The 144,179-nt window shown below is 46.2% G+C and overlaps 1 protein-coding gene across 1 annotated transcript; it reads right to left on the minus strand.

Annotated features, from left to right (window-relative positions):
- Positions 1-23,587: 23,587 nt before the first annotated feature.
- LOC141258557 (uncharacterized) lies at positions 23,588-116,287 on the minus strand. Its single transcript, XM_073673535.1, has 6 exons — positions 116,090-116,287; positions 114,469-115,688; positions 29,004-29,433; positions 27,361-27,461; positions 27,172-27,273; positions 23,588-23,674 (listed from the first exon to the last, which is right to left on the minus strand). Exons 1-6 carry the CDS (start codon positions 116,283-116,285, stop codon positions 23,588-23,590), a joined length of 2,136 nt encoding a protein of 711 aa, XP_073529636.1. The 5' UTR covers positions 116,286-116,287.
- Between the last annotated feature and the right edge of the window lie 27,892 nt (positions 116,288-144,179).

Consider the following 144,179-nt stretch of genomic DNA (forward strand, 5'->3'; position numbering starts at 1 on the left):
CATTTAAAAACTGCTTTTTGTGTTTACTTGTGTTATCTTTGTGTAATATTTAAATTTGCTTTTGTGATCTGAAGCATTTAATTGTGACAAATATGCAAAAAATAAGAAATCAGGAAGCGGGCAAACACTTTTTCACACCACTGTATATCTGGTAGAAACCCACCTACTATATAAGAAAATAATCAGCATAAACAGCCAGGACAGAAACCTTATATGCCAATCAGGATTTTGTCATGAATAAAATAGGAACGGTCTCACCCCTTCAACATGACTTTTTCATATATCCATATTCTTAGCCAAACTTATGGGTTATTCATGATTCCTTTTGTCCCATCTCCTGATGCGTTTCTTCTCCTAGATTGATAAGGGGAGTTAAGGAAGTATTGTGTCTTATCATCATACCACCTTTCTGGAATGTCATCCAACCTGGGAAATATGTGTGAGGCAGGTTTCATGTTTTGCTGCGTTTTTGGTGCCAAAACCTGAAGAAGTTGAATCATGTTTTTTTTGTGCACTAAACTTTATCTCAGTGGTTAGCACTGCAGCCTGGGGTCCTGGGTTCAAATCCCACCAAGGACAACATCTGCAAGGAGTTTGCATGTTCTCCCCATGTTTGTATGGGTTTCCTCCTGGTCCTCCAGTTTCCTAACACACTCCAAAGACATACTGATAGGGAATTTAGATTGTGAGCCCCAATGGGGACAGCCATTATAATGTATGTAAAGCGCTGCAGAATATGTTGGCGCTATATAAAAATTAAGATTATTATTACTATCAGCATGCGTGTTTCGCCGGAATACCGTCTTTTTCTAAGAACTTTGGTACCACGTCCTGGTGTTTACTTCCCATGTGCGCACCAGCTGTTTCTAACAAAGAAGGCTCCAAAGGCAGCAGACCGAGTTACGGTAAAGAACTCCTTATACTCCGCTCCTTTATATGATTTACTACAAAATGGTTAATAACTAGAGATGAGCGTTGTTCAACTCGAACTGTTCACCAATCTCAAATTCGAGATGTTTTGGGCGGTGTTCGAGCCGTTCGGCGAACACGAACGATTTGAAGAAAATTCGGCTGTTCGAGGTTATGTTCGATAACTGTTCGTGCACCAAAATCATAACTGGATTTTTTCTCAGTAATGATGAAAATTAATGTTAATACGCAGTTTGAGTGTAAAGCGGGGCGGGGGGAGGGGCAGGGGATGGATCTCTGCAGGAATAATGAAGATCTCCATTTTTTTTTCTCTTTCCCGCATTTACAGTGGGGAGGTGCAATCTGTCAGCCTATCAGCAGCGCACACACGGAGCGAAGTGCTTTTTTTCACACAAGCAAGGACATGTGTCATTGGCAGTTTATATCACATGTCCTTGCCCTATAAGACCCAGCCATTTTCCCCGTCGCAACCATTTTCTCACTGCTGCAGCTGCGTGTTAGACGGCACCGCTGTTGCTGTGTGCGCTATACCTTGTTAATTTCAAGACAATTTTCACACAAATCTACAGATAGCTTGGGAGTAGGGAATGGTTGTGATTGCAGTCCTTTTAAGGACTAGGTTACAGCATTTCCTTAGACTTTTATCAGGCAGGTCTGTGCTCTTAAATAGATAGGTTGGGTGTAAAGACTAATTGTAATTGCAGTCCTTTTCAGGACTAAGTTACATCAGTTCCTATCAGTTTTTGCCAGGCAGGTCTGTGCCAGTGCTGTGAAAGTTTTTTTCACAGCATTTGGCTAAATCTAGCAAAGCTAATCCTTTTTGGCCTATTGCAGAGTGTGTTAGTCAGTGGAGTAGCCTATCTGTGTTGCAAGCTACACCACCTGTGTATAGAATACCAATTTTTTTACTGCACCTAGTGAAGTAAAACCTTTTGGGCATAGCATCATTCTATTAGTCCATCTATACTGACCTCCATCAGGTTGCAAATTGAATATATTTTTTTTCTGCATCTAGCTCTGAAAAAATATTTGGGCTTCTAGCAGTGTGTGGGACTTGTTCTATTAGTCCATCTATACTGACCTCCACCAGGTTGCAAATTGAATATAATTTTTTTCTGCATCTAGCTCTGAAAAAATATTTGGTGCTTCTAGCAGTGTGTGGGACTTGTTCTATTAGTCCATCTATACTGACCTCCATCAGGTTGCAAATTAAAAATAATTTTTATCTGCATCTAGCTCTGAAAAAATATTTGAGCTTCTAGCAGTGTGTGTGACTTGGTCTATTAGTCCACCTATATTGACCTCTATCAGGTTGCAAATTGAATATAATTTTTTTCTGCATCTAGCTCTGAAAAAATATTTGGGCTTCTAGCAGTGTGTGGGACTTGTTCTATTAGTCCATCTATACTGACCTCCATCAGGTTGCAAATTGAATATAATTTTTTTCTGCATCTAGCTCTGAAAAAATATTTGGGCTTCTAGCTGTGTGTGGGACTTGTTCTATTAGTCCATCTATACTGACCTCCATCAGGTTGCAAATAGAATATAATTTTTTTCTGCATCTAGCTCTGAAAAAATATTTGGGCTTCTAGCAGTGTGTGGGACTTGTTCTAATAGTCCATCTATACTGACCTCCATCAGGTTGCAAATTGAATATAATTTTTTTCTGCATTTAGCTTTGAAAAAATATTTGGGCTTCTAGCAGTGTGTGGGACTTGTTCTATTAGTCCATCTATACTGACCTCCATCAGGTTGCAAATTGAATATAATTTTTTTCTGCATCTAGCTCTGAAAAAATATTTGGCCTTCTAGCAGTGTGTGGGACTTGTTCTATTAGTCCATCTATACTGACCTCCATCAGGTTGCAAATTGAATATAATTTTTTTCTGCATCTAGCTCTGAAAAAATATTTGGGCTTCTAGCAGTGTGTGGGACTTGTTCTAATAGCCCATCTATACTGACCTCCATAAGGTTGCAAATTGAATATAATTTTTTTCTGCATCTAGCTTTGAAAAAATATTTGGGCTTCTAGCAGTGTGTGGGACTTGTTCTATTAGTCCATCTATACTGACCTCCATCAGGTTGCAAATTGAATATAATTTTTTTCTGCATCTAGCTCTGAAAAAATATTTGGGCTTCTAGCAGTGTGTGGGACTTGTTCTAATAGTCCATCTATACTGACCTCCATCAGGTTGCAAATTGAATATAATTTTTTTCTGCATCTAGCTTTGAAAAAATATTTGGGCTTCTAGCAGTGTGTGGGACTTGTTCTATTAGTCCATCTATACTGACCTCCATCAGGTTGCAAATTGAATATAATTTTTTTCTGCATCTAGCTCTTAAAAAATATTTGGGCTTCTAGCAGTGTGTGGGACTTGTTCTATTAGCCCATCTATACTGACCTCCATCAGGTTGCAAATTGAATATAATTTTTTTCTGCATCTAGCTCTGAAAAAATATTTGGGCTTCTAGCAGTGTGTGGGACTTGGTCTATTAGTCCATCTATACGGACCTCCATCAGGTTGCAAATTAAAAATATTTTTTTTCTGCATCTAGCTCTGAAAAAATATTTGGCCTTCTAGCACTTCTTTTAGCGGACAATGTGATAAGATCCCTTTCTTACGGCCACGCCAATCACTACAAATTCCAGATGAGGCACAAAAACAGCAGGTGCTTCAACGGATATCAAGTGCTCCTTTAAGTGGGCTCTCCTCCACATCAACTTCAACATCACAAATACTCCAGTCCTCAGAGGTGTCACCGCAATCGCACTTGCTTCCTCACAGCTCCCAAATCTCCAGCTGCCCGTCTGAGTATGAGGTAGAACAGATGGTTGAGTCTGCAGAGCTGTTTACTCATACTATAGCCTGGGAATCAGAGGTCGGCTCCAGCGCTTCTGTGAATCCAGACGAGGAAATGATCACACACGTGCAATGTCACACACGTGCTTTGTATGGCTCACGTGTTGAACCTGGTTGTCCAGCAATTTTTAGCCCACTATCCCGGACTAGATGGCCTTCTGCAGAGGGCACGGTCGCTGTGTGCTCACTTCCGCTATTCGCATCCCGCAGCTCAGCGACTTACATCTCTACAGAGGTCGTTGGGCCTGCCACTTCACCGGCTAAAATGCGATGTGCCTACCCGGTGGAATTCAACTCTGCACATGTTGCAGCGACTGTGGCAGCACCGACAAGCCCTGGTGCAATACGTTCTGACGTATAGCCTGGGCCAACGAGATCCAGAGGTGGGGCAAATCACGCTGGAGGAGTGGTCTCAGATCAGGGACTTATGCACCCTTCTGCACAGTTTTGAAATGGCGACGAAGATGTTTAGTGCTGACGATGCCATTATCAGCATGACTATTCCGGTGATTTACATGCTGGAGCACATGTTAAACAGAATTCGGAGTCAGGTGGTGGCACAAGAGGAGGTGGAGGAAGTAGAGGAGGAGGAGTTGTATGCGGAAGGGCTAACATCTGCAAGGTCCAGACGGTCGGCAGCACCAAGGCGGCAGGCATGTGAGGGTGGGGGAGATGGTTTTACCAGGGCGCATGGTAGCAGCCAAACTAGTGAGGAAGGTGCTCGAGCCCAGGAAGAAGTGGAGGACGAACTGATGGAAGACTCATCAGATGAGGCAGACCTTGATCACATTTCTGTTGTGCGAGGTTGGGGGGAGAGGACAGAGGAAGGAAGCATGATTGTTACCTCGCCACCAACACAACAGGGACTTGGTGCTCCTGGATGCGCAACACACATGAGTGCCTTCTTGCTGCACTACCTGCAACATGACCCTCGAATTGTGAGAATTAGAAATAATCCTGACTACTGGGTTGCCACACTGTTAGATCCCTGGTACAAAACTAAATTTGCAGAAATTATTCCTGCCATAGAAAGGGATGCACGCATGCAGTAGTATCAGCAGTGACTGTTGCAGAATCTTACATGTGCTTTTCCACAAAACACCAGTGGTGCACGTAGTGAATCTCACAGTTTCAACTTGCTAACCGTGGGACCGTCGAGTGTTCAGCACTCAAACCGTAACAGAAACACAGTATCTGCTGGTAACATCAATTTTGCGGAATCATTTCACCACTTTTTTAGCCCATCCTTTGCAAGGCCACAGGAGACAAGAAATCTGACACATAGTCAACGCCTATTGACGATGGTACAGGAGTATCTCCAAGTAAACATTGAAGCCATGACTGTGTCACTGGACCCTTGCTCTTTTTGGGCTTCCAATCTGGATAAATGGCCGGAGCTAGCCACTTACGCCTTGGAGATCTTGTCATGCCCCGCAGCCAGCGTTCTGTCTGAACGTGTGTTCAGCGCTGCTGGTGGTGTGCTGACAGATAAGCACACGCGGCTCTCCACTGATAATGTAGACAGACTCACGTTCATAAAGATGAACAAATCATGGATCCGAAACGACTTTTCTACCCCTGTGTCATCCTGGGGAGAGTAAAAGCTTGATGATTGGTAAAAATCACCTCACCAACCGTTTTAAGCTTTCAAATTACTAATCATGTTTATCTGTATCTTGGCTGGAAAATAATTTGGGCTTTGTAGCAGTGTGCAGTACTGATTCTATTAGGCCATCTATACTAAGCTCCACCAGATTTAAAATTACTAATCATGTTTATCTGTATCTTGGCTGGAAAATAATTTGGGCTTTGTAGCAGTGTGCAGCACTGATTCTATTAGGCCATCTATACTAAGCTCCACCAGATTTAAAATTACTAATCATGTTTATCTGTATCTTGGCTGGAAAATAATTTGGGCTTTGTAGCAGTGTGCAGTACTGATTCTATTAGGCCATCTATACTAAGCTCCACCAGATTTAAAATTAATAATAATTTTTAGCTGCATCTAGCCTGGAAAATAATTTTGGGGCTCCGAGATGCGCAAGACACATAAGTGCCTTCTTGCTGCACTACCTGCAACATGACCCTCAGATTGTCAGAATTCGAAGTAATCCTGACTACTGGGTTGCCACACTCTTAGATCCCCCACACTCTTCGATCAACCTTTTCATTTTAATAAAGACCAAAAAATGGTCATTTTTTAAATTATAAACATTAGCAGGTTATTAGAAACTGAAATCAAACAGTTTTCAACTCAAAACTTTATTCTAGGTGATGTTACATTTGCACATAGGACCCCTTGTTCGAAAGGAGCTTCTGAACTCTCTCGTCCATTGAATTTGTCAGGTTTTGGATGGTTTCTGCTTCAATTGTTTTGTATGAGGACAGAATACCCTCCCAGAGCTGTTGCTTAGATGTGAACTGCCTCCCGCCATCATAGACACTCCTTTTGATGATGCTCCAGAGGTTCTGAATGGGGTAGAGGTCAGGGGAGCATGGGGGTCACACCATAAGTTTGTCCCCTTTTATGCCCATATCAGCCAAAGATGCAGATGTGTTATGTGCAGCATGAGATGGTGCATTATCATGCATGAAAATGATCTTGCTGTGGAATACACGGTTCTTCTTCTTGAACCATGGCAGGAAGTGCTGTTTGAGAAACTCCACATACATTATGGAGTTCATCTTTACCCCTTCAGGGATCCTAAAGGGGCCGACAATCTCTCTCCCCATGATTCCAGCCCAAAACATTACTCCTCCTCCTCCTTGTTGGCGCTCTAGCCGTGTTTGCGTGGGGTGTCCATCAACCAGCCATCCTCCACTCCATCCATCTGGACTATCGAGCGTTGCACGGCACTCATCCGTGAACAAAAAAAAGTTTTGAAATCAGTCTTCATGTAATGTTTGGCCCACTGGAGCCGTTTCTGCTTGTGTGCAGTGGATAGAGGAGGTCGACAGGATGGCGTACGCACAGCTGCAAACCTCTGAAGGACCCTGCATCTTGTTGTTTGGGGGATGTTGGAGGCACCAGCAGCTTCAAAAACTTGTCTGCTGCTATGACAAGGCTTTTTTGCCGCTGCTCTTTTAACCTGACGTAATTGCCTGTAGGAAAGAGTCCTCAATTTTCCCTTATCAGCACGCACACGTGTGTACTGTGAATCAGCTACATACTTCTTGATTGCCAAGACACTTCATCCTGATCATCGCACAATGTTGATTGTAGTCATGCCTTGACCTAAACACTCCACAATTTGTTGCTTCTCAGCAGACGACACATCCTTTTTCTTTCCCATTTTGGCAGAAAATGTAGGCTGCTTAATAATGTGGGACAGCCTTCTTAAGTAGTATTGCCTTTCATTGGACACACCTGCCAAACTAATTAGCACAGGTGTCTGCAATTGCTTACAGTGATATAAAGAGCCCTGACACACATCACCATCAATGAGTTTAACTGACAAACAAACAAATTCTTCCCTTATCACTCCTAAACACTTTTTGCATAATAATTTGGAACACAGTGTACATGTGCTTTTCCACAAAACACCAGTGGTTCACGTAGTGAATCTTACAGTTCTAACTTACCAACCGTGGTCTGTATGGGGTTGTTCAATAAAGGGCCCAAAATTAAGATAACATAGACGGGAGAGGTCTCTATGAGTAGGAATTCCTAAGTATTTGATACCCTGTGAGGGCCAGGCAAAGGGAAAGTTGGACTGGATGGAATCCTGTATGGATTTGGGGAGGGAGACATCGAGGGCCTCAGACTTCGCTGCATTGATTTTAAAATTTAACCATGTAACAAAGTGATCTATTTCAGCCATAACAGCAGGGATGGATATATGTGATTGAGTGATATATACTAGGACATCATCAGCAAATGCAGAGCACTTGTACTCGGTGCCTCCCACCTCAATCCACCTAATATTGGGGTTATGGCAAATTGATGAGAGCCGGTGCTCCGTCACTAGGATGTATAAGAGAGGGGACAGAGGACATCCCTGCCTTGTCCCATTGGTGATTATGAAAGGTGATGAAAATGTTCTGACGCGCCCCCTGGGCCTTGGGACACCCGGAGCCGGACCCTTTTTGGTGGATGCTGGTGGTTGTAGTCTCCGTGGCTGCGACCCGATTCCGTGGCTCAGGGCTGTAAAACCAGTGGCGGAACTATATATGTGGTTTTGATGTTTAAATGTCCGACTACGCCACCCTTGGATTGCGGTCTGAGTGAACCGCCGCTGCAGGGCAGACCGCTGAGGCTGGTGTTGTGGGTGCAGCAGAGCGTAGCATAACTCCCCACGGGAGGAGTATAGCCTCAGGGCAGTGTATGCGGAGGATGGGGGTGATGGTGCAGGGCAGCAGCAGTAACGACACGGAGTCAGTGATGCAGTCCAGGGCCTTTACTCACAGTTCTTATTATCCAGACCACTTCTGCAGGTAACGGCTGCCCACATCATACTGTGCTCACCAGGTGAGGGGCTCAGACAACTCCCAGATAACTTTGGAGCGCTTCACACGACCCCCTTTTTGTGTCCTTTGTCTGGCCTTTCTTACCAACCCTTCTGTTCGGCTGCCTCGGGCCTCCTCTTGGTAAACTTGGCGCCAGTTTCCCTGACCCTATGTGGTGCCTTCCTAGCGGGTGTAGCGAGGGGCTGCGCCACATAAAATGTCACAGCCTCCGGTTTCTAGCTGAGGGTTGTTTCCCGCCTCCACTAGTTTCGGGGTCCGGTCTCCCCCTTTGGCCTGACCCCTCCACGCAGGTGGATTCGGGCGTGCGGTGGCGACTCGCCCGTCCGCACCCCTGGGAACCCTTCATTCCTCGTTCCTGCAGCTTTCTCCGCTCCTCTTCCTTCCTTCTCCCTCTTCCAGGCCTGGGCCTCTGTTACTCGGCCCGCCTCCGGAGCAGAGCTCATGCAGAGCCCCTGCTCCCTGTCACTTCTGCTCAGACTTCTCTGCACTGAATTAAGATGGTGCCCACCTTTTATACTCCCTTCTCAATGCACCCAGGAACTGCTTCCTCCCTGCTCCTGCACTACAGGGTTGCCCTTCCTCAGTGTTCCCTCCCCCCACTCCAGCCAGGGACAGGGACTGTCGTGCCCATTTCAGGCGCATATTGGTCGCCCTGCCCCACGGCAATGTGGTGTAATGCATGCAGGTGTCGGGTCCTGATCCACACTCCATCCTTACCTGAGAGTGAGATATCACACCTCTGGGTGAGGTGCAATACCTCTGTAGCAACCGAGCCCTCAGGGTGCTACAGTTACATTTATCTTCAGCCTAGGTGACGTATTGCGATACAGGGCCATGATTTTGGCTATAAAAGGGTCCCCTAGACCCCTACCCCAAGTTTTTTAAGAGAATAATATATGGCGTGCCAGGAGACTCTATGGAATGCTTTCTCAGCATCCAACGAGACTATCTAATTACAAATTTTTAACTGCATCTAGTCCAGCAAATACTTTGTGCCTAGTAGCAGTGTCTGCTAGTCAGCGGATTATCCCGGCTGTTAAGCAAGCTACACCACCTGTAGTTTGGACGCTTAATTTTTTCAAAGGAAATGCTTTGGGACCACGGGATACTCAGTGAAGAGCATCAGGAGGCACCCCAAGGCATAGGGGCTGGGACTGGCGGTAGGATGCCTTGCGGTGGACAGCCGAGCTCGATCCTTATAAAAGCTTTTTAACTGCAGCAGCTTTAGTGGATGCTACTGGAGCTGGAATTACGCGGCTGCTGGCATGAGACTTGCCCTCCAATAGATTCTTGTAAAAGGATTTAAAGTGTATTCATTCAAATTAGAGAGACAATTTAAATTAAAAAGCTTAGAGCTGCCTCCACCACAGAGGGGCTCGCTCGACCCACCAGCGGACAGGTACCAGTATTGGGAGAGGGGGGCTGGCCGTCAGGGTCCATCGCGGCTCTGGCACAAACCTGGCGACATGGAGGTGACACGGGCAGGAACGGACTGGCCGTGTCTGCTTCTCACTTTTTGGATTTTAGAAGGGCATGACATGCCTATATCTGTGTCTCCCCCTCCTTTTACTCCTCCACCTCTTTTCTTTTCGCATGACTATATGTACTTGTCACTTTTCCATGTGTTAGTTATGTCTTCTGAGCAGTTTGTCAGCTTTTGGACACCTTTGAAGGTGTTTTCTATGTGTTTCTATGTGTTTTTGTTTGCCTGCCATTGGTTCGACGAACAGTTCGGCGAACACACGGGTGTTTGACGAACCGAACTCGAACACTATGGGGGTGGCTCAACACTGTTAATAACCCTGTGGGTCCATATCAACAGCACCAATGAGCTTAGTTATTTGAGGCTAGCACAAATTTATGTTTGTTAAGTACTAAAAATGTATTTTAGCATTTGTAACTATTATAAAATGTTTGTAATTAAGTGGATGCTCTGAAAATAGATAGATTAGTAATACAGAATAGTGCTATTACTAACCATGTAAACAGAAAAGGATCAGGCTTACAGTCCAAAAGTCCTTAAAAATATGTTCTTTAATGAAGAATAGGTAAAATACATGGCAGACTGGAACACACTACGCATGTGGGAGGGAATGGGATTATGGTCACATATTCAAGGGTGAGCTGATTATAACTTTTTTCTCTCTTGCTATTACTAATTATGCAGTTTACCCCAATAACCATGCACTAAATTACATGGCCACTAGAGGTGAATGGATCACTCTGCAAATAATTGAGTTTGAGTCAAATTGCTTTAAATTTGCTGTTTCACGTGAAGTTGAACACTTTGAGGTTTGATTTCCAGTTTGCAAAAGAAAAAAAACTTACCCAGGAACAATTTCCCACACTGTTACAGCATCAGAGAAGCTAATGTCCTTTTGCGTTGGTGCACGGGTATCCCCATAATACCCCACAGCTGACATGTTATGGATTATCATACTTTGTACAGTGGTGGTGAGTACCTGGGCCATCATAGATCAGTGGTTCCTTGTGGAGCACTTTGTACGGCAAAGTCATTTTCCATCTTCAGAATCACTGGGTAAGTTCTTATGATCAGCAGGGTCCTCCCTCTCTTGTTCTCTCTCTCTCCTGAAGAGTGTATGCTCTTATGGTCAGCAGTTTCTTCTCTCTCTCTTATCGATTGTAAGCTTTTATGATCAGAGGAGTCCTCTCTCTCATATAGAGTGTAAGTTCTTATGGTAAGTGGGGTCTTCTCTCTCATATAGAGTGTAAGCTCTTATGGTCAGTGTGGCTCTCTCTTTCTCCTCTCCCTCACATGTATTTCCTGAGTAATTACAAGCTTTTCAGTATTGAGATCTATGTGAATTTATTTACCGTGAATACATTTCTCTAGGAAAATTCAGGGAAGCCAGCAAATCCGAATTTCAAAAGATCTGCTCATCTCCAATCGACACATGTAAATTTCTGCTGTTGGCATATTGATTATACTGAGATCATGTAAGTTTAGGGTGACAAAATCTTCAACAAGCATTAGTAACGCACTTTGAGGACATTTCCCATTCTTCTACATACCAACATATTTTGCTGGTGAAGACATTAAAACAAAAAGTTCAATCATCATAGGTTCAAACTTGACTAAGTCCAATATCTGCATGTGTTTGTAGATTTTTCTTGCGTTTCTACCACAGTCTGAAAACAAAGTGACGTGTATTTGTATAACAAGAAAATTAGTTTTGGAGCCCTACTGAGGAAAAAGAATGACTGATTTGATGATCTCAATATAACGAGGCAGGACATGTTTTTGGTCTATAACCAACCTTAGATAAATAATCAACAGGATGATTATTGATTCATGTCATTACTTTGCATTGTGTTGTTTCCTTAGTGTTCCTTTCACATGTTCTGTTATTTTATATCAAATCTCTGTTCCTTAATTGCCCTAATCTCTGCCAATAACCTGCGGTATTTGTTTTTCCAGATCTTAATTTTGCATTTCAAATTCTTTAAACTTTTCCCATGCTGCACTTCAATTATTAACTGCTATAGCTTGGTCAGTTGTTTAGTGGATGGTGCAGGACCTACAGGCCTTCATCTATCAGAAAGTAACCTGGAATCATACCTCATCTCTTAAGTAAGTTCATCCCTCTGCTCTTTATCTTGTCCAAAATCATTGTTCCCTAGAGCACTTTCTATGAATCAGCGCTTATACAGATGCAATCTGTGCGACTGCTTTATACTGCATTATTCAAAAATCACTATTGTAATCACATACTCCCGGTTCACTGAACAAGACATTAACATTAATTTTCTTGGCTTTTTTAAAACTCCATTTGCTTCATTTTTCAATTTCTGTTTATAATGCATGGCATTTTTAATGGTATGTATACTGCTGTCCCCTAATCGTGTGGATAAGTTGGTGCTAAATAAATCAAACATGATAGTAATGATAATGAAATCATGTGATATAATAGAGAATTGTCAGCAATGGATGTGCCATGAGTTTATCAGAATTTAATACAATGGTACTACATTTTTTAATAATCCATACAAGTGCAAAACAACATGAAATGTACATATATACAATGTCATAGATAAACGACTGTTAGCAAAAGGCAATGAACAGCATGTCACAATATATTGGTTTGCTGTTCACGTACATACCAAATAGATATCTCTATCCTATGAATCTTGAATTTAACATTTTTCTTCACTGCAAGGAGCATTAAAATTGTATTGTGTGCTATCTTGTTTTCCTGTAATACAGCAAAATACAGAAACTATTTGGCGGCATTATTAGTCACAAAAGCCTATGAAAAGACTGCAGCGGGGATCTCACATGTTCCAGGCAATCTTTTAAGTCATGAATAATTTAAAATGATTATTCTCTCACCAGACAAATTCATTCTAAATATTTCTTTATTTTTCTCTGTGTTCTTTGCTCTAACTTTGATAAAAAGATAGTAAAACTATTAATCATAAATTTTCATTATGGTCAACAAAGAATTATAAAGAGATTGCGCCTTCTACAGCTCTATTACATCTAGTTATAAGTTAGATTTTAATTAATTTGAAAGAGCACGGCTGTCATAAACAATTAGATTTCCTGAAAATATTAATCTGGTGAATACATAGGAGAATAAATTAGTCATTATTCGTAAATCATTAGCGATGGCTGACGTACATACGTATATATGGTGGCTGTGCACCAGCATTACATAGCACAGGTGCAGAAGATGAGTCTGCCCCATACAGCATTGGTGCTGGATCTGTTACATATCTGGCACCCCAAATATTTCATATGATGGGAGCTAGATCGCCCCCATGATCGTGGGATGCTGATTGATTGCCCTAGTAGCTGGTGGCCTACTGAATGCTTTATAGAAGATCATCAATTTCACATTACACAAGATTGAATAGTTGATCAATTAAAATATTAAATGCAATAAAAAACATATGTGGTATTGATGCAAACATAATTGCCAGAACTAATATTAATATATTTATCTGATAAGGTGAACTCTTAGATGAAAAAGTTCCATTTGCCAGAATTGCCATTTTTTGGCAAAAAAAAGTTTTAAAAGTTATAAAAATGTGTATATAACCCAAAATGGTAACAATAAAAGCTACAGATTGACATGCAAAAATGTAGCCTCATACAGCTCCATTGACGAAAGAATAAAAAAGCTACAGGTCTTATTAAATGGTGACACAAGCTGTGTGTCGGGTTTCTGTAGGAGCATTCATACTGTGTGGGGTACTGTGGGGCCATCAAATTGTGTTGATGTATTATGGGGACTATAATATTGTGTGTGGTGAGTGTGGGGGCCATTATACTTTGTGGAGGGACTGTAGAGGCATCTTACTATGGATGGGGTCACTGAGTGGGAATTATACTTTTGGGTGTCACTGTGGGGGTCATTATACTGTGTATGTGGGGGTACTGTAAAAACAAATTATGTGGAGGAATTTACTATGGGGTATCATATTGTGTGTGGTGGGCATGTATCATACCATATGGGGGGTATGAAAGGCATCAAGTAGTGGGTTAGAACACTAAGTTACTTCAATAGAGGCACTGTTTCTTTATATGTGCCACAAAACATGTCTATCTCCCTGTGTTTAACCCTTTCACAGCCTGTTTTCACCTTCTTGACCAGGCCTATTTTTTTTAATTCTGATCAGTGTCACTTTATGAGGTAATAACTCTGGAATGCTTCAACAGATGCAGGTAATTCTGAGATTATTTTTTGTGACATTTGGACTTCCTGATAGTGGTAAAATTTCTTTGATATGACTTACATTTATTTGTGAAAAATCGGAAATTTTGCGAAAATTGTGAAAATTTTGCAACTTTCAAATTTTTTATTTTTATGCCTTTAAATCATGTCACACAAAATAGTTAATACATAACACTTCCCAGATGTCTACTTTACATCAGCACACTTTTGGAAACATATTTTTTTTTCTTAGGAAGTTATAAGGGTTAAGAGTTGACCAGTGATTTCTCATTTTTACAACAAAATTTACAAAAACATTTTTTTAGGGACCACTTCACATTTGAAGTGACTTTGAGGGGTCTATGTGACAGAAAAGTGACACCATTATAAAAATTCACCCATCAAGGTGCTCAAAACCACATTCAAGAAGTTTATTAACCCTTCAGGTGCTTCACAGGAAATAATGGAATGTAGAAGGAAGAAATAAACATTTTACTTTTTTTCATAAAAATATTACTTTAGACCCATTTTTTTTTTACTTTCACAAGGGAAACAGGAGAAATTGCACCATACAGTTTATTGTACAATTTTTCCTGAGTATGCAGATACCCAATATGTGGAGGAAAACTACTGTTTGGGCTCATGACAGGGCTCAGAAGTGAAGGAGCGCCATTTGACTTTTTGGATGCAAAATTTGCTGGAAAAATTAGTGAACGCAATGTCACGCTTGGAGAGCCCATAATCTGCCTAAACAGTGGAAACCATTTTGGAAACTAGACCCCTTAGGGAACTTGTATAGATGTGTAGTGAGCAACTTGTACCCCCAGGTGCTTCACATAAATTTATAATGTTGAACCCTGAAAATAAACAAATCACATTTTTCCACAAAAATGTTTTTTTTTAGTCCCAAATTTTGCATTTTTACAAGGGAAACAGGAGACATTGCACCATATAATTTGTTGTGAAATTTCTCTTAAGTATGCAGATACCCAATATGTAGAGGAAAACTACTGATTGGGTGCATGGCAGGGCTTGGAGAAGAAGGCGCTCCATTTTACTTTTTGAATGCAAAATTAGCTGTAATAATTAGTGGACGCCATATTGTGTTTGGAGAGCCCCTGATATGCCTAAACAGTTAAAAAAAACACAAGTGACATCATTTTGGAAACTAGACCCCTCAGGGAAGTTATCTAGATATGTGATGAGCACCTTGAACCCCCAGGTGCTTCACAGAAGTTTATAACGTTGAGCTGTGAAAATAACAAAAAAATCAAATTTTTCCACAAAAATGTTTTTTATCCTCAAATTTTGTATTTTCACAAAGGTAATAGGAGAAAATGGACTCCAAAATTTGTTGTGCAATTTCTCCTGACTCGCAGATACCCCATAGAAGGGTGAAAATTACTTTTGAGGCACAGTGCAAAGCTCAGAAGAGAAGAATAGCCATATTGGAGTTCAGATTTTGCTGGACTGGTTTGAAGCTGCCATGTCACATTGGTAGCGCCCCTGATTTGCCATATAAGCCAAACTCCCCCATAAGTGACTCCATTTTACAAACTACACCTCTCAATTAATTCATATAGGAGTGCAGTGATCTTATTGACACCACAGGTATGTCACAGCTTTTAATACCATTGGGCAGTGAAGAAAACATAATTACTTTTTTACCACCAAAATTTTGTTTTAGCCCCAGATTTTACATTTTCACACTGGGAAATGGATAAAAATGGCACCAAAATTTGTCCCATAAATTCTGCTGAATGTAGAAATTCCCAATATGTGGCTGTGCACTACTGCTTAGCCACACGGCAAGACTCAGGAGGGACGAAGCCCTTTTTGCCTCCTGGAGCGCAGATTTTCCTAGAATAGTTTGCAGACTTCATATACAGAACCCATAAGCGCTAGAAGAGCAGAATATCCCCCTGAAGTGACCCTATTTTTGAAATTATAACCCTTTGTGAATTTATCTACAGGTATAGTGACTATTTTGACACCATGGTGTTTAACAGAAACAAGCAATAGTGTATGTTGCTGAGTGAAAATTGCAAACCGTTGTAGCGCCCAGTATGTTGTAGTGCCCAGCTCATGCTTCTGGAGACATGCACCCATAAATTAGGCAGGCTCTCATTGCTACAGAAATGCCAAACATGTGGATGCTAACTGCAGTTTAGACACACTGTGGAGCTCAGAAGTGAGGGGTGCATTTGGATTTTGGAGTGCAGAATTCGCTGGATTTCTTTTGTAGGGAGAGAAGCCATTTTGATTTTCCAGAGCCTTTGTGCTACCAGTAATGCGGAAGCCTCATTATAGGGAATGTTCCGCTGGTGGTTCCGTATGAATCTTGTATTTCATAGATTTACCTGGAAACCCTGGGAGACAGAATGAACAAATCAACAGCAGGTGAAGAACTGGTTTTATTTATTTTTTACGGCATTTTTCATGCGGTAAAAGTGATTAGACGACTTTATTCTTCAGGTTGGTGCGATTACAGATTTATATTGGGTTTTTATGTTTGGCAGCTGTCACAAACTAAAAGACTCTTTTTGCATTGCCATATTTTGAAAGCTATAATTTTTCCATATTTCGGCAGACAAAGTCATGTGAGGGATTGTTTTTTGCTAAACGAGTTGACGTTTTTATTGGTACCATTTTCGGGCAAATTACATCTTTTGATCACTTTCTAGTCCAATATTTGTGAGGCAGAATGAATAAAAACCAGCAATTCAGGAATTGTTTTTTGGAGATTTTTTTTTTATGCCGTTCTGCGTGATGTAAAATTGATATGATTACAGCGATGTCACATTTGTATATTTTTTTATGTTTTGGCCCTTTTGCACAATAAGAACTATTTTATAGAAAAAATATTTTTTTTGCATTGCTTCATTCTGAGAGCTGTAACTCTCATTTTTCCACGGAAGGAGCTGTATGGCAGCTTGTTTTTTTGTGGGACAAGATGACGTTTTCAGCAATACCATTCTTATTTACATTTTCATTTTGCATTTTGATTGCATTTTATTTCACTTTTTAATCGGTGGCATGATGATAAAGTATAGTTTTTTGCCTTGTTTTGAATTTATTTTTTTACAGTGTTCACTAAACGGGTTAACTAGTGGGACAGTTTTGTAGGTCTGGTTGTTTTGGATGCGACCCACTCCCTCTGTGATGCCCCGCGATATCGCTGTCACTATTGACAGCAACATCACAGGGGTTAAACTCCCGTGATTGATGCCAGCACTGATCATGGGCATTGCTGCAGGGTGTCAGCTCTCACATAGAGCTGACAGCCACACTTAATCACGGCGGCGCTCAGGGTGAGCTTGCATGATCACGGCACCGTATACGGCGATTTGAGGGAACGCTGGGAGTTATACCCTCTACACCACCATTTTTATGGGGTAGGGTGCAATACAGACTCTAGTTATGGGGCCCTATGATATTTATGTATATCACTGGACACAAGCAATCAAATTAGTGTTTTTCAGTTAACCTGGGTGAGATGACGTTAGCTGTGTACAGCTATACACTTTGTTACACTGCTGAGGGAGAAGACTGTTATGTGCCTTAATTTCAGAGATGGTTGAAGTGGGCTCCAAAGCATAATAAATGTAACATGTAAAAATAAAGGGTAAAACCTAATACTCACCTCACTGTTCACCTGTCGTTGCACAGCCACCTCCTCCAGTGACTGAAGCCCACCTGTCCTGTATTCAGGGTCTCTTCTTTCTGCAGTTGCTTGCTGGTGTCTTCAGCTTAGAACAGGACGAAGCTTAGTTCTTGAAGGTCACAGTGCATTGTGGCTCTCAAATATGAAGTAGATAAAATAAATGAAATAAAATAAAATAAAATAAATTAACGTCTGTTGTGGGTAAATTGTTTGAAGGATTTCTTAGAGATGCTATTGTAGAATATCTTAATGATAATAACTGTCTAACTCCATATCAACATGGATTCATGAGGGATCGCTCCTGCCAAACAAACCTGATGGCCTTCTACGAGGAGGTGAGCTCACAGCTGGACCGGGGAGAGTCAGTGGATGTTGTATACCTTGACTTCTCCAAAGCGTTTGATACCGTGCCACACAAAAGGTTGGTATATAAAATGAGAATGCTTGGTCTGGGGGATAATGTGTGCAAGTGGGTAAATAGCTGGCTGAGTGATAGAAAGCAGAGGGTGGTTATCAATGGAGTAAGCTCAGGGTGTGTCAGGGTTACTAGCGGGGTGCCTCAAGGGTCTGTTTTGGGCCCTATATTATTTAATATATTTATTAATGATCTAGTGGAAGGGTTGCATAGTAAAATAGCAATATTTGCAGATGATACTAAACTTTGTAAAGTAGTTAATACAGATGAGGACAGGGCACAGCTACAGGAGGATTTAGATAAATTGGGGAGTTGGGCCAAAAAATGGCAAATGGGGTTCAATGCCGATAAATGTAAGGTCATGCACATGGGAAAGAAAAACAGCAGTCACCCATACATATTAAATGGGAAACCGTTGGGGAAATCTGACATGGAGAAGGACCTGGGCGTCTTGGTTAATAGCAAATTAAATTGGTGTGCCCAGTGTCAGGCAGCAGCTGCGAAGGCAAATAGAGTCATGGCATGCATCAGAAGAGGAATAGGGGCATATGATGAGAACATTGTTCTTCCTCTGTATAAAGCGCTGGTAAGGCCGCACTTAGAATATTGTGCACAGTTCTGGGCTCCGGTGCTCAGGAAAGACATATTGGAGCTAGAGAGGGTACAAAGGAGGGCGACTAAGGTAATAAAGGGAATGGAGGGACTAGAATACCCAGAGAGGTTGTCAAAATTAGGCCTATTTACGTTGGAAAAGAGAAGGCTTAGGGGAGACCTCATAAACATGTATAAATACATCAGGGGGCAGTACAGAGATCTCTCCCATGACCTGTTTATACCAAGGATGGTGACAAAGACGAGGGGGCACACTATGCGTCTGGAGGAAAGGAGGTTCCTGCACCAGCATAGAAGGGGATTCTTTACGGTCAGAGCCGTGAGACTCTGGAACTCTCTGGGAGAGGAAGTGGTGATGTCCAACTCACTTAAAGAGTTCAAGAGAGGCCTGGACGCCTTTCTTGAGAACAATAAAATTACATCTTATGCTTAGTTAATTAATCCAGGGATTTAATCTTACTGCCAGATTGGTGTCGGGAAGTGAATTTTTCCTCAATGATGTAAATTGGCCTATACCGCATGTTTTTTTGTTGCCTTCCCATGGATCAACGCTGCGGAATAGCTGCAGTGCACAAGAAATAGGCTGAACTGGATTTACGCTTGTCTTTTTTCGGCCTCATAAACTATGTAACTATGTAACTATGGATCATTCTTCAGGCGGTTTTTGTCTGGAAGTCACTCTGTAGTTTATATATACAGGTTTTTTTTTTTAAAGATGCCGACAGCAAAACTATTGCAAAAACCAACAGATGGATGCCAAACAAGAAGCTTTAGGAAAAAATCTTCTGCTTCAAAAACTCAACAAGTATACCGGCATCTAAAAGATGCTTTCTGCATATCCTTAAGAGTCTTTAGGGTGATTCACAAGTAGAAGCTGTGTGTACTTACCATTAGCAAAAATGAGTTAAATCATTAAATCAGTATTATCCATTGAAGTGCTTTTACTGGGCGAGAGTTTATCTTAGGCCATGACCTCACTATCAGAATTTGGTCAGTATTCGGTCAGTATTTTTTCTCATGAGTGGGAGCCAAAACCAGGTGAGGAGCAATCAGAGAAAAGGTGTAATAGAGACAAGTGCCCCAATTCTGCATTTATGACCCACTCCTGATTTTTGCTCCCACTCCTGAGAAAAAATACTGACCAAATACTGACCAAATACTGATAGTGGGGCCATGGCCTAACTGTATGTCCATAATTGCATCCATTCTATATGTTGTTACTTGGGTGATATGATATAAAATGCGTAAAAACATTATTTTTGGCTACAATGTCTGAAGAGATTGTAAGCCATAAAGCTGTTTAGTTTGTGTAATAAGATTAAGTGTGACCATGAAAATATATGCTTAAGTTATGTAAATAGGGTCTGTGTTAGGATATTGCATAATATCTAGACTACATGTTCATGCACACAAGAAAAGTTACAGAAATTAGGATGGTGATTGCAAATAGGTTATCAGCAAATAATGTTATATTATTAAAAAACGATTTTATGTTCCATGAATTCATCCAAGAATTTTACATTTTGTGTTCCAGAGGCATTACTGTGGTCTTAAAAGATCTGAGTAAAAGGCCACAATTATTAATGCAAACATAGGTTCCCTTTAATTTCTAGTAGCTGTTATTTACTCTCCTGGTGAAATTAATTCGCTAAGCCATGGCAGAGCTGGACTAGCCAGGTGGCACCTGGAACAGTGAAGAGCAGTAGAGCTGCGTATACAGGCAGGCACGTGGATCACATGAGCTTGAAGTGCTAGATGCAGCAGATTCAAGTGTGAACAGAACCTTGATTTAGCAGATATGAATAGGAAATGTAACTTAATGCAACAGAATTGAGTGTGAAAACAACACTATGAATCTGCATATATGAGAATGAAGTGTTATGCGCTGTGCAGAAGGACCCAGCAAGACTGACACCAAACCAGCAAGAGCATAGGAAAATAGGAAAAAATGAAGATCCTTACACATAATTTTGCCAATTCTTGCATGCCCAGCAGCCATGGCAAGGTGATCTTTTTTTGCTGGGAACGTATCCTAATGTGATTTCTCTCCTGTGATTATAGCCTACATTTATTTGGGTAGGTAGGATTTTGCTGTAATTAAAACTGCCACAAGCTGATGGGTGGAGTGCTCAGTCAGAAATCCTATGTATACAAATATCAAAAGACTGACCGTCACTTCCAAACAGAATACTGGTCTGAAAAGGTGCATACTAAGAGTAGCCATTTCCATAGATAACTAACAAATAAAGTTGCACTCTGTAACACTATAGCATGTAAACATGAAATATATGAAATTTGAATTGCATCACTGCTCTAGAAAATAGAAAAAAACGAAGATACTTAGCACATAACTTGGCCAATTTATGTATGCCTGGCATCAGTCTATCAGCCCAGGAGAAGAATCACATTAGGATAGGTTCACAGCAAAAGATCACCTTGCCATAGCTACTGGACATGCATGAATTGGCCAAATTATGTTCTAAGTATCTTAGTTTTTTCCTATTTTCTAGAGCAGTGATGCAATTCAAATTTCATATATTTCATGTTTACATGCTATAACACTACAGAGTGCAACTTTATTTGTTAATAATATTTTAATATTATGATAGTATAACTTGACCAAAAGTATCTTAATGGGGTTTTCCTGCGAACAAAGTTAATTTGAATAAACATTTTAATCAATAGATCTTTGAATAATATTAAGTTCCACAATTGGATATGTTTAAAAAATATATTATTTTGCTTCCTCCCTTGCCCAGGAGATGTCGTCTGATCTCTACCACGTCCCTGCACAGTCAGACACAGCCATTACACAGTACACAGCAGGGGCACATTTATAAGATTATCTCAGCACAGGAACATTTTTTTAACACATCTAATTGTGGAACTTATTTTTATTCCAAGATCTATTAATTAAAATGTACTTTGTTCATGGGACAACCCCTTTAATATCACCATGTTGTTACAAAATAAAAAAAAAATGTTACCACCATACAGAGAAAACATAGTGATAGATGCCAGGTTTACATAGATGGTGTACAGATTGTATAAATGAACATAAAGAAAAGGTGATTCCGGCATCCAAGAAGATCAGCAATATTTTTCTGAGATTCCAATAAAATGAAATATAAACCAGTCAAAAGACATTAATGTGTTTCAAGCCTTAGGATTCATAGTCATAGAAAAGTGAGAGTGGAATGGAAGATTAATAAATTATCCTAGCCAACCAATCACAGTAGCTAAAATGCATCACATTATACTGTACATACCCCCAAAAAACAATCAATTGCATATTCAAAAAAGAGAGTTAAGACATTTACAAACTGTAACAATTACAAACATTTGCACTTTGTTGCTCAGACATCTCTAGCTTATCAATTCCTCAATTTTGCAGTACCCTTCCCATTCTGCTGCATCCTCTTTTACTGTGCCTGCCCCTATACCAGATGTACACATCACAATAATTTCTGTTTAGTAAAGTTCCTTAAATATTGTATTTTTAAAACAATGGTTATAAGCAGAATACCTCTAAAATAATTGTGCCAAGCTGAAATTCTCCCATACAGTACTCTACATAATGAACCCATCTTAGTACCCATACAAAGTTATAATGCTTCTTTATTGTTCCCAATTCAGTAATAGTGTCCCCTTAGTGACTCTTCACATGAGTAATTCTCCTTTTCTTTCCCTACATAGTAATACTGCCACTTACTGCTGTTAAACAGTAATAATGTCTCAGCGCATTCCAGTTCGAAAAGTTACCCCATACTGTTTTCTACTAAGTAAAAGTGAACTTTTAGTGCCCACTACACAGTAAAAGTGCCCCCTTAGTCCCCAAAAAAGCAAAACTAAGACATAATATTGTGTAAGTTCACCCTCAGAACGCCCTATTTAGTAACTTTGCACCCTTACTGCCCTTCACACAGTAAAAGTGCTTTCTTACTGACCTCAACTTAGTAAAAGTGCTGTTCACACTAATTTACCCTTATTGCTCTATACTATAGTAGTGTCTCCAAAGAAGGCCAATGCTGTAAAAGAGCCCCAAGAGTACAACTGCCATTATGGTGCACACGAAGTAAGGCCCACAGTAAAAGTAACAACCTTAGTATTAACCTACCAACAATGATAGGAGCAGCTTGTACTACTGCAGACAGGCATGAGAACATTGTTAAATCTTAAAGAAGCACTCCTATCAAAATTTTTATCCTCTAAATATATTGCAATCATTATATTATATTCTACTGTGTACTTATAATTGCTCATTCTGCCTTTCTACCTAGGTCATTATTCTCATTTCTCTGCTCTATGTAGAAATGGGAATTCTCTTTTCCCTGCATGAGTCACCCCCCTCTTCAACTCCTGACCCAACTGCTCTCCTCCTCCCTTCTGCCAGGGACATTTGCAGTGACTCATGACTCATACAGAGAAATAGACTTCCTGTTTCTACATACAACTTAGAATTATTCAGATAGCGAGTTTTTAATCATGTGATGTCATAGACCAAATGGAAAAGGGAAGAGTTAACTGGGTAGAAAAGCAAAATGAGCAATTGTAAGTAGACAGTGCTATATAATATGGTGACTGCAATATATTAAGATGATAAAAAATTCTGATGGGAGTGCTTCTCCAATAGGGTGCAAGCCTGAAGGAACTTGTGGCATGTGAGAGCAAATGGCATGTAAAAAGTTGACAGATCCCTGCTTTCTGTAGTATTTCCCTAAGAACCCAGGGTTAAAAGTAGCAGAGGGCAGAAGGTATACTGTGTCCTGACATCATATCATCACTGATTACAAGTACAAAAGTGATTTATATGCAATTACATATACACATATCAGTCATTTCCTAGACTTATTGCTGCAAAGTTAAATGTAACTTAGGACTCTATACACATTACCATTCATTCACTTGATTTATTTACATCTAAGAATAATATATGTAATTAATAATGTGATTGAAACTTTCACAGATAATCGGTTTTGTGAGTTGCAGCTTTGAGGCGGACATGATTTCTAACTAGCAAACTCAGATAGTTCTTAGCTATGAACTTCTGCAAACATCAAAGTTTGTCATGGATTACTAATTACTTTTAGTGTTTTATTTATGATGAATTGAAAACGACTATATTCCAGTGTTATTTTATCATTTTCATGGTTATGGACTACATAAAAAGTCTATCAAATTGCTGAACAAGGTTTCCTGAAATTAATTCTACTCTGTTGCCAACTTTAAATCAACTGTACCTTGCAAATGAATTTCTGTGTTATATTTACAGAGGAATGAATCATAAAGGTAAGCAGATGAAACGAAGATATTTTTCGTTGATCTGTAATTCTGAAATTATGCACAACAAAGCCGATAAAAACATGTAGATAATTTAATAATGGAACACGCAGAAACTGAAAAACAAGCAAATAATATAGCAAGGGTACCAACACAGGAAGCCAATGCGGAAAGTATTTTGGGGTAGGCAAATATTACTGTCTGGTCAGTATTATATAACTATTTCTTTTCCTTTGTTTGTAGGACTATTGTCGAAGTCAGTTAAAGAGGAGCTGTCATCAGGTCAAAATCCACTGAGTATTCCTTTTATTTCTTTTTTTAAAATCCACCATTTTATTCCCTCAATATAGACCATTTTTATTCAGCAGGCCCAATGTGCTAAATGTTATGCTATTTACCAAGATGGCATTGATCACAGGGTAATTGCGCAGAGCAGTCCATAGGCAAGTCCCCCAAAGAATCATGTGATCAAAGCCCTCTCGGTAAAGACCATAAACACGAGCGCATTGGGCAGATTCTGGAACTGTATGACGGATTTTCGAAAACAAAAAAGCAAAGTACTCAGGTGAGCTGGGAGAATAAAATAAGAGCAAAAACTGACCACACAGACCTGATGATAGATCCTCTTTAAATAAAACGTGTAATGTCGGTCAATACATTGGAATAGGACCTTATGCATTTTTTACCCTTTTACTCAATGTGTGCATATTCCATTTTTTAAATTGTCTGCGTGTTTTTATCTATTTGAGTCTGGTAATAATAAATTGTTAAGTTAATTATTGTAATTACTTTGTTCAAGCTCTTTGTGCTGTTGGAGGGTTGTTAATATTGCAGGAGTCACACTGGTGTATTGTTTAGGCCTAACATGTGTAGTTGTATTAGGCAAAAATGTGGTGTACATGAGAACAGTACACTAATTGTCTCTAGCTATCTTTAAATATCGGTAGATTATTCATACTCCGCACAAAGGTTGTTTTAGTAAAATTAAATTAATAATATTTGCTTACAGGCGAGAGAGAGCGAGAGAGAGAGGACCCACCCCACTGACGATAAGAGCTTACATTTTACAGGTGAGAGAGAGATATGACCCCGCTGATGGTAAGAACCTACACTTTACAGGACAGCGAGAGAAACCCCTTGATCAAAAGAGCTTACCCTTTACAAGGGAGAGAGAGGGAGGAACCTGACCATAAGAGCTTACAATTCTTCTATCTTCCAGAGAGATATAGAGATGACCCCGCTGACCATAAGAGCTTACACTTAACAAATGCAATTGAGAGAGAAAGACCTCGCTGATGCCATGTGGGAAATGGTGCCGGATATGTTTTTTTTTTGTGGACTGTGAATCGAATCTCAAAATGTATCAAATCCACATGAAACAGTGAATTCCAGGCATTTAAATAACAATAACACAGCCAAAAAAACAATTCTGAAAACATAATTGTATGTAACAGAGGTGTCTGACTATTTCTTTTTCCTCACTCTTCACAGAAAACAAGTGATTACAGAGCCATTCCAAGCATTTGTGTGTATGGGGTATTTGGAAAAAAACAGCTGTAGGCTAAACAAGCTGAAGCTGGGATCAGATCAGGCTTCTGAACCAGCACCTGCACCTGCCTGGTGCAACAACTGATGTGTCAAAGAGGTGGGAACTATCCTACTAGTGTTTTTGTTAAACTCTGAATGGAAATAAGGACCTGCCTAAATTGTCTAATTTGATACACTGTCAGTGGATGTGTCAGAGTAGTAGGTTTTGAGTTATACAACAAGCCTGCACAGAGCTCACTCATACTATTCATGATTGGACAGACATCAGCTGACAGAGGAAGAGACGCTCACTGACACAATCGTCAGGGTACCACATGGCCTGCACAAAGGATGGTGGCCACTTTATTTATACCAATAGTTTGATGAGAGCAAATAACAAAACCTGACCATTCAGAAGGAGAGTTGGAAATATGGACAAATATATCATTATCTTAAAGCAAGAGATCCCCATGACCAAGTAAGTGTAGGAAGCAGCACAACATATATTTTTATCTTCATTTCACATTCTAACCACATGTTGGTAAATCTTTTCTTTCAAGCTTGCATGGCCTTTAGCTGAACTCATGTCAGACATGTGCTTGAAGAAGGTTTACAAATACATTGTCCTTTGACCTTTTGCCTGAAAACCAACTATTTCTCCAAATGAGTTTTCTTTAAATAACAGCCATATGTCTGACCTGAGAAAGTCACCTACGCAGCCTTAAGCAGTTTATGCTCTTAATGTTTATACATTGCATTCAGGAGCGGGCTGGCATATTTTGGCCTAGGGGGCAAGCACAAAGCAGTGGCCCATGATTAGCAAACTATTCTTATTGACTCTGATTCATTAAAGGGGTGGTCCGAAACTACATTGTATTTTACTCCTAATCTCTAGCTATTTAATGTCATAAATTATAATCTGATCTTTTTTTTCTAATATACTTTAATTTAAAATTCCCTATCCTTCCCTCACTACTCTAACTGCTTTATTTTTTTTTTCTATTACTTCCTCTTTGATAAAGCGTCATTTGAGAATCCCAGCATATGTTGGGATAATCAAACGAATCGCCATCACGGGGCAGTGGCTGCGGTCACTGCCAAAGCCTTTGCCCCCTCCCTGAAATGAAGCGTCATCAGTGACCTCCATTTCAGGTGAAGGGCTGGTCTGTGCTCTACTCAGCATATGTCACTGGGGGCTGATATTAATAGCCATTAGCCATTAGCCAAAAATTGAAGATGTTCCCTGACTATTAATAACAGCTTACAGCTGTTTGCTTAGCATTTACTAGCTAGATTACAGTAGGACCCCCCAAAAAATTGATGCAGAGTCCCCCTATTAAAATTTAACCAGCAAAGGCTAAACAGACAGCTGTGAGCTGATATCAATAGCCAGGGAAAGGATCATGGATACTGGCCCCTTCTGAGGCTAATAATATTAGCCCTCAGCTGCCCCAGATATGGCGCATCAGTAAGATGCGCCAATTCTGGTACTTAGCCTTGGTCTTCCCACTTGCCCTGATGTGGTGGCAAGTGGAGTAATAGGTTTGGGGTTCATGTCAGCCTTGTATTGGCAGCTGACATGAAGCCCAGGTTAGTAATGGAGAGGCATCTATAAGATGCCCCCATTACTTACCCATAGTAAAATTTGTCAAATAAAGGCACAGCCCAAAAAAATCCTTTATTTGAAATAAAAAGGCACGCTTTTTATTTACAAATAACAAACACAGTTACACTCACCAAAAACTCATTCCATTGAAGCCATCGTCTCCTGTAAAAAACTGAAAATAATGAACAACCAAAATGCTCCCCTAACACCCATTCCATTAAAGCCATTGACACCTGTAAAAAATCAAAAATCAAAATCAACAAAATTCCTCACCTGTTCGACGTGATGAAATAATCCATACTGTCCCACGTTGATCTTACTTGTAGAACAATCACATCAGCAGATATGACTGCTCTATAGGACAGCAGGCTGACACTGGCACAGAAGTGTAATCGCTCCTGTGTCAGTGCATAGCCTTGAGCTACCATGAGAGAAGTCACAGGAGAATATTCTCACGCAGCAGTGGTGCCGTAAGTCAGATCACCACAGCTCATCAACTGATGAACTCGTGTGACCTCTCTCATAGCAGCTCATCACTACACACTGTGAGAGTGATCACGCTACTGTCAGTGTATCGCTGGCTGCCGGGTAGAGCAATCACTAGTGAGGAGTGAGCACTAAAATGCTTGGGTGCTTGTTGCTCGAGCATTTTTCTGGCACCCCCCCCCGGAGGTCTGCGGGGGGCCTAAAAGTTACCCAAATCGGTGGGAACAGTGCTCAAATGACATGGGAACAGCATAGGGAAGACCCCTGGAAGCATATCTGACTCCCATGTCACTGCTGTGAACAATGTTGTCATAGTATTACGCCACTTTTACGGACCTACAATAAAACATACAAAAATAAAACCAAAATGGGTTTTCCTGGGGAAAATGTTAAGGAGCATCTTTTCCAAGATAATGAATTGTATATAAGACAAAATAAATATACAAAATCAAAAATGCTCCTCCACACCTTGGACTATGTTCACACGTAGCGTTTTTTATGCATTTTTGCACTTTTGCATTGCTTTCAATGGTGAAAAATACATTTACCAGTAAATATAATTTTAACATTTTACTACCTTACCTGGCCATGTGGTGTGTAAAACATAATCAGACACATCCTGTTTAATTTATGAAGGAGGGACTCTGAAAGTCACAAAGCCTATTTTTATAGGGCCATCAGACAGCATTTACTATTCTTAAAGGGCCAGTAGTCGGCCCTCACTATTGTAAGAGGGCCATCAGTCGGTTATGCTTTGTTGTTCCCAATATTAAAGAGTGGGTCTGCTATACTGTTATTGTGTATGCAGTGACTGCAATGACTGCTTAAATGTAGGAAAAACCCCACTAAAAATTTAAAGACACATAGAGGAGGGCCTCCGTAGCATCATGCTCCCATTATAAAGGAGCGGTTCTGCTATACAGTTATTGCATATGCAGTGACTGCAACGGCTGCCTAAATTTTGGAAATACCCCAATACCAATTTGAAAACACATAGAGGTGGGTCTCCGTAACAACATGTTCCCATTATGAAGCAGTGGTTCTGCTATACAGTTATTGTGTATGCAGTGACTGCAACGGCTGACTAAATGTAGGAAAAACCCCAACACCTATTTAAAGACACATAGAGGAGGGCCTCTGTAACAACATGTTCCCATTATAAAGGAGTGGTTGTGCCATACAGTTATTGCGTATGCAGTGACTACAACTGCTGCCTAAATTTTGGACTCACTCCAATGCCCCTTGGAAGAGACGTAGAGGAGGGCTTGATGAAAAAAATGTTCCCATTATAAAGGAGCGGGTCGCCTATACTAGTCTTACATATGCAGTGACTGCCTAGGTGCTTCCCCAATCGCAGGAAATCTATTACTACCAGGGTTTTTCAAGATAGACTTAGGCTTTTTCGGACTTTTCAAATTTCTATTCGGTCTGTGCAGAGGTCGCCAATCATATGCATGGCCTGTTTCGTAATCTTTACTATCACGGTTATATTTTTTCTGTTTATTCTCAGCTATGGTGTCCTCTAGTGCTTTAAGCCTCTCCATTATGTCAGATCTCATTTTTTTATACTCTTCATTTTCCACATGTTCAGTCAAAGAGTTCTCAATTTCTTTTATTCTCAGATCTAAATCTTTGACCTTTCTCCGCTCATAATGGATCAGCAAGTCCATTAAATTCAAAGAACAGCCTGTTAATATATCATTCCACTCTTTTTGGAATTTTTCATCAAACTGGATGGATGATTGTTTCTTTATCCTTAATCCACGAGGGATCATAAGGTTTTCCACATATTTCTCAAACATTGTATGGTCCCACCACGTTTTGAGGCGTGCAGACAAATATTTCTCAAGTTGGTTCATGCTCTGTCTTATTCCCTCATGACCATCATTATTGGTGGCTGGTTTGTTCTAAGAAATGATAGAAGAAACTCTGTCCAGTCTCGCTTTATCATTGAGGCTCAAAAAAGTGGTATCCTTAAAAATAGTTTCCATTTTCTCCAAAGTTTGTTTATAATCATAGACGAGAAGGAACCGAAGAGAATGAAACAAATACAAACATCTCTTATGAGCAGCTGGCATATCCAAATTTATAGGGGTATATAGCAATGAACTTTTCCTCCCTATATCAATGATGTTACTCCAGGGAGCACGAAAAAATGTTCAGACTGTCAATAGTAAGTAATGTAAAAAAAAAATAAACTGAGTTTTCTGAGACTCTGGACTCATGTGTAATTGAGCTTGCGAACAGGTTATGTCGGTGGGCGGCTACTTTCTCCATATGCCTTAAAAGTTTTTCCATTTCAACATTGTATTATGCTATGAATAAGGATCTACGTATCAGAAACACGTAAGCCTCTGTACGCTTTTATTTGCACTATGGTCTCATGTTTTTAATTTTTTCAAAATAAAGGCTAGTTTTTAAGTTAATTTCACGAGTTGCTGGATAACTACCCTTTCATCACTGCCTTATGTCTCCCAGACGGGGATCTTTACAATCCCAGCACCGTGCCTCATGAGAAAGTGGACCGAGCAGGCTGACCCAGGTGAGCTGAAATATATATATTTTTTTACATTACTTACTATCGAGTGAGTACAGAGTATCTTCAACGTACTCGGTGATATTTTTGAATCACTCCTGTGTGCATGATTTGCGACTGTTTGACTGCTTTAATACACTGCTGATATTGTGGTGGAGGATGAGGATGAGGAGAAGGAGGAGGACAACAGAAAATAAATGAAATAATGAAGCGTATACCCATGTCTGGGTGTGAAGAGGTGTATGGGAATAGAACTCCCAAAAAAAGACACTGTATTTGAGTGGTAATGCTGCTATCATTCGGTGGTGTTGAGAAGTCTGGCCCAATCCAGCCCTTGTTCATTTTTATAAGTATCAGCCTGTCAGCATTTTCAGTTGACAGGCGAATGCGCCTATCAGTTATAATTCTCCCAGCGGTACTAAAAACCCACACTGACAAAACGCTAGCGGCAGGGCAGACCAGGACCTCCAAGGCATAGAGAGTAGGTATGAGTGAACATTTCAATCTTCGGTTCGGAAAAGTTCGCCCAACAAATTGATATTCGCCGAATTTCTTCGCCGAATGTTCGTAGAACATTTTCGAATTTCATAGGAGTCAATGGGGGAACCAAAATAATGCATATACAACACCTAGAAACGGGACCAAAAGCTGCCAAAACACATCAAATTAGGTGTAGACACCAGGGAAGTGCCATCAATTGACCCAGTGTACAAGTACTAGAATTATTATTACTGTGACAGGGACATTTATTCAGTTGCACTTTATATGTCAAAAGGGGTCACCTGCTGGTACAACAGGAGAGAGGATCCTGCCTGCGAGGGAGCACTGCCATGGACGTGGTTTGTGGAACCACTGTGCCACAGACCCAGGAGAGCCTGGAGTGGTGTGACTAAGCAAGCACTGGACTGTCCACTAGAACCTCTGATGGTGAGGTTAGACTTGGCTCCCGATGAACGCCAGGTACTACTCCAGGACAGACCAACGGACGTGCAGTAGCTGGACCCAATAGGACGGACTAGTTGGTGCAGCAGGCAAAGTCTGTATTGAAGTGCAGCAGGCAGAGTCTGTATCAGAGTGCAGCAGGCAGAGTCTGTATCAGAGTGCATCAGGCAGAGTCTGTATCAGGAGTGCAGCAGGCAAAGTCTGGATCAGAGTGCAGCAGGCAGAGTCTGTATCTGACTGCACCAGGCAGAGTCTGGATCAGAGTGCAGCAGGCAGAGTCTGTATCAGAGTGCACCAGGCAGAGTCTGTATCAGGAGTGCAGCAGACGGAGTCTGAATCATCAGAGTGCAGCAGGCAGAGTCTGTATCAGGAGTGCAGCAGGCAGAGTCTGTATCAGGAGTGCAGCAGGCAGAGTCAGTATCAGGAGTGAAGCAGGCAGAGTCTGTATCAAGAGTGTTGCAAGGACTGGTACGCCACCTTACGCAACTTAGACTGCAGAGCAGGAAGGATCCACTACAGCCAACCCAATAGATGGAGACCCAATCAGGATTCCCCACATTTAAAAAAATTAGTGGCAGATGCCATCAAAGTGGCAAAAATTTCACTACTGTAGAAACAGTGTAAATAAGACCCACACCTCTTCCAGTACAGCCAACCCAGGAGATGGAGACCTAACCAGCAGTGTTCACATTGCCCTAAATGAGGGCCTAACACTACCGAAGTGGCATCAATGTCATCAGACTACACTTAGTTTAACGCAGACCCAAACCTGTCCCACTACAGCCAACCCAGGAGATGAAGACTCAATCGGAAGTGTTTGCATTTAAAAAAATAGGCGTAAGACCACCATTTCCGTGGCCAACAGATTGGAGATGGTGGAGTTCAACCTCTTAGCTTTGTCATGTGTAGGATGAAACAATCTTTTACGTGAGCACAACAGCAGGATTGAGGGCTGGTTGCAGTGCTGAGAGCGGGCTGAGTATGGTGAAACGGACAAACCGATAGACCGTGAGTGAGGTGCAGGTGGAGATGTTACGGTGGATTGAGAAACGTGTGGTGTGCTCAGAGAAACAAACACAGCAGGCATGTCCGCTTCACTAACAGCTGATGGGCTTTCACTCAGCCTAGCTGTAGCGGGTATACAGCTGGTTCAGTCAGACACCTGCGTGACACAACTTGGCACGGTAACAGAGGAGGAGGAAGAAACAGCAGAGGTGTTTGATGGGGCGACTGATGGTTGTTTATTGAAAATCAATTTAGAATTTATCATGTTCGTGTACCCATTTGGGGAGAATAATATCTGCACCAAATGATCAATAAGACTCACACCTCTACCAGTACAGTCAACCCAGGAGATGGAGACCTAACCAGGAGTGTTCACATTGCCCTAAATGAGGGCCTAACACCACCGAAGTGGCATCAATGTCATCAGACTACAAATAGTTTAGCGCAGAACCTGTCCCACTACAGCCAACCCAATGGATGGAGACACAATCAGAATTCTCCACATTTCCCAAAATTAGGGCCTAAAACCTGCAGCAACCGCAGCAGGAGCAAGAGCAGGCACAGAAGCCTGCAGTTTCAAGAGATCAATGCAGCACACTCAAAACGACAACATCGCCTACTCTGTACAGTCTGCAATTGGGGTGCAAAAGTCCTTGGAGATCCATGACTTGTTCATCTTGATGAAAGTTAGGCAGTCTACACTTTCAGGGGCCAGCCGGGTACGCTTATCCGTCAAGACACTACCAGCAGTGCTGAAGACACATTCAGAGAGAATGCTGGCTGCCAGGCATGATAAAACCTCCAAGGCGTGAGAGGCGAATTCAGGCCATTCATCCATTTTTGAAGACCAAAATGTAAAAGGGTCCAAACCCTCCCTGATGGTATTGATATTTAACTCTAGATACTCTTGCACCATCCTCTTCAGTCGTTCACCACGTGTCAGACTAGAACTCTGTGCTGGTGCATGAGCTGGTGCAAAAATGTGTGAAAGGACTCCCATAAATTGCTTCTACCACTTACTCTACTGCTGCAATGTTTTGGCATTGACGAACTGACATGCCGGAGGTTGAAAGACTGCAGCTGTAATGCACACTGTGTGCCTCACTGTTATCTTGGGGAAAACCTCTATTAAGTTTGCTTAAAAGCTTGTTTTGATACTCCAACATAAGCGGGTCCCTTTCCAGGGCGGGAAGCATCTGGCAAAATTGACTCTCATAACGTGGATCTAACAGAGTGTCAACCCAGTAGTCAGCATTATTTTGAAGCCTAATTATATGGGGATCATGTTGCAGATAGTGCATCAAGAAGGCACTCATATGTCGGGCTCATCCAGGAGGTCCAAAGCCAGGCTGTATTGTGGGCTGCGTAACACTGATGCTTGTTTCCTCCATCCCCTCCTGCCAATTCAAATGAGAGAGGATGATTATCCTCTTCATCCTCTGACAGCTGCTTGCCCATCACCTCTTCCTCCTCCATTAGTTCCTCGGCTCTTGCACCTTCACTAACAGTTTGCATGGTATCACCAAACCCCCTCGATCGCTGTAATCCACCGTCACTTCGCATCCGCCTGTGTGACGACAGTCTGGAAATTTGAGACATTGGTATCCCTTCTGCATACTCCTCTTCTTCTGGGGCCACCCCCTTCTGCCACAGGTTATTCAAAGTTTGCTCCAGCATGTATATGACCGGAATAGTGATGCTGATGATGGCATGATGAACACAGAACTTAAACACATGCTAAAAAGAAAGAAAGAAATGTTTATCAAATGGAAAGAGGGAGGCATATCTAAAGAAGATTATAATGCAGTCTGCAGATCCTGTAGGGCATGTATCAGGTTAGCTAAAGCTGACAATGAATTAAGGCTTGCAAGAGATGTCAAAAGCAATAAAAAAGGATTTTGGGGTTTGTCAAAAGTAAAAGAAAAGTCAAAGATGCTATAGGATTTTTACAGGATGAAAATGGTGAAATGGTAAGAAAGGATGTTGAGAAGGCCGAACTTTTTAATTCCTATTTTGCATCTGTTTTCTCTCAGAAAGAAAATGTAACATCAACTGATCTTCACTGTCCTATTAAAGGAATAGAAGAATCCAAGTTATCTGTAAACAGAGAGATTGTGAGGGAATATTTAGCTAACATAAATGAGTTCAAGTCTCCAGGTCTAGATGAATTACACCCCAGAGTACTGAAGGAGATTGTAGAAGGAATTTTAGAGCCACTCTACATAATCTTTGAAAATTCTTGGAGAACAGGAGAAGTCCCAGAAGACTGGAGAAGAGCAAATGTTGTTCCTATCTTCAAAAAGGGGAAGAAGGTGGACCCAGGGAACTATAGGCCGGTGAGTCTGACTTCTATACCAGGAAAGATCTTTGAACAAATTATTAAACAACATGTATGTAAGTACCTGGATAAGAAAGACGTGATTAACCAGAGTCAGCATGGGTTTGTAACTAACAAGTCATTTCAGACCAACTTAATTTCCTTCTATGACAGAATCACTGACTGGGTGGATCAGGGAAATGCTGTAGATATAGTATATCTTGACTTCAGCAAAGCATTTGACAAAGTATCTCACACCATCCTTATTGAAAAAATTACCAAGTATGGAATGGACAAGGCAACTGTTAGGTGGATTCATAACTGGCTTAGTGATCGGACTCAAAGAGTGGTCGTAAATGGCTTCACATCCAGTTGGATGAATGTCTCAAGCGGGGTACCACAGGGATCTGTCCTGGGACCTGTATTGTTCAACATCTTTATCAATGATTTAGATGAAGGAATTGAGGGTAAACTGATTAAATTTGCTGATGACACAAAGCTAGGAGGGATAGCTAATACTAGAGAAGAGAGAGAGAGGATTCAAAAAGACCTAAATAAACTGGAGCAGTGGACAGTAACTAACTGAATGTTTTTTAACAGGGAAAAATGCAAAGTACTACATCTGGGCAATAAAAATGAAAAAAGCATATACAAAATGGGAGTAATAGAGCTAAGCAACAGTACATGTGAAAAAGACTTAGGTATGCTAATAGATCATAGACTGAACATGAGTCAACAGTGTGATGCAGGAGCAAAAAGGCAAATTCAATTCTGGGATGTATTAACAGAAGCATACAGTCTAGATCACGTGAAGTCATTATCGGACTTTACTCCTCTTTGGTCAGACCTCATCTGGAATACTGCATCCAGTTATGGGCACCACATTTTAAAAAAGACATCGACAAACTGGAGCAAGTTCAGAGAAGAGCGACCAGAATGGTGACCGGTCTGCAAACCATGTCCTATGAGGAACGGTTGCAGGATTTGGGAATGTTTAGCTTGCAAAAAAGAAGACTGAGAGGAGACTTAATAGCTGTTTACAAATATCTCAAGGGCTGTCACATTGTAGAAGGATCATCTTTATTCTCATTTGCACAAGTAAAGACTAGAAGAAATGGGATGAAACTGTATGGGAGGAGACACAGATTAGATATTAGAAAAAACTTTTTGACAGTTAGGGTGATCAATGAGTGGAACAGGCTGCCACGAGAGGTGGTGAGTTCCCCTTCAATGGACGTCTTCAAACAGAGGCTGGACAGATACCTGTCTGAGATGATTTAGTGAATCCTGCTTTGAGCAGGGGGTTGGACCAGATGACCCAGGAGGTCTCTTCCAACTCTACCATTCTATGATTCTATGATTCTATGATTCTATGCATCATCAGTGCTAACCAGTTTAGCAGCCATTTCAGAACCATGCAGAAGGGTGCAGAGGTCCTTAATCTGTTCCCACTCCGCAAATGTGATATGTCCCAAGTCCATAGTGCATTGCCCCAAGCTATACATCATGACATACTGCGTCAGAGCTCGTTGCTGCTGGCACAGCCACTGTAATATGTGCAGAGTGCAATTTCAGTGCGTCGGCACATCGCAGATCAACGTGTTAACAGGCACGGACAAAGACCTCTGTATTGATGCAAGTCGATGACATGAGGGGTGCGAACAACCTGAGCACACAGCTTCCATACTATGTGAAGCAGGTCATCCAGGCCAGGATAGTGGCGGAGAAATCGCTGTACCACCAGGTTGAGGACATGAGCCATGCAAGGCACGTGTGCGAGCTTGCCTTGGCCTAGGGCCGCTAACAGGTTCGCACCGTTATCGCACACGGCCTTCCCTGGCTCTAGGTTCAGCAGAGACAGCCATTACTTAAACTGAGCCTGGAGAGCTGCCCACAACTCTTCACCTGTATGACTGTGATCTCCAAGGCATATTAATTTGAAGACTGCCTGATTACGGTGATCCCTGACTGTGCAGTACGGAGGTGGTGTGTATTCGCTCCGCACCCTTGGAACGCGTGTCTCGTTAGGCAGAGGTTGAGTAAGCAGGTGGAGGCCCTAGAGGAGGTGGAGGATGCAGAAGCAGCGGAGGAATTGGGAAATACAGAGTTTTCTTCTGCAAGCCTTCGGGATTCCAAGATTTGTGGAGCAGCCCCTTCCCCGCCTGCCCCCACAGCCACCAGAGTCACCCAGTGCCCAGTCACAAGATGTAACGCTGTTGGCCATGCTTACTCGTCCAGGTGTCTGTGGTGAAATGCACCCTGGCACACGTAGATTTAGACAAGGAACTGGTGATGTTGTCTGCGACATGCTGGTGTAGCGCAGGCACAGATTTCTTAGAGAAGTAACGGCGACTGGGCAACCTGTACTGGGGGATTTCAATGGCCATCAGTTTTCGGAAACCGTCTGTATCTTCTAGGCAGAAAGGCAGCATTTCCGTGGCAAACAGATTGGAGATGGTGGAGTTCAACCTCTTAGCTTTGTCATGTGTAGGATGAAGCAATCTTTTAACTGACCACAACTGTGGGACCGAGGGCTAGCTAAGGTGCTGAGTGAGGGCGGAGTATGGTGAACCAGAAAAACTGGTGGAGCATGAGTCAGGTGCATATGTTACGGTGGATTGAGAAACATGCGGTGTGGTCGGTGAAACAAACACAGCAGGCGTGTTCGTTTCCGTTACAGCTGATGGGCTGTCACTCAGCCTGACTGGAGCTGGTAAAGAACCGGAGTTTCTGCGCTGGGAGACCTGCATGCCAATACTTGGCATGGTAACAGAGGAGGAGGAAGTAGCAGTTGATGCTTTTGATGGAGCAGCTGATGGTTGTTGAGGTGTGCTGGTCCGCATTTCAACGCGGTAAGATTCCCAGCCTAAAGAATGTTGTTTGAGCATGTGAACGTTCATGCATGTAGTAGTCAAATTATTGCAGTTTTTCCCTCTACTGAGTTTTCTATCGCAAAGTTTGCAGATAATGTGAGTTGGCTCATCCTTTGCAGTGACAAAAAAGGCCCATGCTAGGCAACCCTTGCTGCCCCTGCGAGCTGCAGACCTGTGACTGCTGCTGGCCACAGTCACGGTTGTGCCTAAGAATGCAGTGCTTCTCGTGCTTTCATCACTCCATGTCTGCGCCGTAGAGCGAAATGTAACCTCCTCGTCTTCCTCCTCCACCTCCTCAGATGAGCTACTTGGCTGCGTGACTCTGGGTTCACACCAAGAAGGATCTTCAACCTCGTCATCATCCAATGTGTTATCCCATTCCTCGCCCTCAGAGTGACCCCTCTCCTCTTGTTGCCCTGACAGCACAGTACTGTCCGCATGAGCCTCAGATCTCATCAGGATCACCTCCCTCCCCTGCGGTTAATGTCTGGTGACAAGGGTCAGGACCCTCCTCGGGCCCTACTTTGTCTTGCCCCGAATCCTAGCTAAAAAAATTTTGGGCATCTGTGCAGATGCTTTCCTCACCTTGACTCTGTGACTGTTTGGAGTACACTTCTGATGCCCATGGTGTAGAATGGGTGAAGAGTTCTACAGACTCGCCCATCTGTGGTTCGCTACAGTCAGTTGGACAGTTGGCCAGTTGTGACGAGGGGGAAGCATGGGTAATTGGGGTGTCACCTCTGTGGACTGTACTGCGTGTGATGTTGAGGTGGAGGAAGAAGAGAGGGCACTGGAAGCAGAGCTTGCCATCCACTGGAGTACCAGCTCTTTCTGGGCCTTATCAACAAGGTGTATCGCTGTGCGGCTGCCAAAGGAAGGAAGGAAGGAAGTGCAGTAGGTCATCCTCTAACATAAGTTGTCAGTTGTCTTTGGATAGGACCTGTTTGTGTTGGTTCACTAGTACTTTCACTAACATTACTACGTACCCCACGTACACCTTAGACACCAAGCCTATTCCCCCTTCCACCACGCCCTCTCTTTTTCCCACTCATGTTGGTCAGACACAGTGGTAGGAGAACGCAATTAACTAAAGAAAAATAAGTTTTTTTCCTGTGCAATAGCTCAGCACACACCAGAATTTCAGGGACACTAAATGACAAGGTAAGATATGGCCTCCCGTATAATGTTACTAACAGACAAAATAAATTTGTTAGTGTGCATGAGGCTGATAAAACCTAGGGGATATTCTCCAAACAATTTCAAACGGAGATGTCCCCTGCTGTATTACTTTAGGAACAGAAGAAATTTTTTTTTGAATGTGGATGAGGCCAGTATGACGTAGAATATACAGTATGCTCCAAAATATTTCAAACTCAGATCTAGAGAGCTGTATCACTTTATTCAGAGCAAAAAATATTTTTGGGTTACTCTGCATAAGCTCTGCGTCCAGCTGACTTTGACGGCAACTGACGTAGTAACTGGTTTATAGCACTTTTTGACTTTTGGCACAGGAAAAATTATTTTTTGGACTGGGCCTAGTAAGAGAAGTTTTGTTTTTTTTGCTGTGAAACCAGGACAAGTTCAATGCCACTAAAAAAGGATCTGCCTTTTAGCAGACTGGATCACCTTTGCCACAGTAAGAAACCTTTGGTGGACTCTGCCTGCCAACCAAATATATATATAGGTTTGATTGTGCGTACAAGCAGAATTTGACCGCCACTGACATAGTAGCTGGTTTATAGCACTGTATGACTTTTGGCACAGGAAAAAATATTTTTTGGACTGGGCCTAGTAAGAGAAGTTGTTTTTTTTTTACTCAGAAACAACCTGAAGTTCAACGTCACTAAAATAGTATCTGACATTAAAAAAAACTTTAGTGCACACAGCTTTCAATATCACAATAGCAACAGCAAAAAAACCAGATTTTGTGCTCTGCAATAAGAAGCTCTGCAGACTGTGCAGAGCACAATTTCAGCCCCACTAAATGAAAAGGTGCATTGCTCTTGTTTGATCACATTAGCAAGTGTAAAAAAGGATTCAAGGTATACTGAGACATGGAGCTCTATACCAGCGGTGCACAGCACTATTGTATGGCATGGACCCTCTGTTTCTGTCAGAATCTCAGTACTTGTACAAGAACACCAAAAATGTACTGCACCAGCGGTTGCAGAGTTACACAAGCCAGGAATTATCTACACTATCTGACTACCACACAAGCGCCCATCTATCTAGCTAATATCTCTCCTTACACAGGAGAACACTGAGCTGCATCTGTCTCCAACAGTGACATGGATATAATGGCGCTGAGGGAACATGGCCGCTTTTTATATTGAGAGAACATGTGATTTCTTCAGCCAATTGCAGACGCCCTTATGTCTGGACAGTGTAGATGCTTCCTGCGCTATGATTGGCTGGCCGCGCTTTCCTCAGTTAAAGTTACCGCCCACAGGAAAAAAACAAAACAGGGCGCCGCTGATCAGACCTGTTCTAAGCTCTCCACAGCCCCCACACTCACCTGGCACATGTCACCGCTCATCATACAGTTACACTATGCTAACAAAGCTGTTCAAAATGCTGTATTTGCTCTGTATTCGCGGTCCTGCACAAATTTGTCAAACTCTTCCGATTTTAAGAAAATTTGCTCGTCTTTGCTATCACGAATCCGAATGTGCCCTATTCGTGCCAAATTTGAAACTTTCGAATGTTCGCTGAACAAATTCGCTCAACACTAGTAGAGAGCCAGTTCATGCCACGAGTCCAGCTTGGATACCTAATAATTATAAGGCACAGAGTAATCATGGAGGATGGTGGTACGGTTGACAAGGAACTCCCTCAGCATCTTCCGAAACTTTTCCCTCCTTGTGAGAGGGAAACTGCCCCAGAACTTTGACAGTATTTCCCTGCCTCTGCTGGACTGGATTTATGTCTGTTACGGATCCGGGTGGTGGAACCTCTGTGCTACGGTGCAAGGAGGGAAAAGAGGGGCGTGACTAAGTATCTACTCAGCCTGACCAAGGTCGCATGGCGGCTCAGTCGACTCCGTGAACCAGGGAAGGACCGAGCAGAGGGACCAGGTGCCACTCTGGGACAGATCTTGTATGAGAGCAGGTGACTCCCACGGGTCAGAAGGCAGGAACTGACCGGTACAGCGGAAGAGCACGGCAGGCAGTCTGACGGGTGGTTCAGGTTGTCAGGCAGGCTGATTCGGCTGATAGCCAGACAGGTGCTCCGGGTAGGCAAGCTGGTGGACACAACAGATAACAGGCAGGTGCTTCCAGGTAAGCAGGCAGGCGGGCACAACCGGTAAAGGCAGGCAAGTGGGCACGGCAGGTAACAGGCAGGTGCTTCCAGGTAAGCAGGCTGGCGGGCACAGCAGGTAACAGGCAGGTGCTTCCAGGTAAGCAGGCGGGCAGAGCCCATAGACAGACCGGCGGACTGGACTGTAGGCACACTGTCGGGCTGGAAAGTAGTCAGACTGGCGGACTGGACTGAAGATCAGACTGGCAGACTAGACTGACTTGCAGAGGACCTGAGGGCTGAAGCAAAGTAAGTATCACAGAACAACAACCTGCACGGGCACCTCCATATTGGAGGAGGTGCCTTATATAGGGAAAGTCCTCCGGCCATTGGCTGGGGACTTTTTAGGATGGCGTGCACGGCCCCTTTAAGAGGGAGGGAGCGCGCTCCCTAAGCACAGGGCCAGGGAAGCTGCGTTCACCAGCAACAGCTGCAGGGAGGCTAGAAGACGCCGGAGCAGGACCGCGGCGGTAAGGGGGACGGCGTCTCTGCCAGGCAGGGGGCAAAGACGCCGATGCAAAATTACCCCCCCTTTATGCCCCCCCCCTTTTTCAGGCCAGCAAGAAATTCTTTAAGGAGAAGAGGGGCATGGATGTTCTCCCTGGGTTCCCAAGACCTCTCCTCCGGGCCAAACCGCTTCCAATCCACCAGAAAAAAAGGTTTTTCCTCTTACCCTTTTGGTGGCCAAAATGTTCTCTACCTCATAGACATCCTCAGCGGAGACTGGAGCTGGAGTGGTACCTGGATCATCAGAAAAAGAATTAATAACAACTGGTTTGAGGAGAGATACGTGGAAGGAGTTGGGAATCCGTAAGGTGGCCAGGAGTTTTAGCTTGTAAGCCACGGGATTGATTTGCTTGAGAACCTCAAACGGGCTGATGAACCGCGGACCCAACTTATACAATGGTATTTTGAGCCAAACATGTTTGGAGGAGAGCCAGACCCTCTCTCCCGGATGGAATAGAGGCGGATCCAGACATCTCTTATCGGCATGTTTCTTCATCCATTCAGAGGACTGAAGAAGTGCGGATCTAGTCTCTTTCCAAATAGTAGAAAATTTGCTGACCAGAGACTCCGCGGCAGGATTGTCCACAGAAGCGGAGACGGGAAACGGGATCCGGGGGTGTTGACCGTAGACAACAAAGAATGGGGATTTGGAAGAAGACTCACTCTCATGGTTGTTATAGGAGAACTCAGCCCATGGTAGGAGCTCAACCCTATCGTTATGGTGAGCATTGACGAAATGCGGGAGAAAGCTGGTAAGGACCTGGTTGATACGTTCCACTTGACCATTGGACTGAGGATGATAAGCAGGAGAGAAATCCAGGGTGACATCCAGCAGCTTACACGTAGCTCTCCAGAAGCGCAAAGTGAATTGGACCCCGCGATCAGACACAATGTGGAGGGGTAGGCCGTGGAGACGAAAGATGTGAAGGATGAAGTCCTTAGCCAGCATAGATGCGGATGGGAGACCAGGCTGAGGGATGAAGTGGGCCATTTTAGAAAAGCGATCAGCGACCACCCAAAAGACAGTACAACCGACAGAAACAGGGAGATCCGTAATAAAGTCCATAGCAATGTGTTGCCACAGAGTGGAAGGTACGGGTAGATGCAGGAGACGGCCAGCAGGAAGATGCCTGGGAACTTTGTTACGGGCACAGGAGGAACAAGCCGAGATGTAATCCGCAACATCCTTGCGTAGCGAAGGCCACCAGTAATGCCGGGTGATGAGCAGGAAGGTCTTCCTTTGGCCAGCATAGCCGGCTAGTTTGGACGAATGGCCCCAGAGAAGAACCTTCTTACGATCCGGAACAGCTACAAAAGTCTTACCGGGTGAAAGACGATACAGGCCAAATGGGGCCATAGTCATTACTCTGGAGGGGTCGATGATATGCAGACGCTCCTTCTCTTGGTCGGAGGACAGGAATAAGTGGGATAGAGCGTCGGCTTTAACGTTCTTGTCCGCAGGGCGGTAATGTAGAGAAAAGCAGAATAGGTCAAAGAACAGAGACCACCGGGCCTGACGCGGATTGAGTCTCTGGGTGTTTTGGAGATAGGCAAGGTTTTTGTTATCTGTGTAGATGATCACCGGGTGCAGAGCCCCTTCAAGCAGGTAGCGCCACTCCTCCAGCGCCAATTAGATGGCAAGCAGCTCACGATCTCCTATGGAGTAGTTGCGCTCAGACGAGAAGAGCTTGGAGAAGAAGCCGCATGTTACCATTCTCCCGGACGGGGATTTCTGGGTGAGCACTGCTCCGGCTCCAGAGGAGGAAGCATCAACCTCCAGGAAGAACTGCTTGTTGCAATCCAGACGGTGCAGCACAGGGGCGGAAGAGAAGGCTTGTTTTAGGGAGACAAAGGCCTCCTCCGCTTCGGAAGTCCATTCCTTGGGATTTGCTCCCTTGCGGGTGAGCGCGGAGATGGGAGCGGTCCGGAGGAGAAATGAGCAATGAAGAGGCGGTAATAATTTGTGAAGCCCAGGAATCACTGAATCGCCTTCAACCCCTCCGGTCGGGGCCATTTTAAGACAGCAGAAACCATCTCGGGATCCGTCTGAAGACCAGTCTCGGAGATAATATATCCCAGGAATGGAAGGGAAGTCTGCTCGAAGAGACATTTTTCAAATTTTGCGTAGAGACGATTCTGCCGGAGCCTTAGCAGAACCTGACGAACATTCCTCTGGTGTGAGGGCAGATCCGGAGAGAAAACCAAGATATCGTCCTGGTACACCGCTACACAAGAATACAGGAGGTCACGGAAAATGTCGTTAACTAGCTCCTGAAAGACGGCTGGGGCATTACAGAGACCAAAGGGCATCACGAGGTATTCATAGTGACCGTCCCAGGTGTTGAAAGCCGTATTCCACTCGTCTCCCTGGCAGATCCGAACCAAATTGTACGCCCCTTCGCAGATCGAGCTTGGTGAAAACCCTCGCGCCTTTAAGGCGGTCAAACAGCTCCGAGATGAGAGGCAGGGGGTACTTATTCTTGATGGTAATTTGGTTAAGCCCCTGTAATCGATACACGGCCGTAGCGAGTCATCTTTATTTTTAATGAAGAAGAATCCTGCTCCAGCCGGGGAAGTAGATTTCTGAATGAATCCCCTAGCAAGATTCTCCTCGATGTACTCATGACCCGGGTCTCAGCCAGAGACAAGGGGTAGATACGCCCACAGGGAGGTGGTAGTGTCTCGGCTTCCTTCTTGTCGAAGACGTACGCATAGGACCAGTAGGGTGCCGGCAGACCAGGTAGATTAGCCGGAGTAGACGGAGGTCGAGCCGGCCGAACTGGAACCAGGCAGGTCTCATGGAAATCCTGCCCCCAATGAAGCACCTCACCAGATCGCCAATTCAGGACGGGTTCACATTTCTGTAGCCAGGGTAGACCTAGCAAAAGGGAGTGAGAGAGTCCGGAAAGCACATGAAAGGAGATCTTCTCCGAGTGCAGCATTCCCACCTGAAGGGTTACAGGCTCTGTGACAAGCTAGATGGTCACTGGAAGGAGTCTCCCATCCACGGAAGCGACTGCCAATGGTTCGGCCAGACGTTTGGTAGGAATCTGATGCTGCTCCACAACGGACTGAGAAATGAGATTCCCAGCGGCTCCGGAATCCAGGTGGGCTGTCTCAAAGAAGCGGGTCACACCACTGGAGATAGAAACGGATAGAGTCAAGGATGGAGAGGATTTACTCTTGCCCAGGACAACCTCTCCGAGCAGTCCTAGGCAGGAGGAGTTTCCCGGCTTCACCGGATAGGAATGTTATGAACTGCTACAAGCACTAAGGAAAGAAAGGAAAACTGTCCCTACAATAGGACTATGCTGATTCCCTACGATGCATCGGGGGACCTGTTCCTTGTGAACAGACCCGCCTAAGTCCTCGGCTAGTCTGAACGCAGACCTATAGATATAAGGGAGGGGTCCCTACAAGAACTAAGGACTGGGATATAAATGGACACCTCCTAGCAGAAATTGTAGCAGAGCAAAGACAAACAAACAAAAAGTACTAGTGGTCCAAAGACCAATCAAACTACAGAGTTAGGTACAAGGCACCTGGCTAGCTTAAGAGTAAATGAAACAGTGAAGTCCAGCAAGGCCAGAAGGGCGGAGCTGGATTATATAGGCAGAAAGTCATGTGACCAACAAAATAGAAAAAGAACTAACAGGAGGGTTCTAACAGTACCCCCTCTTCTATGAGGATCCTCCGGATCCTCCAGGCCCAGGTCTATCAGGAAACCTCCTGTGAAACGCTCCGACAAGTCTAGGAGCAGAGACATCATCCGCCTTTACCCAGGAGTTATCCTCGGGACCGAAACCTTTCCAAGCGACGAGATACTGAAATCTCCCTCTATGCCATCTAGAATTAAGAATGCGAGAAATTTCATATTCACCGTCTTCCACCACCGGAGGAACAGAGACAGTGGCGTCCCTATCCGAAACATCAGCTTTTTTCAATAAGGAAACATGAAACGCCGGATTAATCTTCCAGGAGGTGGGAACCTCCAACCTAACAGCAGATTGGTTAACTACCTGAAGTACCTTAAACGGCCCTACAAATTTCAGGCCCAATTTCTTAGAAGGAATCCTCAACCGCAGATTCTTAGAGGACAACCAAACCATGTCACCAACCGTAAACAAAACCTCTTGACGTTTCCTGTCAAAGTACCTCTTAGATTTTTTGTTAGCCTCTTGAAGATTACAACGTACATCAGTCCAAACTCTCTCCAAGTCACCGTAAAAATTCTCCTCCTCCGGCACAGCCGTTACCAATTTGGAGAATGACTCAAATGACAGATGTCTCCCAGTACAACAAAAAAAAGGAGAACACCCAGCAGAAGAGGATGTATGGTTGTTAACCCTCCGTCACATACAATAGGCCTGACAGGCACATCTCTTTTACTTTCATTTCTCCTTCCTCACCAGATTGTGAGGAAATCCCTTCCCTCCAGGTAGTCTCCTGTCTCTAGCAGCTCTGTGAAACCTCATACCACAGTTGGATTGCAGAGCTTCAGGAGGACAGATATAGCTGCGCTAATCTCTCAGGCTCATTGTATGTGAACACGTCACACTCAATAAGGTTGGTATTTTATGTTTTTATTCATCACAATTGTTTATTTAGCTTGTTTTATGAATGTATAGCACAAAGTGTGAGGATATTTCATAGAAATAAGGCAGATTAAAAAAGAAAGTGTGCTGCTCAGGCATATACAGTAGTTCCCTAACACATATTCCTTCTCTTGCTTCAGATTATCTGCTGAAATGGAGAGGAAAATGTACAATTTATCAAAAAACCTTGATGTTGAGGAAGTAACAAACATGCTGTTAGATGATGCAGACCCCACACTGAATGAGGATTTAGGAGAGGAAAGTGAGATTGATTCTCATGATGAGGTGGAAGTATGTGAAGTGGATTCTGAAACAGAGCAAGATGGTGACAGTGATGAGGATGAAGATGTAGAATCTTATTATATGGGAAAAGATAAAAAAACTCAATGGAACAAGAAGCCACTCCAGAAAAAACGTAGGGAACCTCAAAACATTATAACTCACCTTCCTGCAGTTATAGGAACTGCAAGTAATGCAAAAACTGCAGTTGAATGCTGGAATAGTTTATTCACAGATGACATTCTGGACTCTATTGTCACATATACCAACCAATATATAGACATTATAAAGGACAAGTTCATCTGCAACAGAACCATCAAGGCCACAGATGAAATAGAACTGCGTGCTTTTTTTGGATTATTATACCTTGCAGGAGCTTATAGGGCAAATAGACAAAGTTTGGAGGAACTTTGGAGTAAAGATGGGGATGGAGTTGAAAAAGTTGGCCTTGTTATGTCCATAAACAGATTCAAGCTTCTAATTCGTTGCCTTCGGTTTGAAGACAGAACTACCCGAACCGAACGTAAAACACATGACGGACTTGCTCCAATTCGTGATATATTCCGAAAATTTATTGAAAACTGTAAAAAAAGCTATTGCCCTGGGGAGAATCTCACTATTGACGAAATTCTCCCTGGTTTTCGTGGTAGATGTGCCTTTCGTCAATATATTCCATCAAAGCCTAACAAATATGGAATAAAAATGTATGCCCTTGTTGATGCCAGTAAGACCTACACTTACAACCTGGAAGTTTATGCAGGAAAACAACCAGAAGGTCCTTACTGTGTCAGCAACAAACCCAGTGATGTTGTAAAAAGACTGGCTGAGCCCTTATTTAGATCGGGTCGCAATATAACAGCTGACAATTGGTTTTCAAATTGTGATCTGATTGATTATCTGAAAATGCAGAAGCTTTCATATGTCGGAACTGTAAGAAAAAATAAAAAAGAATTGCCTACACAGTTTGTAAGTGTGAAAGGGAGACAACAGTACAGCAGTATGTTTGCATTCCATAATGGAAAGGTTTTGGTTTCCTATGTACCGCAAGCAAAAAAAATTGTACTTCTTCTATCAACACTTCATGATGATGATGCCATCGATCCTGGGACTGAGGCACAAAAAAGGGGGTGTTGATACAGCTGATCAGATGTGCTCAACTTTCAACGTCAGCAGAAACACCAAACGCTGGCCAATGGTCATATTTTTTGCTATGTTTTGGGTGGTATTAATTCACAAGTCATTTACCTTGAAAACAAGCTTGAACCAAGCTGACCTTCCTGCCTCTGAGGGTTTCACTGTCATCTGGGTGGTCGTGGACCATTTTAGCAAGATGTGTCACTTGGTTCCTTTCATCAAACTGTCCTGCGCTAAGACACTCGCTAAGGCTTTTGTTAAGGAAATTGTAAGACTCCATGGCGTTCCTACCTACATTGTTTCAGATAGAGGACCTCAGTTTGTGGTTCGCTTTTGGCGTGCCTTTTGTGACAGGTTGGGAGCTCATTTGTCATTTTCATCTGGATATCATCCTGAGTCTAATGGACAGACAGAAAGAAAGAACCAGGATGTTGAACAGTTTTTGCGCTGTTTTGTGGCTGACAATCAAGAGGGGTGTTCTGAGTTTCTGCCACTTGCTGAATTTGCTCTTAACCCTCCGTCACATACAATATCGGTTCTAACGAGTTCACATACAATGTGACTGTCAGGCGCAGGCTAGAAAAATACCTATAATATCTAATGTTTGCAATTTCAGTGCTCTAAAAGTGATCAGTGACCTTCATAGGGATGTAATAAAAGAGACTACACATAATCAGGTGCAAAAAAAAAACATTTACTTAACATAAAACTAATAACTCTGAAATACAAACATTTCAAAACTCCCGCCAAATAAAAGAGATGTGCCTGTCTGGCCTATTGTATGTGACGGAGGGTTAAACAAGCTATACGGGCGTAACTGACCTTTTTTTTTTCTTTGTTCAAACGAAGCACACAGTTCTTAATAAAGTGGTCAGATTTACCGCAATAAAAACATAATCCCTTAGCAAACCTGCGTTTTTTTCCTGAGAATGGGGTGACATCGCCCCAATCTCCATCGGTTCTGCACCTTCCGAGCAGACCCTCTGAAAACTAGGAGCTGCCATAGCAGTAGATTTCTCTTCATTAATCCTAGCACACAGTCTCCTGTCCACACGTATAGCTAATTGCATTGCCTCCTGCAAGGTTCTAGGTGTTGGGAAGGCAATCAGCAGATCCTTAACCCTTTCACCTAGACCAGCAAGAAACAGACATTTTAATGCCGAGTCATTCCATTCCACTTCGGCTGACCATCTTCTGAAGTATGTACAATAATTTTCCACATCACCTGATCCCTGCTTCAAACGTCTTAATTCAGTTTCAGCAGATGAGACTCGATCAGGATCGTCATACAACAACCCCATAGCAGAAAAAAAATCTTCCACTGATCTAAAACACGGATCATTAGGTTGGAGAGAAAAGGCCCATCCCTGTGGTTCTTTGCGCAAAAGTGACATTATAAACCCAATGCGCTGCGATTCATTCCCAGAATATCTGGGTCTTAAACGAAAATATAATAAACAAGCGTTTTTAAAGGAAAAAAAATCTTGCTGTTTACCATAAAAAAAATCTGGCAGTCCTACCTTCGGTTCCACAAAATGCGCTCCAGGACAACTACTCACGTGTTGCTGGAGCTCGGCCAACTCCAAAGACAGTACCTGCAGGCGTTGAGCCAACTCCTGAACCGACACCATGCTGATATCTGGATTTCTTTCCTTAGAGTGTTTTATTTTAGTTTTGGGCTGGACTTACTGTTATGAACTGCTACAAGCACTAAGGAAAGAAAGGAAAACTGTCCCTACAATAGGACTAAGCTGATTCCCTACGATGCAGCGGGGGACCTGTTCCTTGTGAACAGACCCGCCTAAGTCCTCGGCTAGTCTGAACGCAGACCTATAGATATAAGGGAGGGGTCCCTACAAGAACTAAGAACTGGGATATAAATGGACACCTCCTAGCAGAAATTGTAGCAGAGCAAAGACAAACAAACAAAAAGTGCTAGTGGTCCAAAGACCAAGCAAACTACAGAGTTAGGTACAAGGCACTTGGCTAGCTTAAGAGTAAATGAAACACTGAAGTACAGCAAGGCCAGAAGGGCGGAACTGGATTATATAGGCAGAAAGTCATGTGACCAACAAAATAGAAAAAGAACTAACATGAGGGTTCTAACAAGGAACTGATCAGATGCTCCTTACTGTCACAGTAGAAACAGCTCCCCTCGGCTCGGCGCATTTCTTGGCGAGACTTGACCATCTTGGTCTGGTCAATCTGCATGGGTTTGGGCGAGCGTGCTAGGAGAATTGCTGGTTGGGAGGCAGGTTTCTGGGAAACAGGAGCAAGACGAGGAAATATTCTCTCCAGGGTAGTCTCCTTAACTCGCTCCAAGAAATGGATGTCAGTCCGGGTAGTTAGTGACACCAGGTCGTCCAGGGTGGAAGGGATGTCACGACCGGCTAGCTAATCCTTGATTCGTCCAGAAAGACCCTCCCAGAAGGTGGACACCAGGGCTTCGTTGTTCCAGACAAGCTCAGATGCGAAGGTACGGAACTGTATGGCATACTGGCCCACGGTGAGACTCCCTTGGCTGAGACGGATCAGTGAGGAGGCAGTATAAGTCTTCAGTCCGGGCTCATCGAAGACCTTCCGGAAGGCAGTGAGGAAAGCCGGAAGATCGGACACCAGGGGATCCCCTATCTCCCATAGAGGGTTTAGCCATGCCAGTGCTTCCCCGTTGAGGTGACACATGATGAACGCTACCTTGGCCCGGTCTGAGGGAAACTGATGTGCCAGGAGTTCAAAGTGCAGCGTGAACTGGTTTAGAAAACCTCGACATAAGACGGGGTCACCACCAAAACGTGGAGGCGCAGAGAGCCGGGGTCCAGAGCTGGATGCCATGGCACTAGTAGGCTGAGGCACCGCCAGAGCGGGTGCCGCTCGGCTCGAGACGGACACAGGAGGGATGGACAGCGTGTCCAGGCGGGAGTTGACAGACCACAGGTAGGTCAGGATAGTTTCCTGTTGGGATCTCTGACGAGAAATCTCCTGGTACAGGTCAGAAAGCGAAGGAGCCTGGGAGGCACCGGGTTCCATGGCCCGTGCAAACTGATATGGATCCGGGAGGTGGAACCTCTGTGCTGCGGTGCAGGGAGGGACAAGAGGGGCGTGACTAAGTATCTACTCGGCCTGACCAAGGTCGCAGGGCGACTCAGTCGACTCCGTGAACCAGGGAGGGACCGAGCAGAGGGACCAGGTGCCACTCTGGGACCGACCTTGTATGAGAGCAGGTGACTCCCATGGGTTAGAAATCAGGAAATGACCGGTACAGCGGAAGAGCATGGCAGGCAGGCTGACGGGTGGTCCAGGTAGTCAGGCAGGCTGATTCGGCTGATAGCCAGACAGGTGCTCCGGGTAGGCAAGCTGGTGGGCACAACAGATAACAGGCAGGTGCTTCCAGGTAAGCAGGAAGGCGGGCACAGCCGGTAAAGGCAGGCAAGTGGGCACGGCACGTAACAGGCAGGAGCTTCCAGGTAAGCAGGTTGGCGGGCACAGCAGGTAACAGGCAGGTGCTTCCAGGTAAGCAGGCTGGCGGGCACAGCAGGTAACAGGCAGGTGCTTCCAGGTAAGCAGGCGGGCAGAGCCCATAGACAGACCGGCGGACAGGACTGTAGGCAGACTGTCGGGCTGGAAAGTAGTCAGACTGGCGAACTGGACTGAAGATCAGACTGGCTGACAGGACAGACTTGCAGACCTGAGGGCTGAAGCAAAGTAAGTATCACAGAGCAACAACCTTGCATGGGCACCTCCATATTAGGATGGCGCGCGCAGTCCCTTTAAGAGGGAGGGAGCGCGCACGCGCGCCCTAAGCACAGAGCCAGGGAAGCTGCGTGCACCAGCAGCAGCTGCATGGAGGCCGGAAGATGCCGGAGCAGGACCGCGGCGGTAAGGGGGACTGCGTTTCTGCCTGGCAGTGGGTAGAGACGCCGATGCTACAGTGTCCCTTTCGCCTGTACTCCTTGGTTGTCCAACTAACTGTGACCTCTGCCGCCAGTGTTTTCAGATGGGAATTTTTTCAATAATTCCGCAACAAGGGCTTTCTGGTACTGCACCATTTTAGCAGACCTATCCGCCACCGGAATGAAAGAGAAAATTCTCCGTGTAGCGTGAATCTAGAAGCGTCACCAACCAGTAATGACTGTCACCCAAAATTTGGAGAATGCGTGGGTCACTGAAAAGGCAGCATAACATAAAGTCAGCCAAGTATGCCAGACTGCTAACAGGCACGACTTCCATGTCCTCACCAAGAGGACTACGACCATGCTCTCCTTCTCATCCTCTTCCCCCTCATCCTTCTCCTTTTCCCTCTCCTCAGGCCATCCACACTGAACAGACAGTATGACAGTTGTGTGGGTAGTACTGTCTATAGTGCAGGAAACTAGCTCCTCTTCTTCCTCCTCTTCTTCCTCACTGTCACTCAATCCATGTTGGGATGAGATGAGGCTGGGCTGTGTGTAATCACCCTGTATGGTTCCTTGCTCCATCTCATCATGCTTCACCTGCAATGCCTCCTCTTTAATTGAGAGCAGCAATCGTTTCAGCAGACAGAGAAGCAGAATGGTGATGCTAATTATGGCACCATCACCGCTTACCTTCATCTTGGAGTCCTCAAAGTTTTGGAGAATGGCACAGATGTCTGACATCTATGCCCACTCCTGAGCTCTTATGTGCAGAGGCTGACCAGAATACCGATGGACGTTTTGAAGCTGGTACTGAACAACTGTCCTGTGATGCTCACAAATCCTTCCTAACATATGCAATGTTGAGTTCCAACGCGTGAGGACATCGCATACCAGTCAGTGAGCTGGAAGCTACAAATGCTGCTGAAGCTCGGCAAGGGCAGTGGAAGCTGTAACTGGCTTTCTAAAATGAGCACACACGTAGTGTACTTTGAAAAGCAGATCCAGGTAGGTTTTGAGAAACCACTGAAATACGAGGTTAAGCACATGGGTCAGGCATGGTACGTGTGTGAGCTCGTCTTGCTTCAGAGCTGCCACCAGGTTCCGGACATTGTCACACACAACCATGTCTGGCTGTAGGTTCAGCGGTGACAGCCACAGATCTGCCTTCTCTTTCAGAGTTGTCCACAACTCTTCAGCAGTGTGCGGTTTGTCACCTAAGCATATTAGCTTCAGTACAGCCTTTTGCCACTTGGCCAAGGCATTGCTGCAGTGCTTCCAGCTTGTGACTGATGTGATAATTTTGGAGATGGAGGCTGAAGAGGAGGAGGAGATGCAGGAGCTGTAGAATGTGGGGGCAACCCTGATTGACCCAGGGCCCGCAAATCCTCGGAGTCGGGAGGACATGTTACGTCCCAAGGTATGACTGGGTCCCGGCTTCCACTATATTAACCTAGTGTGCCATCAATGAGATGTACCCTCCCTGCCCACAAGCACTTGTCAACGTGTTTGTGGTTATTTGGACCTTCTCAGTGACTGCATTGTTGAGGGCATGACTAATGTTCTGGGACACTTGGTTTTGTAATGCAGGGACAGCACATCAGGAGAAATAGTGGCGGCTGGGGACCGAGTACCAAAGGACAGCCTCTGCCATTAGGTTGCGGAAAACTTCCATCTCCACGAGCCTAAAAGACAACATTTCAAGTGCAAGCATTCGCAAAATGTGTGAGTTTAGTAGCGTGGCCTGTGGGGTGTTGGCTGTGGATTTGCGCTTGCGTTTCAAGGACTGGGGTAGGGACAACTAAATGCTGCGCTGGGACAAGGACGTGGACGTGGCTGCTGATGGTGGTTCACGCAGAACAGCGGAACAAGCAGTGGTGTCACCAGCAGACACTGTTTCTGGACCGTGGCGTTCGGCCCACCTAGTCGGGTGCTTTGCTGTCATGTGCCTGAGCATGCTGGTGGTGGTCAGGCTGCTAGTTTTGCTACCCCTGCTGATGCTGGCCTGGCAGATGGTGTTAATGGCCTTTTTGGAGTTATCTGCAGAGTCTTTAAAAAACAACTCAGGAAGACCTAACAGTTGTACTGGTAACTTCCGTCGTGTTGGTTTTCCGGGGAATGGCTGGTCGCCTTGTGTCTGTGGCCACCACACTGCTTGTTCCTGCCTGTTGTGGTGCTACGCCTCCTTCCCCCCTGTGTGCTGCTGTCCTTGCTCTGCAAATCACCTTGCCCCGTTGGGTCAGTGACTAAAACTGTAAATGGAGGACAATATTTTCCACGGTCGCAACAAATGGCTGGATTTGTACCGCAGTTATATGTGATACGTCTGATGAACGCCCACGGTTTTAAATAGCGTGCTTGTAGTTTCCTATTATTGCCAGCGACCACGTGTGAATAGCTTCACTGACACACTGCTGCCAAACTGTATATAGAGGACAATATTTTGCACGGTCCATACAAATGGCTGGATTTGTACCGCAGTTATCAGTGATATGTCTGACGAATGCCCACGGTTTTAAATAGCGGGCTTGTAGTTTCCTATTATTGCCAGTGACCACGTGTGAATAGCTTCACCAGCGACCACGTGTGAATAGCTTCACTGACACACTGCTACAAACTGTAAATGGAGGACAATATTTTCCACACTGCTACAAATTGTAAATTTGTACAGCAGTTATATGTGATACGTCTGACGGACGCCCACGGTTTTAAATAGCGGGCTTGTAGTTTCCTATTATTCACAGCCACGTCGTGTGAATAGCTTCACTCACACGCTGCTACAAACTGTAAAAGGAAGACTGTTACTACAAATGGCTGGATTTGTACCGCAGTTATATGTGATACGTCGGACGGACGACCACGGTTTTAAATAGTGGGCTTGTAGCTTCCTATTATTCACAGTGACCACGTGTGAATAGCTTCACTGACACACTGCTACAAACTGTAAATGGAGGACAATATTTTCCATGGTCGCTACAAATGGTTGGATTTGTACCGCAGTTATATGTGATACTTCTGATGGACGCCCGTGGTTTTAAATAGCGGGATGTAGTTTCCTAGAAACCCCCTCAAGTGACCCCATTTTGGAAATTATAACCCTTTGGGGATTTATCTACAGGTGTAGTGAAGATTTTAACTACATGGGTGTTTTCCAGAAGCAAGCAGCAGTGGATGCTACTGAGTGAAAATTGCAAACTGCGGTTGTAGTGACCTGCCTTATGCCCAGCTCGTGCTTCTGTAGACAAGCCGCATAAATTAGGCGGGCTCTCATCGCTATAGAAATGTCAAACATGTGGATGCTAACTGCGGTTTAAGCACACTGTGGGGCTCAAAAATGAGGTGGGCATTTGTATTTGAGAGGACAGAATTTGCTGAATTTATTTTGGGGCGCAAGGGCCATTTCTCCTTTCCATAGCCTTTGTGCTACTAGTAACGAAGTCCCATATATTTCCATTAACAGTTGATGGACCTGAGTGGGGACTTGCTTTTTTTGTGGATTGAGTCTAAGCTTTTAGTGTGATACAAAATGTTATGTAAAATGTTCCCATTTATCATGTGCTCTATGCTGAGCACTGATATCGTGGTTTCCATTTAAATCTCCAAGTGACGTAATTCAGATGAAACCCCCAAGCGATCCATTCACTATAATGAGGCAGCAGAGTTAGGGCTTTTTTTCACGTCACTGTGTCTTGTACGTGTGGTGACAGTTTCCACACGTACCAGAGACACATACACACGCAGACCCATTCAAATGAAAGGGTCTGTGCACATGTCTGTGTGTTTCCACGGACCGTGTGTCCAAGGGCAAAACACGTTGACACGTCCATTTTTTTTTCGCACTGCATGAGCTGCAAAACGTCCCACACTGATGACACATGGATGACATCCGTGTGCTATCAGTGTGACACGTATCGACGCCTGGGAATCAGTGTACAGTTAGCGCTGTTCCCAAGCACTGGGTGCTGAACGTTTCTCTCATCATTGTCCCCTGCAATTAGCGCAATCAAAGGACAATGATGAGAGTGGTATTCTGCTCCCACTGTGTCCTGGTGTAAAACTAAGAATAAAATAAAAAATCTTTAAACTCACCAGTCTGAATATGTCCCCTGCTGTAATCCACCTGACTGCTCATGCAGAGGAGCTGGGAGAATGACTCACTATAGCAAGCGAGCCCCGGAGCTGCTCTGAGCTCAGTGAGTGACAGGACACCACTCGCTGAGTGCAGCTCCAGGGACCGCATTCTCTCCGGCTCCTCGGCGTTGGCAGTCAGATGGATTACAGCGGGGGACATCTTTGGACAGGTGAGTATTTTATTCTTATTTTTACACCAGGACACAGCGGGAGCAGATTACTACTCTCAACATTGTCCATTGTTCGCGCTGATCGCAGCTTCGGCAGGGGACAATAATGAAGGCAGCGTTCAGCACCTGGCGCTTGGGAACAGTGCTAACTTTACCACTGATTCCTAGGTGCCAGTACGTGTGCTCCTAATGCAGCAAATGGGCAGCACACAGTTGCCACATGTATGCCACACAGACGGACATGGATATCTCTGGTACTGGTTTTCCCGGTACCGGAAATACCAGGACGTGTGAAACCAGCTTTACTCTGGACTCCGTCTGGCCTCTGTTTAGCGGTGCCCTTTTTTTTCAGAGGTTCACAAAACTGTGGCCGATGGCACTTTTATACACGCCTAATAAAAAGACAGACACTGTGGGATCACAGGCCAGTCGACATCCACGGTGCCTCCATCTGCCTCTGCCTCATTACAGAGAATCTACCGGGGGGGGGTTCTGTCTGAATCACGTATTTCAGAGGTTTACATGGAAACCTCGATGTAAGCGCTCAGCGCAGAGCACAGGATGGATGTGAGCCAAGCCAGGGATGTTCGGCAGCATGGAGTAGCTCCTCAAGCACTTGCTTCAGAGCCAACAACAGCAATATCAACAGCACTTGCAGAGCCAGCAGAACATGCAGCAGCACCGGGGGGAGCTTCTACACCAGCAGCGAGAGCAGCAGTTGCAGAGCCAGCAAGCACAATAAGCTCCTCATGCAGCAGATCCAACTGCAGCAATGGCAGAAGGACCTCCTAGCAGGGGAGATTCGCAGTAGGGACACCACTTCTCCCCCAAGTCCAGGTGATGTGTCATACGTCCGGAAGGCGGTGAGGCATGCATTGCAAAAGATGACCCCAGGGGTTTATGTGGAGGCATTTCTGACTGTGTTCAAAAGGGTAGCAGAGCAGGAAAGGCTGCTGCTGGAGCAGTGGGCGGAGGTGCTGGCCCCTTATTTAACGGGTGAACCCCGAAAGGCCTACTATGACCTGGCCCTACAGTATGCACAGGAGTATGCCAAATTAAAGAAAGAGATACTGGCACGCTCAGGAGTAGTGTTGAGCCACCCCCGTAGTGTTCGAGTTCGGTTCGGTTCGTCGAACACCCGTGTGTTCGCCGAACTGTTCGTCGAACTGTTCGTCGAACACCTTCGAACACCGTTAAAACCAATGGCAGGCAAACAAAAACACATAGAAACACATAGAAAACACCTTCAAAGGTGTCCAAAAGCTGACAAACTGCTCTGAAGACACAACTAACACATGGAAAAGTGACAAGTACATATAGTCATGCGAAAAGAAAAGAGGTGGAGAAGTAAAAGGAGGGGGAGACACAGATATAGGCATGTCATGCCCTTCTAAAATCCAAAAAGTGAGAAGCCGACACGTTCAGTCCGCTCCTGCCCGTGCCACCTCCGTGTCGCCGGGTTTGTGCCAGAGCCGCGGTGAACCCTGACGGCCAGCCCCCCTCTCCCAATACTGGTGCCTGTCTGCTGGTGGGTCGAGCGAACCCCCCTGTGGTGGAGGCAGCTCTAAGCTTTTTAATTTAAATTGTCTCTCTAATTTGAATGAATACACTTTAAATCCATTTACAAGGATCTATTGGAGGGCAAGTCTCATGCCAGCAGCCGCGTAATTCCAGCTCCAGTAGCGTCCACTAAAGCTGCTGCAGTTAAAAAGTTTTTATAAGGATCGAGCTCGGCTGTCCACCGCAAGGCATCCTACTGCCAGTCCCAGCCCCTATGCCTTGGGGTGCCTCCTGATGCTCTTCACTGAGTATCCCGTGGTCCCGAAGCATTTCCTTTGAAAAAATTAAGTGTCAAAACTACAGGTGGTGTAGCTTGCTTAACAGCCGGGATAATCCGCTGACTAGCAGACACTGCTACTAGGCACAAAGTATTTCCTGGGCTAGATGCAGTTAAAAATTTGTAATTAGATACTCTCGTTGGAGGCTGAGAAAGCATTCCATAGAGTCTCCTGGCACGCTATATATGATTCTCTTAAAAAGCTTGCGGTAGGGGTCTAGGGGACCCTTTTATAGCCAAAATCACAGCCCTGTATTGCAATACGTCACCTAGGCTGAAGATAAATGGAACTGTATTACCCTGAGGGCTCGGTTGCTACAGAGGTATTGCACCTCACCCAGAGGTGTGATATCTCACTCTCAGGTAAGGATGGAGTGTGGATCAGGACCCGACACCTGCATGCATTACACCACATTGCCGTGGGGCAGGGCGACCAATATGCCCCTGAGATGGGCACGACAGTCCCTGTCCCTGGCTGGAGTGGGGGGAGGGAACACTGAGGAAGGGGAACCCTGTAGTGCAGGAGCAGGGAGGAAGCAGTTCCTGGGTGCATTGAGAAGGGAGTATAAAAGGTGGGCACCATCTTAGTTCAGTGGAGAGAAGTCTGAGCAGAAGTGGCAGGGAGCAGGGGCTCTGCATGAGCTCTGCTCCGGAGGCGGGCCTAGTAACAGAGGCCCAGGCCTGGAAGAGGGAGAAGGAAGGAAGAGGAGCGGAGAAGGCTCCAGGAACGAGGAACGAAGGGATCCTAGGGGTGCGGACGGGCGAGTCGCCACCGCACGCCCGAATCCACCTGCGTGGAGGGGTCAGGCCAAAGGGGGAGACCGGTCCCCGAAACTAGTGGAGGCAGGAAACGACCCTCAGCTAGAAACAGGAGGCTGTGACATTTTATGTGGCGCAGCCCCTCGCTACACCCGCTAGGAAGGCACCACATAGGGTCAGGGAAACTGGCGCCAAGTTTACCAAGAGGAGGCCCAAGGCAGCCGGACAGAAGGGTTGGTAAGAAAGGCCAGACAAAGGACACACAAAGGGGGTCCTGTGAAGCGCTCCAAAGTTATCTGGGAGTTGTCTGAGCCCCTCACCTGGTGAGCACAGTACGACGTGGGCAGCCGTTACCTGCAGACATGGTCTGGATAATAAGAACTGTGAGTAAAGGCCCTGGACTGCATCACTGACTCCGTGTCGTTACTGCTGCTGCCCTGCACCATCACCCCCATCCTCCGCATACACTGCCCTGAGGCTATACTCCTCCCGTGGGGAGTTATGCTACGCTCTGCTGCACCCACAACACCAGCCTCAGCGGTCTGCCCTGGAGCGGCGGTTCACTCTGACCGCAATCCACGGGTGGCGTAGTCGGACATTTAAACATCAAAACCACATAAATAGTTCCGCCACTGGTTTGACCGCCCTGAGCCACGGAACCGGGTCGCCGCCACGGAGACTACAACCACCAGCATCCACCAAAAAGTGTCCGGCTCCGGGTGTCCCAAGGCCCAGGGGGCGCGTCAGAACATTTTCATCACCTTTCACAATCACCAATGGGACAAGGCAGGGATGTTCTCTGTCCCCTCTCTTATACATCCTAGTGACGGAGCACCTGCTCTCATCAATTCGCCATAACCCCAATATTAGGTGGATTGAGGTGGGAGGCACCGAGTACAAGTGCTCTCTATTTGCTGATGATGTCCTAGTATATATCACTCAATCACATATATCCATCCATGCTGTTATGGCTGAAATAGATCACTTTGTTACATGGTCAAATTTTAAAATCAATGCAGCGAAGTCTGAGACCCTCGATGTCTCCCTCCCCAAATCCATATAGGATTCCATCCAGTCCAACTTTCCTTTTGCCTGGCCCTCACAGGGTATCAAATACTTAGGAATTCCTATTCATAGAGACCTCTCCCATCTATGTTATCTTAATTTTGGGCCCTTTATTGAACAACTCCATACAGACCACGGTTGGCAAGTTAGAACTGTAAGATTCACTACGTGAACCACTGGTGTTTTGTGGAAAAGCACATGTACACTGTGTTCCAAATTATTATGCAAAAAGTGTTTAGGAGTGATAAGGGAAGAATTTGTTTGTTTGTCAGTTAAACTCATTGATGGTGATGTGTATCAGGGCTCTTTATATCACTGTAAGCAATTGCAGACACCTGTGCTAATTAGTTTGGCAGGTGTGTCCAATGAAAGGCAAGGCTACTTAAGAAGGCTGTCTCACATTATTAAGCAGCCTACATTTTCTGCCAAAATGGGAAAGAAAAAGGATGTGTCGGCTGCTGAGAAGCAAGAAATTGTGGAGTGTTTAGGTCAAGGCATGACTACAATCAACATTGTGCGATGATCAGGATGAAGTGTCTTGGCAATCAAGAAGTATGTAGCTGATTCACAGTACACACGTGTGCGTGCTGATAAGGGCAAATTGAGGACTCTTTCCTACAGGCAATTACGTCAGGTTAAAAGAGCAGCGGCAAAAAAGCCTTGTCATAACAGCAGACAAGATTTTGAAGCTGCTGGTGCCTCCAACGTCCCCCGAACAACAAGATGCAGGGTCCTTCAGAGGTTTGCAGCTGTGCATACGCCATCCTGTCGACCTCCTCTATCCACTTCACACAAGCAGAAACGGCTCCAGTGGGCCAAACATTACATGAAGACTGATTTCAAAACTGTTTTGTTCACGGATGAGTGCCGTGCAGCGCTCGATGGTCCAGATGGATGGAGTGGAGGATGGCTGGTTGATGGACACCCCACGCAAACACGGCTACAGAGCCAACAAGGAGGAGGTGGAGTAATGTTTTGGGCTGGAATCATGGGGAGAGAGATTGTCGGCCCCTTTAGGATCCCTGAAGGCGCTAAAGATGAACTCAATAATGTATGTGGATTTTCTCAAACAGCACTTCCTGCCATGGTTCAAGAAGAAGAACCGTGTATTTCACAGCAAGATCATTTTTTTGCATGATAATGCACCATCTCATGCTGCACATAAAACATCTTCATCTCTGGCTGATATGGGCATAAAAGGGGACAAACTTATGGTGTGACCCCCTTGCTCCCCTGACCTCTACCCCATTCAGAACCTCTGGAGCATCATCAAAAGGAGTGTCTATGATGGCGGGAGGCAGTTCACATCTAAGCAACAGCTCTGGGAGGGTATTCTAAAACAAGGGTATTGCAAAACAATTGAAGCAGAAACCATCCAAAACCTGACAAATTCAATGGACGAGAGAGTTCAGAAGCTCCTTTCGAACAAGGGGTCCTATGTGAAAATGTAACATCACCTAGAATAAAGTTTTGAGTTGAAAACTGTTTGATTTCAGTTTCTAATAACCTGCTAATGCTTATAATTTCAAAAATGACCATTTTTTTGGTCTTTATTAAAATGAAAAGGTTGATCGAAAAGTTTGGGGGATCTAAGAGTGTGGCAACCCGGTAGTCATGATTACTTCGAATTCTGACAATATGAGGGTCATGTTGCAGGTAGTGCAGCAAGAAGGCACTTATGTGTCTTGCGCATCTCGGAGCCCCAAAATTATTTTCCGGGCTAGATGCAGCTAAAAATTATTATTAATTTTAAATCTGGTGGAGCTTAGTATAGATGGCCTAATAGGATCAGTGCTGCACACTGCTACAAAGCCCAAATTATTTTCCAGCCAAGATACAGATAAACATGATTAGTAATTTTAAATCTGGTGGAGCTTATTATAGATGGCCTAATAGAATCAGTGCTGCACACTGCTACAAAGCCCAAATTATTTTCCAGCCAAGATACAGATAAACATGATTAGTAATTTGAAAGCTTAAAACGGTTGGTAGGGTGATTTTAACCAATCATCCATCTTTTACTCTCCCCAGGATGACACAGGGGTAGAAAAGTCGTTTCGGATCCATGATTTGTTCATCTTTATGAACGTGAGTCTGTCTACATTATCAGTGGAGATCCGCATGCGCTTATCTGTCAGCACACCACCAGCAGCGCTGAACACACGTTCAGACAGAACGCTGGCTGCGGGGCATGACAAGATCTTCAAGGCGTAAGTGGCTAGCTCCGGCCATTTATCCAGATTGGAAGCCCAAAAAGAGCAAGGGTCCAGTGACACAGTCATGGCTTCAATGTTTACTTGGAGATACTCCAGTACCATCGTCTCTAGGCGTTGACTATGTGTCAGACTTCTTGTCTCCTGTGGCCTTGCAAAGGATGGGCTAAAAAAGTGGTGAAATGATTGCGCTAAATTGATGTTACCAGCAGATACTGTGGTTCTGTTACGGTTTGAGTGCTGAACACTTGACGGTCCCACGGTTGGCAAGTTGGAACTGTGAGATTCACTACGTGCACCACTGGTGTTTTGTGGAAAAGCACATGTAAGATTCTGCAACAGTCTCTGCTGATACTCCTGCATGCGTGCATCCCTTTCTATGGCAGGAATAATTTCTGCAAATTTACTTTTGTACCGGGGATCTAACAGTGTGGCAACCCAGTAGTCAGGATTATTTCTAATTCTCACAATTCGAGGGTCATGTTGCAGGTAGTGCAGCAAGAAGGCACTCATGTGTGTTGCGCATCCAGGAGCACCAAGTCCCTGTTGTGTTGGTGGCGAGGTAACAATCATGCTTCCTTCCTCTGTCCTCTCCCCCCAACCTCGCACAACAGAAATGTGATCAAGGTCTCCCTCATCTGATGAGTCTTCCATCAGTTCGTCCTCCATTTCTTCCTGGGCTCCTGCACCTTCCTCACTAGTTTGGCTGCTACCATGCGCCCTGGTAAAACCATCTCCCCCACCCTCACATGCCTGCCGCCTTGGTGCTGCCGACCGTCTGGACCTTGCAGATGTTAGCCCTTCCGCATACAACTCCTCCTCCTCTACTTCCTCCACCTCCTCTTGTGCCACCACCTGACTCCGAATTCTGTTTAACATGTGCTCCAGCATGTAAATCACCGGAATAGTCATGCTGATAATGGCATCGTCAGCACTAAACATCTTCGTCGCCATTTCAAAACTGTGCAGAAGGGTGCATAGGTCCCTGATCTGAGACCACTCCTCCAGCGGGATTTGCCCCACGTCTGGATCTCGTTGGCCCAGGCTATACGTCAGAACGTATTGCACCAGGGCTTGTCGGTGCTGCCACAGTCGCTGCAACATGTGCAGAGTTGAATTCCACCGGGTAGGCACATCGCATTTTAGCCGGTGAAGTGGCAGGCCCAACGACTTCTGTACAGATGTAAGTCGCTGAGCTGCGGGATGCGAACGGCGGAAGTGAGCACACAGCGACTGTGCCCTCTGCAGAAGGCCATCTAGTCTGGGATAGTGGGCTAAAAATTGCTGGACAACCAGGTTCAACACGTGAGCCATACAAGGCACATGTGTGACATTGCCCCGGCGAAGGGCCGCACCCAGGTTTGCAGCATTGTCGCACACGGCCTTCCCTGGTTTCAGGTCCAGTGGAGACAACCATTCATGAAATTGGTTCTCCAGAGCTGACCACAACTCCTCAGCTGTGTGTCTCACATTTCCCAGACATTTCAAAGTAAAAACCGCCTGATGACGTTGAGCCCTACTGCCAACATAGTAAGGAGGTGTGCAGGATCCCTTCTGCGCAGTTAGAAAGCTTGTGGCATGACCAGACAGGCTTTGGGTGCAGGTGGAAGACCGAGAGGAGGTTGAGGAGGCAGAAGCAGTGGAGGAACTTTGACATAAAGAGGATTGACGCACAACTCGTGGGGACGGCAAGACTTGGACAGCAGCCCCTTGTCCTGCTGTCACCATAGTTACCCAGTGCCCAGTCAGCGACATGTAACGCCCCTGTCCATGCCTACTCGTCCAAGTGTCTGTGGTGAAATGCACCCTGTCACACACAGAGTTTCTCAAAGAAGCGGTGATGTTGTGTGCGATATGCTGGTGGAGCGCAGGCACACCTTTCTTTGAGAAGTAGTGCCGACTGGGCATCTGGTACTGGGGCACTGCGACGGACATAAGGTCTCGAAAATCCTCTGTGTCCACCAGGCGGAAAGGCAGCATTTCTGTAGCCAAGAGCTTGCAGATGGTGAAATTCAACCTCTTAGCTTTCTCATGGCTAGGAGGAAATGGTCTTTTACTTGTCCACATCTGAGGGACCGAGGGCTGGCTATTGTGCTTAGACAGGGTTGATAAGGGTGTCCCCGGCAAACTGCCGGTCTGTGAGGAAGATGCAGCCGGACATGTTAGGTTGCCTTGATCCAAAGGTGGTGCTATCGATGTCGGACAGCGCTCAACACCAGCTGGTGTTACCACCTCCAAAGAAAATGATGACCTGCCAATCACGCTGGCTGTTGCGGGTAAAGAGGTGGCAGGTCTGCGCCCCAAAACAGGTGTGACTGCTGTCCCCCCAGTCACAGAGGATGAAGAGGCCGTGGATGCACAAGATATGGCAGACGGTGGTTGGCCTGGCCGGCTAGGCCGCATTGTAGCACACTGAGCTTCCCACTGCAACTTATGCTTCATGTCCATGTGCCGGTTCATGCATGAAGTACTCAAACTATGTATTTTTTGGCCTCTACTTAGCTTTTGCTAACAAATGTTACAGATAACACGAGTTGGGTCATCTTTATGGATCTGAAAAAATGCCCAGGCTATGCAAGGCTTAGCACCCATGTGACCTGAAGAGCCACCACGACTTGTGGTGAGAGGCAGAGTTGTGTTTGAGGATGCAGTTGTTGACGTGCTTCCAGTACTACGTCTCTGTCCAGGAAGGCGCAACCTGACCTCGTCGTCACTAGCATCTTCCTCCACCTCCTCTGCTGACCTCATCTCTTGGCTGACTGTGGGTTGACAGTAAGTGGGATCTCCAACCTCATCATCATCACCCTGTGCGGTATCACACCCGTCGTCCTCAGAGCCAACCTGTTCCTGCCCTGACAAAAAACTAAAGTTGTCGCTCCAATCAGGTATTTGAGTCTCATCATCGTCTTCCTCATTGTCTCCACCAACAGGAGTTACAGTTTGGGAATGAGGGTCTACATTATGGTCAGAACCTTCTGCGTCTGGTCCTGGATCCGACTCATAAAGATTCTGGGCATCAGTGCAGATCATTTCCTCGTCTGGATTCACAGAAGCGCTGGAGTCGACCTCTGATTCCCAGGCTATAGTATGAGTAAACAGCTCTGCAGACTCAACCATCTGTTCTACCTCATACTCAGACGGGCAGCTGGAGATTTGGGAGCTGTGAGGAAGCAAGTGCGATTGGGGTGACACCTTTGAGGACTGGAGTATTTGTGATGTTGAAGTTGATGTGGAGAAGAGCCCACTTAAAGGAGCACTTGATACCCGTTGAAGCACCTGCTGTTTTTGTGCCTCATCTGGAATTTGTAGCGATTGGCGTGGCCGTAAGAAAGGGATCTTATCACATTGTCCGCTAAAAGAAGTAGACATTTTAGTTTGGCTGGAAGATGGTCTTTCTTCTGCAGATGTTACTGTTGCTTTCACACCTACCCCACGGACACAACCTTTTTTCCCCTTCCCAACACGCCTATTCCCCTTTCCACCAGCAGCAGGCCTTTTTCCACTCATTTTGGTGGTTAACTAATTCACAACTCTGGAGTTGTTTGCACAAAAAAACAATGGATGGGAACCGAGCAGAGCTGAGTGGCCAAACTTTGGTATTAGGCCAAAACTATTGGCTGGGTTAGATGCAGAAAAAAATTATATTCAATTTGCAACCTGATGGAGGTCAGTATAGATGGACTAATAGAACAAGTCCCACACACAGCTAGAAGCCCAAATATTTTTTCAGAGGTAGATGCAGAAAAAAAAATATTCAGTTTGCAACCTGATGGAGGTCAGTATAGATGGACTAATATAGAAAGTCCCACACACTGCTAGAAGGCCAAATATTTTTTCAGAGCTAGATGCAGACAAAAAATTATTTTGAATTTGCAACCTGATGGAGGTCAGTATAGATGGACTAATAGAACAAGTCCCACACACTGCTAGAAGGCCAAATATTTTTTCAGAGCTATATGCAGAAAAAAATTATATTCAGTTTGCAACCTGATGGAGGTCAGTATAGATGGACTAATAGAGAAAGTCCCACACACTGCTAGAAGGCCAAATATTTTTTCAGAGCTAGATGCAGAAAAAAATTATATTCAGTTTGCAACCTGATGGAGGTCTGTATAGATGGATTAATAGAACAAGTCCCACACACAGCTAGAAGCCCAATATTTTTTCAGAGGTAGATGCAGAAAAAAATATATTCAGTTTGCAACCTGATGGAGGTCAGTATAGATGGACTAATACAACAAGTCCCACACACAGCTAGAAGCCCAATATTTTTTCAGAGCTAGATGCAGAAAAAAATTATATTCAATTTGCAACCTGATGGAGGTCAGTAAAGATGGAGTAATAGAACAAGTCCCACACACAGCTAGAAGCCCAAATATTTTTTCAGAGCTAGATGCAGATAAAAATTATTTTGAATTTGCAACCTGATGGAGGTCAGTATAGATGGACTAATAGAACAAGTCCCACACACAGCTAGAAGGCCAAATATTTTTTCAGAGGTAGATGCAGAAAAAAATTATATCCAGTTTGCAACCTGATGGAGGTCAGTATAGATGGACTAATAGAGAAAGTCCCACACACTGCTAGAAGGCCAAATATTTTTTCAGAGCTAGATGCAGAAAAAAATTATATTCAGTTTGCAACCTGATGGAGGTCAGTATAGATGGACTAATAGAGAAAGTCCCACACACTGCTAGAAGGCCAAATATTTTTTCAGAGCTAGATGCAGAAAAAAATTATATTCAGTTTGCAACCTGATGGAGGTCTGTATAGATGGATTAATAGAACAAGTCCCACACACAGCTAGAAGCCCAATATTTTTTCAGAGGTAGATGCAGAAAAAAATATATTCAGTTTGCAACCTGATGGAGGTCAGTATAGATGGACTAATACAACAAGTCCCACACACAGCTAGAAGCCCAATATTTTTTCAGAGCTAGATGCAGAAAAAAATTATATTCAATTTGCAACCTGATGGAGGTCAGTAAAGATGGAGTAATAGAACAAGTCCCACACACAGCTAGAAGCCCAAATATTTTTTCAGAGCTAGATGCAGATAAAAATTATTTTTAATTTGCAACCTGATGGAGGTCAGTATAGATGGACTAATAGAGAAAGTCCCACACACTGCTAGAAGGCCAAATATTTTTTCAGAGCTAGATGCAGAAAAAAATTATATTCAGTTTGCAACCTGATGGAGGTCAGTATAGATGGACTAATAGAGAAAGTCCCACACACTGCTAGAAGGCCAAATATTTTTTCAGTGCTAGATGCAGAAAAAAATTATATTCAGTTTGCAACCTGATGGAGGTTGTAGTGCCGGCGTCCCTGCCCTCTGCTAGGCAGGGACGCTGTTCCCCTCACCGCTCTGCTCCGTGCCCGGCGTCCCTCTCCCGCTCTGCTGGCAGCGCGCGCTCCTTCCCGGCCACTGTGCTTAGGGCGCGCGCGCGCGCCCTCCCTCTTAAAGGGGCCACGCGCGCCGTCCTAAGGAGTCCCCGGCCAATGGCCGGAGGACTTTACCATATATAAGGCACCTCCTCCAAAATGGAGGTGCCCGAGCAATGTTGTTGCACCGTTCTACTCTGCTTCAGCCCTCAGGTCCCGTTGCCAGTTACCTGCCAGTTACCTGCCAGATTCCTGCCAGCCTGCTGTCCTAATCCTGCCTGATTTCCTGTTACCTGCCTGCCTGCCTGAGGTCCGACGGTCTGCCTTACAACTCCGGTCAGTCTGTCTAAGGACCAACTTGCCCGCTCACCTGGGAGCGCACATCAGCTACCTGCCTGCTTGCCTGAGGTCCGACGGTCTGCCTTACAACTCCGGTCAGTCTGTCTATGGACCAGCTTGCCCGCTCACCTGGGAGCGCTTCTCCGCTACCTGCCTGCTTGCCTGCCTGGAGGCTCCGCTGTCACGTGCTGTGACCACCAGCTATTCCAGACTCTTGCCCGCTCACCTGGGAGCGCTTCTCCGCTACCTGCCTGCTTGCCTGCCCGGGGGTTCCGCTGTCACGTGCTGGGATCACCAGCTATTCCAGAGACTCTTGCCCGCTCACCTGGGAGCGCTTCTCCGCTACCTGCCTGCTTGCCTAAATGGAGGCTCCGCTGTCACGTGCTGTGACCACCTGCTATTCCAGAGACTCTCGCTTGCTCACCTGGGAGCACACATCCTCCATCCGCCTTGCTAGCCTACCTGGAGGTTCAGCCATCACAGGTCGTACCTACCCTTTACCTAGAGACTGCCCCGGTCACTTGCCGTGACCTCCAGCCCGTTCTTCCAGAGACTGCCCCGGTCACTTGCCGTGACCTCCAGCCCGTTCTTCCAGAGACTGCCCTGATCACTTGCCGTGACCTCCTGCCCGTACACCCAGAGACTGTCCCGGTCACCTGCTGTGACTGCCTGCCTGGTCGCCACCCGCTCCCTTACAAGGACCGCTCCCTTGTATAGTAGCCCAGAGGTTCCGCCTCCCAGACCCGTTACAGTTTGCTCGGGCCATGGAACCCGGTGGCACCCAAGCTCCCTCGCTCTCGGACCTGTGTCATGAACTGTCCCGTCAAAGGTCCCAACAGGAGTCCATCCTGGGTCACCTGCGGAATGTCAATACTCGCCTGGACACTCTGACTGTTCCACCAACAACCTCCGCCAGTGCCATGTCTCGCAATCCGGCAGCTCCGCTGTCCACTAACACCATGATATCCTACCCCGGACCTCGGCTTTCTGCACCTCCTCGCTTCGGAGGCGACTCAGCCCAGGCTCGGGGCTTCATAAATCAGTGCACCCTGCACTTTGAACTATTGTCCCACCAGTTTAACTCCGACCGAGCCAAAATTGCATTCATCATGTCCCATCTCACCGGGGAGGCCCTGGCCTGGCTAAATCCTCTATGGGAGAGAGGAGACCCCCTGGTGTCCAACTTGCCTGCTTTTCTCACGGCTTTCCGGAAAGTCTTCGACGAACCCGGACGGAAGACCTCATCCGCATCATCGTTGCTACGCCTCCGTCAGGAAAGTCTCACCGTGGGCCAATATGCCATACGGTTCCATACCCTTGCCTCGGAGCTGGCCTGGGATAACGACGCTCTGGTTTCCGTCTTCTGGGAGGGTCTGTCCGGCCGTATTAAAGATGAACTTGCCGGTCGGGACATTCCTACCACTCTCGATGACTTAATAACTCTTGCCACCCGGATTGACCTACGGTTCCAGGAGCGTGCCAGAGAGGTCACCCGTGAGAGGAGGTTACCACGTCTAGCTCCTACTTTTCAGAAACCCGTCACTCCTTCTGTCTCTAACCAGGTACACCCTCCTGAGCCTATGCAGGTCGAAATGACCAAGATGGTCAAGACCCGTCAGGACTTACGCCGTGCCGAGGGGACCTGCTTCTACTGTGGCAGTAAGGAGCACCGGATCCGTGCCTGCCCGGAGAGGTCGGGAAACGCCTGTGTCTAGGTTCGCTCAGAGAGGTCCACCTAGACAAGAATAAATCCTCTCCATCCCTGCTGTTGTCAGTTTCAATCGTCTACGGGGAGAACCGTTATTTTGAACTAGCCCAACTGGACTCTGGAGCAGCCGGGAATCTTATTTCACAGTCCCTGGTAGAGAAATACCGCATCCCCACCAAACCTCTGGCTGTACCCTTGTCTGTTGCTGCCGTGGATGGGGGTCTCTTACCACGCCCCATCCAACTCATCACCGAATCCATTACTCTGCAGGTGGGAATGCTGCATTCTGAAAGTATCTCCTTCCATGTTCTGCCTGGACTCTCTCACGCCCTCTTGCTAGGCCTACCTTGGCTCCAGAAACATGCACCCGTTCTTGACTGGCAGACCGGAGAAGTCCTTCGCTGGGGACAGGGCTGCCATAAGACCTGTCTGGTTCCCGTTCATCCCGTCCGTCCTTCTCCTACCCCAGCTAATCTACCTGGACTTCCGATTCCTTATTGGTCTTATGCTGATGTCTTTAATAAAAAGGAGGCAGAGACACTACCCCCTCATAGACCATACGACTGCCCTATCGACCTGTTACCTGGTACTTCTCCTCCCCGTGGGCGTATTTATCCTTTATCCGCTGCTGAGACCCGGTCGATGTCCGAATATATTGAGGAGAATCTGGCCAGGGGATTCATCCGGAAATCTACCTCCCCGGCGGGAGCAGGCTTCTTTTTCGTCAAAAAGAAGGACGGCTCTCTCAGTCCCTGTATAGACTATAGAGGCCTTAACCAGATCACGGTGAAGAATAAGTACCCCCTTCCGCTCATTCCGGAGTTATTTGATCGTCTGAGGGGGGCTAGAATCTTCACCAAACTGGACCTCCGTGGGGCGTACAACCTGGTTCGTATCCGTCAGGGGGATGAATGGAAGACGGCATTCAACACCCGGGACAGCCACTATGAATATCTGGTAATGCCCTTTGGCCTCTGTAACGCTCCTGCCGTCTTTCAAGAGTTGGTCAATGACATCTTCCGGGACCTTCTCTACTCCTGCGTAGTGGTGTACCTGGACGACATCTTGGTCTTCTCTCCGGATCTCCAGACTCACCGGAGGGATGTTCGTCAGGTCCTGCTCAGGCTCAGGCAGAACCATCTCTACGCTAAATATGAGAAGTGCCTCTTTGAGCAGACCTCGCTTCCGTTTCTGGGCTACATTATCTCTCAGACCGGCCTACAAATGGATCCTGAGAAACTGTCTGCCATCGAGAAATGGCCCCGACCAGAGGGGTTGAAGGCTATTCAACGGTTCCTGGGCTTCGCCAACTATTACCGCCTCTTCATCCCGCACTTCTCTTCCCGGACTGCCCCAATTTCCGCGCTCACCCGTAAGGGTACTAATCCCAAAGAGTGGCCGCCCGAAGCAGAGGAGGCCTTTCTTTCCCTAAAACAGGCCTTCTCTTCCACCCCGGTGCTGCATCGCCCGGACGGCAACAAGCAGTTCTTCCTGGAAGTTGACGCCTCCTCCTCTGGAGCCGGAGCGGTACTTACTCAAAAATCATCTTCCGGGAGAATGGTAACTTGTGGCTTCTTCTCCAAACTCTTCTCCTCTTCTGAGCGCAACTATTCCATAGGAGACCGAGAGTTATTGGCCATCAAGCTGGCGTTGGAGGAGTGGCGTTACCTACTCGAGGGGGCTCTTCATCCGGTAATAATTTACACTGACCACAAGAACTTGGCTTACCTCCAGCATGCCCAGAGACTTAACCCGCGCCAAGCCCGGTGGTCCTTGTTTTTTGCTCGCTTTGATTTTGTTCTTCATTTTTGCCCGGCTGACAAAAACGTCAAAGCAGACGCTTTGTCCCGATCCTTTCTGGTGTCCGATCTCGAGGAAGAACCTAAACATATCATCGATCCCGCCAGAGTAATGCAGGTGGCTCCCATGAGTCTAAATCTTCTCCCTCCCGGTAAGACGTTTGTTTCAGTACCTGATCGGGAGAAGATCCTACACTGGGGCCATTCGTCTAAACTAGCTGGCCACGCCGGTCAGAAAAAGACCCTCCAGCTTATTGCCCGGCACTATTGGTGGCCTACCCTGCACAAGGACATAATAGACTTTGTTTCTGCCTGTGTGTCCTGCGCCCGCAACAAAGTCCCGAGACATCTGCCAGCCGGACGCCTCCTTCCGCTTCCTGTACCTGCTGCCCCCTGGCAGCATATAGCAATGGACTTTATAACTGATCTCCCCGTCTCTGCCGGTTGTACGGTCATTTGGGTGGTCGCTGACCGCTTTTCCAAGATGGCTCACTTTATTCCCCTGCCAGGCCTTCCGTCTGCACCCGAGCTGGCTAAAGACTTTATCCGCCACATCTTCCGTCTTCATGGCCTGCCCCTCCACATCGTGTCGGATCGTGGGGTACAGTTCACCTCACGTTTCTGGAGAGCCACTTGTAAACTACTAGACGTCACCCTGGACTTCTCTTCCGCTTACCACCCACAGTCCAATGGTCAAGTGGAGCGGATCAATCAGAACCTGACCAGTTACCTCCGGCACTTCGTTAATGCCCACCATTCTGACTGGGTGGATCTCCTACCATGGGCCGAGTTCTCTTATAATAATCACGAGAGCGAATCCTCCTCCAAATCCCCGTTTTTTGTAGTCTTTGGTCAGCATCCTCGGATTCCTTTTCCTGTCTCCACCTCTGTGGACAACCCAGCTGCAGAATCTCTCGTTAGCAAATTTTCCTCCATATGGGAGAGTACCCGGTCCGCACTCCTTCTGTCATCCGAGCGTATGAAAAGACACGCTGACAAAAAACGCCTGGATCCTCCACAATTTCGTCCAGGAGATAAAGTCTGGCTCTCATCTAAATATGTTCGACTCAAGATACCTTCTTACAAGTTAGGGCCTCGGTTCATCGGTCCTCTGGAGGTCATCAGTCAGATCAACCCGGTGGCCTATAAATTGAAACTCCCGGCCAACTTACGGATCCCTAACTCCTTCCATGTATCTCTCCTCAAACCCGTGGTGCTTAACTCTTTTTCCAAGTCTACAGGTACGCCTCCTGCTCTGGTTTCTGCTGAGGACGAGTTTGAGGTAGAGAACATTCTTGCCACCAAAAGGGTAAGAGGAAAGACCTTTTTTCTGGTAGATTGGAAGGGGTTTGGTCCTGAGGAGAGAACGTGGGAGCCCCGGGAGAACATCCATGCCCCTCTCATCCTAGCTAAATTTCTATCTGGCCTAAAAAAGGGGGGGCCTAAGGGGGGGGTACTGTAGTGCCGGCGTCCCTGCCCTCTGCTAGGCAGGGACGCTGTTCCCCTCACCGCTCTGCTCCGTGCCCGGCGTCCCTCTCCCGCTCTGCTGGCAGCGCGCGCTCCTTCCCGGCCACTGTGCTTAGGGCGCGCGCGCGCGCCCTCCCTCCCTCTTAAAGGGGCCGCGCGCGCCGTCCTAAGGAGTCCCCGGCCAATGGCCGGAGGACTTTACCATATATAAGGCACCTCCTCCAAAATAGAGGTGCCCGAGCAATGTTGTTGCACCGTTCTACTCTGCTTCAGCCCTCAGGTCCCGTTGCCAGTTACCTGCCAGTTACCTGCCAGATTCCTGCCAGCCTGCTGTCCTAATCCTGCCTGATTTCCTGTTACCTGCCTGCCTGCCTGAGGTCCGACGGTCTGCCTTACAACTCCGGTCAGTCTGTCTAAGGACCAACTTGCCCGCTCACCTGGGAGCGCACATCAGCTACCTTCCTGCTTGCCTGAGGTCCGACGGTCTGCCTTACAACTCCGGTCAGTCTGTCTATGGACCAGCTTGCCCGCTCACCTGGGAGCGCTTCTCCGCTACCTGCCTGCTTGCCTGCCCGGAGGCTCCGCTGTCACGTGCTGTGACCACCAGCTATTCCAGACTCTTGCCCGCTCACCTGGGAGCGCTTCTCCGCTACCTGCCTGCTTGCCTGCCCGGGGGTTCCGCTGTCACGTGCTGGGATCACCAGCTATTCCAGAGACTCTTGCCCGCTCACCTGGGAGCGCTTCTCCGCTACCTGCCTGCTTGCCTACCTGGAGGGTCCGCCGTCACGTGCTGTGACCACCTGCTATTCCAGAGACTCTCGCTTGCTCACCAGGGAGCACACATCCTCCATCTGCCTTGCTAGCCTACCTGGAGGTTCAGCCATCACAGGTCGTACCTACCCTTTACCTAGAGACTGCCCCAGTCACTTGCCGTGACCTCCAGCCCGTTCTTCCAGAGACTGCCCCGGTCACTTGCCGTGACCTCCAGCCCGTTCTTCCAGAGACTGCCCTGATCACTTGCCGTGACCTCCTGCCCGTACACCCAGAGACTGTCCCGGTCACCTGCTGTGACTGCCTGCCTGGTCGCCACCCGCTCCCTTACAAGGACCGCTCCCTTGTATAGTAGCCCAGAGGTTACGCCTCCCAGACCCGTTACAGAGGTCAGTATAGATGGACTAATAGAGAAAGTCCCACACACTGCTAGAAGGCCAAATATATTTTCAGAGCTAGATGCAGAAAAAAATTATATTCAGTTTGCAGCCTGATGGAGGTCTGTATAGATGGATTAATAGAACAAGTCCCACACACAGCTAGAAGCCCAATATTTTTTCAGAGGTAGATGCAGAAAAAAATATATTCAGTTTGCAACCTGATGGAGGTCAGTATAGATGGAATAATACAACAAGTCCCACACACAGCTAGAAGCCCAATATTTTTTCAGAGCTAGATGCAGAAAAAAATTATATTCAATTTGCAACCTGATGGAGGTCAGTAAAGATGGAGTAATAGAACAAGTCTCACACACAGCTAGAAGCCCAAATATTTTTTCAGAGCTAGATGCAGATAAAAATTATTTTTAATTTGCAACCTGATGGAGGTCAGTAAAGATGGACTAATAGAGAAAGTCCCACACACTGCTAGAAGGCCAAATATTTTTTCAGAGCTAGATGCAGAAAAAAATTATATTCAGTTTGCAACCTGATGGAGGTCAGTATAGATGGACTAATAGAGAAAGTCCCACACACTGCTAGAAGGCCAAATATTTTTTCAGAGCTAGATGCAGAAAAAAATTATATTCAGTTTGCAACCTGATGGAGGACAGTATAGATGGACTAATAGAGAAAGTCCCACACACTGCTAGAAGGCCAAATATTTTTTCAGAGCTAGATGCAGAAAAAAAATATATTCAGTTTGCAACCTGATGGAGGTCAGTATAGATGGACTTATACAAGTCCCACACACAACTAGAAGCCCAATATTTTTTCAGAGCTAGATGCAGAAAAAAATTATATTCAATTTGCAACCTGATGGAGGTCTGTATAGATGGAGTAATAGAACAAGTCCCACACACAGCTAGAAGCCCAAATATTTTTTCAGAGCTAGATGCAGATAAAAATTATTTTTAATTTGCAACCTGATGGAGGTCAGTATAGATGGACTAATAGAGAAAGTCCCACACACTGCTAGAAGGCCAAATATTTTTTCAGAGCTAGATGCAGAAAAAAATTATATTCAGTTTGCAACCTGATGGAGGTCAGTATTGATGGACTAATAGAGAAAGTCCCACACATTGCTAGAAGGCCAAATATTTTTTCAGAGCTAGATGCAGAAAAAAATTATATTCAGTTTGCAACCTGATGGAGGTCAGTATAGATTGACTAATAGAGAAAGTCCCACACACTGCTAGAAGGCCAAATATTTTTTCAGAGCTAGATGCAGAAAAAAATTATATTCAGTTTGCAACCTGATGGAGGTCTGTATAGATGGATTAATAGAAGAAGTCCCACACACAGCTAGAAGCCCAATATTTTTTCATAGGTAGATGCAGAAAAAAATATATTCAGTTTGCAACCTGATGGAGGTCAGTATAGATGGACTAATACAACAAGTCCCACACACAGCTAGAAGCCCAATATTTTTTCAGAGCTAGATGCAGATAAAAATTATTTTTAATTTGCAACCTGATGGAGGTCAGTATAGATGGACTAATAGAGAAAGTCCCACACACTGCTAGAAGGCCAAATATTTTTTCAGAGCTAGATGCAGAAAAAAATTATATTCACTTTGCAACCTGATGGAGGTCAGTATAGATGGACTAATAGAGAAAGTCCCACACACTGCTAGAAGGCCAAATATTTTTTCAGAGCTAGATGCAGAAAAAAATTATATTCAGTTTGCAACCTGATGGAGGTCAGTATAGATGGACTAATAGAGAAAGTCCCACACACTGCTAGAAGGCCAAATATTTTTTCAGAGCTAGATGCAGAAAAAATTTTTATTCAGTTTGCAACCTGATTGAGGTCTGTATAGATGGATTAATAGAACAAGTCCCACACACAGCTAGAAGCCCAATATTTTTTCAGAGGTAGATGCAGAAAAAAATATATTCAGTTTGCAACCTGATGGAGGTCAGTATAGATGGACTAATACAACAAGTCCCACACACAGCTAGAAGCCCAAAATTTTTTCAGAGCTATATGCAGAAAAAAATTATATTCAATTTGCAACCTGATGGAGGTCAGTATAGATGGAGTAATAGAACAAGTCCCACACACTGCTAGAAGCCCAAATATTTTTTCAGAGCTAGATGCAGATAAAAATTATTTTTAATTTGCAACCTGATGGAGGTCAGTATAGATGGACTAATAGAGAAAGTCCCACACACTGCTAGAAGGCCAAATATTTTTTCAGAGCTAGATGCAGAAAAAAATTATATTCAGTTTGCAACCTGATGGAGGTCTGTATAGATGGATTAATAGAACAAGTCCCACACACAGCTAGAAGCCCAATATTTTTTCAGAGGTAGATGCAGAAAAAAATATATTCAGTTTGCAACCTGATGGAGGTCAGTATAGATTGACTAATAGAGAAAGTCCCACACACTGCTAGAAGGCCAAATATTTTTTCAGAGCTAGATGCAGAAAAAACTTATATTCAATTTGCAACCTGATGGAGGTCAGTATAGATGGACTAATAGATGCCCAAAAGATTTTACTTCACTAGGTGCAGTAAAAAAAATGGTATTCTATACACAGGTGGTATATCTTGCAACACAGATAGGCTACTCCACTGACTAACACACTCTGCAATAGGCCAAAAAGGATTAGCTTTGCTAGATTCAGCCAAATGCTGTGAAAAAAACTTGCACAGCACTGGCACAGACCTGCCTGGCAAAAACTGATAGGAACTGATGTAACCTAGTCCTGAAAAGGACTCCAATTACAATTAGTCTTTACTCCCACAACCTATCTATTTAAGAGCACAGACCTGCCTGATAAAAGTCGTAGGAAATGCGGTAACCTAGTCCTTAAAAGGACTGCGATCACAACTATTCCCTACTCCCAAGCTATCTGTAGATTTGTGCGAAAATTGGCTTGAAATTAACAAGGTATAGCGCACACAGCAACAGCGGTGCCGTCTAACACGCAGCTGCAGCAGTGAGAAAATGGTGGCGACGGGGAAAATGGCTTGGTCTTATAGGGCAAAGACATGTGACATACACTGCCAATGACACATGCCCTTGCTTGTGTGAAAAAAAACACTTCGCTCCGTGTGTGCGCTGCTGATAGGCTGACAGATTGCACCTCCCCACTGTAAATGCGGGAAAGAGAAAAAAAAATGGAGATCTTCATTATTCCAGCAGAGATCCATCCCCTGCCCCTCCCCCCACCCCGCTGTACACTCAAACTGCGTATTAACATTAATTTTCATCATTACTGAGAAAAAATCCAGTTATGATTTTGCTGCACGAACAGTTATCGAACATAACCTCGAACAGCCGAATTTTTCTCAAATCGTTCGGGTTCGCCGAACGGCTCGAACACCGCCCAAAACAGCTCGAATTTGAGATTGGCGAACAGTTCGAGTAGAACAACGCTCATCTCTACTCAGGAGTGACTATGTCTGTCAGAGCACAAAGGGTCCACCACTGGGCGTATGCTGGCGACAAACCCCCCTGGCTATAAGATGTTTGACTTGCTACATCTAATCCAGAATTGGCTGCAGCCAGAATCTTCCTCTCCTGCCCAGATGGTTGAACGTGTGGTGATGGACAGGTTCATCCATTCTTTACCCAGGCTGATGCAGACCTATGTTGCCCAGGGCAACCCTAGAAACACGGACAACCTCTTGGATCTGGTGGAGAGGTACCAAGTGGTCGAAATATCCCTTGGGAAACTGGACATAGTCAATTCCCCATACTGGAGTACCCAAAGAGTGGCGGGCTCACCACGTAAGGGATCTAGAGTCACAATCGGGGGTCGTCCCAATCCCACTGAGGGACCTGCAAAGACTGCTGTGAGGTGTATGGTATGTTGGCAGTGTCAAAATCCTGGACTCATAGCCGCCCAGTGCCATATGTCCCCTGACTAGTGATGAGCAAACGTGCTCGCCACTGCTCGGTTCTCTCTCGAGCATCATGGTGCTCGACAAGCTCGGTGCTCTGCGAGTATTTCCTGGTGACTCGGGCGGGAACTGAGGTCCCCTCCCTGCATGTTTGGTGCTCTTTAGAGAGCCAATGAACATGGATTGCCTGCCATGCACTGTAATGCCGTAGCCATATTGGTTGTGGCATTACACTGATTGGCTGGCCGCACAGTGTCATGAGGTCTATAAAAGACCTGGCACCGCTATACTCATCACAGTCTACCCCGGAATCAGGCAGAGTAGGGAGAAGTGTTGCTGAGTCAGGGAGAGATTTGCTTGCTTATAGTTAGTATAGGTATTCCACAACATATATTTATATATATTCATCTGAACTAACAGTCCTTCTGAGGACTAATCCAGCTGCATATATTCAGTGGTGATAGCAGGAGTTAGGAAGGGTATGTGGCAGACTGCAGTACATATAGTGCAAGAGGGTTCATTGAGCGTCCTTTAAGTATAGATATTCCACAAGATATATATATATGTATATATATATATATATATATATATATATATATATATATATATATACAGTGGGTACGGAAAGTATTCAGACCACTTTAAATTTTTCACTCTTTGTTTCATTGCTGTCATTTGGTAAATTCTAAAAAGTTCATTTCTCTTTATCATTAAAGTACACTCTGCACCCCATCTTGACTGAAACAAAACAGAAATGTAGAAATTTTTGCAAATTTATTAAAGAAGAAAAACTGAAATATCACATGTTCATAAGTATTCAGACCCTTTGCTCAGTACTGAGTAGAAGCACCCTTTTGAGCTAGTACAACCATGAGTCTTCCTGGGAATGATGAAACAAGTTTTTCACACTTGGATTTGGGGATCTTCTGTCATTCTTCCTTGCAGATCCTCTCCAGTTCCGTCAAGTTGGATGGTGGACGTTTGTGGACAGCCATTTTCAGGTCTCTCCAGAGATGCTCAATTGGGTTTAGGTCAGGGCTCTGGCTGGGCAAGTCAAGAATGGTCACAGAGTTGTTCTGAAGCCTCTCCTTTGTTATTTTAACTGTGTGCTTAGGGTTATTGTCTTGTTGGAAGGTGAACATTGGGCCAAGTCTGAGGTCCAGAGCACTCTGGAAGAGGTTTTCATCCAGGATATCTCTGTACTTGGCCGCACTCATGTTTCCTTCAATTGCAACCAGTCGTCCTGTCCCTGCAGCTGAAAAACACTCCCATAGCATGATGCTGCCACCACCATGTTTCACTGTTCACCAAAAAGTTCTATCTTTGTCTCATCAGACCAGAGAATCTTATTTCTCATAGTCTGGGAGTCCTTCATGTGTTTTTGAGCAAACTTTATGTGGGCTTTCATATGTCTTGCACTGAGGAGAGGCTTCCTTCGGGCCACTCTGCCATAAAGGCCCGACTGGTGGAGGGCTGCAGTGAGTGTTGACTTTGTGGAACTTTCTCCCATCTCCCTACTGCATCTCTGGAGCTCAGCCACAGTGATCTTGGGGTTCTTCTTTACCTCTCTCACCAAGGCTCTTCGCCCAGAATTGCTCAGTTTGGCTGGATGGCCAGGTCTAGGAAAACTTCTGGTGATCCCAAACTTCGTCCATTTAAGGATTATGGAGGCCACTGTGCTCTTAGGAACCTTGAGAACTGCAGAAATTCTTTTGTAACCTTGGCCAGATCTGTGCCTTGCCACAATTCTGTCTCTGAGCTCCTTGGGAAGTTCCTTTGAGCTCATGATTATCATTTGGTCTGACATGCACTGTGAGCTGTGAGGTATTATATAGACAGGTGTGCGCCTTTCCAAATCAAGTCCTCTCTGTTTAATTAAACACAGCTGAACTCCAATGAAGGAGTAGAACCATCTCAAGAAGGATCACAAGGAAATGAACAGCATGTGACTTAAATATGAGTGTCTGAGCAAAGAGTGTGAATACTTATGACCATGTGATATTTCAGTTTTTCTTTTTTAATAAATTTGCAAAAATTTCTACATTTTTGCTTTATTCCAGTCAAGATGGGGTGCAGAGTGCACTTTAATGAGAAAAAAAATTAACTTTTTAGAATTTACCAAATAGCTACAATGAAATAAAGAGTAAAACATTTACTAACAGAACTAACAGTCCTTCTGAGGACTAATGGAGGCTGCATATAATCAGTGTTATTCAGGCAGGCAATTTATGTGGCAGACTGCAGTGCATATACCGCAAAAGGGTCCATTGAACGTCCTTTCTGATGCTGCTTAATAATTACAGATATTTGTAGACATATCCCCAGATATCAGGTGCCAGGGCAATTTTTTTAATCTTAATCCTGGTTGCCTGGTTATTTGCTTAAAAAGCAATCCAGAGTACACCATTTTTCTGCTCCATTTGCTTGTTAGCGCTGCAGAATACAGCCAGATCTGTTCCATATTTCAGTGATAAAAATCCAAAAATTTGAACTGAACCTGGAAAATATTGGCCTCCTTTTACATTCTGTTGCAGTGTGTCAGTCAAGCTATTCACACTAGGTGTCTGTGAAGAATAGTATCAGTAAGATACAGGCCTTCTATTTAAAACCTTGATTCTCTGTCAAACATAACCCTTATATCAGTGTTCATAAATCAGCCATTTCTTCCATTTTCATTTCGTTGTAGTTTGTCGGTCAAGCTATTCACACTAGGTCTCTGTGTAGAATAATATTAGTAAATTACAGGACTGCTGTTTAAAACCGTGGTTCTCTGTCAGACATATCACCTCTAATTTTTCCACAATCAGCCATATCTTTCATTTCCATTCTGTCGCAGTTTGTCAGTCAAGCAATCCAGAGTACACCATTTTTCAGCTCCATTAGCCTGTTCTCACTGCAGAATAAAGCCAAATCTGTTCCATATTCAATTTCAATCCGTTGCAGTGTGTCGGTGAAGCTATTCACAGTACTTCTCCTTGTAGAATAATATGAGTAAATTACAGGCCTGCAATTTAAAACCGTGGTTCTCTGTCAGACAAAATCAGCCATTTCTTCCATTTTCATTCCGTTGCAGTGTGCCGGTCAAGCTATTCACAATAGTTCTCTGTGTAGAATAATATTAGTAAATTAAAGGCCTGCTATTTAAAACCATGGTTCTCTGTCAGACATATCACCTATAACAGTGTTCCAAAATCAGCCATTTCTGCCTTCCATTTCATTGCACTGTGTTGCTCAAGGTATTGACACCAGCTCTCTGTGTAGAATAATATTAGAAAATTACAGGCCTGCTATTTAAAACCGCGGTTCTCTGTCAGACGTATCACATATAACTGCGTTCCAACATCAGCCATTTCTTGTGAACGTGGAAAATATTGTCCTCCATATAAAAAGGGCAAGGTGCGTGGCAAGGGACGGGGAAGTGGACGTGATGGTGATGCTGCATGCAGAGGCCGAGGCCGTGGCCATGGGCAAGCTGAGATTTTGCCATAACAAACACCCACATCTTGTTGCACAACCTTCCTGTCCCAATTACTAGGGGACCACTGTACACCATTATTTAACTCAGAGCAGTGTCAAAAGGTTGTTGGTTGAATAGCAGATAATGCTTCCAGGCACTTTGCCACCACCACCACCCTGTCTTCCACATGGTCAAGTCTTATGAGTCTGGACCGCATATTCCTCACCATGATTCTCCTTCCTCCCACCATGCTGAGTATCCAGAAACAACTGATCCCACACTTGGACACTCAGAAGAGCTGTTCACTTTTCCATTTGTAGATTCGGGCCTCTCGCCAGGCCAGCTTCAAGCGAGTCAAGAGGAGAACGCATGTAGTGATGCCCAAATAAATTGGAGGAGCCACGGTCACACGAAGGCAATGGTGGGAAAGTGCAATTACTGTCGCAAGAGGTGGATGATGATCATGAGACACAATTGCCAGAAAGTCAGGAGTAGACCCAAGGTGCGGAAGTGGAAGACAAGGTGGTGGATGATATAGTAACTGATCCAACCTGACAGGGGGACATACAGAGCGAGGACAACAGCACAGGGGGAGGGAGGCATAGCACCACAACAGGCAGGAAGAAACAGTGTGGTGGCCACAGACACAAGGCGGGAAATCGTTCCTTGTATTGCCGACGTGATGGAAGTTGCCACTACAAATGTTAGATCTTCCCAAGTCTGGTTGTTTTTTAAAGACTCTGCAGATAACCCCAAAAAGGCCATTTGCACCACCTGCCAGGCCAGGATTGCTACCAGGGTTAGCAAAACTAGCAGTATGACCACAACCAGCATGATCAGGCACATGGCAGCAAAGCACCCGACTAAGTGGGCCGAACCCTTAGGATCCAGAAACAGTGTCTGCGGGTGACACCACTGCCTCTTCCACTGTTGTGGGTGCATGCCAATTCCCTGTCCATGATGCATACGAAGATGCCTCCTGCCCTGCATGTGTCATTGCACACTCTCTACAAGCACCATAAGCAAGCACGTCCACGTCCATGTCCGTGTCCCAGCGCAGTGTTCAGTTGTCCCTACCCCAGTTATTGGAATGCTAGCGCATATACAAGGCCAACGCCCCACAGGCCACACTACTAAATTCACAAATTTCTCGAATGCTTGCGCTCGAAATTTTGCCTCTTAGGCTTGTGAAAATGGAAGCTTTCTGCATTCTGAAGGCGGCGGCTGTCCCTCGTTGCTCGGTCCCCAGCCACCACTATTTCTCCCAGTGTGCCGTCCCCTTATTACATGGGCACGTGTCTCACAACATTAGGCCACCTAACCACGAACACGTGGAAAAGTGCTTGTTGGCAGGCATGGTACATCTCGCTGACCGCACCCTGGGTTAATATAGTGGAAGCCGGGACCCAGTCGGACATTGGGGAGGAATACATCCTCCCGACGCCGGGGATTGCGGGCCCTGGGTCAATCAGGGTTGCCACCACATTCTACAGCTCCTGCACCTCCCCCTCCTCCTCTTCAGCCTCCATCTCCGAAATAATCATATCAGTGGCAAGCTGAAAGCACTTTGCCTCGGCAAAGCCGCAACAGGCTGTGCTGAATCTAATATGCTTAGGTGACAAACCGTACAATGCTGAAGAGTTGTGGACAGCTCTGAAAGAGCAGGCAGATCTGTGGATGACACCACCAATGGCTGGAACCTGGTGGCGGCTCTGAGGCGAGCTCACACAAGTACCATGCCTGGCCCATGTGCTTAACCTCGTGGTTCTGCGCTTTCTCAAAACCTACCCGGATCTGATGGATCTGCTTGTCAAAGTACGACACCTGTGTGCCCATTTTAGAAAGTCAGCTATACCTTCCGCCGCCCTTGCCGGGCTTCAGCAGCGTTTGCAGCTTCCAGATCACCGACTGATCTGCGATGTTCCCACGCGTTGGAACTCTACATTGCAGATGTTGGGAACAATTTGTGAGCAGAAGAGGGCAGTTGTTGACTACCAGCATCAATAAGGCCATCGGTATTCAGTTCAGACTCCACACATAAGACCTCAAGAGTGGACATGGATGTCAGACATATGTACCATCCTCAACAACTTTGAGGACTCCACCAAGATGGTGAGTGGCGATGATGCCATAATTAGCGTCACCATCCCGCTTCTCTGTCTTTTGAAATACTGTCTGCTCACTATTAAAGAAAAGGCATTGCAGCCGAAGCATGATGAAATGATGCAAGGATCCATACAGGGTGATTCCCACAGCCCAGCCTCATCTCTTCCCAACGTGGATTGGGTGACAATGAGGAAGAGGAGGAGGAGGAAGAATAGGAGCTAGTTTCCTGCGCTATAGATGGTACTACCTACACAGCTGTCATACCGTCTGTTCAGAGTGGATGGCCTGAGAACAGGGAGGAGGAGGAAGAGGAGGAGGAGAAGAGCATGGTCAGTCGTCCTCTTGGTGAGGACATGGAAGTCTTGCCTCTTTGCAGTCTGTCACACATGGCTGAGTTTATGTTACGATGCCTTTTCTGTGACCCTCGCGTTGTCCAAATTTTGGGTGACAGTCATTACTGGTTTGTGACACTTCTAGACCCATGCTACAAGGAGAACTTTCTGTCTCTTATTCCCGTGCAGGACAGACCTAATAAAATGGTGCAGTACGAGAAGGCCCTTGTTGCGGAATTATTGAAAAAATTCCCATCTGAAAATGCTGGCGGCAGAGGTCACAGTTCGTTGGATGGCCAAGTAGTACAGGCAAGAGAGACACAAATGCAATCCAAAAGAGACAGGGGAACACTGTCAAAGTTCTGGGACAGTTTTCTCAGACCCTCCCATTGCACAGGCCTTGAGGTGGGGAAGATGGTGAGGGAGTACCTTGCCGACCGTACCAACATCCTCCGTGATTCCTCTGTGCCTTATAATCATTCTGTATCCAAGCTGGACACGTGGCATGAACTGGCTCTCTATGCCTTGGAGGGTCTGGCCTGCCCTACCGCTTGTTATGATCTGCTACAAGAACTAAGGAAAGATAGGACAACTATCCCTACAATAGGACTAAGCTGATTCCCTACGATGAAGTGGGCAACCTGTTCCTTGTGAACAGACCAGCCTTCGTCCTCAGCTAGTCTGAGCGCTGACCTTTAGCTATAAGGCAGGGGACCCTAAAAGTACTAAGGACTGGGACAAAAATGGACACCTCCTAGCAGAAGTTGTAGAGGAGCAAAAAGACAAACAGACAAAAATACTTAGAGGTCCAAGGACCAAGCAAGCTATAGAGATAGGTACAAAGCACCTGGCTAGATTAAGAGTCAAAGTAACACTGAAGTCCAGCAAAGCCAGAAGGGCGGAGCTGGAATAAATAGGCAGCAGGTCACGTGACCACAAAACAGAAAAAAACTAACAGGAGGGTTCTAACAGTACCCCCTCTTCTATGAGGATCCTCCGGATCCTCCAGGCCCAGGCCTATCAGAAAACCTCCTGTGAAACGCTCTGATAAGTCTAGGAGCAGAGACATCATCTGCCCTTACCCAGGAGTTATCCTCAGGACCGAAAACTTTCCAAGCGACGAGATACTGCAATCTCCCTCTATGCCTTCTGGAATTCAGGATACGAGAAATTTCATATTCACCGTCTTCCACCACCGGAGGAACTGTGACAGTGGCGTCCCTATCCGATACATCAGCTTTTTTCAACAAGGAAACATGAAACACCGGATTAATCTTCCAGGAGGAGGGAACCTCCAACCTAACAGCAGACTGGTTAACCACCGGAAGCACCTTAATTGGTCCCACAAACTTCAGACCCAATTTCTTAGAAGGAATCCTCAACCGCAGATTCTTTGAGGACAACCAAACCATGTCACCAACCGTAAACAAAACTTCTTGACGTTTACTGTTAAAATACTTCTTAGACTTTTTGTTAGCCTCAAGAAGGTTACAACGTACATCAGTCCAAACTCTCTCCAAAACACCGGAAAAATTCTCCTCCTCCGGCACAGCCGACACCAATTTGGAGAACGAACCAAACGACGGATGTCTCCCAGTACAACAAAAAAACGGAGAACACCCAGCAGAAGAGGATGTATGGTTGTTAAGAGAAAATTCAGCAAGTGGCAGAAACTCAGACCACCCCTCTTGATTGTCTGCCACAAAACAACGCAAAAACTGCTCAACATCCTGGTTCTTTCTTTCTGTCTGTCCATTAGACTCAGGATGATACCCAGATGAAAATGACAAATGGACTCCCAACCTGTCACAAAAAGCACGCTAAAAACGAGCCACAAACTGAGGTCCCCTATCAGAAACAATGTCGGTGGGAACGCCATGGAGTCTGACAATTTCCTTGACAAAAGCCTTAGCGAGTGTCTTAGCGCAGGGTAGTTTAATGAAAGGAACCAAGTGACACATCTTGCTAAAACGGTCCACGACCACCCAGATGACAGTGAAACCCTCGGACACAGGGAGGTCAGTAATAAAATCCATTGCAAGATGCGTCCAAGGTGCACTAGGAACCTCCAAAGGGCAAAGCAACCCCGCAGCAGGAACATGTGAAGCCTTTGATCTAGTACATTGATGCACCCATTTAATGATTTCCTTCTGACACCCAGGCCACCAAAAACTGCGACCTACCAGTCTCTTAGTCTCAGAAATTCCTGGATGACCTGCCAACCGAGACTCATGATACTCCAGAAACAACTCTCTCCTAAAGGTTCTAGGTACAAACAACCTCCCATGGGGAGTGTTAGATGGGGCATCCTCCTGGGTTTTCAGAATCCCATCTTCCAAAACGGAGTCCAATGCTGCTATCACAACTCCTTCCTGTAAAATGCTCTCCTCCTCCTCGGTACTAACCATGGGAGAAAAGCTGCGAGATAAAGCATCAGCTTTAACATTCTTAGTACCCGGGATGTAAGTAACAGAAAAATTAAACCGCAAAAAAAAAAGAGCCCACCTAGCCTGACGGGCATTCAAGTGCTTGGCAGCATCTAGATAGATCAGATTCTTATGATCAGTGAAAACCTGAATGGGAAATTTAGCCCCTTCCAAGAAATGACGCCAATGTTCAAATGCGAGTTTGATAGCCAGCAATTCCCAATTACCAACATCGTAATTAAGTTCGGTTTCAGAAAATGTTTTTGAAAAAAAAAGCACAGGGATGAACCCCATCCTTGTTCTCCTGAGACAAAACCGCACCGACCAACACCGAAGAAGCATCAACCTCGACCAAAAAAGGCTTGGTCTCATCAGGCTGCATAAGGATGGGGGCAGAACTGAACCTCTCCTTGAGATACACAAAAGCTTCAATGGCCTCAGTAGTCCACTGGACCGTATTCGCACCTTTCCTGGTGAGATCGGTCAGCGGCTTAACAATTATAGAAAAATTCTTAATGAATTTTCTGTAATAATTTGCGAAACCCAAAAATCTCTGTATCGATTTTAAACCAATAGGCCTAGGCCATTCTTGCACAGCCTGAACATTCACCGGATCCATCTCAAAGCCCTCGCTGGAGATAATGTAGCCCAAAAAACTAATTCTCTGCACAGCGAACTCGCATTTCTCCAGCTTAGCAAAAAGTGAATTGTCACTTAATAACTGCAATACCTCACGTACGCTCTGCCAATGAGACTCTAGATCTGGCGAATAAATCAAAATGTCATCCAAATACACCACCACATTCTTACCAATCAAAGGTCTCAGGATGTCAATAATAAGGTTCTGAAAAAACGCTGGTGCATTGGTAAGACCAAAAGGCATAACCAGATTCTCAAAATGACCCACTCGGGGGTGTTAAAAGCAGTCTTCCATTCATCAGCATCCTTCATTCGCAACAAATTGTATGCCCCCCGGAGATCAATTTTAGAGAACCACTTGGCCCCACTAACTGGTTAAACAAGTCAGGAATTAACGGCAGTGGGTAGGAATTGCGTACGGTAATTTTATTAATTTCGCGAAAGTCCAGACATGGACGTAAACCGCCGTCCTTTTTTTTTACAAAAAAAAATCAAACAGCCACAGGTGACTTAGAAGGTCTAATGTGACCAGCAGCCAAGCTCATCTGTATGTATTCCTCCAAGGCCTTTCTTTCAGGGATAGTAAGATTAAATAAGTGACTCTTGGGAAGAGTAGCTCCAGGAACAAAGTCAATGGTACAATCATAGTCCCTATGAGGAGGTAGAATTTGCGACTCCTCCTCTGAAAAACCTTCCAAAAATCCTGAATAGGTACAGGTAATTCCCCTCTTTCCACAGCAGCAATGCGGCCGTTACAACATTTATCATAACACTTAGGACTCCAAGATTTAATCTCATTAGTAGACCAGTCCAGTAAAGGATTGTGCAGTTTCAACCAAGGCAAACCTAAAACTACTGGAGAAGGTAAATTAATTAATACCACTAAATCCAAATTCTCTTGGTGAATACCATTAATAGTGAGGGGAAATTCAAAAACCTTGTGAGTAACACATTTCAAAGGAGTGTTATCAATAGCAACCACAGAAATAGGAGATGACAAAGGTTTGTGTTCCAATTTAAGTTTTTCCAAAAATCCTTTATCAATCACATTCAGTGTAGAACCACAATCCACAAATACCTGAAATTCAATCAACTCCTCCTGCAATGAGGTACTCCCTGAAAGAAATACTCCCTTAGAGTTTAAACAAGCAATACGGGCGTAACTGACCTTTTTTTTTTCTTTGTTTAACAGAAGCCCACAGTTCTTAACAAAATGGTCAGATTTACCACAATTAAAACACAATCCCTTGGAAAACCTGTGGTCTTTTTCCTGAGAGCGGAGTGACATCGCCCCAATCTCCATCGGTTCTCCGTCGTCCGAGCAGACCCTCTGATGACTAGGAGCTGCCATAGCAGGAGTTTAGTCCTCATTAACCCTGGCACACAGTCTTCTGTCCACTCGTATAGCTAATTGCATGGCTTCTTGCAAGGTTCCAGGAGCTGGGAAAGCAATCAGCAGATCCTTAACCCTTTCACTTAAACCAGCAAGTAACAAACATTTTAATGCCGAATCATTCCATCTCACTTCAGATGACCACCTTCTGAAGTGTGTACAATAATTTTCAACATCACCTGACCCCTGCTTTAAACGTCTCAGTTGTGTCTCAGCAGAAGAGACTCGATCAGGATCATCATACAACAACCCCATAGCAGAAAAAAAAATCTTCCACTGATCTAAAACACGGATCATTAGGTTGGAGAGAAAAGGCCCATCCCTGTGGTTCCTTGCGCAAAAGTGACATGATAAACCCAATGCGCTATGATTCATTCCCAGAGGACCTGGGTCTCAAACGAAAATATAATAAACAAGCATTTTTAAAGGAAAAAAAATCTTGTTGTTTACCATAAAAAAAATCAGGCAGTCCTACCTTCGGTTCAACAAAATGCGCTCCAGGACAGCTACTCACGTGTTGCTGGAGGTTGGCCACCTCCAGAGACAATCCCTGCAGGCGTTGAGCCAATTCCTGAACAGACACCATGCTGATATCCGGATCTCTTTCCTTAGGATTTTTTTTTTATTTTGGGCTGGACTTACTGTTATGATCTGCTACAAAAACTAAGGAAAGATAGGACAACTATCCCTACAATAGGACTAAGCTGATTCCCTACGATGCAGCGGGCAACCTGTTCCTTGTGAACAGACCAGCCTTCGTCCTCAGCTAGTCTGAACGCAGACCTATAGATATAAGGGAGGGGACCCTAAAAGTACTAAGGACTGGGACAAAAATGGATACCTCCTAGCAGAAGTTGTAGCGGAGCAAAAAGTCAAACAGACAAAAATACTTAGAGGTCCAAGGACCAAGCAAACTATAGAGATAGGTACAAATCAACTGGCTAGATTAAGAGTCAAAGTAACACTGAAGTCCAGCAAAGCCAGAAGGGCGGAGCTGGAATAAATAGGTAGCAGGTCACGTGACCACAAAATAGAAAAAAACAAACAGGAGGGTTCTAACACAGCTATTGTTTTGTCAGAGCTGGTTTTTAGTCCCGCCGGTGGAATTATGACCAAGAGGCGCATCAGCCTGTCAACTGAAAATGAGCAAGGGCTGGATTTGGACAGACTTCTCAACACCACCGAATGATAGCAGCATAACATAAACTCAAATACAGTGGTTTTTTTGGGAGGTCTAACTCTATTCCCATGCATCTCTGTCTTCACACCCAGACATGGGTATACGCTTCCTGATTTTGTCTATTTGCTTTGTCCTCCTCCTTTTCCTCATCCCCATCATTCACATCCTCCTCCATATTATCACCATCTACCATATCACCATATCTACACGTCTCTTGCAAGGGACATTGGAGTTCCTCCAAATTTTTGGAAGCCATTGCATTCACTGCATAGGCAAACAGTATGGCAGACCCACTTCCTAATAATGGGAACATGGTTTTCAGGAGGCACTCCGACCTCTACGTCTACGTCTCTTGCAAGAAGCATTGGAGTTCTTCCAAATTTTTGGCAGCCATTGCATTCACTGTGTAGGCAAACAGTATGGGAGAAACACTTCCTAATAATGGGAACATTGATTTCAGGAGGCCTCAGACCTCTACATCTCTTGTAAGGGACACTCTGGTTTCTCCACATTTTTGGCAGCCATTGCATTCTCTCCATATGTAAACAGTATGGGAGACCCACTCCTTTTTAATGGGAACATGTCGTACTCATTACTGTAGCCCAGCTCCCTGTGTCTTTAAATTGTTAACAGGATTTTTCCTACATGTTGGCAGCCATTGGCCCACTGCATACCCTATAACTGGATAGCAGACCCTCTCCTTTCTAATGGGAACATGTCGTTACTGTGGCCCAGCTCTATGTGTCTTTAAATTGTTAGTGGGGTCTTTCCTAAATTTTGGCAGCCGTTGGACTCACTACATACCCTACAACTGGATAGCAGACCCTCTCCTTTCTAATGGGAACATGTTGTACTATTTACTGTGGCCTAACTCTATGTGTTTTTATATTGTTAGTATCAGTGGGAACAGACTGTGATGCCCAATCCCATAAAATCGGGGTGATCAAGGACTCGATACATCCCGTCATATGGGGGCGCGATTTTGCTTTGTTCTGGAACTTGTGGGGGAAAGGTACCGGACTGAGTCACGTGGACAAAATCCAGGTCCCTAGGGAATTACCCCCATTGACATCTGAAGGGACTGAGTTCCCTTTGTGTGTCCTTGCCGGCGGCGAGGACGAGACTGTGACCGAGGAGGCAAAGTACTTAGGTTATGTCATTGGTAGAGGCGAAATTAAGCCACAGTTCAATAAAATCGAGGCAATTCTGAACTGGCTGCAACCTCTTTCCAAGAAGCATTTGAGATTGTTTCTTGGAATCGTGGGATATTTCCGGCAGTTTGTCCCAAATTTTGCCATGATTGTCGCACCACTTATGGACCTTCTGAAAGGCACCAAATCAACGATGATTAAATGGCCAGTTGAAAGTGAGATGCAGCTGAAGCTGGCATTGTGTAAGCAGCCGCTCCTGGTTGCACCAGACTTTACTAAAGAATTTATGCTCCAGACAGATGCTTCAGAAGTTGGCCTAAGAGCTGTGCTGCCGCAGGAGATGAATGGGGAAGAGCATCCCATCCTGTATATGAGCCAGAAGCTCTCGTGCTGTGAGAAAAATTATGCCATTGTGGAGAAATAATGCTTAGCCATAAAATGGGACATAGACACGCTAAAATGTTACCTACTTGGCGAAAGTTTAAATTGGTGTCAGACCATGCCTCTTTGAGATGGTTGAGGGAAAAGAAGGGTAAGAATGCTAACTAGGTGGTTCTTAGGTCTACAAGACTTTAATTTTCACGTGGAGCATAGACCCGGAAAGTTACACGCTAATGCTGATTCCCTCTCCAGAATTCCGTACTTGGTGTCTGAAGGAGCCCAAACCCCCAGCTTTGGGAAGCGGGGGAGAATATGTGACAGAGTCATTGGTGTTATATATACGAGGGGAGGTATGTGTCACTCTGGCTGCTAGCCTGTGTAAACTGAAACCTACAAACTTTCTGCCAGCATGTTATATTCTGGGGGTTAACTCACTTAAATGGTGTGTTTTTTGTGAATGGCAAAGAGGGTGGGAAGCCATTCACACTACCTCCCCTTAGGGTGTGGCTGAGCAAATTTAATTGCTCAGTCCTGTTTTTTTTCTGTTGTTAGTGTGTCTGGAGAGTGAAGTCTCCAGACTGTGGAGTCTCAGCTCAGGAGGAGCTGAAATTTGCTGCAAAGTGGTACAGGTGAACCTGTACACACATGGACTGTGTTATCCTTTGTCTTTTTGTTTTACCTTTATGCCAGCAAGGCTAAGTTTTATTTGGCTGAAGTCTGAAGTGCTTTATGCTGTTAAAATAAACCTGCAGCTGAAACCATTCCTGTATCTACATCCGACTGCAGCCGAGTGAGTCGTCTTGCCACAATGCCTAAGAAAGGGGTTAAGGAGCATATTACAACAGCATCCCTTATAAAATATAACAGAAAGGAATATTCCACTTGCCTATAAGAAAGTACAATGAAGTGTATGGAAATCATGCAGCACTGCTAGTTACAAAATACAAACAATATAAATCCAGCATCAAGGTCCACTTATAGTAATGGCTGAAAGTGTTGCCACCCTTGAAATTTTTCCAGGAAATGAAGCATTTCTCCCAAAAAATTATTGTTATACACATGTTTATTTCCTTTGTGTATATTGGAACAATCAAAAAACAGAAAAAAAGGGCAAATTGGACATAATTTCAAACAACACCCCAAAAATGGGCTGAATAAAATTGTTGCACCCTCAACTTAATATTTGGTTGCACACACTTTGGAATAAATAACTACAATCAATCACTTCCTATAACCATCAGCAAGATTTTTACACCTCTCAACTGGAATTTTGGACCACTCTTCTTTTGCTAACTGCTCGAGGTCTCTCATATTTGAAGTGTGCCTTCTCAAAACAGCAATTTTAAGATCCACAGGCGCTCAATAAGATTTAGATCCAGACTCATTGCTGGTCACTTCAGAACTCTCCAGCACTTTTTTTCCATCCATTTCTGGGTGCTTTTTGAAGTATGTTTGGGGTCATTGTCCTGCTGAAAGACCTAGGATGCAAACGCAGCTTTCTGACACTAGGCACTAAATTGCAGCCTAAAATTCTTTGGTAATCTTCAGATTTCATGATGCCTTGCACACAGTCAAGGCACCCAGTGCCAGAGGCAGCAAAACAACCCCAAAACATCTCTGAACCTCCATCATATTTGACTATAGGTACTGTGTTCTTTTCTTTCTAGGCCTCATTGCGTTTTCGGTAAACAGAAAAATGATGTGCTTTACCAAATAGCTCTATCTTGGTCTCATCTGTCCATTAGACTCTTTTCCAAAAGGATTTTGGCTTACTCACATATGCTTTGGCCAACTGCAGTCTAGTTTTTTTTATGTCTCTGTGTCAGTAGTGGAGTCCTCCTGGGTCTCCTGCCATAGCATTTCATTTCATTCAAATGTCGACAGATATTTTGTGCTGACACTGATGCACCCTGAATAGTGTTGAGTGAGCCTACTCGCCACTGCTCAGTACTGGCCAGAGCATCACTGTGCTTGACATGTTCGTCACTCGGAGAGTATTTCCAGGTGGTTCGGGTGGGAGCTTGGGTCCCCGCCCTGCATGTTTGGAGCTCTTTAGGGAGCCAATGAACATGCAAGGATTGCCTGCCATGCACTGTAATGCAGTAGCCATGTTGGTGGTGGCATCACAGTGATTGGCTGGCCGCATAGCGTCATCAGGTCTGTATAAGACCTGGTGAAGATAGGCTCGTCACAGTCTGTCCCTAAAACAGGTAGAGTAGGGAGAAATGCTGCTGTGTGAGGGATAGCATTGGCGGTGTAATAGTTAGATATAGGAACGCCAGTAGTATATACATCCATCTGAACTAACAGTCCTTCTGAGGACTAATCCAGCTGCATATATTCAGTGGTGAAGGTGATAGCTGGAGTTAGGCAGGCAGGCAGGGTTTGGGGCAGTGTATACAGCACAAGAGGGTCCATTGCACGTTCTGTCTGCTGCTGCTGTTACAGATATCCGTAGATATAGCTCCAAATATCAGGGGCCAGAGCTAATTTTTTTTTTATCTTAATCCTGATTATTTGCTTAAAAGGCAATCTAAAATACACAATTTTAGTGCTCCATAGCTTGTTAGCACTGCAGAATACAGCCAGATCTTTTCCATCATCAGACGTGATCCCATATCACAGCGTTAAAAATCCACAAATTTGTAGTAAACGTGTAAAATATTGTTCTCCATTTAGAGTTTTGCATCAGTGTGTCAGTGAAGCTATTCACATGAGGTCGCTGCCAAGAATAGTAAACTACAGGGCCGCTGTTTAAAACCATGGGTGTCTGTCAGATGTATCACATATAACTGCGATTCAAATTCGGCCATTTATAGTGAACGTGGAAAATATTATCCTCCATTTAAAATGGACAAGGCGCGTGGCAAAGGACGGGGAAGTGGACGTGATGGTGATGGTGCATGCAAAGGCCTAGGCCGTGGGCAAGCTGAAATTGTGCCACAACAAACACCCACATCTTGTCGCTCGACTTTCCTGGTCCAATTGCTAGGGGACAGCAGCACACCACTATTGAACCCAGAGCAATGTCAAAAGGTTTTTGGTTGGATAGCAGATAATGCTTCCAGTCACTTTGCCACTACCACCACCACCCTGTCTTCCACACGGTCAAGTCTCAGTAGCTGTGAGTCTGGACCGCATATTCCTCACCCTAATCTTCCTTCCTCCCACCATGCCGAGTGCCCAGAGACAACTGATCCCACACCTGGACACTCCGAAGAGCTGTTCATTTTTTCATTCCCGGGCAGCTTCAAGCTGGACAAGAGGAGAACTCGTGTAGTGATGCCCAAATATTTGAGCAGCCACAAACAAACGAAGGCGACGGTGGGATCGTGCAATTACTTTCGCAAGAGGTGGATGATGATGATGAGACACAATTGCCAGAAAGTCAGGAGGAGGACCAGGGTGCGTGCGTGGAAGACGATGTGGTGGACGATGAAGTCACTGACTCAGCCTGGCAATATTACAAAAAGAGCGAGGACAGCAGCACACAGGGGGAGCGAGGCGTAACACCACAACTGGCAGGAACAAGCAGTGTGGTGGCCACACAAGGCGGGCAACCGTTCCCCGGAACACCAACACGACGGGTAAATTATGCCACAATTGTGCCCGGAACACGGAAATTGTGCCACAACAAACACTCACATCTTGTCGCCCGACCTTCCTGTCCCAATTATTAGGGGACTGCAGAACACTACTACTGAACACAGAGCAGTGTCAAAAGGTTATTGGTTGGATAGCAGATAATGCTTCCAGTCACTTAGCCACTACCACCACCACCCTGTCTTCCACATCGTCAAGTCTCAATAGCCGTGAGTCTGGACTGCATATTCTTCAACCTGATCCTCCTTCCTCCCACCATGCCGAGTGCACAGGGACAACTTATCCCACACTTGGACACTCAGAAGAGCTGTTCACTTTTCCTTTTGTAGATTCGGGTGAGTCAAGAGGAGACCGCGTGTAGCGATGCCCAAATATTGGAGCAGCCACGGTCACATAAAGGCGACGGTGGGAAAGTGCAATTACTGTCGCAAGATGTGGATGCTGATGATGATGAGACACAATTGACAGAAAGTCAGGAGGAGGATCATGGTGTGGAAGTGGAAGTCAAGGTGGTGGATGATATAGTAATTGACCCGACCTGGCAGGGGGGCATACAGAACATGCCTCTCATAACAGCCGGGAGCAGAGACTCCTGCAAATGTATTAGCAAGCAACATAGTGCCTGAGCCTCCTGATGTGCCCATAAAAATATTAGATGGGTGAAACGCATAGAGGCGTACTTGTATGTTTTGGGGCATGTATGTGGATATAGGGACGTACATGCTGAGAGGCTGCTGTGATACCCTGAGTTATAAATAAAGGGGCAGCAAGTCTTAAAGGGACAGTGTAATGACAGACGATTCATTAGGTCTGTAAGTGAAACAAAAAGAGCTGCGTCCTATGTAGATGTAGAGCTGTCATTGAGTCATCTGTGATTCGACATACAGAGCGAGGACAGCAGCACACAGGGGGAGTGAGGCGTAGCACAACAGCAGACAGGAAGAAGCTGCACGGTGGCCAAAGCCACAAGGCGGGAAAGCATTCCTCGTAACGCCAACACGACGGAAGTTGCCAGTACAACTATAAGGTCTTCCCGAGTCCAGCTATTATTTAAAGACTCTGCAGATAACCCCAAAATGGCCATTTTCTCCAACTGCCAGGCCAGCATCAGCAGGGGTAGCAAAACTAGCAGCCTGACCACCACCAGCATGATCAGGCACATGACAGCAAAGCACCCGACTAGGTGGGCCGAACGCCATGGTCCAGAAACAGTGTCAGTTGGTGACACCACTGCTTGTTCCGCTGTTGTGCGTACATGCCAATCCCCTGTCCATGGCGCATGCGAAGATGTCTCCCACCCTACACTTGTCATTCCACACTCTCTACTAACACCATCAGCAACCACGTCCACGTCGTTGTCCCAGCACAGTGTTCAGTTGTCCCTACCCCAGTTCTTGGAATGCAAGCGCAAGTATGCAGCCAACGCCCCACAGGCCACATTACTAAATTCATACATTTCGCAAATACTTGCGCTCTAAATGTTGCCTTTTAGGCTCATAGAGATGAAAGCTTTCCACAACCTGATGGCGGTGACCGTCCATTGGTACTCGGCCTCCAGCCGCCACTATTTCTCCCGGTGTGCCGTCCCTGCATTACACAAGCATGTGTCCCAGAACATTAGACGTGCCCTCAACAACGCAGTTACTGGGAAGGTCCACCTAACCACGGACACGTGGACAAGTGCTTGTGGGCAAGGAAGGTACTTCTTGCTGACGGCACACTGGGTTAAAATAGTGGAAGCCGGGACCCAGTCAGACCTTGCAACGGAACACGTCCTCCCGACGCCGAGGATTGCGGGCCCTGGGTCAGTCAGGGTTGCCCATTCTACAGCTCCTACACCTCCTCCTCCTCTTCCTCCTCTTCTGCCTCCATCTCCGAAATCACCTCGTCAGTCACAAGCTGGAAGCATTGCAGCACTGCCTTGGCCAAGTGGCAACAGGCTGTGCAGAAGCTAATATGCTTAAGTGACAAACCGCACACCACTGAAGAGTTGTGAACAGCTCTGAAAGAGCAGGCAGATCTGTGGCTGATACCACTGAACCTACAGCCAGGCATGGTCTTGTGTGACAATACCGGGAACCTGGTGGCAGCTCTGAGGTGAGGCGAGCTCACACACGTACCATGCCTGGCCCCTGTGCTTAACCTTGTGGTTCAGCGGTTTCTCAAAACGTACCTGGATCTGCGGGATCTGCTTGTCAAAGTCCACTACGTATGTGCCAATTTTAGAAAGTCAGCTACAGCTTCTGCCGCCCTTGCAATGCTTCAGCAGTGTTTGCAGCTTCCAGCTCATCGACTGATGTGTGATGTTCCCATATGTTGGAACTCAACGTTGCAGATGTTGGGAAGGATTTGTAAGTAGCAGAGGCCAGTTATTGACTACCAGCATCAACATGGCTATCGGTATTCAGGTCAGCCTCCACACATAAGACCTCAGGAGTGGGCATGAATGTCAGACATCTTTAGGACTTAACCAAGATGGTGAGCGGCGATGATGCCATAATTAGTGTAGTGATGGCGTCTCTGCCTGTCGCCCGGATCTCCTCACCGCCGTGGCTCCAGTCCGGTGTCCTCCTCCTCCCGGCTTCCTTGCTGTGCCTGTCCAGGGTGAGCGCTCTGCGCGCAGATCCCCAGGCACTGTACTTAGGGCGCATGCTGCCTATCTCATAAAGGGGCCACGCGCACCATCCTAAAATGTTCCTGACCAATGGTGGGAGGACTGCTCCTATATAAGGCACCTCCTACAAAATGGAGGTGCCTGTTATTGTTGAAGTTTGTTTGCCTTAAACAGACTCTCCAGTCCTCACGTCCCCGTGCTGCTTGCCCGCTTCTCTATCAGTCGTGCCTGCCAGTCTGTCTACCAGCTGTGCCTGCCAGCCTGTCTACGAGCAGTGCCTGCCAGCCTGTCTACCAGCCATGCCCGACTGCCTGACTACCAGCCGTGACCACCTGTCTGTCTTCCTGCGCTGCCAGCCCACCCACCGTGCCCATCAGCTTTGGCTGTCAATTCCATGGGAGTCGCCTGCTCTCGCATGAGGTCGGTCCCAGAGTGACACTGGTTTCTTCCCGGCCCCTCCTTGGTTCACAGAGTCGACTAAGCCGCCGTGTATCCAGGGTCGGTCCAGGTCAGCACTTAGTTACGCTACTTTGGTCCCTCCTTATACCACGTCACAGTGGTTCCACCATCCGGACCCGTAACAATTAGCGTCACCATCCCGCTTTTTTGTTTTATGAAACGCTTGCTGCTCACAATTAAAGAGGAGACATTGCAGCCAGAGCATGATGAGATGAAGCAAGGAACCATACAGGGTGATTCCATACAGCCCAGCCTCATCTCATCCCAATGTGGATTGGTTGACAATGAGGAAGAGGAGGAGGAGAAGGAGGAGGAAGAACAGGAGCTAGTTTCCTGCGCTATAGACGGCACTACCCCCACAGCAGTCATACCGTCTGTTCAATGTGGATGGCCTGAGGAGAGGGAGGAGGAGGATGAGGAGGAGAGTGTGATCAGTTGTTCTCTTGGTGAGGACACGGAAGTCTTCTGGCACACATGGCTGAGTTTATGTTACTCTGCCTTTCCAGTGACCCTCGGGTTGTCCAATTTTGGGTGACAGTCATTACTGATTGGTGACACTTTTAGACACAAGGAGAACGTTCTATCTCTTATTCCCGTGGTGGACAGGTCTGCTAAGATGGAGCAGTACCAGAAAGCCCTTGTTGTGGAATTATTAAAAAAATTCCCATCTGAAAATGCTGACGGCAGAGGTTACAGTTGGCCAACCAAGGAGTACAGGCGAGAGTGACACAAATCCAATGCAGCAGAGGCAGGGGGACACTGTCAAAGTTCTGGGACAGTTTTCTCAGACACTACCATCGCACAAGCCTTGATGCGTGGGGTAGTCTCTCAAGGAGGGAAAAGTTTGGGAAGATGCTGAAGGAGTACCTTGCTGACCGTAGTAAAATCCTCCATGATTCCTCTGTGCCTTATAATTTTTGGGTATTGAAGCTGGAAACGTGGCATGAACTGGCTCTCTATGCATTGCAGGTCCTGGCCCGCCCTGCCACTAGCATTTTGTCTGAGCGGAATTTTAGTGCCGCCGGAGGAATTATAACTGATAGGCGCATCCACTTGTAACTTAAAATGCTGACAAATTGAATCTTATAAAAATGAACAAGTGCTGGATTGGGCCAGGCTTCGCAACACCACCGAATGATAGCAGCATAACATAAACTAAAATACAGTACCTTTTTTTGGGATTGTCTATTCCCATGCTCCTCTGCTCCTCTTCACAGCCAGACATGGGTATATGCTTCATGATTTTGTCTATTTGCTCTTGTCCTCCTCATTCTCATCATCCTCACCCTCCACCACCATATCTATCATATCACCATATCTACGTCTATTCCAAGGGGCATTGGAGTGCATCCAAATTTTTGGCAGCCCTTGCATTCACTGCATAGGCAATAACAGTATGGGAGACCCACTTCCTAATAATGGTTACAAATTTTTCATAAGGGCCTCCTCTACATCTCTTCCAATGGGCATTGGAGTGCATCCAACGTTTTGGCAGGCCTTGCATTCACTGAATAGGCAATAACAGTATGGGAGACCCACTTCCTAATAATGGGAACAATTTTTTCATAAGGCCTTCTTCTATGTCTCTTCCAAGGGGCATTGGAGTGCGTCCAAATTTTTGACAGCCCTTGCATTCACTGCATAGGTAATAACAGTATGGGAGACCCGCTCCTTTCTAAAGGGAACATGTCGTTACTGAGGCCCACCTCTATGTGTCTTACTCTTTAAATTGGTATTGAGTTTTTTCCTAAATGTAGGCAGCCGTTGTACTCAATGCATACTCTATAATTGTATAGCAGAACCGCTCCTTTCTAGTGGGAACAATTTTTTTTTCTGAAGGCCACCTCTATGTGTCTTTAAATTGGTATTGGGGTTTTTCCCAAATTTAAGCAGCCGTTGTACTCACTGCATACGCTATAACTGTAACAGAACCACTCCTTCCTAATAGGATGCATGTCGCTACTGAGGCCCACCTCTGGTTTTGAGTTTTTTCCAAAATGTAGGCAGCCTTTGTACTCACTGCATACCCTATAACTGTATAGCAGAACCGCTCCTTTCTAATGGGAACATTTTGTTACTGAGGCCCACCTCTATGTGTCTTTAAATTGGTATTGGGGTTTTCCTCAATTTTAGGCAGCCGTTGTACTCACTGCATACCCTATAACTGTATAGCAGAACCTCTCCTTTCTAATGGGAACATGTCGTTACTGAGGCCCACCTCTTTGTGTCTTTCAAATGGTATTGGGGTATTTCCCAAATTTAGGCAGCTCTTGCAGTCACTGCGTAGACATTACCACTATAGGAGACCTATTCCTTTATAATAGGAGCATTTTTTTTACTGAGGCCCTCCACTTTGTCTCTTCAAAGGCGTATTGGGGTGCGTCCAAATTTTTGGCAGCCCTTGCAGTCACTGCATACCCAATAACAGTATAGGAGACCCACTTGTTAATAATAGGAACAACAAAGCATAGCTTGCTGATGGCTCTCTAACAATAGTGAGGGCCAACTGCTGGCCATTTCATATTAGTAAGGGCCACTTGATGGCCCTATAAAAATAGGCTTTGTGACTTTCAGAGTTCCTCCTTCATAAATGAAAGAGGATGTGTCTGATCATGTCTCACACAACACAACATGACCAGATAAGGTAGTAAAATGTTAAAATGACATTTAGTGGTGAATATATTTTTTACTGTTGAAAGCAATGCAAAAGTGCAAAAACACATCAAAAACACTACCTGTGAACAAAGTCCACATATACAATTCATTATCCTGGAAAGGATATTCCTTAACATTTTCCCCAGGAAAACACATTTTGGTTTCATTTTTGTATGTTTTATTGTGAGTCCGTAAAGGTGGCGGATTACTCTGACAACATTGTCGACAGCAGTGACCTGGGAGTCAGAGATGCTTCCAGGGGTCTTCCTCATGCTGTTCCCATGTCATTTGAGCACTGTTCTCATCAATTTGGGCAATTTTTAGGCACTCTTCAGACCTTTTCCAATAGACTTGCATTGGGCTCGTTGCTCGGATCAAGCACTCGAGCATTCCAATTTGCTCGACCCGAACAACGAGTACCCAGGCATTTTAGTGTTCGCTCATCACTAACCCTGAGCTTTTCAGGACAGCTTGAATTTCTTTGGAACTTGATTGGGGCTGCTTATTCACCATCCAGCATATCCTGCATTGCAACCTTTCATCAATTTTTCTCTGCTGTTCATGTCCAGGGAAATTAGCTACAGTGCCATGGGTTGTAAACTTCTTGATTATGTTGCGCACCGTGAACAAAGGAATATCAAGATTTCTGGAAATGGACTTGTAATCTTGAGATTGTTGATATTTTTCAACAATTTTGGTTCTCAAGTCATCAGACAATTTTCTTCTTCTCTTTCTACTCTCCATGCTTAGTGTGGCACACAGACACACAATGCAAATATTGAGTCAACTTCTCCCCTTTTTATCTGGTTTCAGGCGTCATTTTCATATTTCACCTATTACTTGCCACAGATGAGTTTGAATGAGCATCATATGCTTGAAACAAAGTTGTTTACTCACAATTTTAGAAAGGTGCCAACAATTTTGCACTGCCCATTTTTGGGGGTTTGCATGAAAATATGTCCAATTTGCCTTTTTTTCTCTATTTTTCTTGTGTTGTTCAAATATACACAAAGGAAATAAACATGTGTATAACAAAACATGTCATTGCAATAATTTTCTGGAGAAATACTTCATTTTTTGGAATAATTTCAAGGGTGCCAACACTTTTCAGCCTTGACTGTATATGTATAAAAAATACTTTTATTATCAAATATTAAAATACACGGCATGAAACACCAGTATAGTATAGCTTGTAAACATGTTTCAGACAAAGTCTTTACTCATTGTCTAAAATATAGTGGTAAATAGGGATTCACTGTGTACTAAATAAGGGTCTCTCATGTAAATAAGACTCTTTTTTTTGAGAAACCCCTATTTAATATACAAAAAAATGCTGCAAAGTAAGAATGCTTTAAAAAAAATGGAAATGTTAATAGCTTATTTTTTATCGATGAACAAAATTCAAAGTGAGCGAACAAAAAATAAATGAAAATCAAATGAATTTGCTGTGACTATCCTTTGCCTTCAAAACAGTAATAAAGCATTAACTATTTCAGGCAACCTTGTACACTGTTTTTGAAGAAACTCAGCAGGGAAGCTGTTCCAAACATCTTGGAGAACTAACCACGGGCCTTCTCTGGATGTAGGCTTGAAGAAATCATTCTGTCTCGAATGCAATCCCAGACAGATTCAATCATGTCGAGATCAGAGCTTTGTGGGGACCATATCATCACTTCCAGGACTCATTCTTCTTTATGCTGAAAATAAAATTTGCTGAAAATTACTCTTAATGACATTGACTAAATGGTTGGGGTCATTGTTTTGCTGTACAGTATAATAATTTTTTTTTTGCTGCTCTAATATAAGACAATTATTGAACTTTAATCCAATCAAATGTCTCACTGATAGCATTGCATGATGTATTGCTGCTTATTTCTCAGCATCGATGACACCATTATGCCCCAAATCCATTTAATTAAATGCAGTACCAAACTTTCAAGGAACCTTCACCGTTCTTTACTGTTGCCTGCAGACACTCCTTACCAAACTGCTCTCCAAACTGCCATATCTTAATGCCAAATATTTCAAATTTTGACCCAATAATCCAGAACAACTGCTGCCATTTTTATACACACCAGTTCATGTTTTCATAAATAATAAAGTAACCGTGCCTTTTTTCCTCATCAAAGTATTGTTTTACAATGCAAATCTTCCATAAAGATCACTTTTGGCTAGACCAGTAGATGGGTATTGCTTGGTCTCACTGGTTTCTGTCAGTTCTGAGCTGCTGGCACTGTTGGACAGCTGATTTAGAAGGGAAGTAAGCATTTTTTTTTTTTAATGTGCTTCACCAAGTTTCCTGGGCTGATAACTCGCTGCTGAGGAATATAGGTGTAACGGGTCTGGGAGGCGGAACCTCTGAGCTACTATACAAGGGGGCGGTCCTTGTAAGGGAGCGGGTGGCAATCAGGGATGACGGGCAGGCAGTCACAGCAGGTGACCGGGACAGTCTCTGGAAGAACGGGCAGGAGGTCACGGCAAGTGACCGGGGCAGTCTCTGGAAGAACGGGCAGGGAGTTACGGCAAGTGACCGGGGCAGTCTCTGGATGAACGGGCAGGGAGTTACGGCAAGTGACCGGGGCAGTCTCTGGGTAAAGGGTAGGTACGACCTGTGATGGCAGAGCCTCCGGGTAGGCTAGCAGGCAGATGGTAGATGTGTGCTCCCAGGTGAGCAAGCGAGAGTCTCTGGAATGGTAGGTGGTCACAGCACGTGACGGCGAAGCCTCCAGGTAGGCTAGCAGGCAGGTAACAGGTGGGCGCTCCCAGGTGAGCGGGCAGGAGTCTCTGGAAAGGCAGATGGTCACAGCACGTGACGGCGGAGCCTCCAGGTAGGCTAGCAGGCAGGTAACAGGTGTGCGCTCCCATGTGAGCGGGCAGGAGTCTCTGAAAAGGCAGATGGTCCCAGCACGTGACCGCAGAGCCTCCAGGTAGGCTAGCAGGCAGGTAACAGGTGTGCGCTCCCAGGTGAGCGGGCAAGCTGGTCCATAGACAGACTGACAGGAGTTGGAAGGCAGACCGTCGGACCTCAGGCTAGCAGGCAGGTGACTGGATATCAGGCAGGACAAAGGCAGCAAGCTGGCAGGAATCTGGCAGGTAACTGGCAGGTAACTGGCAACGGGACCTGAGGGCTGAAGCACAGGTGAGACACAGGTGCAAACAACATTGCTCGGGCACCTCCATTTTGGAGGAGGTGCCCTTTATATGGGAGGTCCTCCGGCAATTGGCCGGGGACTCCTTAGGACGGCGCGCGCGGTCCCTTTAAGAGAGGGGGAGCGCGCGCGCCCTAAGCACACTGCCGGGGAAGGAGCGCGCGCCGGAAGCAGCGGGGAGAGCAGCGCTGGAGGACGCCGCGCCAGGAGCGGGGAGGTGAGAGGGACGGCGTCTCTGCCTAGAACGGGGCAGAGACGCCGATGCTACAGTACCCCCCCCTTTAGGCCCCCTCTTTTTTAGGCCAGAAAGAAATTTTTCAAGGAGAAGCGGGGCTTTGATGTTCTCCCTGGGTTCCCAAGTTCTCTCCTCAGGACCAAACCCCTTCCAATCTACCAGAAAAAAGGTTTTTCCTCTTACCCTCTTGGAGGCCAGAATACTCTCTACCTCAAAGATGTCATCAGCGGAAACCGGAGCAGGAGGGGCACCTGGATTTTTGGAAAAAGAGTTAAAGACAACGGGTTTGAGGAGAGATACGTGGAAGGAGTTGGGGATCCGTAGGGTGGCCGGGAGTTTTAATTTGTAGGCCACAGGGTTAATTTGCCTGAGGACTTCGAAGGGGCCGATGAATCGAGGACCCAACTTGTAGGAGGGTATTTTGAGCCGCACATGTTTGGATGAGAGCCAAACCTTGTCTCCCGGACGGAATTGGGGCGGATCCAGACGTCTCTTATCAGCATATCTCTTCATCCGCTCAGAGGAGAGAAGAAGAGCGGACCTGGTGCTCTCCCAAATAGTAGAAAATTCGCTGACAAGAGACTCCGCAGCAGGGTTGTCCACAGAAACGGAGACAGGAAGTGGAATCCGGGGATGTTGGCCACCAACTATAAAGAACGGGGATTTGGAAGAGGACTCGCTCTCATGGTTGTTATAAGAGAACTCGGCCCACGGTAGAAGATCCACCCAGTCCGAGTGGTGAGCATCCACGAAGTGCCGGAGGTAGCTGGACAAGATCTGATTGATCCGCTCCACTTGACCATTGGACTGAGGGTGGTAAGCGGAGGAGAAATCCAGGGTAATGTCCAGCAGCTTACAAGTGGCTCTCCAGAAACGAGAGGTGAACTGAACCCCACGATCCGACACGATGTGGAGGGGCAGACCATGGAGACGGAAGATGTGGCGGATAAAGTCTTTAGCCAACTCGGGTGCAGACGGAAGACCAGGCAGGGGAATGAAGTGGGCCATCTTAGAAAAACGGTCAGCGACAACCCAAATGACGGTACAACCGGCAGAAACTGGAAGGTCGGTGATAAAGTCCATAGCGATGTGTTGCCAAGGAGCAGCAGGTACGGGAAGGGGCAGGAGATGGCCGGCAGGTAGATGTCGGGGAACTTTGTTACGAGCACAGGATGAACAGGCCGCGACGAAGTCTACCACGTCCTTACGTAGGGTAGGCCACCAGTAATGCCGGGCAATAAGTTGAAAGGTCTTTTTTTGGCCAGCATGGCCAGCTAGTTTAGAAGAATGTCCCCAGCGAAGAACCCTCTCCCGATCTGGCACAGCTATGAACGTCTTACCGGGTGGAAGACGAGTTAGATCCAAGGGAGCCACATTCATCACCTTGGAGGAGTCGATGATGTGCGTAGGTTCCTCCTCTTGATCGGAGGACAGGAAAGACCGAGACAAGGCATCAGCTTTGACGTTCTTGTCCGCCGGACGGAAATGAAGAGTGAAGTCGAAGCGGGCAAAAAACAACGACCACCGGGCCTGGCGAGGATTGAGCCTCTGGGCATTTTGGAGATATGCCAGGTTTTTGTGATCCGTGTAGATAATTACTGGGTAGAGAGCCCCTTCAAGCAGATAGCGCCACTCTCCTAGTGCCAATTTGATGGCTAGCAATTCCCGGTCTCCAATGGAGTAGTTGCGCTCCGACGAGGAGAAGATTTTGGAGAAGAAGCCGCACGTTACCATTCTCCCGGTAGAAGACTTCTGGGTGAGCACCGCTCCGGCTCCGGAGGAGGAAGCATCAACCTCCAGGTAGAATTGTTTATTACAGTCCGGACAGTGCAGGACGGGAGCAGAGGCGAAGGCTTTCTTTAGGGAAAGGAAGGCCTCCTCGGCTTCAGGCGACCATATCCTGGGGTTAGCCCCCTTACGGGTAAGTGCAGATATGGGAGCAGTCCGAGACGAGAAGTGTGGGATGAAAAGACGATAATAATTAGCGAAGCCCAGGAATTGCTGTATCGCCTTCAAACCTTCAGGACGAGGCCATTTTAGAACGGAAGAGAGCTTCTCGGGATCCATTTGCAGACCTGTTTGGGAGATGACATAGCCCAAGAACGGAAGGGAGGTCTGATCGAAGAGGCACTTCTCGTATTTGGCGTAAAGGTGGTTCTGCCGAAGCTTAAGCAGGACCTGACGAACATCCCTCCGGTGTGTGGGGAGATCCGGAGAGAAGACCAAGATATCGTCCAGGTATACCACTACGCAGGAGTACAGGAGGTCACGGAAGATGTCATTGACTAGTTCCTGAAAGACCGCGGGAGCATTACAGAGACCGAAGGGCATCACAAGGTACTCGTAGTGACCGTCCCGGGTATTGAATGCCGTCTTCCACTCGTCTCCTTGACGGATACGGACCAGATTATACGCTCCTCGAAGATCCAGCTTGGAGAAGATCCTGGCGCCCTTGAGCCGGTCAAACAATTCGGAGATGAGTGGCAGGGGATATTTGTTTTTTACCGTAATGAGATTGAGTCCTCTGTAGTCAATACAGGGACGTAGCGAGCCGTCTTTCTTTTTGACAAAGAAGAATCCGGCTCCAGCCGGGGAGGTAGATTTTCGGATAAATCCCCTAGCCAGATTCTCTTCAATGTACTCAGACATGGCTCGGGTCTCGGCTGCAGATAACGGGTAGATACGCCCACGGGGAGGAGTGGTGCCAGGTACCAGGTCGATCGGGCAATCGTATGGCCTATGGGGCGGCAACGTCTCAGCTTCCTTCTTACCGAAGATGTCCGCATAGGGCCAGTAGGGAGCCGGGAGACCAGGTAAATTAGCTGGAGTAGGCTGAGGGCGAAGTGGACGGACCGGAACCAGGCAGGTCCTATGGCAGTCAGGACCCCATCGGAGTACTTCACCGGACCGCCAGTTCAATACGGGTTCATGTGTCTGGAGCCAAGGTAGACCTAGCAACAAGGAGTGAGAAAGTCCGGACAGCACATGGAATGAGATCTCCTCAGAGTGCAGCATTCCCACCTGTAGGGTTATAGGTTCGGTGACGAGCAGGATGGTCTCCGAGAGAAGTCTTCCATCCACGGAAGCAACTGACAATGGCTCCGCCAGGGACTTGGTGGGAATATGGTATCTCTCTACCAGAGACTGGGCGATGAGGTTTCCAGCAGCTCCAGAATCCAGATGGGCGAGTTCGAAGAGACGGTTTTCTCCCCAAGCAATAGAGACCGGTAAGGTCAGAGACGGAGAGGACTTACTTTTGTCTAGGACGACCTCTCCGAGTGGTCCTAGACACTGGCGTTTCCCGGCTTTTCCGGGCAGGAACGGATGAAGTGCTTCTTACTGCCACAATAGAAACAGCTTCCCTCGGCTCGGCGAGATTCTTGGCGAGAACCGACCATCTTGGTCTGGTCGACCTGCATAGGCTCAGGAGAGACGGAGGGAGTGACGGGTTGCTGAAAAGTAGGAGCTAGGCGTGGAAACCTCCTTTCACGGGTGACCTCTTTGGCACGCTCCTGGAACCGCAGGTCAATCCGGGTGGCAAGAGCTATCAGGTCATCGAGGGTGGTAGGAATGTCCCGACCGGCAAGTTCATCTTTAATACGGCCGGACAGACCCTCCCAGAAGACTGAAACCAGAGCGTCATTATCCCAGGCCAGCTCCGAGGCAAGGGTACGGAACCGTATGGCATATTGGCCCACGGTGAGGCTTCCCTGACGGAGGCGTAGCAGTGACGATGCGGATGAGGTCTTCCGTCCGGGTTCGTCGAAGACTTTCCGGAAGGCCGTGAGAAAGGCAGGCAAGTTGGACACCAGGGGGTCTCCTCTCTCCCATAGAGGATTTAGCCAGGCCAGAGCCTCTCCGGTGAGATGGGACATGATGAAGGCAATTTTGGCCCGGTCGGAGTTAAACTGGTGGGACAGGAGTTCAAAGTGCAGGGTGCACTGATTTATGAAGCCCCGAGCCTGAGCGGAGTCACCTCCGAAGCGAGGAGGTGCAGAAAGCCGGGGTCCGGGGTAGGATACCATAGTGTTGGTGGACAGCGGAGCTGTCGGATTGCGAATCATGGCGCTGGCGGAGGTTGCTGGCGGAGCAGTCAGAGTGTCCAGGCGAGAATTGACATTCCGCAGGTGACCCAGGATGGACTCCTGTTGGGACCTCTGGCGGGACAGTTCATGACACAGGTCCGAGAGCGAGGGAGCTTGGGTGCCACCGGGTTCCATGGCCCGAGCAAACTGTAACGGGTCTGGGAGGCGGAACCTCTGAGCTACTATACAAGGGGGCGGTCCTTGTAAGGGAGCGGGTGGCAATCAGGGATGACGGGCAGGCAGTCACAGCAGGTGACCGGGACAGTCTCTGAGTGGACGGGCTGGAGGTCACGGCAAGTGACCGGGGCAGTCTCTGGAAGAACGGGCAGGAGGTCACGGCAAGTGACCGGGGCAGTCTCTGGAAGAACGGGCAGGGAGTTACGGCAAGTGACCGGGGCAGTCTCTGGATGAACGGGCAGGGAGTTACGGCAAGTGACCGGGGCAGTCTCTGGGTAAAGGGTAGGTACGACCTGTGATGGCAGAGCCTCCGGGTAGGCTAGCAGGCAGATGGTAGATGTGTGCTCCCAGGTGAGCAAGCGAGAGTCTCTGGAATGGTAGGTGGTCACAGCACGTGACGGCGAAGCCTCCAGGTAGGCTAGCAGGCAGGTAACAGGTGGGCGCTCCCAGGTGAGCGGGCAGGAGTCTCTGGAAAGGCAGATGGTCACAGCACGTGACGGCGGAGCCTCCAGGTAGGCTAGCAGGCAGGTAACAGGTGTGCGCTCCCAGGTGAGCAGGCAGGAGTCTCTGAAAAGGCAGATGGTCACAGCACGTGACGGCGGAGCCTCCAGGTAGGCTAGCAGGCAGGTAACAGGTGTGCGCTCCCAGGTGAGCGGGCAAGCTGGTCCATAGACAGACTGACAGGAGTTGGAAGGCAGACCGTCGGACCTCAGGCTAGCAGGCAGGTGACTGGATATCAGGCAGGACAAAGGCAGCAAGCTGGCAGGAATCTGGCAGGTAACTGGCAGGTAACTGGCAACGGGACCTGAGGGCTGAAGCACAGGTGAGACACAGGTGCAAACAACATTGCTCGGGCACCTCCATTTTGGAGGAGGTGCCCTTTATATGGGAGGTCCTCCGGCAATTGGCCGGGGACTCCTTAGGACGGCGCGCGCGGTCCCTTTAAGAGAGGGGGAGCGCCCTAAGCACACTGCCGGGGAAGGAGCGCGCGCCGGAAGCAGCGGGGAGAGCAGCGCTGGAGGACACCGCGCCAGGAGCGGGGAGGTGAGAGGGACGGCGTCTCTGCCTAGAACGGGGCAGAGACGCCGATGCTACAATAGGTTGATACTTCTCCATTATGTAGTACCATTAGGGGTGCATTTGATTAGCTCCAAAATTATTCTGCAGCAGGACAATGACCCCGAGCAAATAGACAATTGGAAGTGTAAATTAAATTTTATATTTTGATAAATTAGCCTTTACAGATATGGCAATACCAAATATATTTAATGCTTTATTTTTTCTTCATTTTTAATGGGCGTAATTTTTTTAACAACATTTTTAATTCTTTACATATTTTTTTTTAGTCCTCTAAGGGGTCTTGAACCTGAGATCGCTTGTCCTATATTCTGCCATACCACAGTATTGTACACTCAGAGGGGTGACTGAACCCGCGCCGGCGCCACCCCCGTGATTGAAACCCAAATGCTGCCGGGGGGAATAAAGTTAATTTTCTCCGCGTAGCATTCAGCTAAGTGCAAGCTCCGGGAAGGTTAGTAATGCTATTAACCTGCCGATTAACCCCATATCTGCAGGTTAATAGCTTTTTACCTGTTGACAGGTTCCCTTTGAACAGTTTTTTCATGTGTTCTACTTTTTGTTTTTCTCACTTTTTGTTCAATTCCTATTATCTTACATGAATTAACATTTCTCCATGTTCTTCTGAAAAAATGACACAAGGCTGTGTACATCTGAATGCTAAAGGATTTGATGCAGAAGAAACATGTCTTCAGATGCGTACTTTTAGTGTTCCCGTGGTACAACTTACATATTGAATATCGCAGCAAGTGCATGAAATTAAATCGATCACACAGCACTAGTGTCGAGCGATACCTTCCGATATCGGGAAATATCAGATCGGATTGGATCGGACCGATACCCAAAAAGTATCGGATATCGCCAATTCCGATACCGGAAACCAATGCAAGTCAATCCGACAGAAATATCGGAATGAAAATAAACCCTTTTTTTCCTTGTAGGTTAATTATACATGAAAGAAAACAACTAAGAATAATGTAGAATGTATTGGGGGAGGTGGGGGAGACAATAAAGGCATAGAGGTTTAGCCCAATCAAATGGAATAGCAGGAATTAATGTTTTTTTTAAGACGTTCTGAGTTACGGAAATATTGACTATGTTAAGTATTTTTATATTTTGTCAGATATTTATGTTTCACTACTTCCATGCTCTTCACCTTCTTTTTTACTTCTCCCACACTTTCTCCTTCATCATCCTCAGCATCAGCATCTTTTTCATCCACTTCTTCACCTTCTTCATCTTCTTCTTCAAGTTCTTCGTATTATTCTTTTTTTTTACATTCTTCATATTCTTCTTATTCAACTATTATTCTTCTTCATATTCTACTTCTTCATCTTCTTCATATTCTTCTTCTTCATCATATTCTTATTTGTGACAGGCATTCCTGTAGTTGTTATCTATAAAAGTTTGAACATTACACCTTTCGTTCTGCCCGTCACAAAAGATTTACAACAGGATTTGTCCGTGTTCAGTTTGGCCTGCAGCAGCAGGTCTTTTCCAGGGGCACCACGAGGAGGAACGGACTCACCCCCATACACTGCTTAGTCATCTTCTGCTTATAATTTAGATATTATCTTTTGCTCTGATTTTTAGTATTATGCTTAATGTTCTTCCGCTTTTTGTTCTGCAGCTTCTTGTACTTCTGCTTCTTGGTTTTCTGTCTCTTGTTCTTCTGTATCTTGGTGGTTGTCTTTTCTTCTTTGTCCTCTTGGTCAACTTCTTCAGGGTCATCTTCTTGGTCTTGTTCGGGGTGGTCTTCAGGGTCGTCGTCTTTGGGGTCCTCGTCTTCAGGGTCGTCGTCTTCGGGGTCCTCGTCTTCGGGGTCCTCTTCTTCTTCGGGTTGGTCTTCAGGGTCCTCGTCTTCAGGGTCCTCGTCTTCGTGGTCCTCGTCTTCTTCGGGGTGGTCTTCAGGGTCCTCGTCTTCAGGGTCGTTGTCCTCGGGGTCCTCGCCTTCTTCGGGTTGGTCTTCAGGGTCCTCGTCTTCAGGGTCCTCGTCAGGGAGATCCAGAGTGATTACCAAGAACCATTTCAAAAAGCTTGAACTTGGAAATGTAGCAGAAGGTACAAGAAGGCTGAGGAACTACCGAGGACCAGCTGACGGTACTGGAACCCGGATGGGTAGCAGAAGGTACAAGAGCCAATGGAACTACTGAGGACCAGCTGACGGTACTAGAACTTGGTTACTAAGCAGGAGGTACCTGTGCCAGAAAGCACTACCAAGGACCAGCAGACATTGGTGGAACTTGGATACCGAGAAGGAGGCACCTAATCCAAAGGCACTGCCGAGAACCAGCTGAAGGTACTGGAACCCGGATGGGTAGCAGAAGGTACCCAAGTAAAAAAAAGTTTCAAGGCCGCGATCCGGCCGCAGTTACCAAAACCCACAGTCCTACAGGGGGTGCTTGTCCTATTGGCACTATGGAACCAGCCTTCATTGCCAGATCCCGCAGCCCACATAGGAGTCACCTAAACTGCAGGCACCATAGAGTCGGCTAACCCGACCGCAACACGACAGGACAACGCATTGGAGGCAAAGTGACGTTGACACTACCCGGAAACAGCTGGCATGCTGCAACCAGGCTGGGCAGGAGGGAGTACCCGTGCCAAAGACACTGCCGAGAACCAGCTGACGGTACTGGAACCCGGATGGGTAGTAAAAGGTACAAGAGCAAATGGAACTACCGAGGACCAGCTGATGGTACTGGAACCCGGATGGGTAGCAGAAGGTACAAGAGCCAATGGAACTACCGAGGACCAACTAACAGTACTGGAACTCGGTTACTAAGCAGGAGGTACCTGTGCCAGAAAGCACTACCAAGGACCAGCAGATGTTGGTAGAACTTGGATACCGAGAAGGAGGCACCTAATCCAAAGGCACTGCCGAGAACCAGCTGACGGTACTGGAACCCGGATGGGTAGCAGAAGGTACAAGAGCCAATGGAACTACCGAGGACTAGCTGATGGTACTGGAACTCGGTTACTAAGCAGGAGGTACCTGTGCCAGAAAGCACTACCAAGGACCAGCAGACGTTGGTGGAACTTGGATACCGAGAAGGAGGCACCTAATCCAAAGGCACTGCCGAGAACCAGCTGACGGTACTGGAACCCGGATGGGTAGCAGAAGGTACCCATGCAAAAAAAAGTTTCAAGGCCGCGAGCCGGCCGCAGTTACCAAAACCCACAGTCCTACAGGGGGTGCTTGTCCTATTGGCACTATGGAACCAGCCTTCATTGCCAGATCCCGCAGCCCACATAGGAGTCACCTAAACTGCAGGCACCATAGAGTCGGCTAACCCAACCGCAACACGACAGGACAACGCATTGGAGGCAAAGTGACGTTGACACTACCCGGAAACAGCTGGCGTACTGGAACCAGGCTGGGCAGGAGGGAGTACCCATGCCAAAGTCACTGCCGAGAACCAGCTGACGGTACTGGAACCCGGATGGGTAATAAAAGGTACAAGAGCAAATGGAACTACCGAGGACCAGCTGACGGTACTGGAACCCGGATGGGTAGCAGAAGGTACAAGAGCCAAGGGAACTACCGAAGACCAGCTGACGGTACTGGAACCCGGATGGGTAGTAGAAGGTACAAGAGCCAATGGAACTACCGAGGACTAGCTGATGGTACTGGAACTCGGTTACTAAGCAGGAGGTACCTGTGCCAGAAAGCACTACCAAGGACCAGCAGATGTTGGTAGAACTTGGATACCGAGAAGGAGGCACCTAATCCAAAGGCACTGCCGAGAACCAGCTGACGGTACTGGAACCCGGATGGGTAGCAGAAGGTACAAGAGCCAATGGAACTACCGAGGACTAGCTGATGGTACTGGAACTCGGTTACTAAGCAGGAGGTACCTGTGCCAGAAAGCACTACCAAGGACCAGCAGACGTTGGTGGAACTTGGATACCGAGAATGAGGCACCTAATCCAAAGGCACTGCCGAGAACCAGCTGACGGTACTGGAACCCGGATGGGTAGCAGAAGGTACCCAAGTAAAAAAAAGTTTCAAGGCCGCGAGCCGGCCGCAGTTACCAAAACCCACAGTCCTACAGGGGGTGCTTGTCCTATTGGCACTATGGAACCAGCCTTCATTGCCAGATCCCGCAGCCCACATAGGAGTCACCTAAACTGCAGGCACCATAAAGTCGGCTAACCCGACCGCAACACCACAGGACAAAGCATTAGAGGCAAAGTGACGTTGACACTACCCGGAAACAGCTGGCATGCTGGAACCAGGCTGGGCAGGAGGGAGTACCCGTGCCAAAGACACTGCCGAGAACCAGCTGACGGTACTGGAACCCGGATGGGTAGTAGAAGGTACAAGAGAAAATGGAACTACCGAGGACCAGCTGACGGTACTGGAACCCGGATGGCTAGCAGAAGGTACAAGAGCCAATGGAACTACCGAGGACCAGCTGACGGTACTGGAACTCGGTTACTAAGCAGGAGGTACCTGTGCCAGAAAGCACTACCAAGGACCAGCAGACGTTGGTGGAACTTGGATACCGAGAAGGAGGCACCTAATCCAAAGGCACTGCCGAGAACCAGCTGACGGTACTGGAACCTGGATGGGTAGCAGAAGGTACCCAAGTAAAAAAAAGTTTCAAGGCCGCGAGCCGGCCGCAGTTACCAAAACCCACAGTCCTACAGGGGGTGCTTGTCCTATTTGCACTATGGAACCAGCCTTCATTGCCAGATCCCGCAGCCCGCATAGGAGTCACCTAAACTGCAGGCACCATAGAGTCGGCTAACCCGACCGCAACACGACAGGACAACGCATTGGAGGCAAAGTGACGTTGACACTACCCGGAAACAGCTGGCGTGCTGGAACCAGGCTGGGCAGGAGGGAGTACCCGTGCCAAAGACACTGCCGAGAACCAGCTGACGATACTGGAACCTGGATGGGTAGTAGAAGGTACAAGAGCAAATGGAACTACCGAGGACCAGCTGACGGTACTGGAACCCGGATGGGTAGCAGAAGGTACAAGAGCCAATGGAACTACCGAAGACCAGCTGACGGTACTGGAACTCGGTTACTAAGCAGGAGGTACCTGTGCCAGAAAGCACTACCAAGGACCAGCAGACGTTGGTTGAACTTGGATACCGAGAAGGAGGCACCTAATCCAAAGGCACTGCCGAGAACCAGCTGACGGTACTGGAACCCGGATGGGTAGCAGAAGGTACCCAAGTAAAAAAAAGTTTCAAGGCCGCGAGCCGGCCGCAGTTACCAAAACCCACAGTCCTACAGGGGGTGCTTGTCCTATTGGCACTATGGAACCAGCCTTTATTGCCAGATCCCGCAGCCCACATAGGAGTCTCCTAAACTGCAGGCACCATAGAGTCGGCTAACCCAACCGCAACACGACAGGACAACGCATTGGAGGCAAAGTGACGTTGACACTACCCGGAAACAGCTGGTGTGCTGGAACCAGGCTGGGCAGGAGGGAGTACCCGTGCCAAAGACACTGCTGGAACCCAGGGTAAATACTAAAAACAGAGTGGAGCCAGAGGCGTAATTGGAGCAACTTTAAAATCTGTAGTAGTGTGAATGTGGACAGAGCAGGAGAATTTGCCGGACACACAGCTGGGGAACAGCTGACGTTACTGAACCCCAATAACACTGGTGCAAGCGTTGACTGTGCAGACGGCACTTCTGAGCAGCAACTAGCGGTATTGGAGCCCAGGGTAAATACTAAAAACAGAGGAGCCAGAGGTGTAATTGGAGCAAGTTTTAACACTAGGACTACTGGACTCGTGACCCCGCCTAGAACTACTGAAAGGAGTCATTTTGACTCCTTGCTTGTTTTCGTTTATTTTTAGAGTTTCATTTGTGGTTATTTATTAATAATTATATTTTTTGTAATGTATTATTATTGTGAGATCCAACAGTAATGCTTTTGATTGTTTTTTTTCTGCTTTTCTTATTTTTCTACAGAAAATAACAATAATTATAATAGACGTTTTTCAAACATTTTTTTTTATTCAAGTGCACACATATAAACAACAACTGAAGAACAAAAAGCAGAGAAAATGTAGGTGGAGGAGCATAAAAATGAAAATATGGCGCAGAATTCACCTTCTAAACATTTGGTGTTTCACATTTTAGCCATTGCCTTTGATTTATGGCAGTACATTGCCCACACAAAGACTTACCACAAGTCTTACAATTTCCGACAGATCTATTTTTCTTGCACTTTTCTTTGATCTGGCAAAATTTTGTTTGAACCATCACTTCTGAGCATGTAGAAACTTGGGACGTGGAACCCTTTTCCCTATCTGTGACATAAGGACCACTCAACTCTCTCACAAGCGTTTGCAAAAATGCCTTGCGTGACATTTTTTGGTGGGTAATCTCCTTGAATATTATCCATGCATTTATACCCGCAAAGTCTAAGGCATTTTCAAATGCATGAACAGGCCATCTCCTTGTGCATGTTCGTGTGGTATATTTTCGTGCCATCTGATCCACTACATCTACTCCATATTTTGTTTCATTGTAAAACTTTACCGTTTCTGGAGTTTTTTTAGCGGAATCAGACGCAACAACAACATCTGGATGGACGGAACTCAAAATGACAACATTTTTGTTGGGCTTTCCTTGATATACTGTAAGTGTAAAATTGTCTTCATTTCTAAACACTTTAGTGTTGTACAATTCCTCTTTCATGGATTTTATTTCTTTAGGCACTTCTCGCCTTATCTTGTTCAGTGTTCCCACGATGGTTGTTCCTTTGCTTTTTAGCTGTTTAGCTAATTTTACTGAAGTAAAATAATTATCGGTTGTAACATTGCGACCTTTTTTCAAAAACGGGTCCAATAACTTCATTACCACATGGTCAGCTAAACGGTCCTCAGCACGGCGTGTGTCATCTTTGCCTAGATAAGGGAAGCCATTTGCCAGATATTTGCTCCTCTTATCAACAGCTAGCCAATATTTGTGGCCATATTTATCTGGTTTGGAAGGCATGTACTGCGTGAATGGACACCTAGTTTTGCTTGGGAAAAGTTGCTCATCCACCGTTATGTATGGGCCAGGTTTGTAACACGCAATACAATTTTCAATAAACCTGTCCCACACAGTAGAAAATAGAGCAAACTTGTCCGTTTGCAGTCTCTCCGATCGAGTAGATTTCTCATCAAATCTGAGAAACCTCATAATTTCAACAAAGCGGTCCCTAGACATTGTCGCTTTGCAAAACGGTATTCCCCAGTCATTACACCAAATACTGCTAATCGAGTGACGGCTCGTGCCAGATATTCCACGAGCATAGAATATCGCAATGAATGCATCTAGCTCCTCATCAGATAGAGTAAACTGTAAATTATTGTTCCTGCATGCTTCTGCAAGCGTACAGTTCTTTATATGTGTCAATATATATGAATCAAAAAATAAACGCCATGCGCTCAAAGGACTATCGATAATGATATTTCTTCTGGCGTATCCTGTAGGGCCAGGTGCTTCTCGAAGAATATTTTGGCTGTCACGCCTACCAGGCAAGTGTTCTCCAATTTCAACAGGTTTCCATTGAATACCATCCGCTGAAACTAGTATTCCTTCAGATTCGCCTTCTCTGGTGTTTGTTGTTGCATTACCTTCGCCGCCATCGTTATCTGTTGTTCTTTCATTTCTGGGACGTTTTGCTGATTTTTTCTGTCCACGACCAGGAGGATGGTCACGAGGCAACATAACTGCATGAGCCCGATCCCCAGTTGATGTGCTTGGAATATCTGTAAAAAAGTTGATGAATATTTAGAATTTTTGTTTTGTAAGGGTCCGTGCACACTGGCTGGATTAGCGGCGGAATATCCGACCGGATATTCTCACCACAATCCGGCCCGTACCTGCCCGCTCAGGTACAGAGCGGAGTTTCATACCTGAAGCTCCGCTCCGAACCCCGGGCTGGAGCCGCTGTCTGGGACGGAGCCGTGCTCGCGCGTAAGCAAGCGCTGCTCTGTCCCTGACAGCGGCTCCAGCCCGGGGTTCGGAGCGGAGCTTCAGGCATGAGCGGGCAGGTACGGCCTGTATTGCGGCAAGAATATCCAGATGGCTATTCAGCCAGAATTCTGCTAGTGTGCACAGGCCCTAACTCAGTGTGTGGAAGAACAAATAAATACACATAACTACTTACCTTCTGGATTTGTTCCTTCTGAGTCTTCAGATTCACTTGATATGTTCTGAGGAATGAAATCTTCATCACTGTCAGAATCAAATACATGTTCCTGCAATTCGGATTCCGATTCATCCTCCGGTATGGATTGCAAAGTAGCCAGAATATCCTGAGGCTTTATCAAACGTCTTCTCTCCATATTCCTCACAAATTCCATAATTCTATATAGTTCCCTGCTGAAAAATAGAAATGAAATGAAAACTAAAAGAAATAATAACTGTTCTGCCACCTTCAAAAGTAGGTGGGCTGAATCAGTTGACAGACAGCTAAACTATTTCATAACAATTCATACCTGTATGAGTCTTCAGAGCTCGTATGTCTGCGTCTGTTCTCTTTGTCTCTTCAGCTGAACTGAAAGTAAAGTTACTATCCAGAATACTGTCTCCTGCTAGGACCTTAGAAAAACACCACCCTTCATTAGCATAAGATAAGAGCCTAGAGTAAACAAGCTATTTTGTTCAGCATTACACAGTAATACAAGCAGGTAAAACACAAGGAAAATGTGAAAAGTTGACATGTAAATTGAACTACATCTATATGAACATCAGGGTAAATAAGACAGAGTGAAAAAATTATGCACAAAACTTTATAGCAACATTTAGTGACAAAAGGACCTCAAAATATAGTAGGGAGTCAAAATGACTCCCTTCAGTAGTTCTTGGTAAATTTTGAAAAAAACGCGCAAATTTTTCACCAAAATTATTTATTCTCACAAAATCTTTTTTCACATCATATTTGAGGAAAAGTCACCGAGTTTCAAGCCGGAATTCTGAAAAATGTAGTCACAGAAGAGAAATAAAAAACGAAAGGAGTCAAAATGACTCCATCAGTAGTTCTAGTGTTAAATCAGTAGTACAGTGGATGTGGACAAAGCAGGAGAATTTGCCGGACACACAGCAGGGGAACAGCTGACGTTACTGAACCCCAATAACACTGGAGCAAGCGTTGACTGTGCAGACGGCACTTCTGAGCAGCAACTAGTGGTATTGGAGCCCAGGGTAAATACTAAAAACAGAGGAGCCAGAGGTGTAATTGGAGCAAGTTTTAAATCAGTAGTACAGTGGATGTGGACAAAGCAGGAGAATTTGCCGGACACACAGCAGGGGAACAGCTGACGTTACTGAACCCCAATAACACGGCAGCAAGTGTTGACTGTGCAGACGGCACTTCCGAGCGCCAACTGGCGGTGTTGGAGCTCAGGGATTACTGTTCAGGTGGTAGAAACATGAACACAACAGGAGACCTGGATACTGTTGCCAACCAATTATTTATTCTGGAAGAGGACTGGCAAATTCATGAGAGATCCAGGCCTTGTTCATTTTGAGAAAAGTAAGCCGGTCAACGTTATCGGAGGATAGTCGCATGCGACGGTCTGTTAGTACACCACCTGCGGCATTAAAGACGCGTTCCGATAATACACTAGCAGCAGGGCAAGCTAGCACCTCCAGTGCATACTGACTAAGCTCTGGCCATGTATCCAGCTTACAGACCCAAAACTTGAATGGAGAAGAGCCGTCTGGGAGTACACTAAGAGGGCAAGACATGTAGTCTGTCACCATCTGACGGAAACATTGCCTCCTGCTGACTGGAGCCGTCTGTGATGGTGTAGACATTTGTGGCGGTGGGGACACAAAACTTTGCCACATTTCGGCCATACTGGTCTTGCCTTGTGCTGAGGCGCTGCTTCTGCTCCCTCTTTGTGCAGAGCTTCCTCCACTGCCTCGACGCACTGAGCTGCTTTGTAAAGCACTAGCAGCACTGCTCTCGGTTGGAATGGAGAACATGATGGAATGCACCAGTGCGTCTTGGTACTCCCGCATTTTACGCTCCCGGTTCAACGGTGTTATGAGGCTTTGTAAGTTGTCCCGGTAGCGAGGATCTAGGAGGGTGGACACACAATAATCAGCCGTGTTGAGAATGTGGGCAATGCGGCGGTCGTTTCTCAGGCACTGCAGCATGAAATCAAACATGTGCTGCAGACTGCCAACTGGCCAAGAAACGCTGTCCCATGCTTGAGTCGTGATCTCTGCCTGCTCTGCATCACCCCACCCTCGCTCTAGATACTGACTACTAGAGCATTGTGTACCTCCCTCCTCTGGACAGATGTCTTCCTCATCCATTGACTCCTCCTCATCCTCCTCACAAAGTGTCCCCTGCCTAGGCCTTTGTGAGGAACCACGTTGCGCAGACTGTAGAGAAGCAGATGGCATTTGTGACTCCTCATCCTCCACCTCTTCCAAAACCTCGCCCCTTAGTGCTTGCAGTGTTTTTTCAAGCAGGCAGATAAGAGGGATAGTCATGCTGACTAGTGCATCATCTGCACTCGCCATCCGCGTGGAATAATTGAAGGCACGCAAAACGTGGCAAATGTCCTTCATAGAGGCCCACTCAGTGGTGGTGAAGTGTGAACGGCGTGCACTGCGACTTGTTTGTGCCTGCTGCAGCTGGTACTCCATTACTGCTGCCTGCTGCTCACACAACCTCTCCAACATATGTAACGTTGAATTCCACCTGGTGGGTAGGTCACATATGATTAGAAAAATAGCCCAAGTATTAGAAGTTGAGTGTGGGCAAGGGAACAAAGTCCCCCCCAGCACCCTCAAATACCGACTCAAAGGCAACATTTTTTTAACAAGAGAAAAACAGAGTCATCATGGTTTAAAAAGAGACACATATTTTATTGACAATTAATTAAGACAAGTGTTATAATCAAAAAAAGAAAAATTAATAAAGAGCAAGTGAAAAGCAAGGTAGACAATGAAATATCCGAATGAACCAAAACAGACCTGCCTCAATATTAGATGCTCAAACATAGACACAACTCTATAACTGAAAAAAAGTTTTTCCATCAAAGTGGAAAAATGCTGCACCTAAAATTCTCGACCAGTAGAGTGAAAATTGTATAAATAATAAGCCTATAATTTATTTAAATAGAATACAAATTGATGTCGAGATTGATAAGCTATTGTTAAACTAAACACATGGTGGCGCACTCTGTAGTGCACTGCAAAAAGAGAAAAGCAGCAAAGACGAGCTTATCAATTAAAGTCCAGCATGCATATTTATATTGATATAGGGTTGGACAAGTAGAAGAGCACCACCACACATTCCCTCCCTTCCCCCCATCTCCTACTCCTACCAAATGAAAGGAGAGGAAAGTGACCTCTTAAACATATTTAAGCATAGTGCCAGAGGAGATATATCACTTAAGATGGACGTGGGGGAGATATTAATCTTACCAGGGGTGGTGGTGGGCGGTCAATGGGCATTCAGAAAGATCACGTGCGTCCCCGACGCGCGTTTCGCGGCAGATAAGGCCGCTTTCTCAAGGGGCGGTAACCATATGATGCGATGTTCCGGAAGACGTAATCGGCGCTGCAGAGCTGCAATGCGTGATCTTGCGTTGCTGGAACACCGCAAGTGAGCGCACTCTATGCAGACCTTGTGAAGCAGTGCATCAAGATCCGGATAGTCCCTCAAAAAACTCTGCACGACCAAGTTGAGCACATGTGCCAGACATGGGATGTGAGTGAGGTTGCCTAGGCCCAGAGCTGCCACCAGATTTCGGCCATTGTCACACACTACCATGCCTGGTTGGAGATTCGCTGGCACAAACCACACGTCGCTCTGCTGCTTGATGGCATTCCAGAGCTCCTGCGCTGTGTGGCTTCGATTCCCCAAAGAAATAAATTTTAATACGGCCTGTTGACGTTTGGCCACGGCTGTGCTCATATCGGTCATCATAACAGGTAACCGTTCACGGGTCGATGTGGAGGTAGACCGTGACGGCTCCTGCAGCGCTGATTCAGAGGAACTGGAGTATGAGGAGGAGTCAATGTGTACAGACTGGATTCCTGCAATCCTTGGAGTTGGAAGAACACGTACAGCGCCACTGTCAAGATCTGTACCCGGCTCCACAACATTTACCCAATAGGCAGTGAGGGAAAGGTATCGTCCCTGTCCATGCTTACTGGTCCACGCATCGGTGGTTAGGTGGACCTTGCTACTGACGGCGTTTTGTAGCGCTTGTTTAATTTTTACCTCCACATGATGTTGCAGGGCAGGGACGGCTTGCCTGCTGAAATAAAAGCGGCTGGGCACGTTGTATTGTGGGACTGCCAATGCCATAAAGTTACGGAAGGTGTCAGTCTCCACCAGCCTGAATGATAGCATTTCAAGGGCCAGTAGTTTAGCAATGCCAGCATTCAGAGCCTGTGCTTGGGGGTGGTTTGCCGAGTATGGGCGCCTTTTCTCCCATGCCTGTGCTAACGATGGCTGTAGACTGGCCTGGGAGTGTGAGGATGACTGGGAAAGTGGTGCTGTGGGTGGAATTACACTGTGTCTCTGTACAACAGTGCCAGAGATTCTTCTATGGCGATCCTTTGAGGAAGCCGAACCAGCTGTGTGTGAGCTGGAGGAAGAAGCTACAACACGAGCTGAAGAGGTGGTAGGTGGCGCTGTAGGTTGGCCTTGGTCTTCAGTGAGTTTTTGTAACTCCATCACGTGCTTGGTCCGCACATGTTTCCACATATTTGTGGTATTGAGGTTGCTGACATTTTTCCCTCTTTTCACCTTCTGATTACACAGCTTGAATTTGACAAAGCAAATGTCATCTGCAACTGTGTCAAAAAAGGACCAGGCACTGCAAATCTTGGGAGCGCCCACTTTGGATTTTGGAAGAGCCATGCTCCTAATGGGTGCCGAAGTGGAGGCTACAGGAAACCAAGTCTGCCCCCTCCCTCTCCCTCCTTTTTGGGCTGTTCGGGAATCTCTTCCTCAGAGCTGCTCCCACCACCTTCCTGTCCCTCACGCCATGATGGGTCAAGGACCTCATCATCTACACCACCCTCTTCAAACAACTGCTTCTCCTGGGTAGTTTCAACAGCACAGTACGCACCAGAAAGTGGCACCTGAGTCATCAGATGCGTACTGAGGTGTGCTGCTGACCATAGGCACTGGCCCACCCACCTCTTCAGATTCAGAGAGACAAAACGGTTGCGCATCACTGCATACTACCTCTTCTTCAAATTCTCGAATTCTGCTTGGCTGGCCCCCTCTTTCCCAGCCAAGAGATTCAGAGAACAGAAGTAGAGATGGCTCCTGTCCAGGGCTCTTTGACTGCCTGGGCAATTTGGCAGGTGGTGAAGAGACAGATGGGTGCTCTTCAGTGCTCAGGACCTGAGAGGATCTGGAACTAATTGAAGTCGATGCATTAGCTGCCATCCATCTGACAACGGCTTCAATTTGGTCCTCCCGCAGCAGTGGGGTAAGGCTAGCTCCTACAAAGCTGCGCATATAGGACTGTTCCCTGGTAAAACTGGGGGATGCTGATTCACTGGTGCCCGCAGCAGGCACAGAATCCCCACGTCCTCTCCCTGCAGGCACAGAATCCTCACGTCCTCTCCCTGCAGAAACTCCACGACCACGACCACGACCACATGCCTTACTCCCTGCCTTCTTCATCTTGGTAGACTGATAAAGATAGGCAGAAAAGTACTAAGGGCTTAGTGTGCTTATTCCTGAACAGCTGCTAACAGGTATAAGAAGCACTAATTTTATAAAGTGTGGACTAGACTTTAATATGAGCTAATGTGGCCTCCACAACTGTAAAGTGGAGTGTTTGGTGAACTTTATTTAGGTTTTTTTTGTCACAAAAAGACACTGGATGTGCCTAAAGATGTAATACCGATAGTATCACAAACGTTTTGTAGCTATTACAATGTGGGAAGGTAACCTACAATGCAATAGATGAGGCTACAAAAAATAGGCTAATACTAATCTGGCTGGGGCTGCAGGGCCCAATGCTGCAGAAAGGCTCCTCTAACTACTCCTATATAGTGTGTTTGGAACCAATTTAGCTGAATACGAATGGAACCACCACACTAATAGGAGAAATCAGGAAAAATTATGAATTGGCAAAAAAGGACAATGTATGAGGCAGTGACACACACTGAGTGCACTACAACAAGACGTGGCTGAAGTACACACTACAGGGTGAGCTGCACTCACACACACAGACCTTGCAGACAGCGGTGAACAGTACAGATGCAGAGCACTGTGCACTAGCGCTGCAAGACAAAAAAAAATTCTCTATCTACTCCTATATAGTGTGTTTGGAACCAATTTAGCTGAATACAGATGGAACCACCACACTAATAGGAGATATCAGGAAAAATTATGAATTTGCAAAAAAGGACGATGTATGAGGCAGTGACATACACTGAGTGCACTACAACCAGACGTGGCTGAAGCACACACTACAGGGTGAGCTGCACTCACACACACAGACCTTGCAGACAGCGGTGAACAGCACAGAGAACTGTGCACTAGCGCTGCAAGGCACAGCGATTTATAAAGTAGCTTGGGTAAAGCAGAATAGACCAAATAGGTAGCTAAAACTGTCCCTCAGAACAACAGCGTCCTATCCCTCACTGAATTCACAGCAGAGTGAGCTCAAAATGGCGGCGGCGGCTTTTATAGTGCATCATGACATCATTTCAGCAGCCAATCACAGCCATGCCATTAGTTAAGATGCCTACATGCCTAACAGGATGTGCCCACACTGACGCGCCCCCTGGGCCATATTCTTTAGGGGGAATATCCGGAGCCGGATCAGATGGGAGTTGTAGTCTTCCGAGTGGCTGTGACCCGGTCCGTGCCCAGGGTGTCAAACTCAGTTGTATGTGGCAGTCCTACAGATGTTATTAAGTTCTTTATTGTCGACTACGCCACCCGTTGTATTGCGGTCACTATGGCCGCCGCTGCAGCAGGGTCCGCTGAGGCTGATGGTGTAGGTGCAGCTTTTGGTGGTATAACCCCCAACGGGTGGGGTATAGCCTCAGGGGGTCAGGTGCAGAGGATGGGGGTTGTGGTGGTGCAGCATAGGTGTTAAACGAAGACAGAGTCGGGTTGTGCAGTTTAGGGTATTTACTCACTGCTGATGTTCCGGTCACTCCAGCTTCAAGTGACCACCCGAGCCGTGCTGCGTCCACCAGGTCCTGGATCCAGCCAACCCCCAAGCGAGTCCGGAGCGTGACCCTGAGCTCTCCTTCTGTCCTTTCTCTGGCCGTCCCCACTAGTGATCCACCCAGGTCCAGCTCCCTCGGGCCTTCTGTTGGGAGACCCTTGGCCTTGGGTTCCCTGACCCTCCACGTGGTATGCCTTCGGGGTGGATGTGGTGGGTGGCCGTGGCAGACGCTGCCCACGGCCTCCGGTCTCTGGCTAGGGTGTGTTTTTGCCCCCACCAGCTTGGGTTCCGGTACCCTGATGCCAACTCTTCACCCGCTGATGGACTTTGGGTTCTCAGAGTCCTCTCTTCTGTTTCCCCCTCTGGGTCTTTCTTGCTTTCTCCTCTCTCTCTCTCTCTGGGACTGCTCTGCTCCTCTTCCTCTGACTTCTCTGCAAAGACTCACAGACTGACCGACTGTGGCTGACTGACCCTGTTCTTTGATGGTGCCCACCTTATATACACCCTCTATGTGTGAGCTCAGGCGACCAGCACCCAATGAGCTCCTATCTTTACCCAGGCTGCTCCCCCTATCTGCCCCTACACTACTTGGGATGTTCCACCCCCCTCCCACTCCAGCCAGGAACAGACTCGGTCGTACCTGCACATTTCTAAGTGGGAGTACCGTCGGCCTGCTCCTCGGAAATGGGATGTGTGTAGTGCATGCAGCCTACCGAGCTCAGGTCCACACTCCATCCTTACCCGGGAGTGGAATATCACACCTCTGGGTTGAGGTGCAATACCCCTGTAGCAGCCGAATCCTCAGGGTGCTACAACACTTCTTAGGATCCTCATTGGCTGAATAAAATGAAACTGGCTCATTGCATTATGGGAACTTCCGATTCCGGTATACGATATTGCAAAAGTATCGGAATTAAGTATCGGAATTCCGATACCGCGAATATCGGCCGATACCCGATATTTCAGTATCGGAATGCTCAACACAGCACCTATTGCAGTTGATAGAACATTTGCTTTTTCTACATATTTGCAATAATTGAATATCACATGACCACCCCCGTAAAAGCCACTCAGAAGATGTCCAGCCGTACCATCAGCTCAGAACTGGCAGAAACGAATGAGACCAAACTGCATGGAAGATTTGCATCTAAAAACCATACCTTTGACATTGAAAAGGGCCAAGTGTCTCAACTATTTAAGAAAACATATAAACTTGGATGTATAAAAATTACAGAAGGTGCAATTTTAAATATGGCAGTTTGTTTGCTAAAGGGCTGTTGAACAGTACAATAATGAGTGTCTGCATGTAACAGTGAAGGATAGTCGATGTTTTCTTTAGGTTTGTGGTGGAGTTGATGATTAATAGTGTCTTTAATGCTTTGAAAAACAATACATAATGGAATACCATCAGGGAGGTATCTGATTTGCTAAGGAACACCGAACTCTCTACCGCTTTTTTAGCTACAAAATAAAGAGAGTAGTTAGAACTTGCTGAAGCTTTTTGTCTTTATAGAGCATTAGAATGTATTTTTTATTATATTAGTACTTTTCAAAAACTGTGGACTATATGTAAACATCAAAGTTCCTTTATTATGAGTATTGCTATGCATTTTCTTTTATTTTGTTTTCAGCCAAAATATCAGACCTATTTATTTTTTTAACATTATCCACCTTTTTAGCATCAAATATGAATAATTTCTCTCCTGTAGCTTTTTATGAACCTTTTAAGCTCCTGGAACATAGGCATCTTTTTCTGTGGTACCTCTTTTTGTCGTTAATAGTTCTCCCAAAGGGAAATTTTTTATAACGTTTTTATTACATTTTAGGTGACATGACCTGGCCAATAAAGATAAGTTTATCTGTTGAGATTCAAATTTATCAAATTGCATGGATTTTCCTGGAAAAATTTATTTGCAGTGAAATTATAAACTTATTTAAATGTTCCTTACTATGCTCTGTGGTCTATCCAAACCCTAGAAAATAAAAAAAACTAAGTAGTAAAAAATAAATAAATAGATAAGGGCCTCTTCTTTCCACTTGTGCTGCATCTCTGGAGTCTTTACTCTAGAATGGGTCTTCTGGATACCACAAGGTCTTGGATGTCCATGCATGTCGTAAGGTCGAGATGCCATTGTGCTGACTTCACATAGAGGAAATGACAAAAAAATCTATCTCCTGGAGAATATGGATTTTTGTATAATTCAAGTACAATTTAATTCCACTTAAATACATTTGTCTATTTCCAGTGGCCAATAATGTGGGATTGGTAGAAATGCATTTTTGGAGATGGCAATTAATATTCCATCAAACACATCTCCTTTTAAGGCTATATCTAAAAATTGTTTATCTTGTAAATTCTTGTAGAATTAAGATTCAAATAGACAAATTCCATAGCCTGCGGAATCCTCACATATCAGGAGCAGGGCATCAATATAACGACCATACCACATGGGAGGCCAAAGGATTAGCTTCTGACAGGAGTTTTAGCACTTACCATCTGGAAATGAATATATTTGTCAAGAAAGGTGAAAAATTAGCCCATCCCATTTTTGTAAAAATAATTTTTTTCATCATTAACAAATTTATATTCTAACAAAAATTCAACAGCCATAAGAATGATATACTGGAGTAGTTGGAAATTTTACAAAAATACTCACTGTTAACTCCTTTATTAATGCTCACATAACAAAACTATCATGTAGCATTTTTTAATTTATTATGGAAAATTACTCCGGGGTCAAAACTCAGTTCTTGGTAGACATATCTTGAAGAATCTTGCCTACATATTTAGTTTGCGATATTGACCAGCATTGAAAGCACAGTGCCACCACCTATGTCTGCTGGCCAGGTGAGCAAAGTATCTGACTTTTTTTACGTGTATAGCAATAATGTAGTTCATGTATTCATTAATTCTAGTGTTCTAGCAAATAGTGTATGGAATGTGTAAATGATACAATAGATACTCAAAAGTCCTATTTTATGAATCACTGGACCTATAATACTCTCCATGTTTAGATCATCAAAATAAATATCATTGCTTTCTTTGATACGAGCTTGCACACCGAGCCCGCATGTTTTCCTGCACATGACGTCTGAATTAATCACCCATCATGTGCCTATAAAAGTCATGTTTGGAGCAGCCTGTTAAATCCCACTATCAATCTCTGACAGAAGTATTTAGCACGGGATGCCGATGGGATGGCATGTCAGTGGGGGGTCTGCTGAAGACCCCCGTGCCTTTCATTACGATACTTAAGTGAAAGCCAGCACATGGCGGGCATTCATAGAAGGTTGAGATTGTCTATATACATAGCTCTAATATGTATAGTACAAGCGATCAGATGATAAAAACTTCAAGTTCCCTAAGGGGATTATTAAATACAGTAAAAAGTAAAAAAAAACTTTTTAAAAATATTAAAAAAAGGTCAAATCATCCCAATTTGCCCCATTAAAAATAAAACAATAAAAAATACACATATTTGTTATTGGTGTGTTTAGAAAAGTCTCATCTATCAAAATATAAAATAAATTAACAGCGCAATGAGAAAAAATTTGAAACACCACAATTAATTTTTTTTGGTGTCATTCAAAAGTACAACTTGTCCTGCAAAAAAATAAGCCCGCATACTGCTATATTGACAGAAAAATAAGAAAAGTTATTGCTCTTGGAAGAAGGAGAGACCAAACCGAAAACGGAAAATGGCCCGTGGGTTAAGAGGTTAATCTTGGAAAGCTTGCAATTGCACAGAAAATGCATGTGGGCAAGAGCGGACAAAGTGAGTGAGGTACAGAGGGAATCCTTCTGACTTTAAGAGCTTTCACTTTACATGCGAAAGACAGAGAGGGAACACTGCTGACCATAAGAGCTTACATTCTACAGGCAAGAGAAGATTACGCTATCTATAAGTGCATACATACTACAGGAGAGAGAACAAGAGAGAGAAGACATCACTATCCGACAGAACTTAAACACTACAGAAGAGACTTACCTAGTGACACTAGAGATGGAAAATGACTCTGCGATACAAACTGTGCTCCACTAGGAACCACTGATCTGTGATGGTTCATATATTGACCACCACTGTACAAGGTATGAGAATCTGTAAAATATTATAATTGCAACGCAAAAATAGATTAGCATGCTCTCTAATGATTCAGCAGTGTAGGAAATGCTGCCAGGAAAGTTTTTTTTCTTGTAAAATGTGAATCAAATCTAAAAATGTTTAAATTCATGTGAAACCATTAATTTCAGGAAATTCGATTTGATCTCAATCGTCTGCTGATCGATCAGCTAATCCCTAGTTAGGACAGAGCTAGAAACATTTATCAATTGGTTGTTGTTGTATTATTTCTTGCGGTATTGTGGTTTCTCTGTTTATTTCTCTGACACCCCTCCCTCACCCTTCCTTCATTTTATTATACGCTATTGATTTTGGTATTTAGTTGTTGAGCATTTTATATAGTATTTTGTCTAATATCAGTACTTTAAAGGGTGTCTATAGAAGAATCTGATTGACAATAAGAAGTTGTATCTTTCTTTATATCTAACTAGCTATTGAACCTGTTCTATGCCCGAGCATTTTTATTGGTATACTAGCTGTACTACCCGGCTTCGTCCGGGTTAATAACTGCTGTTAGCAAAATAGAATGTGTTAACAAAAATTTATTCTCCACACAAAAACCACAAAACAAATAGATAGAAATGTAATTATTAAAAGGCAATAACTAAGCTAATAGAAACATTTCACAACATATATTTCAACACCAGAGATATTCCACACAGATTTAACTAAATTGGCCAAGTAATGTGAAGTAATCTTCTACTCCTTATTCGAGAGCCTTTTGATAAACGACATTCTTAGTTCTTCCTTCAGGTGCAAACACGAACAGATTTTTGGCTGTTCCCACTCTTGGACAGGCCACATAAAGTTGACCATGAGGAAAGCATGGAGATTGTAAATCGATTCCAACTACTTTCAAGGACTGTCCCTGAGCCTTGTTGATGGACATAGTAAATGCCAGTCGAACAGGAAACTGGAGGCGTTTAAAATCAAAAGGCAAATCAGATGGAATGAGAGGAATTGTTGGAATGAAAACATCTTCTCCTGTGGCACATCCTGTCAAAATGGTTGCCTCAATTACATGTGGAAACAGGTTATTAATCAAGAGTGTTGTTCCATTACACAGCTTTGGTGGATCCAAATTTCTCAGTAGCAGAATAGGTGCTCCAGGTTTTAGAACGAGGTTGTGAGGAGGAAGTCCTTGTGCTTTGTTATACTGAGAATGTCCTTTGTTGCCTTTATTAACCAATCACAGCTCAGATTAATTAACTGTAGAAGCTGAGCTGTGATTGATTGCTATTGGCAGCCTGATAAATCTTTGTGAGATGAGTTTTGTGTGTGCTGAGGGTGGTATATGTGTTCAAGCACGTGGTAGTGTGTGGCGCATTTTGTGTGTGTGTTCATATCCCCATGTGTGGTGAGTATGAGTATCCCATGTCGGGGCCCCACCTTAGCAACTGTACGGTATATACTCTTTGGCGCCATCGCTCTCATTCTTTAATTCTCCCTTGTTCAGATGTGGCAGCTGTCAATTTGCCTCCAACACTTTTCCTTTCACTTTTTCCCCATTATGTAGATAGGGGCAAAATTGTTTGGTGAATTGGAACGTGCGGGGTTAAAATTTCGCCTCACAACATAGCCTATGACGCTCTTGGGGTCCAGATGTGTGACTGTGCAAAATTTTGTGGCTGTAGATGCGACAGTGCTGATGCCAATCCCGGACATACACACATACATACACACACACATTCAGCTTTATATATTAGATGGTCTCCTATCCTGATATGTGCTGCCCCCATCCTGCGCCCCCATCCTTCTGTCCCCATCCTGCTCTGTGCTGCCCCCATCCTGCCCTGTGCTTCCCCCATTGTGCTGCCCCATCCTGATCTGTGCTTCCTTCCCCCATCGTGCTGCCCCCATCATGCTGCCCCCATCCTGCTCTGTGCTGTCCCCATCATGCTGCCCCATCCTGATCTGTGCTGCCCCCATCGTGCTGCCCCAATCATGCTGCCCCATTCTGTGCCCCATTCTGTTATTTTTCCTGCCCCCATCCTACTATGTGCTGCTCCCATCCTGCGCCCCCATCCTGTTATGTGATGCCCCCATTCTGTGCCCCCATCTTGCTATGTGCTGCCCCCATCCTGCTATGTGCTGCCCCCATCCTGCGCCCCATCCTGCTATGTGCTACCTCCATCCTGCTATGTGCTGCCCCCATCCTATGCCCCCATCCTGCTATGTGCTGCCCCCATCCTGCACCCCCATCCTGTTATGTGCTGGCCCCATCCTGCTCCTCCATCTTGCTATGTGATGCCCCCATCCTGTGCCCCCATTATGCTATGTGCTGCCCCCATCCTGCTATGTGCTGCCCCCTCCTGCTATGTGCTGCCCCCATCTTGCACTCCCACCCTGCTATGTGCTGCCTCCATCCTATTATGTGCTTCCCCCATCCTGTTTTGTGTGCCCCCATCCTGCGCCTCCATCCTGTTTTGTGCGCCCCCATTCTGTTATGTGCTTCCCACATCCTGTGCCCCATCCTATTATGTGCTGCCCCCATTCTGTCATGTGCAGCCCCATCCTATTATGTGCTGCCTCCATCCTGCTGCCCCAACCTGTTATGTGCACCCCCATCCTGCGCCCCATCCTGTTATGTGCTGCCCCATCCTGTTATGTGCTGCCCCCATCCTGTGCCCCATCCTGCTATGTGCTGCCCCATCCTGCGCCCCCATCCTGTTATGTGAGGCCCCCATCCTGCGCCCTCATCCTGCTATGTGCTGCCCCCATCTTGTGCCCCAATCTTGCTACGTGCTGCCCCAATCCTGCGCCCCCATCCTGCTATGTGCTGCCCCAATCCTGTGCCCCCATCATGCTACTGTATGTGCTGCACCCATCCTGCGCTCCCATCATGCTATGTGCTGCCCCAATCCTGCACCCCCATCCTCCTATGTGCTGCCCCAATCCTGCACCCCCATCAAGCTACTGTATGTGCTGCACCCATCCTGCGCTCCCATCATGTTATGTGCGCCCCATCCTGTTATGTGCGCCCCCATCCTATTATGTGCTGCACCCATCCTGTGCCCCATCCTGCTATGTGCTGCCCCATCCTGCGCCCCCATCCTGCTATGTGATGCCCCCATCCTGTGCCCCCATCCTGCTATGTGCTGCCCCCATCCTGCGCCCCCATCTTGCTATGCGATGCCCCAATCCTGCGCTCCCATCCTGCTATGTGCTGCCTGCGCTCCCATCCTGCTATGTGCTGCCCCCATCCTGTTATGTGCGCCCCATCCTGTTATGTGAGCCCCCATCCTATTATGTGCTGCCCCCATCCTGCACTGCCATCCTATTATGTGCGCCCCCATCCTGCTGCCCCATCCTGCTATGTGCTGCCCCCATACTTATATGTGCTGCCCCCATCCTGTTATGTGCGTCCTATCCGGTTTTGTGCGCCCCATCCTGTTATGTGCTTCCCCCATCCTGTTTGTGTGCCCCTATCCTGCGCTTCCATCATGTTTTGTGCTCCCCCATCCTGCGCCTCCATTCTGTTTTGTGCGCCCCCATTTGGTTATGTGCTTCCCACATCCTGTGCCCCATCCTGTTATGTGCTGCCCCATCCTGCGCCTCCATCCTGTTTTGTGCGCCCCCATTCTGTTATGTGCTTCCCACATCCTATGCCCCATCCTGTTATATACTGCCCCCATCCTGTCATGTGGAGCCCCATCCTGTTATGTGCTGCCTCAATCCTGCTCCCCCACCCTGTTATGTGCACCCCTATCCTGCGCCCCCATCCTGTTATGTGTTCCCCCATCCTGTTATATGTTCCCCCTCCTGTTATGTGCTCCCCCATCCTGTTGCCCCATCCTGTTTTGTGTTGCACCCATCCTGCGCTCCCATCCTGTTATGTGCGCCCCCATCCTATTATGTGCTGCACCCATCCTGCACTCCCATCCGGTTTTGTGCGCCCCATCCTGTTATGTGCTTCCACCATCCTGTTTTGTTTACCCCCGTCCTGCTCCTTCATCCTGTTTTGTGCGCCCCCATCCTGCGCCTCCATCCTGTTTTGTGCGCCCCCTTTCTGTTATGTGCCTCCCACATCCTGCCTCCCCATCTTGTTATGTGCTGCCCCATCCTGCGCCTGCTTCCTGTTTTTTGTTGCCCCCATCCTATGCCCCCATCCTGTTATGTGCTGCCCCCATACTACTGCCCCACCCTGTTATGTGCACCCTTATCCTGCACCCCGTCCTATTATGTGCTCCCCCATCCTGTTATATGTTTCCCCCTCCTGTTATGTGCTCCCCCATCCTGTTGCCCCATCCTGTTTTGTGTTGCACCCATCCTGCACCTCCATCCTGTTATGTGCGCCCCCATCCTGCTGCCCTGGTCCTGTTATGTGTGCCCCCATCCTGCTGCCCTATCCTGTTATTTGTGCCCCCATCCGGCTGCCCCATCCTCTTATGTGCGCCCCCATCCTGCTGCCCCATCCTGTTATGTGCTGCCCCCATCCTATTGTCCCATCCTGTTATGTGCGCCCCCATCCTGCTACCCCATCCTGTTATGTGTGTCCCCATCCTACTGCCCCATCCTGTTATGTGCGCCCCATCCTGTTGCACCATTCTGTTATGTGTGCCCCCATCCTGCTGCCCCATCCTGTTATGTACTGCCCCCATTCTGGTATATGCTCCACCATCATGGTATTTGTGCACCCATCCATACAAAAAAAACACTCCTACTCACCTTTTACCCTCTCCCTTGCAGTGTGTCCTCAATCTCCAGCGAGTCTGGAGGAGGAATGTGGAGCCAGAGTTCGCGTCTGTACATAGTGCGATCTCCGGCGCCATTTTGTTGAAGACAAAATGATGCCGGAGATCATGCTATGCACAGGCGCGAACTCCGGTGCCATACTCCTCCTCCAGACTCTCCGGAGAGATCAAGGTATGTGTCCTAATGGCGCCAGAGAACACGGTATGCAGTCAGCGCTTCCGCTTACCGTGATCACCGGCATCACAGTCCTTCACCCTCGTCCTCCTCCCTCTCACCTATAACGGTTAAGGCTGATGTCTTCTTCTGTCTCTGGCCAGACTGCTCAGGTGCATCGCGCTTGCGCAGTCTATAGAGGCTTTGGACAGAAGGACACATCTCCCGTTATATTTTAGACTAGCTATTAAACCCGTTCTATGCCCAGGTGGTGAGCATATTGATATATGCTTCCACATCCTGGCATATGCTCCCTCATCCTTGTACTGTATATGTTCCCCCATTGTGGTCCATGCTCCCCCATCCTAGTATATTTTCCCCATCATGGTCCATATGCTCCCCTATCCTGATCCATTCTCCCCCATCCTGGTACGTGCTCCCCCATCCTGGTCCGTGCTTCCCCATTCCCTTCCCCCATCTTGGAATGTGCTCCCTCATCCTGATTCCTCATCCTGTTATGTGCTGCCCCCATCCTGTTTTGTGCTGGCCCCATCCTGCACCCCCATACTCTTTTGTACTGCCCCCATCCTGCGCCCCATCCTCTTTTGTGCTGCCCCCATCCTATTTTGTGCTGCCCCCATCCTCTTTTGTGCTGCCCCCATCCTCTTTTGTGCTGCCTGGATCCTGTTCCCCCATCCGGAGGCCAGAGGAGGAGTGTGGGGCGTGCCTATACCGTGCTGTACAGCGCCATATTGTTGATGACACACTGCAAATGTGTCTTCACTAAAATGGTGCCGGATTGAGCGCTATGCGCATGCGCTGATTCCAATTCCGCACTCCTCCCTCAGCCTTGCGGCCAGGCCTGGGGTATCTGGAAGGTAAAGGGCACCGTAAGGACGGCGGCGCCCTGTGCTACTTGGCCCTGCGACCAGGCCGGGGGCTCCGCGGAGGTAGGGGGCGCTGTTGGTATTGCGGCGCCCGGGGGTACTAGGCCTTGCGACCAGGCTGGTGGTACTTCCTGCTTGGTCACGCTCGGGGTCGAGGCGTGTGACGTCACAGGGGTCGCGGCTCCCGTTTGAGGCCTAGTCTGCGGCGGTGACGTTGCAGCGACGGGCACGGCAGGATAGACTTCGGGCTCTGCGACGGGGAGCTGGGGCAGGTACGCGGTTTCCCGGTTTGGGGTATAGACGTCCCCTTTACCTGCCTCCACTCGTTCGGCTCCCTTCTCGGCGCCGTCTCCGGCCTTCAATCCTCCCGCGCCATCCTCAGAGGCGGTCTGTTTCCTCGTCTCGGGTGGCGTGCTCCGCTGACAGGTCTCGGTCTGCTGGGCCATCTCACGGCTCCACTCCGCCAACGTCTCTCGCTGCACCCGGGCCATCCTCCTTGCGAGGCCCTCCAGAGCGGTCTGTGCACACTCCCGGTCTCGGGGAAGCTGTGCTAGGACCTCCACTAGTCCTAGTGGGGTCGTTGTTTCCAGCAGGCTCCTGACCAACGGGTCGGTGCTGCTCTGCTCTCCCTCCTCTGTTTCTAGCAGGCTCCTGGCCAACGGGCCGGTGCTGCTCTGCTTTCTCGCCATCTCCGGGTAAGCTCCTCCGATATTCTTCTCCAGGCTTCTTGCCTCTGGGTGCGCTCGCTCTCGACTGCTCCAGGCGACACCCATCTTTTTTCTCTCCTTTCGTCTCCTCCCCCTTCGAGGGCGGTCCCGGGGCCACTTGGTGATTGTCAGCTCCAGGGGCTGTTCTTTCACGCTGACAGACACCTCTAGCATCACAGTCTCTGTTGGTGGGGGCGGTTTCCACTTTTGGCGCCATTTTCGGTCCTGGCCCACGATGGGAGGTGGCCTCTTGCCATCCTCTGGCACGCCCATAATGGCGTCCGCTCTGACAAGGCGGGAAACCTTTGGAAATGGCGGGAATCGCTTCCCAGTGGCGGGAAACTCTGCAGATGGCGGGAAAAAGCTGTTAATGGCGGACAACCGGCGGGAATCGACTGGTGATGGGGTCCGATGGCGGGGACCCTCCGGAACCGGCAGGAGACTTCTTTTTGAGGTAAACTCGTTCTTTTCTTCAGGCACGCAGTACCCGGGTGTTGCGGGCACGTAATCCTGCCGACTACGCCAAAGTTGACGCGCCCCCTGGGCCATATTCTTTAGGGGGAATATCCGGAGCCGGATCAGATGGGAGTTGTAGTCTTCCGAGTGGCTGTGACCCGGTCCGTGCCCAGGGTGTCAAACTCAGTTGTATGTGGCAGTCCTACAGATGTTATTAAGTTCTTTATTGTCGACTACGCCACCCGTTGTATTGCGGTCACTATGGCCGCCGCTGCAGCAGGGTCCGCTGAGGCTGATGGTGTAGGTGCAGCTTTTGGTGGTATAACCCCCAACGGGTGGGGTATAGCCTCAGGGGGTCAGGTGCAGAGGATGGGGGTTGTGGTGGTGCAGCATAGGTGTTAAACGAAGACAGAGTCGGGTTGTGCAGTTTAGGGTATTTACTCACTGCTGATGTCCCGGTCACTCCAGCTTCAAGTGACCACCCGAGCCGTGCTGCGTCCACCAGGTCCTGGATCCAGCCAACCCCCAAGCGAGTCCGGAGCGTGACCCTGAGCTCTCCTTCTGTCCTTTCTCTGGCCGTCCCCACTAGTGATCCACCCAGGTCCAGCTCCCTCGGGCCTTCTGTTGGGAGACCCTTGGCCTTGGGTTCCCTGACCCTCCACGTGGTATGCCTTCGGGGTGGATGTGGTGGGTGGCCGTGGCAGACGCTGCCCACGGCCTCCGGTCTCTGGCTAGGGTGTGTTTTTGCCCCCACCAGCTTGGGTTCCGGTACCCTGATGCCAACTCTTCACCCGCTGATGGACTTTGGGTTCTCAGAGTCCTCTCTTCTGTTTCCCCCTCTGGGTCTTTCTTGCTTTCTCCTCTCTCTCTCTCTCTGGGACTGCTCTGCTCCTCTTCCTCTGACTTCTCTGCAAAGACTCACAGACTGACCGACTGTGGCTGACTGACCCTGTTCTTTGATGGTGCCCACCTTATATACACCCTCTATGTGTGAGCTCAGGCGACCAGCACCCAATGAGCTCCTATCTTTACCCAGGCTGCTCCCCCTATCTGCCCCTACACTACTTGGGATGTTCCACCCCCCTCCCACTCCAGCCAGGAACAGACTCGGTCGTACCTGCACATTTCTAAGTGGGAGTACCGTCGGCCTGCTCCTCGGAAATGGGATGTGTGTAGTGCATGCAGCCTACCGAGCTCAGGTCCACACTCCATCCTTACCCGGGAGTGGAATATCACACCTCTGGGTTGAGGTGCAATACCCCTGTAGCAGCCGAATCCTCAGGGTGCTACAACACTTCTTAGGATCCTCATTGGCTGAATAAAATGAAACTGGCTCATTGCATTATGGGAACTTCCGATTCCGGTATACGATATTGCAAAAGTATCGGAATTAAGTATCGGAATTCCGATACCGCGAATATCGGCCGATACCCGATATTTCAGTATCGGAATGCTCAACACAGCACCTATTGCAGTTGATAGAACATTTGCTTTTTCTACATATTTGCAATAATTGAATATCACATGACCACCCCCGTAAAAGCCACTCAGAAGATGTCCAGCAGTACCATCAGCTCAGAACTGGCAGAAACGAATGAGACCAAACTGCATGGAAGATTTGCATCTAAAAACCATACCTTTGACATTGAAAAGGGCCAAGTGTCTCAACTATTTAAGAAAACATATAAACTTGGATGTATAAAAATTACAGAAGGTGCAATTTTAAATATGGCAGTTTGTTTGCTAAAGGGCTGTTGAACAGTACAATAATGAGTGTCTGCATGTAACAGTGAAGGATAGTCGATGTTTTCTTTAGGTTTGTGGTGGAGTTGATGATTAATAGTGTCTTTAATGCTTTGAAAAACAATACATAATGGAATACCATCAGGGAGGTATCTGATTTGCTAAGGAACACCAAACTCTCTACCGCTTTTTTAGCTACAAAATAAAGAGAGTAGTTAGAACTTGCTGAAGCTTTTTGTCTTTATAGAGCATTAGAATGTATTTTTTATTATATTAGTACTTTTCAAAAACTGTGGACTATATGTAAACATCAAAGTTCCTTTATTATGAGTATTGCTATGCATTTTCTTTTATTTTGTTTTCAGCCAAAATATCAGACCTATTTATTTTTTTAACATTATCCACCTTTTTAGCATCAAATATGAATAATTTCTCTCCTGTAGCTTTTTATGAACCTTTTAAGCTCCTGGAACATAGGCATCTTTTTCTGTGGTACCTCTTTTTGTCGTTAATAGTTCTCCCAAAGGGAAATTTTTTATAACGTTTTTATTACATTTTAGGTGACATGACCTGGCCAATAAAGATAAGTTTATCTGTTGAGATTCAAATTTATCAAATTGCATGGATTTTCCTGGAAAAATTTATTTGCAGTGAAATTATAAACTTATTTAAATGTTCCTTACTATGCTCTGTGGTCTATCCAAACCCTAGAAAATAAAAAAAACTAAGTAGTAAAAAATAAATAAATAGATAAGGGCCTCTTCTTTCCACTTGTGCTGCATCTCTGGAGTCTTTACTCTAGAATGGGTCTTCTGGATACCACAAGGTCTTGGATGTCCATGCATGTCGTAAGGTCGAGATGCCATTGTGCTGACTTCACATAGAGGAAATGACAAAAAAATCTATCTCCTGGAGAATATGGATTTTTGTATAATTCAAGTACAATTTAATTCCACTTAAATACATTTGTCTATTTCCAGTGGCCAATAATGTGGGATTGGTAGAAATGCATTTTTGGAGATGGCAATTAATATTCCATCAAACACATCTCCTTTTAAGGCTATATCTAAAAATTGTTTATCTTGTAAATTCTTGTAGAATTAAGATTCAAATAGACAAATTCCATAGCCTGCGGAATCCTCACATATCAGGAGCAGGGCATCAATATAACGACCATACCACATGGGAGGCCAAAGGATTAGCTTCTGACAGGAGTTTTAGCACTTACCATCTGGAAATGAATATATTTGTCAAGAAAGGTGAAAAATTAGCCCATCCCATTTTTGTAAAAATAATTTTTTTCATCATTAACAAATTTATATTCTAACAAAAATTCAACAGCCATAAGAATGATATACTGGAGTAGTTGGAAATTTTACAAAAATACTCACTGTTAACTCCTTTATTAATGCTCACATAACAAAACTATCATGTAGCATTTTTTAATTTATTATGGAAAATTACTCCGGGGTCAAAACTCAGTTCTTGGTAGACATATCTTGAAGAATCTTGCCTACATATTTAGTTTGCGATATTGACCAGCATTGAAAGCACAGTGCCACCACCTATGTCTGCTGGCCAGGTGAGCAAAGTATCTGACTTTTTTTACGTGTATAGCAATAATGTAGTTCATGTATTCATTAATTCTAGTGTTCTAGCAAATAGTGTATGGAATGTGTAAATGATACAATAGATACTCAAAAGTCCTATTTTATGAATCACTGGACCTATAATACTCTCCATGTTTAGATCATCAAAATAAATATCATTGCTTTCTTTGATACGAGCTTGCACACCGAGCCCGCATGTTTTCCTGCACATGACGTCTGAATTAATCACCCATCATGTGCCTATAAAAGTCATGTTTGGAGCAGCCTGTTAAATCCCACTATCAATCTCTGACAGAAGCATTTAGCACGGGATGCCGATGGGATGGCATGTCAGTGGGGGGTCTGCTGAAGACCCCCGTGCCTTTCATTACGATACTTAAGTGAAAGCCAGCACATGGCGGGCATTCATAGAAGGTTGAGATTGTCTATATACATAGCTCAAATATGTATAGTACAAGCGATCAGATGATAAAAACTTCAAGTTCCCTAAGGGGATTATTAAATACAGTAAAAAGTAAAAAAAAACTTTTTAAAAATATTAAAAAAAGGTCAAATCATCCCAATTTGCCCCATTAAAAATAAAACAATAAAAAATACACATATTTGTTATTGGTGTGTTTAGAAAAGTCTCATCTATCAAAATATAAAATAAATTAACAGCGCAATGAGAAAAAATTTGAAACACCACAATTAATTTTTTTTGGTGTCATTCAAAAGTACAACTTGTCCTGCAAAAAAATAAGCCCGCATACTGCTATATTGACAGAAAAATAAGAAAAGTTATTGCTCTTGGAAGAAGGAGAGACCAAACCGAAAACGGAAAATGGCCCGTGGGTTAAGAGGTTAATCTTGGAAAGCTTGCAATTGCACAGAAAATGCATGTGGGCAAGAGCGGACAAAGTGAGTGAGGTACAGAGGGAATCCTTCTGACTTTAAGAGCTTTCACTTTACATGCGAAAGACAGAGAGGGAACACTGCTGACCATAAGAGCTTACATTCTACAGGCAAGAGAAGATTACGCTATCTATAAGTGCATACATACTACAGGAGAGAGAACAAGAGAGAGAAGACATCACTATCCGACAGAACTTAAACACTACAGAAGAGACTTACCTAGTGACACTAGAGATGGAAAATGACTCTGCGATACAAACTGTGCTCCACTAGGAACCACTGATCTGTGATGGTTCATATATTGACCACCACTGTACAAGGTATGAGAATCTGTAAAATATTATAATTGCAACGCAAAAATAGATTAGCATGCTCTCTAATGATTCAGCAGTGTAGGAAATGCTGCCAGGAAAGTTTTTTTTCTTGTAAAATGTGAATCAAATCTAAAAATGTTTAAATTCATGTGAAACCATTAATTTCAGGAAATTCGATTTGATCTCAATCGTCTGCTGATCGATCAGCTAATCCCTAGTTAGGACAGAGCTAGAAACATTTATCAATTGGTTGTTGTTGTATTATTTCTTGCGGTATTGTGGTTTCTCTGTTTATTTCTCTGACACCCCTCCCTCACCCTTCCTTCATTTTATTATACGCTATTGATTTTGGTATTTAGTTGTTGAGCATTTTATATAGTATTTTGTCTAATATCAGTACTTTAAAGGGTGTCTATAGAAGAATCTGATTGACAATAAGAAGTTGTATCTTTCTTTATATCTAACTAGCTATTGAACCTGTTCTATGCCCGAGCATTTTTATTGGTATACTAGCTGTACTACCCGGCTTCGTCCGGGTTAATAACTGCTGTTAGCAAAATAGAATGTGTTAACAAAAATTTATTCTCCACACAAAAACCACAAAACAAATAGATAGAAATGTAATTATTAAAAGGCAATAACTAAGCTAATAGAAACATTTCACAACATATATTTCAACACCAGAGATATTCCACACAGATTTAACTAAATTGGCCAAGTAATGTGAAGTAATCTTCTACTCCTTATTCGAGAGCCTTTTGATAAACGACATTCTTAGTTCTTCCTTCAGGTGCAAACACGAACAGATTTTTGGCTGTTCCCACTCTTGGACAGGCCACATAAAGTTGACCATGAGGAAAGCATGGAGATTGTAAATCGATTCCAACTACTTTCAAGGACTGTCCCTGAGCCTTGTTGATGGACATAGTAAATGCCAGTCGAACAGGAAACTGGAGGCGTTTAAAATCAAAAGGCAAATCAGATGGAATGAGAGGAATTGTTGGAATGAAAACATCTTCTCCTGTGGCACATCCTGTCAAAATGGTTGCCTCAATTACATGTGGAAACAGGTTATTAATCAAGAGTGTTGTTCCATTACACAGCTTTGGTGGATCCAAATTTCTCAGTAGCAGAATAGGTGCTCCAGGTTTTAGAACGAGGTTGTGAGGAGGAAGTCCTTGTGCTTTGTTATACTGAGAATGTCCTTTGTTGCCTTTATTAACCAATCACAGCTCAGATTAATTAACTGTAGAAGCTGAGCTGTGATTGATTGCTATTGGCAGCCTGATAAATCTTTGTGAGATGAGTTTTGTGTGTGCTGAGGGTGGTATATGTGTTCAAGCACGTGGTAGTGTGTGGCGCATTTTGTGTGTGTGTTCATATCCCCATGTGTGGTGAGTATGAGTATCCCATGTCGGGGCCCCACCTTAGCAACTGTACGGTATATACTCTTTGGCGCCATCGCTCTCATTCTTTAATTCTCCCTTGTTCAGATGTGGCAGCTGTCAATTTGCCTCCAACACTTTTCCTTTCACTTTTTCCCCATTATGTAGATAGGGGCAAAATTGTTTGGTGAATTGGAACGTGCGGGGTTAAAATTTCGCCTCACAACATAGCCTATGACGCTCTTGGGGTCCAGATGTGTGACTGTGCAAAATTTTGTGGCTGTAGATGCGACAGTGCTGATGCCAATCCCGGACATACACACATACATACACACACACATTCAGCTTTATATATTAGATGGTCTCCTATCCTGATATGTGCTGCCCCCATCCTGCGCCCCCATCCTTCTGTCCCCATCCTGCTCTGTGCTGCCCCCATCCTGCCCTGTGCTTCCCCCATTGTGCTGCCCCATCCTGATCTGTGCTTCCTTCCCCCATCGTGCTGCCCCCATCATGCTGCCCCCATCCTGCTCTGTGCTGTCCCCATCATGCTGCCCCATCCTGATCTGTGCTGCCCCCATCGTGCTGCCCCAATCATGCTGCCCCATTCTGTGCCCCATTCTGTTATTTTTCCTGCCCCCATCCTACTATGTGCTGCTCCCATCCTGCGCCCCCATCCTGTTATGTGATGCCCCCATTCTGTGCCCCCATCTTGCTATGTGCTGCCCCCATCCTGCTATGTGCTGCCCCCATCCTGCGCCCCATCCTGCTATGTGCTACCTCCATCCTGCTATGTGCTGCCCCCATCCTATGCCCCCATCCTGCTATGTGCTGCCCCCATCCTGCACCCCCATCCTGTTATGTGCTGGCCCCATCCTGCTCCTCCATCTTGCTATGTGATGCCCCCATCCTGTGCCCCCATTATGCTATGTGCTGCCCCCATCCTGCTATGTGCTGCCCCCTCCTGCTATGTGCTGCCCCCATCTTGCACTCCCACCCTGCTATGTGCTGCCTCCATCCTATTATGTGCTTCCCCCATCCTGTTTTGTGTGCCCCCATCCTGCGCCTCCATCCTGTTTTGTGCGCCCCCATTCTGTTATGTGCTTCCCACATCCTGTGCCCCATCCTATTATGTGCTGCCCCCATTCTGTCATGTGCAGCCCCATCCTATTATGTGCTGCCTCCATCCTGCTGCCCCAACCTGTTATGTGCACCCCCATCCTGCGCCCCATCCTGTTATGTGCTGCCCCATCCTGTTATGTGCTGCCCCCATCCTGTGCCCCATCCTGCTATGTGCTGCCCCATCCTGCGCCCCCATCCTGTTATGTGAGGCCCCCATCCTGCGCCCTCATCCTGCTATGTGCTGCCCCCATCTTGTGCCCCCATCTTGCTACGTGCTGCCCCAATCCTGCGCCCCCATCCTGCTATGTGCTGCCCCAATCCTGTGCCCCCATCATGCTACTGTATGTGCTGCACCCATCCTGCGCTCCCATCATGCTATGTGCTGCCCCAATCCTGCACCCCCATCCTCCTATGTGCTGCCCCAATCCTGCACCCCCATCAAGCTACTGTATGTGCTGCACCCATCCTGCGCTCCCATCATGTTATGTGCGCCCCATCCTGTTATGTGCGCCCCCATCCTATTATGTGCTGCACCCATCCTGTGCCCCATCCTGCTATGTGCTGCCCCATCCTGCGCCCCCATCCTGCTATGTGATGCCCCCATCCTGTGCCCCCATCCTGCTATGTGCTGCCCCCATCCTGCGCCCCCATCTTGCTATGCGATGCCCCAATCCTGCGCTCCCATCCTGCTATGTGCTGCCTGCGCTCCCATCCTGCTATGTGCTGCCCCCATCCTGTTATGTGCACCCCATCCTGTTATGTGAGCCCCCATCCTATTATGTGCTGCCCCCATCCTGCACTGCCATCCTATTATGTGCGCCCCCATCCTGCTGCCCCATCCTGCTATGTGCTGCCCCCATACTTATATGTGCTGCCCCCATCCTGTTATGTGCGTCCTATCCGGTTTTGTGCGCCCCATCCTGTTATGTGCTTCCCCCATCCTGTTTGTGTGCCCCTATCCTGCGCTTCCATCCTGTTTTGTGCTCCCCCATCCTGCGCCTCCATTCTGTTTTGTGCGCCCCCATTTGGTTATGTGCTTCCCACATCCTGTGCCCCATCCTGTTATGTGCTGCCCCATCCTGCGCCTCCATCCTGTTTTGTGCGCCCCCATTCTGTTATGTGCTTCCCACATCCTATGCCCCATCCTGTTATATACTGCCCCCATCCTGTCATGTGGAGCCCCATCCTGTTATGTGCTGCCTCAATCCTGCTCCCCCACCCTGTTATGTGCACCCCTATCCTGCGCCCCCATCCTGTTATGTGTTCCCCCATCCTGTTATATGTTCCCCCTCCTGTTATGTGCTCCCCCATCCTGTTGCCCCATCCTGTTTTGTGTTGCACCCATCCTGCGCTCCCATCCTGTTATGTGCGCCCCCATCCTATTATGTGCTGCACCCATCCTGCACTCCCATCCGGTTTTGTGCGCCCCATCCTGTTATGTGCTTCCACCATCCTGTTTTGTTTACCCCCGTCCTGCTCCTTCATCCTGTTTTGTGCGCCCCCATCCTGCGCCTCCATCCTGTTTTGTGCGCCCCCTTTCTGTTATGTGCCTCCCACATCCTGCCTCCCCATCTTGTTATGTGCTGCCCCATCCTGCGCCTGCTTCCTGTTTTTTGTTGCCCCCATCCTATGCCCCCATCCTGTTATGTGCTGCCCCCATACTACTGCCCCACCCTGTTATGTGCACCCTTATCCTGCACCCCGTCCTATTATGTGCTCCCCCATCCTGTTATATGTTTCCCCCTCCTGTTATGTGCTCCCCCATCCTGTTGCCCCATCCTGTTTTGTGTTGCACCCATCCTGCACCTCCATCCTGTTATGTGCGCCCCCATCCTGCTGCCCCGGTCCTGTTATGTGTGCCCCCATCCTGCTGCCCTATCCTGTTATTTGTGCCCCCATCCGGCTGCCCCATCCTCTTATGTGCGCCCCCATCCTGCTGCCCCATCCTGTTATGTGCTGCCCCCATCCTATTGTCCCATCCTGTTATGTGCGCCCCCATCCTGCTACCCCATCCTGTTATGTGTGTCCCCATCCTACTGCCCCATCCTGTTATGTGCGCCCCATCCTGTTGCACCATTCTGTTATGTGTGCCCCCATCCTGCTGCCCCATCCTGTTATGTACTGCCCCCATTCTGGTATATGCTCCACCATCATGGTATTTGTGCACCCATCCATACAAAAAAAACACTCCTACTCACCTTTTACCCTCTCCCTTGCAGTGTGTCCTCAATCTCCAGCGAGTCTGGAGGAGGAATGTGGAGCCAGAGTTCGCGTCTGTACATAGTGCGATCTCCGGCGCCATTTTGTTGAAGACAAATTTGCACTCTGCAAATTTGTCTTCAACAAAATGATGCCGGAGATCATGCTATGCACAGGCGCGAACTCCGGTGCCATACTCCTCCTCCAGACTCTCCGGAGAGATCAAGGTATGTGTCCTAATGGCGCCAGAGAACACGGTATGCAGTCAGCGCTTCCGCTTACCGTGATCACCGGCATCACAGTCCTTCACCCTCGTCCTCCTCCCTCTCACCTATAACGGTTAAGGCTGATGTCTTCTTCTGTCTCTGGCCAGACTGCTCAGGTGCATCGCGCTTGCGCAGTCTATAGAGGCTTTGGACAGAAGGACACATCTCCCGTTATATTTTAGACTAGCTATTAAACCCGTTCTATGCCCAGGTGGTGAGCATATTGATATATGCTTCCACATCCTGGCATATGCTCCCTCATCCTTGTACTGTATATGTTCCCCCATTGTGGTCCATGCTCCCCCATCCTAGTATATTTTCCCCATCATGGTCCATATGCTCCCCTATCCTGATCCATTCTCCCCCATCCTGGTACGTGCTCCCCCATCCTGGTCCGTGCTTCCCCATTCCCTTCCCCCATCTTGGAATGTGCTCCCTCATCCTGATTCCTCATCCTGTTATGTGCTGCCCCCATCCTGTTTTGTGCTGGCCCCATCCTGCACCCCCATACTCTTTTGTACTGCCCCCATCC

This window comes from Phyllobates terribilis, unplaced genomic scaffold (assembly GCF_046119375.1).
Source record: "Phyllobates terribilis strain yellow unplaced genomic scaffold, ASM4611937v1 Scaffold_3__8_contigs__length_932513732, whole genome shotgun sequence".
NCBI classification, from domain to species: Eukaryota; Metazoa; Chordata; class Amphibia; order Anura; family Dendrobatidae; genus Phyllobates; species Phyllobates terribilis.

Excerpts from the sequence above, each read along its gene's own strand:
- LOC141258557 (XM_073673535.1), bottom strand. The coding sequence starts at position 116,285 with ATGGAATTTGTGAGGAATATGGAGAGAAGACGTTTGATAAAGCCTCAG. Across the intron at positions 29,434-114,468 it reads CTAAAAAAACTCCAGAAACG|AACAAACCAGCCACCAATAA; the intron begins GTAAAGTTTTAC and ends ATCATTTCTTAG. Across the intron at positions 27,462-29,003 it reads GAAAAAATATAACCGTGATA|CTCAAGGCTATGCACTGACA; the intron begins GTAAAGATTACG and ends CTCTCATGGTAG.